At 40.6% G+C, this 144,179-nt stretch overlaps 4 protein-coding genes and 1 long non-coding RNA gene across 9 annotated transcripts; 3 read left to right on the top strand and 2 right to left on the bottom strand.

Annotated features, from left to right (window-relative positions):
- The first annotated feature begins 25,917 nt into the window (after positions 1 to 25,917).
- Positions 25,918 to 135,964, top strand: LOC109408153 (coiled-coil domain-containing protein 170). Of its 5 annotated transcripts, none has more exons than XM_062848105.1 (10): positions 25,918 to 26,013; positions 36,613 to 36,657; positions 39,310 to 40,051; positions 40,111 to 40,292; positions 105,830 to 106,000; positions 106,061 to 106,225; positions 106,293 to 106,400; positions 106,649 to 106,786; positions 106,890 to 107,195; positions 135,311 to 135,964. In XM_062848105.1, the coding sequence occupies exons 2-10, from the start codon at positions 36,616 to 36,618 to the stop codon at positions 135,713 to 135,715; spliced, it is 2,259 nt and encodes a 752-aa protein (XP_062704089.1). In that variant the 5' UTR covers positions 25,918 to 26,013; positions 36,613 to 36,615; the 3' UTR covers positions 135,716 to 135,964. The 5 variants fall into 5 exon arrangements, with proteins under 5 accessions (XP_062704089.1, XP_029729436.2, XP_029729437.2 ...); XM_029873576.2 differs by lacking the exon at positions 25,918 to 26,013 and adding an exon at positions 26,020 to 26,487; XM_062848104.1 differs by lacking the exon at positions 25,918 to 26,013 and adding an exon at positions 27,148 to 27,426.
- On the bottom strand, positions 40,366 to 41,404 carry LOC134288784 (zinc finger protein 184-like). The gene has a single exon (XM_062854659.1). The coding sequence runs from the start codon at positions 41,402 to 41,404 to the stop codon at positions 40,625 to 40,627; it is 780 nt and encodes a 259-aa protein (XP_062710643.1). The 3' UTR covers positions 40,366 to 40,624.
- LOC109413795 (zinc finger protein 100-like) lies at positions 61,929 to 62,702 on the bottom strand. Its single transcript, XM_062854658.1, has 2 exons — positions 62,663 to 62,702; positions 61,929 to 62,346 (listed from the first exon to the last, which is right to left on the bottom strand). Exons 1-2 carry the CDS (start codon positions 62,700 to 62,702, stop codon positions 61,931 to 61,933), a joined length of 456 nt encoding a protein of 151 aa, XP_062710642.1. The 3' UTR covers positions 61,929 to 61,930.
- Positions 63,622 to 64,295, top strand: LOC134286489 (uncharacterized). The gene is made up of 3 exons (XR_009996899.1): positions 63,622 to 63,880; positions 63,956 to 64,065; positions 64,129 to 64,295. It is a non-coding gene; the product is annotated as an uncharacterized LOC134286489 (long non-coding RNA).
- LOC134288783 (zinc finger protein 184-like) lies at positions 86,382 to 87,817 on the top strand. Its single transcript, XM_062854657.1, has one exon. It carries the CDS (start codon positions 86,382 to 86,384, stop codon positions 87,123 to 87,125), a length of 744 nt encoding a protein of 247 aa, XP_062710641.1. The 3' UTR covers positions 87,126 to 87,817.
- Positions 135,965 to 144,179: the final 8,215 nt, after the last annotated feature.

Raw genomic sequence — 144,179 nt, 5'->3', positions numbered from 1 at the left:
TGAGGCGAACGAATTGCATCATGTGTCCAGAATTTTTGATGAATAGCATCCAAATAGTATATAAAAATTACTTCAGTAGATGCAAATCATTCAAGGTTGTCATAACACAAAAACTTTTGATTGACCTTAAAACATCCGAAGAACAAAACCTTATGATTGAGCAAACGCATGAATCAGCTCATAGAGGAGTTTGGGAAAACAAGAGACAAATTTCAAAACGTTTCTTTTTTCCGAGGATGAAACACAAAATTCAACGGTTTATTAAGCTATGTGAAGTATGCAACGTAAATAAATACGATAGGCATCCATATAAAATTCGCCTTGGGCGTACACCGGAAACAAAAACGCCCTTTGAAATTGTTCATATCGATATATTTTTGACACAACCTCTCATATTCTTGTCAGCAATCGATAAGTTTTCAAGGTTTGGTATACTAATCCCTATTAAGTCCAGAACAATCACAGACATTCGAAAAGGATTACTTAAACTGCTTACTTTGTATGGCACTCCAAAATTAATAGTGAGCGACAACGAACCAGCTCTACGATCAGCGGAAATAAGAGGCCTAGCAAATAATTTGAACATTCAAATGCATTTCGTACCAGCCAATCATAGTTCGAGTAAGGGGCTGTCCATTAATTACGTAAGGGAAAATTCACGATTTTTCGACACCCCCACCCTCCCTTGTAAGATTTTTTGTATGAGAACTCAAATATTTTTGTATGACGCGTAAGATTTCTCAAACCCCCCCTCCCCCCATAAACCCTTACGTAATTAATGGACAGCCCCTAATGGTATCGTTGAAAGATTTCATTCTACGATAGCAGAAATTTTCCGATGCATAAAAGATCAATATTCAGATTTAAATAACAAAGAAGTATTCCTTATTGCATGTACATTGTACAACAACACAATTCATTCCGCTACTAAACTAAAACCACGAGAGATATTTTTTGGATTGAAAGATGGTCAAGAACGGCCTCTGAATATTGAAGCTATGCTAGATGAACGTAACAAATTCTACGACGACGTCATTTTAGCAAACTCAAAAACACAAACGCAAAATTTAGAATACCATAATAAAGGCAGAGAAAGACAACCTCCCATGGAACCAGATAAGGTAGTCTTCAAGAAGATACAAGGAATCAAAAGGAAAACAAAAGAACGATACAAACCGACCAAAGCTATCGAAGATAAAGGAAGAATAATTCTCGATAGGTCTGGACGGGAAATACATAAAGAAAATCTTAAACGAGTATAGACTAATGTTTTTTTCTATTTTCAGGTTCCACCGATTGATCGTTACTCCGCTGTTTCTTCCATTTAGATATAACTATAATTCCAACAATGACAACGAAAACAACCTTTATCGATTACTCGAATACGATTATCTTCAACTTAACTAAAAATGATATAAACACACCAATGAATGTATCGATAATTCTATTCTGTGGTCAATCAAGGTTGATACATTTAAAAAGAAAATGATACTATTGCCTTCTTTCTTTGAAGTATTCTAGCTTCACATCGTGCTCATAACTATGTTTTCTATATTTGCTATCTTTGCAGAATGTTCACCCTACTCCACATCCTACTCATTACTTTTACTGTCTCGATCACTCGAGCAAGCATTCAAATACACGACCTCCAACGCAATCCAGGACTCTTGACAATACAAAATGGAAACTGCATGATAAAGACAGGACATCACAAAATATATCACGAAATTGACCTCGACAAATACGAACCCTTACTGGACAGAATTAATACCATCATCAACGGACTCAAAATCTTCCCAAACTTCAAAGACATGACAGACTTACTCACGAACCGATATTTAGCAGTCGTCAAACAGTTTGAAAATCTTTATCCAAGGAAGAGAGAAAAACGAGGCTTATTTAACTTTTTAGGATCAGGCATTAAAGCGATTACAGGGAATCTAGATGAGAATGATTTCATACAGATTAATAGAGATATAAACGAGTTAAGGGTCGCGAAGAATAGATTGATTAGGGAAAATAACGTTCAGATTGAAATAAACAGACACCTTCAAGCTAGGATTAACGAAATAATAAAAACTGTTAACCAACAGCAGGAGATTATCACAAAACAAATCATAGCAGCCAGACAAGATTTAATCAACAGTCGTAATATCAATCAAAATTTCACAGCTCTAAGGCAGGTCTTTAAAATTTCTCATCATTTAGAACTAATTAAAACGCATTTTGATAATATTTTTGAAACAATCCAATTAGCTAAATTAAATGTTATCTCTAAAAATTTCTTAGAACCCCAAGAAATGAAATTTGTCACAGATAGACTGGAAGAACAGAATATTACCCTAATTAGTGTTGATCAGGCATACGAATTCCTTGGTATAAAAGCTCTTTATAAAGCCTCCAAAATTTATTTTATAATACTTGTTCCACATGTAGAACCCCAAACGTTTAATAAATTTATATTAGAGCCTCTTCCGATAGGAGATAGGGAAATCAAACTTCCTGCACCACAAGCAATAACCAGTCGAGACGCAACGTACTTCATCAACGGACCGTGCCAACTCATAGAGCAAAACACTTTATGTGACCTGAAAGAATTAATCAACGTATCCAACGACCGATGCTTTTCAAAACTATTGAACGGACTCTCTGCAAATTGCGTTTTCACCGAAACAAGTATCAACGAAGATATCAAAAGATTAACCGACAATCACGTCGTCATCAAAAACGCTAAAACGATTAACTTCACAACAGATTGTCAACTATCCAACAGAGTTTTATCTGGAACATTTCTGATATACTTCAATAACTGTTCAGTAAAACTTAATAATCGGAACTTTAGCAGCTACGAGTACCACGGCAATGCTCCACCCGTTCTTGTACCCCTCGACGGACTACACATTGAGGAGACAACATTTGAACCAATAGTTTCTCTTGAAAGATTACACCAGTTTAACCTGGAGAACCGGCAAAAGCTACAACTAATGGAAACAGACAACGGTTATAAGACCAACGTCATGGCCGGGATATTTTCCATAAGTATCTTTCTAGGTTCCATATTGCTGACGTACATTATCATCAAACTGAGACAACCCCGGATCGTCCAAGCAAACCGCATCCGCAACAACAACCGATATTCGAATCGGGACGATTCGAAGTAGGGGTGGGAGTAGTTACGAAAGGAATCGAGTAGACGACCAACATGCATCCAAGTAACGGAATAGTACCAGAAGACGATTTATCATACGCGAGGGAGAACAATTGATAAACCCCGAATAGCATCCGGCCCAACGAACAGTACGCAAAGCAGGAGAACGTTGATAAACCATAGATCGCATCCGGCTTCTTCAGGAGAAGAGTTGCAGCATAACAAACGAGACGAACAACGAGATTACCAACGACGACATCGAGGAAGTAGCTAGGGCGAGGTCTGATAAGGTTATTGCAAAGAACAGTGTGAAATGTAAGTTATAAAAAGAGTAGAGGCAATAAAATCATTCATTCAGTTTTTGTCAGGCAAGTAGTTAGTTTCTTTTTAAAAACTCCTATCCAAAGGCCCAAAGTTTAGCTTATATACCTGAGAGTGTCCAAAACATATATTCGGTGTCCAAAATGCAATTCTAACAGGCGATTGGGAATTGTGATTTTATTAGCTTAAAATGCTTCCGTTAAGGTATTTGTCACCAGGAACGCAAAGTACAATCATATTATAAGCGTATTAGTAACTTTGCAAAATAATTAATTGCTTTCTAAGGAAGCTAGGGGACGATTTTTCCAAAGTTGTTCTCAGGCTGTCCAAAATACATGAATTGCCCTACCCGTTTTTGAAATTCTAAAAGTCGATTTTCATTGGCACCCTAGTGAACACTTGCTTGCTCGCTGCTCTCTGAAGTTTTTGATGTCTTTGTTTTGACATTCCAGCGGTTGTTCTGGCAGACTTCCTACAGGAACGAAGCAATTCCGGACGGTATTAGCGCTATGTTTCAAAATTCGACGGCATTTTGTACCACCCACCCGTACAGGTTTACGTACAGCTCCCCGGTTTCGATTGCAATTTATCTGCGTTAATCTCGTGACCCGACGAGATTACAGATAATATATTTGCGAACCGGTCAATAATTTGCACGTTTAATCCCGTGATAGAACGTGTTGTCGCTGGATCCTTGAAAACAAAAGTTCTAGAAGTGTTTCCGTAATTCGATGAACCAGAACTTTGTTTTGGGATATCTGTTAGAAGTTCGGTCTGCTTTTTGAATTCTTCCTGGATAGCCTTTTTTCTATTTGTAACGCTTTCTTTCTCGTGTGGTTTCCTTGCGTGCCAACAATTTTCATCCAATCTGTATGAAATATGCAGAAAACACACCATGCACCCAATGGGGTAAAGATAAAATGAAAAACATTTATACACGTTCCTACACGCAATGAAAAACAACATTTTAAGTAAGTGAATTGATATAAAATAAAAACCTGCCTACCTATATGAAAGGATTTTTTTTTCAGTTATGCGTGCATGAAAGAAGTTGGTGATTTTCTTCGAAGGTTGTGACGAAAATGTAACCCCCGAACGAGATTGCTGATATGGTGTGGGTGTATGCCCAGTGCAATGGGTCAGCTACTGCTGCTAGGCGCGAATATGAGCAGCGATTTCTGGATCGTGTCACGCCTAGCGTGCCTGCGTTTATTGATGTACCTATATCAACGGTTGCGTGAAGGATCTGTTTTTCAAAATATATCCGCAACTAATCAACCAGCCAGGCGAGTAAATGTTGGCGACGAAGAAAGAGTTCTGGAATTATTTCCACAACAACCAGACCTAAGTACTCGTCGAGGTGCTTTACAGCTGGGTTTGTCGCAATGGGCAGTCTGGCATATTTTGCATCAGGGCGAACAGCATCCTTACCATACATTAAAGCTAGAAGCACACATCAAGACTAACAATAAAAAGGCCGCAAGTTCGTTTATGTCGCTGAATCTGTCAGTTAGGGATGGAAAAACTTACTTGAAAAGAGTTACATTTTCTTTTATCGGAAGCACGCCATCTAAAACCCGTGCATGGAGAACTTGTACCTTGTAGTTTTATCTAAAAGTTTAGCGAATAAAGTATGAGTCGTACCCGCATACGAAAGTCATGAAAGAGCTATTAATGCAACTCTCCACGAGTGTAATTTACATTCACCTCGTGGAGAGTCGCCCCCATAACCTTTAAATGTCTATCAAATTTTCGTGATTTGTGCCAACGTAAGAACAGTAACGACATTCACACGTTCTCACGTCGCGCGTAATGGATGTGTATTGCGTGAAATGAATGAAATACAATCCACAGATCTGTGAGAAGGCATTGGTTGCAAAAGCAGTTACCGTAATCCGGGGTAACATTGATCAGAATTTTCGATCTTTCTTGAATAATTCTATTGTTTAAGCAAACGTTACATGTTTTATATTTTTGAAACAAGTACTGGCCCTCTGAGTATGTGTTAAACTACTCGAAAAAGTTTTGTAAAACTTTAAAATATGTTTAAGTAGGCTTTTTAATATAATTTTTGATTTTGTTCAATTGGGGTAACATTGATCATGTCAGTGATCAATGTTCGTTTGTGTTAAAAATACCCTTACTTACTGAATTCGGGGTCGCTGATTTCGAATATGTTGTCCAAATTCTTACAAGTTATGTACTTTTTTAATTATTTTAGGATAGAAATCCTCCAAACCGCGAATAACGCCTAAATGTTGGCAATGGCTTAAGGAAATGATAGCCTACTTTTAATAAATCGTATATTTTATTGATAAGAAGCATTTTCTTGAAAGTTTCGGTTATCAAATCCTACTCTAGGATATCATATTGAAGTAATACAGTGATTTCGAACCTTATACTGTATCTAGTATTCATGCCATGCATGAATGTTTGACAATGTATCTCATTGTGTTACGAAACACAGTTATGGAAAAATCGATTTATTTCATTGTTTATGAAATTCAATTTTCATAAATAACATGTCATTTAATAGCTAAATAATAGCAGATAACGATGTACCATTCGATAGCAGAAACTGATTCAATGTAAAATGCTTGTTTGATCATTTCATGAGGTCGTTCAAGCCGATCAATGTTACCCCTCTGATCAATGATACCCCGTTTTACGGTACGCCCTTGAAATGTTGGTGTCGAATTATGAGATGGAAAGGGCGTGATGTCCCAGTGGAACAGAAATTCCTTTTAAGGGACTCACTTAATATCTAATTATCTTATTTATGTAATAATGGAGAAAAAAACACAAATATGAATTATTTTTTTAACCCTCCGCTGAGCCTTACACCAAAGAGCTCACACAGCGAGCCCCTGGTAATGGACACTCACTAAAAAACCCTAGTTAATCCACCTAGCGGTGCTGGCGCCTTTCTCGCGCCTTCGAAAACCCATTTCAACAAAGTTCAAGTGACATGTTGATGAATACCGTATCTTTCCGATTTTGGCAACACGAGGTGAATTTTATGTTGCCAAAATGGGGTGTTGCCAAAAAACGGTAAAAAATTATGATTTTACAACTTTTATGCGTTATTTTGACTTATATTATCAATATGGACTATTCAAAAGTTACAAAACGCTCCCCTTAGGTGATGTTCATAAATTACGTCATGATTTAAAAAATTTTCGTTTTTGAAAACTTAATGAATTTTTATTTTTTTAATAGAGGTAAAGCTAAAAAGTTGTATTTAAAATTATTTTGCGATAAAAAATTTTGTCAAAAATTTGTGTTGCCAAAATCGATAAAAAACTTGTTGCCAAAGCCGGGTATTGCCAAAATCGGTAAAAAACTGTATAGCACTTTCATATGTTTAATGAAAATCCATTTTATGGCTTCCTGGTGCCGTTTTTATAACTTTTGATGTTTGAGCCTCAAAATCTTAAGAAAAAGCCGCTATCTTGAATTTTGAGCCGAAATCTTGGATTTTAGACCGCTATCTTGGATATTCCGGTCACCATTTCTGGACTCCGGATATCTTCCGCATACCAAATATACCCTACCCATATTGCATGGTTTTAGGGCCTAAAACTCCATTAAACAGCCGTTATCTTGAATTTTGAGCTGCCATCTTAGATATACTGGTCGTAATTTTTGGAGTCCAGACATCTTCCCCATACCAAATATACCCATATTACATGGTTTTGGAGCCGAAAACTCCATGAAATAGCTGCCATATTAAATTTGGGGCCGCCATTTTGGATTTTATACCGCCATCTTGGATATTCTGGTTGCCACTTTTGGACTCCCATCTTTCTCAAATAAAAAAAAACACCCATATTGCATTGTTTAGGACCTAAAACTACATTAAATAGTCGCCATTTTGAATTTTAGACCGCCACGTCTGGTCGCCATGTTTGGACACCGGACCCCATACCAAATATACCCATATTTCACGGTTTTAGGGCCTAAAATTCCATAAAAATGCCGACATCTTGAATTTTGAGCCGCTATCTTTGATTTAAGACTTCCATCTTGGATATTCTGACTGCCAATTTTTGACTCCGGACATCTTTCCCATACCAAATACATACACCCATATTTTATGAATTTAGGACCTAAAACTCCATTGAATAGCAGCCATCTTGAATACTCAGCTGCCATCTTGGATATTCTGGTCACCATTTTTGGACTCCGGACATCTTCCCCATACCAAATACATACACCCATATTTTATGAATTTAGGACCTAAAACTCCATTGAATAGCAGCCATCTTGAATACTCAGCTGCCATCTTGGATATTCTGGTCACCATTTTTGGACTCCGGACATCTTCCCCATAACAAGCATACCTATGTTGCATGGTTTTAGGTCCTTAAACTCCATCAAACAACCGCTATATTGAATGTTGAGCCGCCATATTGGATTTTATACCGCCATCTTGGATATTCTAACCGCCATTTATGAACTCCATTTGGGACCATTTTGGGACTCCGGACATCTTCTCTATACAAAATATACCCATATTGCTGTGCGGTAGTTCATCGATTGGTTTTCGGCGAGAAATAATTAAAAACTTATTTGCCAGACTGTCCGGACGTTTCGGTCGATTTTACTGGCCTTCGACCATCTTCTGCTAAAGTTATGGCCGTCTGATAGTGAAGAGACGGCTGGAAGATTAGTCCGCAGAAGATGGTCGAAGGCCAGTAAAATCGACCGAAACGTCCGGACAGTCTGGCAAATAAGTTTTGCCTTTCTCGTACACTAAGTGTACTGGAAAGGCTATATGTTCACTCCAAAAACGACTTTTTGATAGAAGGCCCGGAGGGTCGAGTCACATATACCAATCAACTCAGCTCGACGAATTGAGGTGATGTCTGTGTGTGTGTATGTATGTGTGTGTGTGTGTGTATGTATGTGTGTGTACAAAAAAAACTCACATCACTTTTTGGCAGTAAATTTCAACCGATTTTAATGACCGATGGTTCATTCGACGCGGAATCTGGTCCCATTGTTTCCTATTGAAAATAGTTCGAATCTGTCCAGCCGTTCCGGAGTTATGGCCATTTAGGTGTTCCGGACCGGTACCCCAGGAAGGGGCCAGATATGAAAATGCTACAAACCCATGCATGCGACACATCAAACCGCGGCTTTTTCGATAATCTGATCAACGGTAAGCAAGAAAATAGTCTCAGACCATATCTGAACCGGTAGTGTCCCGGAACCGGCTCCGAGTGTCCCGCCGGAAGTGGTCAAATATTAAAATGCTAGAAACCCATGCATGCGACATATCAAATAGCGGCTTTTTCATTAACCTGATGAACGGTTAGTAGGAAAATAGTCTCAGACCATATCTGAACCGGTAGTGTCCCGGAACCGGTTCCGGGTGTCCATCCGGAAGTGGTCAAATATAAAAGTGTACCACACTCATGCATGCGACACATCAAATAGCGGCTTTTTCGATAAGCTGATGAACGGTTAGTAGGAAAATAGTCTCAGACCATATCTGAACCGGTAGTGTTCCGAAACCGGTTCTAGGCGTCCCGCTGGAAGTGGCCAAATATACAATTGAACCAAACCCATGTGGCACATCAAACCACGGCATTTTCGATGACCTGATGGATAATGAGCAAGAAAATCATCTCAGACCATATCTGAACCGGTAGTGTTCCGGAACCGGTTCTAGGCGTCACGCTGGAAGTGGCCAAATATACAATTGAACCAAACCCATACATGCGACACATCAAACCACGGCATTTTCGATGACCTGATGGACAATGAGCAGGAAAACCATCTCAGACCATATCTGAACCAGTAGTGTTCCGGAACCCGTTCCGGGGTTCCCGCCGAAGTGGTTAAATCTGAAAGAGAAACAAACCCGTACATGCGTCACATCAAATAGCGGCTTTTTAGATTACCTAATGAACGGCCAGCAAGTATTTCGGAATCGGTTTTGAGTGGCTGGAAGAGGCCAAATGTAAAAGTAAACCAAATCCGGGCATGTGACACATCAAATCGTGGCTTTTGCGATAACCTGATGAACAGTTAGCTAGAAAATAGCCTTACGTCACACTAAAGACAACTGGTAGTGTTCCGAAATTGGTTCCGAGAGTCCCGTCGAAATTGTCAAACCCTGCATGTGACACCTTCAATTTGCAGCGTTTTTGGTTAACCGATGAGCAGTTAACAAGACAATAATGTTAGACCATATTTGGTTCAGCCGGTAGTTACCCGGAATCAGATCCGGGTAGTAAAATGTAAAATTTAACCAAACCCATGGATGCGGTACATCAAATCACGACCAGTCTTGTAAACATTCGACACTTTTTACTACCTTCATTTCGTTGCCGCAGTCGGATGTCAGTCGGCTTTGTTACATTCGTGCGCTATCGTTACCTCTTACCTACACACAACACGAGCAGTAGAACGAAGATCAATAAACATAAGAAAGGGTCAAATCATAAATTTTCAGCCAATCTCGATTATGAATGTTAATATTAGTTTATTATTGCATGTTGCATTGAATACGACACACAGATGGACAAGATAGCTCTTATTATGGAAGAAGACAGGAATAACAAAAGCCGAACCGTCTCCCGAAGCCGCTATCGTGGTGAAGTGCATTCGTTTGACATTTTTGTTTCGAACAGTAGTTTGATTGCTTGTGTTGCGAATGTCGGAGACAAAGGAGGCCGAATATCGACGAAAAGGTTCAAATGACTGTGATCTCTAACACGACTGATCACGACTTATCGACAACCTGATGGAAAAATAGGGTCAGACCACATTAGATTACCGGTAGTGTTGCGGGTTCAGCTGTGGCTTCGAAAGTGGTTAGAAGTAAAAGAGAAGCAAACCCATTCATGCGATATATCAAATCGCGGTGATTAAGTAAAGGTGAATAAATAGCAATAAAATTTTCTCAGACCATAATTGGGACAACCGGTAGTGTCATGGTCCATGACTAATGGAATCAGATTCGGCTATCTCACCGGAAATTACCAAATATAAAAATGAACCAAACCCATACATACGACACATCAGATCGCAGATTCTTTGATAATCTAATGAACGGTTAGCAAGAAAATAGCCTTAGATCACATTAGAGACTAGCTGTTGTGTAGCAGAACCAACGTTTATGTGAAAAATTAAATCGTGGCTTTGTTTAATGGCCTGATAAACATTAGGTATGAACAACAGTGACGAATAGGTCTAAGTCCTCATATATGAGAACAAAATATAGACAAAACTAAAGCGATCTCATCAAATCGTACCATTTCAGATTCCTAAGGTGTAAATTTATAGCAGGATCGGTCAACGTTGAATGGAAAAATAAGAATTTGATCGCGTCAACAGAAGATGGTGGCTGTTTTAAGGAATTTTGAGCTCTAAAACTATGTAAAATAAGTGTATTTGGTATGGTAAATATGTTCGGAGTCCACCAGAGTATCCAAGATAGCGGTCCAAAGTCCAAGATAATGGCCCAGTATTCAAGTTAGTGCCTATTTTATAGGATGTTTAGTTCTTGCATTATGGGCATACAGTATCGAACAATAAAAATGCACCAAAGCCGTTTTCCCATAAAAACTAGTCAACTTCAGATTGCCACATCTCAGTCATTTCTCAAGCGACTGTTTTCATTTTTCTGTGTCGAACTACAAAACGTTTCAATTTTTAAAAACTATTGAAAAAGTTCGGTGATAGCTATTGATGTAATAGTTACAGACGGTTGTATTTTAACAATAAAAATGCACCAAGACAAATAATCTTATTTCTAAAAATGCTGAAGTCAAATAATGTTGGTCTCTTCAGCTAATTTATTCGTCATCACACAAGAAACATATTTGCCGAAGACAACATAATGATATGACGTAACCATTTTTTGTTATTGAACTTCATGTCTTGGTGCATTTTTATTGTCAAAATTCAACCTATCTGTAACTTTTGTATCAATAGATATTACAGAACTTTTTCAAAATATTTTGAAAATTGAAATGTTTTGTAGTTCGTCACAGAAAAATGAAAACAGTCGCTTGAGAAATAACAGAGATATGGCAATCTGAAGTTGAGTAGTTTGTATGGGGAAAAAACGGCTTTGGTGCATTTTTTTTGTCCGATACTGTATTTTGTATGAAAATACGTCCAGAATTCAAAATTTGTAATCAAAAAACCCAAGCTGTGCGCTGTTTCACAAGGTTTGCAATATGACTATAGTTGGAATGGGGAAGAATGCCGGTCTTCGTCCAAAACTGGTAACCAGAAAATCATAAACGACATGCCAAAATTCAATACGGCGACTATTTTAAGTAATTTTAGGTGCAGAGTCCAAAAATGAGTACCAGAACATCCAAGATGGTGTCTCAATGTTCAAGATGGCGGCTAGTTTAGTTGGAGTAGATATCCGGAGTCATAAAATGATGACCGGAAAATCTAAAATGACGTTTCAAAATTTTGCGGCTTCATGACACTTGTTTGGTTTGAGTTTTGGATCATTGTCTTATATTTTCTGAATATTGGATGGTATGCTAATATAAAATGTATCCATATTGAGTAGATTTAGCAAGCAGTTTTCATTTTGTAATTATGTCAATGTCATCAACATGTCGCTCGAGTTTTGTTGAAAGGATATTTTAAAGCACGAGAAAGGCACCATCACCGCTAGGTGGATTAATTAGGGTTTTTAATTATTTCTCGCCGAAAACCAATCGATGAACTACCGCACATCAAATCGCGGCGATTAAAACAATAATAACATACCCATATTGCATGGATTGGGGCCTAAAACTCCATTAAAGAGCCGCCATATTGAATTTTGAGCCACGGATATTTGACCGCCATCTTGGATATTCTGGTGGCTATTTTTGAGTTCCGGGCATCTTCCTCATACCAAATATACCCATATTGCATGGTTTAAGGATTAAAAATTTTCAACCGCCATCATGGATATTCTGGTCGCCATCTTGAATATTGGACCGATATTGGGAATTTTCTGGTCTCCAGTATTTATTTCCGCACAAAATTCGTCAACCATGCTAAAGATTACAAAAATCGGCGCAGCTTGATGTGTCTCATGGTGGGGCTTGGTTCAGTTTTATATATGACCAGTTCCACCGGTGCTGGTCCGGATCATTAAAATGGCCATAACTCCGGAACGCCTTGACCGATCCTAACCATTTTCTATACCAAACAATGCGGTGATATTCCGGTTCGATTCGTGCTATAATCCGTAAAATCGGTCAATGGAAAGTCCCTTAAAAGTGAGTGACCTTTTTTGTACACAGCAATACATACACGTATACACACATGCACACATACAGACATCATCTCAATTCGTCGAACTGAGTTGATTGGTACCGTAATCCGGGGTAACATTGATTAGAATTTCTTTTTTGAATAATTCTCTTGTTAAAGCAAACAATACATGTTTTATATGTTTAAAACAAGTACTGGCCCTCTGAGTATGTGTTAAGCTACTAGAAAAAGTATTGTAAAACTTTAAAACATGTTTAAATAGGTTTTTTAATCTTATTTTTGATTTTGTAGATTTGGGGTAACATTGATCACCTAAGTTAACAATGTTCGTTTGTGTTGAAAATACCCTTACTTACTAAATTCGGGGTCGCTGATTTCGAATATGTTGTCCAATTTCTTACAACTTATGTACTTTTTGAGTTATTTTAGGATAAAAATTCTACAAACCACGAATAACGCCTAAAGGTAGGCAATGGTTTAATGAATTGATAGCCTACTTTCAATAAATCGTATATTTTATTGAAAAATAGCATTTTTATAAAAGTTTCGTCCATTAAATCCAACTCTAGGATATCATATTGAAGTAATATAGTGATTTCGAACCTCATATTGTATTTAGTATTCATGCCATACATGAATGTTTGACAATGCATATCATTGCGCTACGAAACACAGCTATTGGAAAATCGATTTATTTCAATGTTCATGACATTCAATTTTTAAGAATTACATGTCATTTAATAGCTAAATAATAGCAGATTACGATATACCATACGATAGCAGAAACAGATTTAATGTAAAATGCTTGTTTGAACATTTCATGAGGTCGGTCAAGCCGATCAATGTTACCCCACTGATCAATGATACCCCGTTTTACGGTATATGTGACTTGATTCTCCGAGCCTTCTATCGAAAATTCGTTTTTTGAGCGAATATATAGCCTTTCGGTACACTTTGGTGTACGAGAAAGGCAAAAAAGAAGTTAATATTCGCGGAGATAAGTAATATAAATAAAGTGAAATCCCAGTGGAACTTAGTTCCTTTGAAAGGATTCACATAGAAGTAAAAAACTAAAACTACAAATGCTTCTGTGGCATCTCCAAATAGATTGAGGGTGGCTCTTAATACATGCATCAAACATGTTTTTAATCTTTCGCGATATTCCAGTGTTTCGCAGTTCCATAAAACAATGCTAGGTTGTAACCTAGCACATAGCCGAGGCGGTAAATGCACGGGTATTCAGCATGACCATGCTGAAGGTGACAGGTTCGATTCCCGGTCGGTCCAGGATCTTTTCGTAAAGGAAATTTCCTTGACTTCCTTGGGCATAGAGTATCTTCGTGCCTGCCACACGATATACGCATGCAAAATGGTCATTGGCAGAGGAAGCTCTCAGTTTTTTTTTTCTGTTCGGGTGAGCCACTGCGACCAGTATTTAGATCTTTTGTGGCATTATCCGTATCCTTAGTATTTAGTGCATGTCGTACTACTCCATTGTCATTGAGAGGCAATGAAGCATCGATTTCTGTACAGTTCCTGTTTTGTTATCCCAGAGGTGCAAGAAATCGATTGCGATAAAAAGGTCCCGTTATCATAGAGATTTGAATCCCAGTGAAAGAGCGCCCCTAATCAAGCACAATCTATTTGAATTCTGAGAAAAACAAAACGGTGGTACTGATATTTATCCATGCATCGGAAATCTAGCCCCATCCATGTCTTGCTTCTAGTTTAGTCCCAGGACAACATAGAAAAATCCGGGACTTTAGGCTAGTTGCAAAACTCTGTCAAATTAGAGAATGTGTTCTGCAATAAGAATGCACGTGAGTCCTTGAATTACCAGAACTTACCAGTCCTTGATAGGTTAATATGCAATTAGCTACGTAAAGCATGTTTGTTTTCCTAACATCAAGTGTAGTCTCGGGTGGGCAAAGTCCGATTCTTTAACTATCAGCAAGGCAGAATAAATGCAATTTTAGAAACTGTCACCAGTAACAAGGACTTTGTACCATGAACCCTTATTACCAAAACACATTACCCCAATTTGACAAACCGGATGTCACTAGGGTTCGGTTTGGTAGATCTTTAGCCGTAACGCAACACACAAATGCGATCTACCTACGTTACGGGCTCCGTTAAACATCGAGCATATTTTAAAAACCCCCTCAACCATTCATCCATCAGCACGGGTCGCCCGACACCTTGGATTGGGGTTCCCTGTTTAGTGGATTTTTACCTCCGGAACAGGTGGTCCGTAGTGTTATTCTTAGCCAATTTAGACAACCGCTACCGACACTACACAGCTATCTAGGCTGATCGGGAAAAGAAGTTAATATTAATGATCAACTCCATACGGACCCGAACAGCCGACAAGCTCTCAGTTAATAACTGTGGAAGTGCTCATAGAACATTAAGCTGAGAAGCAGGCTTTGTCCCAGTGAGGACGTTACGCCAAGAAGAGGAGAGAGAGGAGAGGAGCTCGCGATCCAGAGCAGATAGAAAAGTGTCGTCTTCGGCAAAGTCCTTCAGGAAGTCAAGAGCTATCTAATCAAATAACATTTAGTTTGTGATTTCACCGCTAGGTTGCGCTATTTGTCAAGTAAAATTTTAAACTTCTCTAACTCGCTATTCAAAGCAGATAGAAAAGTGTCGTCTTCGGCAAAGTTCTACAGGAAGTCAAGAGCTATCTAGTGATTAAACTAAAATTTTGTGATTTCGCCGCTAGGTGGCGCTAGTTGTCAAGTAAAGTTTCAATATTCTTTATTTCGGGATCCATAGCAGATAGAAAAGGATCGTCTTCGGCAAAGTTGTCCAGGAAGTCAAGAACAATTTTGTGGTTCAACATTAAGTTGGTGATTTCACCGCTAGGTGGCGCTCTTTGTCAAGTAAAATGTCAAACTTCTCTAACTCGAGATCCAGAGCAGATAGAAAAGTGTCGTCTTCGGCAAAGTTCTTCAGGAAGTCAAGAGTCATCTTCTGATTAAAAATATAGTTTGTGAATTTGCCGTTAGGTGGCGCTAATTGTCATGTAAAGTTTTAAAACTCTATCTCAGGATCTATAGCAGATAGAATAGTACTGTCTTCGGCAAAGTTCAACAGGAAGCCAAGAGCATTCTAGTGATAGAACAATAAATTGGTGATTTAGCTGCTGGGTGATGCCAGGCTGCTCGGAATCCATAGCAGATAGAAAAGTGTTATCTTTGGCAATTTTCTTCAGAAAGTATAGACTATAGAACAACCTGGTGATTCAACAATCCAATCTGCAATTCGTTTCGTACACTGTCTGCGATTACGAGCCACTACGGCAGCCGTAAGAAACTGCGTATTTGGCCGAGACTTGCATGTCAACTATCGTTACCGAATCTGCTGCTATATGCGTAAGGGATATCTTCTGGAGCATCCAGACTACATCCAACAACACCTGCAACATGGCCAGATGCAGCGTAGCAGAACTCTCACCGTCCCACCACACTCAACTGAGAAGGAGTGTACTAATTTATGGTGTCAGCGTATGTAACAGCCTTCCTCTGGAGACCAAAATGAAGTCCACCTTTAACGCCTTCAAAAAATCTCTATAAATCTAAGAAACTTGTTAACTAAATGTGCAATTTTTCAGATCTCAGTTTTAAAGTTAAAGTTCTAGTTTTAAAGTTAAGCTTTTCAATATCCTTCAGTAAACACTCTATGGTTGTTTCCTTGTCCTTAATGATACTGTACTGTAATCAGGGTTGCCATTATGCCAGATTTATCTGGCACAGCCAGATTTTTGATTGCCGAAAAGACAAAAAGAGAAACCTGCTGTTTTGCCAGATTTTTGAAAATTTCGACAGTTTTACTTAATGCTATGAATCAGTAACAAGAATGTTAAATATAAATACTGTTATCCATTAATGGAAACGATATTGTCTATCCGGTTGGAATCAAGACAGACATTCAATCAAAAATTGCAATTTTCTTGGTCCATAAGTGTCGCAACTGTTTCGCATCTAGTGCGCTGTGTTGCTGACAACAACGGGTAGGATGCGCACTACTTTTGACATGATTCAAAAACGTCGCGAGTTTGGTCGCGTCACAACTTGATTGTGCGACGTGATGTGATTGATTTCATGTTCACTATTCCAGTTGTGATATCAAGAGTGTTGTTGTTTTGAAATTGTGTTACTTGCGAAACTTAAAAAAATAAATATTTATCAAATTTTGATATAATTTTATTATGGCGAGAACTGCCAGATTTTGCCAGATTTTCGTTTTAAAATTTGCCAGATATTTAAAAAAAAGTAGTGGCAACCCTGACTGTAATAGGATCCCGTTATTTTGAAAATAAACTATTAAACTATTAAACTATTAAACAATTAGTAGGTAATTCGCTGCTACGTGGTGGCAATTGGTAAATAGAGTTTTGAACATCTCTATCATGGATCCAGACCAGGGTTGACAATTGTCGTTCTCTTCACCGCCGCGCAAAGAAAAAAATTAACATTATCTCGATAGAACAACATTGACGACTAGCTTTTTCATTGCCGGTAAAGGGTTCCACGATGATCCCGAGGATAAACCTCAATGATAAATAGTCGGCCACCAATGTTTTTGTCATCCTTTTTGTTCCTTGTAAACGAGCGCCGACCGACCAAGGAAACGCCACCAGGAAGTGGCATTTGTTAGTGTTTCAGCGCGTATGCCATTGTTGCACCGCAATAGTTCTGCTGCTTAATAGTAATCCCAAGTAACATGCTTGTCACATAAGAGCGGAACAAAAACCTGCTGCTGTAACTTTTATGTGACAAGTGCGTTACTTGGGAATTATTGACAATTCAAAGGTCCGATGTTTGATCCCAGATGCGAACTTTTTTGTATATATATTGAAATTCATATTCGTGTGTTACTGTGCGACAACATAGAGTCCGTCCACAGACAAACAGACGTAACACTCATAAACATGGCTTGGCACGTGCATTTAAAGATCAATTCAAATTTCATTTAATTTCCACTATCCTTCCACCAGAGGCGCTAGTGTTCGATCGTTTTGACGTTTGCCAGTGTACACGTTGCTGAATCATGCAATCGACAGTATCTCGAGCGGTTCTTCGAACAGGTGGCTGTGTGCTCATGGAAAATATACCGGGCAAAAGTTTTGATGAATTCCCTCTAAAAGTTACGTCTGTTTGTCTGGGCTTCGTTGCTTAGCGCACTTGAGCGAAGAGCAAAACAAAACAACGAAAGATTTCATTTTTCTTAAAAATGCAAGCCCTTCATGCAACTAATTGTTGAATCACCAGATTGCTCTTGAAGTCGAGTCAAGTACAAGACACTGAAGACGACCTTACAGTTGAGGTCGAAATACGTATCTGTCAAAGGATGCAAATTCTTAGTGGAATTCAAAGGAACCGTACTTAACCCGATTTTCTTTTTATTTACAGATATTCCCCTAACAAGCTCAGGTTAATCATCATTAAAATTTTACTTAACAACTAGCGAAATCACCAACTTAATGTTGAACCACAAGATTGTTCTTCACTTCCTGTACAACTTTGCCGAAGACGACCCTCTTCTATCTGCTATGGATCCCGAAATAAAGAAGTTTGAAACTTTACTTGACAACTAGCGCCACCTTGCGACGAAGTCACAAACTTATTGTAAATTCACTAAATAGCTCTTGATTTCCTGTAGAACTTTGCCGAAGACGACACTTTTCTATCTGCTCTGAATAGCGAGTCAGAGAAGTTTAAAATTTTACTTAACAGAAAGCGCCACCTAGCGGTGAAATCACAAACTAAATGTTATTTAATTAGATAGCTCTTGACTTCCTGAAGAACTTTGCCGAAGAGGACTATCTATCTATCTGCTCTGGATCGCGAGCAACAGAAGTTTGAAACTTTACTTGACAACTAACACCAACTAGCGGTGACATCACCAACTAAATGTTCAATCACCAGATAGGTTTTTACTTCCTGAAAAACTCTGACGAAGACGGCTCTTTTCTAACTGATCTGGATCGCGAGCTATAGAAGTTTGAAACTTTACTTGACAACTAGCGTCACCTAGCGGCGAAATTACAAACTAAATGTTAAGTCATTAGATAGCTCTTGACTTCCTGAAGAACTTTGCCGAAGACGATACTTTTCGATCTGCTTTGGATCCCGAGATAGCGGAGTTTGAAACTTTACTTGACAACTAGTGCCACCTAGTGGCGAAAACACCAACTAATTGTTATATCACAAGATTGACTTCCTGAAGAACTTTGCTGAAGACGACTCTCTTCTATCTGCTCTGGATCGCGAGCTAAAGTAGTTTAAAATTTTACTTAACAACTAGCGCCACCTAACAACGAAATCACCAACTAAATATTGAATCACCAGATAGGTTTTTACTTCCCGAAAAACTCTGACGAAGACGGCACTTTTCTATCTGATCTGGATCGCGAACTAGAGAAGTTTGAAACTTTACTTGACAACTAGCAGCACCTAGCGGCGAAATCACAAACTAATTGGTTAACCACCAGATTGTTCTTGACCTACTGAACAACTTTGCCGAAGACAGCATTGTTCCAAATGAAGTAGATCTTTAGATATCGCAAGCGATAACTTATGAGTGCTTCTACTAGCGAGTGAACATAAGCAACCACTTCTACATAGCGCCTCTATCGGCCAAATGGCCAACTAATAGGATGTTAGTTCGCATTGTGTAGTAGATCTATTCTAGTACTACAACTTTGCCAAAGAAAGTAAGGTGCTGTCTTGTAATACTCCTGATATATTCGCTCACACCCCCAATTAGGCGAAATCCCATAAGCTCTGGGATTCCTACAACACGGATTCCTACTGCACCCCCGAACTAACCGTGTAGTAGGAGTCAAGACTGTATTGCGTTCGTCACTGGATAGCCCGTGGTCTAGCCAACAAATTTGTCGAAGACACCACATACTCAAATTATCACGTTATTGAGATATACACATATACGTTTGTACTTTTGCATCCAGTTTGTATGCACACTAGCGCCACCTATCGGTTGAATTCCTACTTACTTGGTTCGTCACTGGATAGCCCATGGCCCAGCCAACAACTTTGTCGAAGACACCACACAGTTAAATTATCACGTTATTGAGATACACGCATATTCGTTAATACTTTTGCATGCAGTTTGTATGCACACTAGCGCCGCTCAGCGGTTGATTTGCCAATGATTCAGTTCATCACTGGACAGCTTTTGACCATGCCAACAACTTTGCCGAAGATACCAAGTTTTTATAAAGCAATATCGCAAGAATATTTACAATTGTAACTATCTCATTTTTATCACGTACTTGCGTCTCCATCCAGCGACGGGTGGTGACGCCGCAGATGGCTGTTACCACCCTCTTCAACACGCAAAACGTGCAGTGATGCCAATTAAAGAAGCTAGAAATCATGCGAATAAAATGTTCATTGTTTCGAAATTTAATAACGCCCTTATCTTAAGTGCAACTAAAAAGTTGTCTTCAAACAAAATGTTCCCTAATATATGCACTAAATCTTCAGGGGGGGGAGTGGATTTTTAGAGTTGCTTTAATGTGCCTTTTTCTTCAAAAGTTTGAAAAGTTGGATTTCCCCATACCGAAAAATTAAAATTCCCATATAAAACTTCAAGTCGATTGCGGACTAGCTTACCGATTTTTTAGAATTTTTAAATTTTGCAGGGCTTCATTTGGGTCCATTTGCAACCATTTCTGACTATTCGGGATTGTGTATTCGCAATTTTGCAAAAATCGACACAGCCTAATGGCCAGGTACCCATAGAAGGTGAACAGCGTTTGCTGAATTCAGCTCCTCGATTTGAGTTCGACAAGCGATAACTATCTTCGACCTGGAGTTGGCCGAAGCAAGTGCTTTAATAGCAGCCTGGCTATCTGAACAGAAGTATATTACTTTGCCCATTACGTGCTGCTGAAGTGCTGATTGCACTCCGCACATAAGAGCAAAGATTTCGGCCTGAAAAACGGTGCAGTGTCTACCAAGTGAGTAAGACTGATACAGCCTTAGCTCACGAGAATAAACACCAGTACCTGCTCGACCTTCGAGAAGGGAGCCATCAGTGTAACTTACGATGCCGTCCATTGGCGGAGCCAGCATTTTCTTTTTTCTCACTCACTCTCCTAAACATACACGAGAAGGAGAAAGATAGAAGAGGGGGCAGCTTGCCTCCTCTTTCATCTCGCTCTTTCTCGTGTATGTTTAGGAGAGTGAGTAAGAAAAAAAAAGCTGGCTCCGCCAATGATGCCGTCTGAAATACTTCTCTCCAGATAACCAGATGTCCACTCTTCCCGGGAAGGGGATTTCGTGGAAAATGTCCTATATGGAAAATTACAAGCAATTGTAAGATCACTTGGAGCAAGGACAACTTTGTCCCAATTCACCTAAAGTGGAAACAACGAGGTGTGTGCTGAACTGCGGTTCACAGGAGTATCCTCTAGTAAACCGAGTACCCATGGGCGGTAAGTGCAAGAAAGTGTTTCTTGTTTGAGCTGAATGTGTAGTGGGGAAACGTCAAAGAGCACTTCGAGCGCTGCCGTAGGAGTTGAAGAGAACGCTCCAGACATCGCCATTAAGCACATCCTTTGGAGATGACCTAACTTTGATGGAACCGTTTTCATTTCTCCCTTTTGCCACCAAACAAGACATCCATAGGCCAATATTGGACGAACAACAGTTGTGTAAATCCATTTGATAACTTGGGTTTTAGACCCCAAGTTGTACCAAAGGTTCGCCGGCATTGCCCGAAGGCCATACAAGCTTTCTTGATTCTGAACTCAACATGAGGTGTCCAGGAAAGCTTGGAATCAAGAATGACTCCAACGTACTTTACCTGTTCAGTCACATTGATTTTAGAATCATAGAGACGTAAAGTTCGAACACCATTACGGTTTCGCTTTTCCGTGAAAAGAACAATCTAGATGTTTTACTCGGATTTACCGAAAGGCCATATTGGCGACACCAACCCTCAACTACCTTAAGAGCGTTTTGCATCGGGTCGAAAAGGGTGCTGATGCACATACCGACTAACAATGTTAGGTAGTCGTCGGCAAAGCCATAAGTAGGAAAACCGCTATTATTGAGTTGCTCCTACAGCGTATCTGCTACGAGATTCCACAAAAGTGGTAATACGACTCCCCCTTGGGGGCATCCACAAACACTCAATTTCCTAATCGCCGCTTGACGCAATGTCGAGAAGAAATGTCGGTTTTTGAGCATTTGGTGAATCCAATTGGAAATCATTGGAGATATACCATGACTCCGTGCGGCTTCCAATATGGCATCGAAAGGCACATTGTCAAAGGCACTCTCGATATCTAAGAAAACACCCAAGCAGGATTGCTTTTGAGCGAATGCCTTCTCGATATCGTAAACAACTTTGTGTAAAAGAGTCACAGTGGACTTTCCAGATTGGTATGCGTGTTGGTTCAAATGAAGAGGCACATTGGCCAGATGAACATCACGGATGTGGTGATCGAAAATGCGTTCTAAGCATTTCAGAAGAAAAGAGGTCAAACTGATAGGTCTGAAGCTCTTTGCTTCTTCATACGACGCACGACCCACTTTATGAATAAACTTTACAGTAATATCCCGCCAGGATTTGGGAATATACCCTGCAGCAAAACTGCAAACAAGTAGTTGTTTCAGAACATGTTTGAAATGATCAAATCCCTTCTGAAGCAAAGTTATGATACTCCGAGCCAAAGCTATAGAATCATAACTACAAGAAAAGACATCAGGTTCATCCGAAGATGTAATATCCACACATCCAGGGAAGTATGTGCTGAATAAGCATTCCAGAACTTCCTCGTCAGAAGAAGTCAGATCGCCATTTGGCAAACGAAGTTCGTTCACTCGGTAACCCTTAGATTTCGCAAGGATTTTGTTTAACCGACTGACTTCAATCAAACTGGAAACATTTGTACAACGGTTTTTCCAGCCGGATCGTTCAGCAGACCGGAGAGCTTTTCTGTAGGCCTTGCGAGCCGACCTGAAAGCCTCCGAACCAACCGAACGTCGTCTGTTCTAACTCTTTCTACATTGTTTCCTGAGTTTCGCCAGATCAGAGTTCCACCAAGGGGTTCCTCTTGTGATCTTCACAGACCGTAGAGGGCATGCTTCTTCAAAAGCTTCCATGATGAAGGTCGTTGTAGTATCAACGGCATCGTCTAAACCACTTGGAGTTTCAATTGATGGTGAGTATCCATGAAATTTGGCCGCAACCAAATCAGTAAAAAGATCCCAGTTTGTTGATAGCCTGGACGCAATAGTTGTAAACTTTATTCAATTGCTGACGATGTGGGTAAAATAGATTTGTACTATTTTTGTCGGTAAAATAGCTCTGAATGATAACTAATTGATAACAAAACCAGTTATCAATCAGCTGTATTTTTGCATGTTGATAACTAAATGTAATGTTGAACAAAATATTGTATAACACAATTAGTTATCAACTTGAACTTAACTTCTTATCATTTTGGTATTCGAGAAGTAAACCTGAGTTATCATTCTTGTTAACTTCTTCTTCTTCTTCTTCTTCTTCTTTATGGCTCTACGTTCCTACTGGAACTTGGCCGGCCTCTCTTTAACTTAGTGTTCTTTGAGCACTTCCACAGTTTTTAATTGGAGGGCTTTCTTTGCCTGCCATTGCATAAATTTGTACATTGTTAGGTAAGGGCAATGATACACTATGCCCAGGGAGTCGAGAAAATTTTCCCGACCGGAACGGGAATCGAATCGGCCGTCTCCGGATTGGTGATCCATAGCCTCAACCACTAGGCTAACTGGAGACCCCATTTTTGTTATGTTGACTCTTAATTCAACCTAAATAATAACAAACTCAATTATCAAACGAATGATAACCAGGGAACAGAACTTGTTATCATTTTGTTACCCGCCTTTGCTCGGGATTGCTTTGCTGCTATCAAAATTTAAATTGACCAGTTCCAAGAACACATTTAGGACTCGAAATGGAAGTGACAAATACCGAAAACAACCGTGAACTTTCAACTTTAATTAGCTAATAGTCAGTTTTTTTTACACATGCACGAGTTGGTCATGCTGTAAGATGGCCAAATACCCATCGGTGCTGTCCTAACATAGATTTTGAGGATACTTTTGAGTTTTAACAGTTTAAATGAGACAACAGTCGACAAGAATCGAGGGATCCACAGAAATGGTTGTGGCTCTAGCTTACGGGGGGTCCATCAGTCTGAACAACCAAATGCATTTTGTTGCTGAGTTGGCAACTACTTACTGTGGGGGGTTAAATGAAAAATAGTTTGAAAAGAATATTGTGTAAATTACTAGATTTTAATCGGAAGAATCCCTACAATGGCGCAGTCGGTAGGAGTTAGGTGAATGAAGTTGTGATGTGTGGTTGGTGATTGTGGGAGGTAAAAACAGTTCACTACCCAAATAATTTTTAGGGTCTATGTCAATTGGCGAATTAAAATAATTTTTACTTAAATTTGACAGTTCTCCTGAGGAAATAATTATCGAACTGTGAAGTTTAAGTGAAAATTTATTTTAATTCGCCAATTGACACAGACCCTTAAAGTGTAATTAGTGGGGCCAGTCTATGAGCAAGAGTTACTCAATTGGTTGCTTTTCAAGGACCGAACTAAACCAGTGATTATATTGGGCTGGAACATCCAACCAGGAAACTGTAACACTAGTTTACAACATTTTTAAACTCGGTAAGCTGATGATCATTTATGGTGTAGAATCATGCCCTGAGTTCGAAAACGTGAAGGAAAAAAAATACAGTAGAGCGGAAATTTTTTCGACTTTCCATACAAGGTTGATGATTTGAAATCGATTTTTGTTCTATTTTTAAGCAAAGTCGCTCACTTCACAAATCTAATTCTCCGTAATCAATGCTCCGATTGAGTTGAATTTTTTACTGTAACTCGCCTACATATGATATGTCAAATAAACGTTGAGAAAGAATTTTTAGATTGTTTTTTTCTTATTGGAAAAAATACATTTCTTCATATATTTTTGGAAATTTTGCTAAAATTTAAGGAGATCGTCCCAAAAACTCCCCAATATCTTGAATATCATCAATCTGACGCAAAACCGGCATCCAGATGAACGAATGGTATTGTATTCAGCTTTTAATTCATGGAAAAAGATTTGAAATTGGTTGAACAAAACGCAAAATATTTAAATTTTAGTAATTTCCATATTTTAAAAAATTGTAAAACTCGATATTGAGCTAAAACTCAAAAACTGCTCTACTTAAAATTTTTTGAAGCGCGGTTACGAAATCAACACTAAATTGTGCTTCAAAAATTTTGGTCGTTGACAGAAGTTCACGACTTTCATTTTATTTTGTAAACTTGTGTAATCGATATTCCATGAAACCCGGAACCACTGCACACAGTTTGGGAGCCATCCATGAAGTACGTCACACTTGGATAAGGAGAGGGGGTGGTGTGTAATGAAAGTGTGTACAGGTACTCTTTGATATAACGTACAAAAAAGTTTACTCTTTGTACTTTATGTCGAAGTGTACGTTATATCGAAGCAGAGAAAAATTTAATATTTTTTATGCTAGTATTGATGTATTCGACATGAAATTAATCCAAAATAATGATTTCGGTGAAATTCACAAAACCAATAATGAAAAACTTGAATTTTGACGAAAAAGTCCTTTCGTTTTTGTGCTTCGATATAACGTACATTTTGCTTCGATATAACGTACATTTTGCTTCGATATAACGTACACTCAATTTTTCCCCAAATTGCGCAAATTCTGGGTAGCAAGACTAATGCTGCAACAAAACATTGATTTGAGTGATATCGTAGTTTATCTAAGAGTTATTGGTGGGAAAAATAAAATTTTTCAATGTTGTACGTTATATCGAAGCAAAATGTACGTTATATCGAATTCGCTATATCGAGGGTACGCTATATCGAGGGTACGTTATATCGAAGAATACCTGTATATTGTATCAAAGTGTGTACATTGTATCAAACGTAGGAAAAAATCGTATGAAGAGAGTAGAGAGCTTGAAAATTCTCAATTTTATCGTGACGTACTAAATGGATGCTCCCTTACCTTCAACCACGAAGAAATGAAAACTTGAAAGGAAAAAAAAAAACAGCAAAATTATGAAACCCATGCAAAATATTCCCCTAGAAACACCCCCTGCTAAAATAAACAATTCCAAGGTGGCGCCCCGGGTTGCGCTAGGAGCCCCAAAACGACAGCAATTATGTTCGACCATATTGGAGGAAGTTTTCCTTCCAGCAGCAGCAGCAACAACAACATATCCTGCTCTCACCCATCAGGTAGGTTCATATATCCATCGGACGAAGTTTGAAACTAGCGAGCGGGGCACTTTAATGAATTAACTCCTGATTGTTGATTGTTGGTTGTTTCACGGTGGACGAAAGTTCCTCAAGCGAGGAATTCTGAAAGGGTTCGTATGGAAAGTTGTCTTTGAAAGTTAGTAGCGGTTTTGTCGTCCTTGAAGTGTAACAACGTGAACGTGCGGTGCTGATTATCTAAGAGAATCATGCGGAAGTCAATCGATCCATCAGTATTAGTTTGAACCTTGTGTAAATGTTCTAATTTAGTGGCGACTAGTGTTTGTTATTATTATGGACAGTGCTAAAACTACATACACATAAAGGTTTGAAATTTTGCAAAAGTATTCGATATCAGCAGTTACAGAAATGTCAAAACGGAAAACAGGAGATGAAGAGTCCGGAAATAGTGATAAGGATTGGGAGATTTTCGACATTCTCGTTGGCACGGATGAGGTAACAACCCATATATTTTACAGGCTGCAAGCAAATATACTTTAGTTACAATGTTGAACTGTTGTGCCTTTCTCAGTCTAAGAGCATTGAAACGGCTATTTTGGCATAGTTACAATACAATAACTAGCAGCCATTTTAGACGAACCGTCAAACTCCATGCTGAGGATATCTGAGCTCCATTCCTGTTTTGATCAGAATCTTTTTGTAATAAACATTTTCATATGCCATATGATTGCAAAAATGGCCAACTGACAAGTGGCAAGAAGTGCTCTACTACAACACTAAGTTGAGAGGCTTACAGGTTCTGTTCCAGTTGGGACAAATATTCGTTTTTGCTTTATTTGTACACTTGTATCCCTTGTAGACCAATGTACCAATAAATAACAATCACTTCCATATTGAACGGCCCACAATCCCCAAAATCAATGCTTCAATTGAGGCTGTTCCGGCATTACTACCGACGGGGACCCAGTTTTCATTGTCTATTCACGACCAAAGACTGCACGCTGTTTCAGTTTTGCATGTGGAAATTTGTTTATTCTGCCGCTTCGTAAATGGCGAAACCCTACAGGAAGAATGAAAATGGTATGCATGTGTTGGAAAAATTCCGATATCGTGAATCAAACATTACCGCAGTTTTGCACGGATACCGTGGAGAACTCCTCACGCTACGACGCGATGGAGCTTAGGTGGTAGGAAAGGATCCAGGTTTTGATGGTTCACCCGTTGTTGTAAGGCTTGCAATTTTAGTTTTCGGCGGATACGGACTAGTGTAGATGTAACGCGAACGGAGAAAGGATTACGGCGATGGATGTGCATAGATTTGAATTGAGCTAGGCTAACAATGAAAGTGAATGTTTTCGAAGCATAACATGGATTTTACGGATTACCAGTGAAAATTTTATACAAAAGGAAAAGGAATACCATCAGCAACCCAAGGTGAACTAATGGAATCATTTAAACTACCGTCGATTGAGGTGACAATGGGTCTGGGGGTGAGATTAGGTCAAAACGGAGAAACATAAATTTTGAAATATCTCATCAACTATCGTTATACTATATCAAATATATTGAAAACTTTATATTATTTCAAAGAGGAGATATTTTTACACGTCATGGTGCAGAATAAGATTTTAGAAATAATCGTTTTTGATTAAATTTGTGGCTAAACTTATATGATGAAACTACTAGTAAATCACTCTGAAAAAAAAAAATACTCCTTCGTAATGTTTTACATAAGTACCTTACCATAAATATTCCTGTGAGTGGTTAGGTACAGGTATTATCTGGTTGATGCAGGCATCAGGTATCAGAAGGCCGGCTCCAGAGGCACGTTATCCTCCATTTGGGACATTTGTGCCATCGCCAAAATAACAGCCTATTTCATCATCTACCTGAGGGAAAAGGAAGGTAAATGGATATGGATGAGGATAGGGACAGGTAGGGAAACAGAAAAAAATACCCTGGAAAAGGGTACTAACGCACAAGCGTACCACAATGGGTTCAAACAGCGCCCTGAAAAGGGCACTGTATGAACGCATAAAGCGAAAGAGAGCTTATAGCTCTTTACCACAGCGGGTTAAGGTCAATAGAATATCCTGAAGATTCAGGTTTCTGAAGTCAGTTTCACTTACTAAGTGTTTACCGAATACTCGGAACGCAGTTGCGCAAAAACTGGACAGTTACATATCAAATGATACGAAGTTCCATAATCGGATTCACAGTTATCACATGCAAATTAATCAGCTTGCTGAATATTCGCTATGTGATAGCTGAGTCGGCAGTGGCCGGTCAATGCTTTGACCAGAATGCTGCAATTTTGTTTTGACAGATTTGTAAGATACTTCGTCAATTCATTTCCAGCGATGGAAGAATGACACATACAAGGTGAACAGCGTTTGCTGAATTCAGCTCTTCGATTTGAGTTCGACAAGCGATAACTATCTTCGACCTGGAGTTGGCCGAAGCAAGTGCTTTAATAGCAGCCTGGCTATCTGAACAGAAGTATATTACTTTGCCCATTACGTGCTGCTGAAGTGCTGATTGCACTCCGCACATAAGAGCAAAGATTTCGGCCTGAAAAACGGTGCAGAGTCTACCAAGTGAGTAAGAATGATACAGCCTTAGCTCACGAGAATAAACACCAGCACCTGCTCGACCTTCGAGAAGGGAGCCATCAGTGTAACATACGATGCCGTCTGAAATACTTCTCTCCAGATAACCAGATGTCCACTCTTCCCGGGAAGGGAATTTTGTGGAAAATGTCCTATATGGAAAATTACAAGCAATTGTAAGATCACTTGGAGCAAGGACAACTTTGTCCCAATTCACCAAAAGTGGAAACAACGAGGTGTGTGTTGAACTGCGGTTCACTGGAGTTTCCTCTAGTAAACCGAGTACCCATAGACGAAAGTGCAAGAAAGTGTTTCTTGTTTGAGATGAATGTTTGATTCTGAGCTCAACATGAGGTGTCCAGGAAAGCTTGGAATCAAGAATGTCTCCAACGTACTTTACCTGTTCAGTCACATTGATTTCAGAATCAAAGAGACGTAAAGGTCGAACGCCATTACGGTTTCGCTTTTCCGTGAAAAGAACAATAGATGTTTTATTCGGATTAACCGAAAGGACATATTAACGACACCAACCCTCAACTACCTGAAGAGCGTTTTGCATCAGGTCGAAAAGGGTGCTGATGCACATACCGACTAACAATGTTAGGTAGTCGTCGGCAAAACCATAAGTAGGAAAACCGCTATTATTGAGTTGCCTCAATAGCGTATCTGCTACGAGATTCCATAAAAGTGGTGATAAGACTCCCCCTTGGGGGCATCCACAAACACTCAATTTCCTAATCGCCACTTGACGCAATGTCGAGAAGAGATGTCGGTTTTTGAGCATTTGGTGAATCCAATTGGAAATCATTGGAGATATACCATGACCCCGTGCGGCTTCCAATATGGCATCGAAAGGCACGTTGTCAAAGACACCCTCGATATCTAAGAAAACACCCAAGCAGGATTGCTTTTGAGCGAATGCCTTCTCGATATCGTAAACAACTTTGTGTAAAAGAGTCACAGTGGACTTTTCAGATTGGTAAGCATGTTGGTTCACATGAAGAGGCACATTGGCCAGATGAACATCACGGATGTGATGATCGACTATGCGTTCTAAGCATTTCAGAAGAAAAGAGGTCAAACTGATAGGTCTGAAGCTCTTTGCTTCTTCATACGACGCGCGACCCACTTTCGGAATAAACTTCACAGTAATAATCCGCCAGGATTTGGGAATATAACCTGTAGCAAAACTGCAAACAAGTAGTTGTTTCAAAACATGTTTGAAATGATCAAATCCCTTCTGAAGCAAAATAGGATAAATTCCATCTGCCCCAGGAGATTTGAAAGGAGCAAAGCTATTAAGTGCCCATTCAATCGATTCTAAAGTTATGATACTCCGAGCCGAAGCTATAGAATCATAACTACAAGAAAAGACATCAGGTTCATCCGAAGATGTAATATCCACACATCCGGGAAAGTGTGCACTGAATAAACATTCCAAAACTTCCTCATCAGAGGAAGTAAAATCACCATTTGGCAAACGAAGTTCGTTCACTTGAAAATCCTTAGATTTTGCAACGATTTTGTTCAATCGACTGGCTTCACTCAGACTGGAAAGTGGAAACATTTGTACAAAGCTTTTTCCAGCCGAATCGTTCAGCAGACCGAAGAGCTTTCTGGTAGGCCTTGCGAGCCGACCTGAAAGCCTCCGATCCAGCCGAACGTCGTCTGTTCCAACTCTTTCTACATTGTTTCCTGAGCTTCGCCAGATCGGAGTTCCACCAAGGGGTTCCGCTTGTGGTCTTCACAGACCGCAGAGGGCAGGCTTCTTCAAAAGCTTCCATGATGAAGGCCGTTGTAGTATCAACGGCATCATCTAAATCACTTGGAGTGTCAATTGATGGTGAGTATCCATGAAATTTGGCTGCAACCAAATCGGTAAAGAGATCCCAGTTGGTTTACCGGGGATTCCTGAAACGCAAAGTTTGCGAAGTAACATTCACATGTTCAAACAAGATGTAGCGATGGTCAGATAAAGATTCTTCATCTGACACATGCCAGTTGGTCAGCTAATTCTGCTAACTAATTCTGCTAGAGCAAAGCGTTATGTCTAACACTTCCTCTCTACCAGATACCATGAAGGTTGGGCGGTTGCCTATGTTAAGTAATCCAAGATCTGTACTACTTAAGTATTCCATCAAACTGGAGCCTCTCAAATTGATGTCTGAGCTGCCCCAGATTATATGGTGAGCATTAGCATCACTACCAACAATTAGCGGAAGGCCTTTTGAAGTGCAATGACTTGCTTGAAAGCATCCGTAGGGGATGGTTCATCATGCGGTAAATAAACCGAACAATAAACGTATTTTCTGTTGAGGTTTCCAACAGATACATCGATTGTGATAGCACATACATCTCTGGTAGTTAGTTCAGAGATGAGTGTAGCAACGATTACGTTATTGACAAGCACACATGCTCGAGGCATGACACGTGAGTTTGCCATTTCTTTTTTACTGAAAGTAGCACAAGGTTTCCTAGATAGAAATTCACCTTACGAAAGTAAGGTTCTTGGACTAACGCCACTTGGGCTGTACCATTTTGCATAAGTCTACAAAGATTGATCGTTGCTGTTCTTTTGTGCTGAAGATTGATCTCAGCTATCCTAACCGTAGCCACTGCCCAAACTAGGCAAGATTAAACTCTTAACAATCACAGCACTAAAAAGAACAGCAACAATAAAGCCAGATCGGTATCGATTTGAGTGCGCCAAAGGCGAGGATGCACAGAATACACTGTGTAAAACGCATAATGCGAAACCATATAGGTGAAAATTTAAACTAATTAATAACATATTCATAATCCCGCCCTTATTCAGCCTCAAGTATGAGATTGAAGAAGGGCAGCTGATTGACTCGGAGAAACACAAGGTCCACATCGCTATTGCTCCGGTTAGCGCAGTAAGGGCAAATACTCTGGAGGGTGCCCTGGTACTCCACAGGCTCCGTTTGCGATAAGGTTTTTATAAGACCCCCCTAACCATTCATTCCTAGGCGCGGTAAGCGTAAAGCCGCATAACACCATGAATTAGGGGTCACCTGATTAGTGGATTCCTACCACTGGAACAGGCGGTCCGTAGTGCTATTCTTAGCCAGTTGAACTAAGCGCTACCGACAGTACACAGCTATCTAGGCTGATCGGGAAAAGAAGTTAATATTGGTGATCAACTTCATACGGGCCCGAAAAGCCAGTCGCCATTGCCACCTTGCTTTCATAAAAGAGCCTATTAATACAAAAAGATTAGATGCGGCATTTCTGAGAGTAGTATACATGCGAAAATGTTACTATAAAAGCCGATCTTAAACCATTCAGCATTTTTTCTGCTTTTGTGATGGCCAAACAGCAAGCAGATAAATTTTGACAGCTGATGCATTATTTACATTGGAAATATTTTAAGCGTAAGCTAATTTCTTACTTTGTTGTAATTAGGTACATGTATTGTAAATTATTACATGGAATCGTACTTACATCGCGGCTTTGTAAATCAGCTACCAATTCACCTGGCATCACTAAATAACACCGCATCGCGGATTCATCAATAATTGCATCAGGTAAGTTTCTGTGAAAAGCTTCCATTCACGACGACTTGCTGCTCACGTTTTTGGACATCGGATTTTCTCGTTTCTAAGATTTACAATCTGGTGGTGATTTCGTCCCGCGGTGCGATGCTAACGTCTATCGAATTCTTGCAGTTCACGGAATCATTCTAGCTTCTGAAAACTAATGGTGCTCCTCTCAGTAAAAAAAAAACAAACAGTGAAAAAAGTGGTCGCCATATTGATGAGCGACGGCCGCTTCGATGGTTGATTTTTTGGTTTGGTAGCGGCATTTATCCAAACTAAACACTTTTATAGGCTATTTTGTTATGGTTTTCATAAAACTGAAATCGACAGCTTTTATCGAACGGTTTTATAAAGGTATACAATACCGTATCAAATATAGTGTTAAAATCAATGTAGGTAAGCTTCTATTATTTCACGACAAACGGTTTTGAAAATAGCTTGAAGGCGATGTTTTAAAAGTAATTGTTGTGCATTCTTAAATGCAACAATTAAGCAAAGCAGCATGATAATTGTTACAATAAAACCTCTATAAATATACATGAAAGCTGAAAGGTTGTCATATTGTTACTTGGGTTGTTTTGTTTTCTAAGAAAACAAAACAAAAACTGTATCAAAATTGATACTTTATTGCCCCTCAATGGCAATTGAGTAATGAGACATGCACTACACTAAGGATACGGGTAATGTCACAATAGATCTAAAAACTGGTCGCAGTGACAAACCCGAATGGAAAAAAAATGTAGTCCTTACTTCTTCGTTTGCGTCGGAAGGGGTCCTAGTCCTCCACTACCTGAGCTTCCTCTCAGGTGTCTGTTGAGAAGACCCAGGAAATAGTGGTCAGAGTCAATGCTAGGTGCAAGTAATGGTTCGTCTGGCGTTTTCGTTTATCGGATGGTGGGCCCTGAACTTTCCAGTGACCGCTATATTTTCACTTATGGCTTACCTGTATGTTAAAGTCTGCTATGATAATCTTGGCATTGTTGCTTAGGTAGGGATCGTACTACGTCGAACTGGGCCTAGGATGCGTGATTTTCATCATTAGTGTTCCACAATGATTCAGTACGTTAATCAAGTTGGGGGTCGTCCATAAATGACGTAGCTTTTTAGGGGGGAGGGGGGTGTTTGTGATTTTGTGACGAAGTGTGACGATAGGGGGGTAGGGGTTTATGATATGCTACGTAGCTTTCTACTAAGCCTATTGAAAAAAGTATTTCGTATTTAATAAAATTTTTACTTGCATTAAGTATCGTTATCCAGTAAATCGAAAAAAAATATATTGCATGAATTATTTTTTGTTTCATTCACATCAATGTAAATAACCAATAATGAAGATTAAAGGCAGTCTCATTTAAAAGGACTTGCAGCTATCGGACGCAACAACTGTATCTGAGAAAATGGTTTTGAAATCCTGCGTAACGAATCATGTATTGTGTTTGCAGACAAAAATCAATTTTGCTCAAATGTTTCTCATGACCAATAGTTTGTTGCTTGCTATAGAGCACTGCACGCCGCTAAGGTTGCAAAGGAAAAATTTTCTAAGTTTTTGGAATTATGGCATTATTTCAGGAGCTCTTTTCTACAGGACTTCCTCGAAGAATTCCTCCAGCAATTTCTTAAGGAGCTCCTCTAGCAGCTTTGTAAAGAATTTCTCATGGTGTTCTTTATAGGTTTCCTCAACAGGAGAAGGATAACATTTCCACAGTAATTCATACTGGGAATCCCAGAAAAAAAAAGACTTCTGTAAACAATCCAAAAGGATCTGGAGGAATCTCAGAAGGGTCTTCCAGAAGAATTTCAGAAGAAACTCCTGGAGGAATTTGGAAAGGAAATCATAGAGAAATTTCAAAAGAAACTCCGTGAGGAGTTCCTTGAGCAGTTCTAGATGGAACATTCGGAAAAAATCTTGAATAAACTCCTGGAAGTGTCTAAGAAAGAGATATTTTTAGATTCTCAGAAGGAACTCCTGGTTCCACGGAAGAAATTTTTGAGAGAATCCCGGAAGGAATCTCTGAAAGAATCTCGAATGTAACTTTTGGGGAATCCCGAAAGACATAACTCCTGGTGAAATATAAGAAAGAAAATCCTGGAGGAATTCCAGAAGGAACAATGGGAGGAATCCGTAAAGGGATTCCTCGCGGAATTCTAAGGGAATGGAAAGATGCCTGAAAAAGTTCCTGGAGAAGTACCGGTAATACAAATCCTGGATAAATCCTAGAAGGAAGTCCATGAGAAATTTCAGAAGTATCCAAAAAGGAATTCCTGAAGAAATCCGGAAAAGAACCCCTGGAAGAATCCCAGAAGGAATTCTTGGGAGGGCTTTTAAAGACCGGTGGGGTTTCCTGCCGAGATCTCGGAATGAATATTTAAGTGAATTACTGAAGAATATCAAGAAGGAATTCCTGGAGGAATCCCGAAAGGAACTTCTTTGGGAAACACAGAAAGAAGTTCATATGGAATTTAAAAAAAAAATCCGGTTAAAATCCCTGAAGAGCTGTCCGAAGGAACTACTGGTGGAAGAAAGGAGAAGAAAACCTTGAAAGAGCTCTTGAAGGAAACCATGGATAAAATTTTAGAAAAACATTAGAAAACAAACTGCTGGAGAAATCTCAGAAGGAACGTTTGGGAGGAATCTTAGAAGGAACTCCGGAAGGAATATAATAAGGAGGAATTTTTAAATATGGAATCCCAAGAATATATCCCCATATCCCAGAAGGAAATCCTGGAGGAACTAAAAAGGGAGAAATTCTCAAAACGGGATTCCCAAAAAAAAACTCCTAGAGTGATTCCAAAATGAACTGCTGTAAGAGTTTTAGAAGAAAAGTCGTGGTGAATTTTATTCAAATGATACCAATTTGATATTTTGAAGAGATTTATTAGTGAGCAAACTAATATCTTCGGAAGAGCTAATATGGTATTTAACTATATTGGGAACATCAATTTCCTGTTCTGCGACATCAAGCAGAACGATGGGTGGTTTATTGAGACATTAGCTTTGGTGATAATCTCCACTGGTTGCACCTATGGTCTTGATGTCGGCGATCTGATCCTAGCAGTCGGCAATGTTATTTTTATATTGTTGTTTTTTTTTCATAATATTCTAAGAAATGAAATCAGAGCTAAATTTGAGTTTTTTTTTTGTTTATTTTTGACATGATTTTTTTTTAGGGGAGGGGGGTGTTCAAGAAGCTACGTCATTTATAGAGGGGGTATCTGAATATGTGACGAAATGCTACGAGGGGGGAGGGGGGTATTAAAAATCGCTTAAAAAAAGCTACGTCATTTATGGACGACCCCTTGAAGAAATGACCCTTGATCGCTCATTCATTCATTCATGCCACTCTCCGAGGCGAACCAGCATAGGGCTGAAATCCTCGTAAATAAAGCTAATAATAATAATAATTCATGCCATTCCCAGCCAAACTTTTACTACATTCATAGTGCAATTTAATCGATTGTGTCAAATGGCGGAATAAGGATATGCATTCAGCTTAAAAAGATTTCCAGTTCAACTTTACCCAACTATAACGACTAGCTTGGGTTTGTATTCAACGCGTCAGTTACAGTTTGGCAAAAAAAAAAACGGAATGAAGAGGGATCGCCAAAATGTTCAGTAAAAACTTATTCACAATGGTTCTTATAAATAGCTACTGCTCCAAACATTCTCGAAACACTCCAAACACGCACATTGCGAATAGAATCCTCATGGTGCGGATACAAAACTGCACACCGAAACGAGGTGGCTCACGTCCAGATAGTAATGTAGAAGGGTAGAAGGTTACGAACTTTGGATTTCTTCCATTCTGCAAGACGCGCTCACCTGGCGCACCAGCTCTGCTGCAAACTTTCAGCCAGCCAAGCAAAAGTTTCCTCAAGGAAAACTGTGCTTCATTTCGAGCATGGTATCGGTGCCCTTGTAGCCGGTACCACCACGATGATGGTGTGCAATTCTTGTGGATCCTTGCAGCAACCTGTGCTGTATTTCAACGTTTTATTGAGCACAAGCAGCGTAGCTTCGCCACGCCGTAACTGCCTTAACCGAATATAGGTTAACAATCACGGTGTGGCACGTTTAGCCGTCCAAAGGTGGGAATGGGTTACAGTACACCGCAATGTTTGCCAGGATGGAAGTTGTTGTGCAGTTGTGCCTTGCTGTACTTGCCGGTGGCATTGATTCCCCATGGTGATTGCGAGGTGTGCCTGTTTTGGCATTAAGCATTAGATTTCACGAGCCAGTGCCAGTGGTGCTTTCACTGTTCTGTTTAGTCGCTGGATTGGTGCTACCGTTGTTGTATGATAGGTAGGAAATAGTGAACATTTGATACCAGGTTGTGTTCTCAAATTGAAAATGGGGTCAGCCGTTTGGATTGGGACCGGATCAGTTTTGCATATATGAATTGATAACTAGAACACGGTTTGTTTGAGTCATTCAAATATCTGTTCTCTGTTTGCAGATAATGCCAAAGCATCATCACTCCCCAGTGCATCATCACCATCACGTAAGTATTAGCATGAAACCGGGGTTTGGAATTAGCAATTTAGTTGCCTATTTAATTGGGCAATATCTTTATGAGTAGGTTCATAGAGATGTTTCACAGCTGGGTGTTGAATTTCCCAAGTACCACTTGAAAATTAAACGGAAATCGTCATTGTTTCTAACATGTTAGTCTAGCGGCTACCGCTTCTGATTCATATGCAGAAGTTCCTGGGTTCAGTCCATAGCCCATATCTTTCCGCACATTTTGTATTTTTCTATATACTTCATCTCTCGCTTCTCTACGCACACAGCAAAACAAATCTTTTAATAGCACATCATTTAAGGACAAACGTCTTAAAATCCCGCTTCAACATTGCATCAAAACTTCAGATGCACAAATCTCAAGAGGCAAGCTTCAAACAACATTGCATTTTATTATTCTGTTCTTGCTCACTTGTAATTTGCTTAAAATAAAAAGCTCAGGTGCGATGGTTTTGTTTACGCAGAGATTTGTGCCCTCGAAATCGTGAGTAGGTGCCAAAGTCGGCCATTGTGGCGGCCATTTTGAGATTCTAACAAGTCTGTCCTTAAGCTGCACATCAGTCGCGTCATCCATGTTCCGCGGTGCAAGAACTTCTACCGACTGTCTATCGTCTCTAAATGCTTCTGCATACAGCCCCCAGTAAATGTGCTTCGTGATGTCGTAGATGAAGATTGATTTCGTTTTCCTTCGGAAGAAACTTCGATCGGTACATGATCACTACCAAGATGGAGATGCTACTCATGTAACTTCGTAGAGCGATAAAGACGAGCAGATGTTACACGATTCAGGAATCGGTGCTTGTAGCGTTTTTGGTGTTGACAAGTTGTGATAATGAGGACGACCGTTGCTACATAAAACACATATTAACGACGTTTTTGCCCGCACCGTTCACGTGTGCCTCCCCACATGTTGAACAGTGAGGTTTATTCCAGCAGTAGGGGTAGGGCAGGGCTGTTAAAGTTGACATAACTCTTTTGTGACTAGTGTGTTATGTTTCTGTTCGGATGAGCCACTGCGACCAGTATTTAGATCTTTTGTGGCAATACCCGTATCCTTAGTATTTAGTGCATGTCGTACTACTCCATTGTCATTGAGAGGCAATGGAGCATCGATTTCTTTACAGATCTTGTTTTGTTACCTCAAAGGTTCGAGAAATCGAATGTGATGAAAAAGTACCGTTTTCACAGGGAAATAAATACGGGCGAAAGTGCGCCCTTATTCACACATAATCGATTTTATTTCTGAGAAAAACAAAACGGTAGAACTGATATTTGTCTATGCATCGGAACTCTGGCTTCATCCGTGTCTTGCTTCTAGTTTAGTCCCAGGACAACATTGAAAAACCCGGGGCTTTAGGCTAGTTGCAAAACGCTGTCAAATTAGAGAATGTGTTCGGTAATAAGAATTCACGTGAGACGTGAGTCCTTGTATCACCAGTACTTAACAGTCCTTAGTAGGTTATTACGCAATTAGATAGGCAAAGCATGTTTGTTTTCCTTACATCAAGTGTAGATTCGGCGAGGACAATCCGAGTCTTTAACTATCCGTAAGGCAAATTTGGAGTCGCCATCTTCGATTTTAGACCGCCATCTTAGATATGTATTCTGTTTACCATTTTTGGACTCCGGACATCTTCCTCATATCAAATATGCCCATACTTGATATGCATGGTTTTAGGGCATAAAACTCCATTAAAAAGATACCATCTTGAATTTGCAGCCGCCATCTTGAATATTAGGCTGCCATCTTGAATTTTTGGTCTCCAGTATTGATTTCCGTACAAAATTCGTCAATTAAACTAAAGGTTACCAAAATTGCCACAGAGTTTGATAGGGCTTAGGACTTGCTTTATATACTATCAGAGCTGATCCAGATCACTAAAATGGCCATAACTCAGGAACGCCTTGACCGATCCAGACCATTTATAATAGCAAACAATGGGAATAGAACGTGCTAACAATGCCAATGGTAAGTTCCCTAAAAGTGAGTGACCTTTTTAGTACACCGACATCGTCTCAATTCGTCGAACTAAAGTGATTGGTATATGTGACTTGACCCTCCCGAGCCTTCTATCGAATATTCGTTTTTGAGTGAATATACAGGCTTTCAGTACACTTTGGTACTCCAGAAAGGCAAAAAGTGAACACCCTGGGCTACAATCTTTATTGTTTACCATTTGCCCCACTTTACGGTGTAGATCCAACAGCTGCATACATCCTTTTAGACGTATTTTGTGGATGCCGGAGGAGCCTATTGATCATCCAAAACTAACCATCCTTTCCCATTCCCCAGCAGTCGCAAGGACGTGGCCAGGACAGTACTCGACCATTGGAGGATTGAGTCAGTCTTGTCTAAGAGTCAGAGATTAGTCCCAAATCTTTGTGCTTTGGTTCAGACGGGAAGGAGGCAACCCTCATAACAGCGGTCTAGGACTGTACCACCTACGAATTTGTGCGACTCGCTTAATGCTAATGCTAATGCCGGAGGAGCCTATTGATCAAGTGCACTTGATCCTTTCCATGGAAAGAATAGTCTGAGATATTTCTCCTATTCTGTATAAACGCGTTCTGTATTAACTCTGGCTTTTAAATTATTCACCAACACCTAACATTTGTCTTCTCCTCATTCCAGCCGGACCCATCATGCAACGACCACCTGGCTCACTCGATCGACCTGGCCACAACCTTGCGCAGCGAGCTGGCCGCATCCACCTACAAACGAGACCGCCTGATGGCCGAGCTGTCCGATGCCAAAAGTAACCTTTGCGCGAAGGAAAACGAATGCGAAGCCCTGCGAGCGCAGAGTGCCCGTCAAACGTCCCTCATCAGCTCGCTGCAGCAGCGCTTAGCTGCATCCGAAACGCGTGAAAAGACCCTACACTCCCGAAGCGAAAGCGTAGTCGGCACCTTGAACCGCGATAAGAAACATCTGGAGGACAAAATCAAGGAACTGTGCGCCAAAGCCCGACGGTTGGAATGCGATTTGGCAGCGGAAGAAGGGCACCGGGATCAGGCCAGAGCTCACCTGCAGGACCTGGTGCGGAGGTTGTGTCTTGTGCTGGGGATCGACGTTTGCGACGGGACACACCTCACTCCGGAATGTGTTCTGAACAAGGCTGGCGAAACGGTGGCCGAGCTGCAGCGACTCCGGGCAAAGCTGGCCGGTACGTGTGAGCATCTAAATAGCACCGAGGCGGAGTTGATTACCACAAAGACGGCAGCTTCGGCCGATAAGACGCGGCTGCAGACGCAGATCGAGGGATTGCAGTCGCTGGCGCAGGGTTTGGAAACGCGCTGTCGGCAAGCGGAGCGGGACCTTCAGGCGACTCGTGACCGGCTGGCGGAAAGTGAAGTCAATGGGGATAAGCTGAGAGGTAAGGCGGGGAGATCATGCTTCCGAAGAAATCCGTATTGAGTTTGGATCTTGTTTTAGAGGAGCTGCGAGGCTTTGAGTCCCGTTGTTGTCGACTGCAGAACAGTTGCGATCGGCTGCAAACTGAGCGACTGCAGTTTCTGAGGACGATAGCAACCATCATCGGGATCAATGAACCGTGTGAGAACAACATTCGGGATAAAGTCAGAGAGATTACCAATCACAACCAATCGCTGCATGATGTGAGTACTAAAACATACTGTTATGAGGTAAGACCTCTTCAGCGCTGAACGGTTGCGAGTTCGGTGAGCGCAAGCGCAGCCATCGCAACAAACTTTACGCGAAACTGAATTTCGACAAGTGGTAGCTTTGTAATCATCAAATTTATCATTTTAAACGCTGTAGCACCTGTGGCGTTCCATATATTGATAGACAAATGCAGATATCCAAAGTAGACGAAAACTCATGTATGCAACTAGAAAGGACCCTCGAAAGAATAACAAGTGAAATTCATGCTACAAGATCATCAAGTTTATTATTATTTACACAAAATACATGCTTCAAAACCAGCCCGTTACATCTCCAGCTTAACTTTAGGCTTCTTCACGGTTCCGTTTGCATGGCTCCACTTGTGTTCCGTTAAATGGTCGGCCCGGTCAAACGCCTTCCCACAAATGTCGCACCGATGTGGACTGACGCCGTGATGAAGCCCCATATGTCGCCGGAGATCCGATTCTCGGATGAACTGCTTCGGGCACTCGCTGCACTTACAGGGCTTGTCCTTCATCAGATGTCGCTGCCGATGCTGATCCATGCTGTTGAAGTCCCGATAGCGCTTGCCGCAGATATCGCATCTGTGTGGTGTTGGCCCGGAGTGGATCTTCACGTTGTGCTGGGTAAGGCCTCCTTTGGACTTGAAGGCCTTTCCACACTGCTCGCAGTTCCATTGGCTGGTGAAACGCATCAGCTTTGTGGTCGGAGGTTTTTGCACTGGCTGCGACGGTAGGTTGAGCTCGTCGGCGTAGCCCAAAAACTTTACTCCAACTTTCAAGTCGGTGTTTTCCACGTTCCACATCTGCATTGGTTGATCAGTAAGTGCTGGCAGCAAATGCTCCTGGGTTGGGATGTGCGGCTTCGAATCTCCCCATAACTCGGGGAAATAACCGAAGCCTTGCGGTTCTTCGCATTGCTTGAGAGTTGATGTCAGCTCCTCTGATGATAGGTTTTCTAGCGGCAGTGTCGCTTTAAGCTCGGATAGAACGGCAGCTTCGATGGCGGAAGGAATTTCTTCGACGGTGTTTAAGGGACGGAAAACGTCACCCCAGTCGAAACCCATATTGTAGTCGAAATCCATTGTGTAGTATGAAGTAAATATTAGTACTCGACTTCTAAAAACTCACTTGAATATCGAATGAGCATCCCACAGGGGTTTATAAAGTCATCTAGATAAATCTAGGTTAAAATTATCTAGGTAAATTTTATTGACAATGTTAGTAGAAAACCCTACCAGCGACCGATTTGCCAGTATTCCATACCTAATGTGGCACCATACCTAATGTGGCAATAGGTAGAAACATTGAGAAATATTGAATGGTTTAAACAGTTCGCATCGTTGTGCTGTGCAGACGTGATCTCGATGTGAAGGAAGTTTACTACCTAAGACAATGCAACAGTACTTCTCACGACACCAACAATAGCTCTTTTCAGCGTTAATTTTGTAGCTACTGATTCCTTTTCGATCCTTGCCTGGACCCGTACCTTTGAGCCGTTTGCGGGGTTCCGTTCGCTTGGCAACCATCTTGGACCTTTTTTCTGTCCTTTTCATCCGACATTGAACAATTGTCGAAATGGTATGCAGTTGAATGCCAATACTTAGGTTTAAAGTGATCTTGTTCAATCGTCGCCGGTCTACTGTTAAATTTGAGTACAGCTTTCGTCGATCAGGGATATTGATGTGATCCTCGATTCTAAACTCCGCTTGTTGCCTTAACTACGGCCAAAGCGCAATACTCGAAGACGTTGATGCACTTAAGTTGACTGTATTGTGCGTTAGTTCGTAGTATATTGGAGTATGGAGTGCAAGTTCGAGTTCCGTAGCATACGGTCTATGTTGAACGCTTCGAGAGAGTCAGAAGCGTTTCATCAGATATCAGGTATCAGGTATCAGAAGGCCGGCTCCAGAGGCACGTTATCCTCCATTTGGGACATTTGTGCCATCGCCAAAATAACAGCCTATTTCATCATCTACCTGAGGGAAAAGGAAGGAAAAAGGATTTGGATGGGGATAGGGACAGGTAGGGAAATAGGAAAATACCCTGGAAGAGGGTACTAACGCACAAGCGTACCACAATGGGTTCAAACAGCGCCCTGAAAAGGGCACTGTAATAACGCATAAAGCGAAAGAGAGCCTATAGCTCTTTACCACAGCGGGTTAAGAACAACAGAATATCCTGAAGATTCAGGTTTCTGAAGTCAGTTTCACTTAATAAGTGTTTACCGAATACTCGGAAACGCAGTTGCGCGAAAACTGGACAGTTACATATCAAATGATACGAAGTACCATAATCGGATTCACAGCTATCACAGGCAAATGAATCAGTTTGCTGAATATTCGCCATGTGATAGCTGAGTCGGCAGTGGCCAGTCAATGCTTTGACCAGCATGCTGCAATTCTGCTTAGACAGATTAGTTAGATACTTCGCCACCCGTAGAGATGGCTCAGCACTATACAATTTGGTTTGACGACATGACTCCAAACTATTCCAATATTGTCTGTGTTGAGTGACAGCCCAGGTGTGAATCTGAAGCTTAATCCAACACTTCGATATCGGAATAGCTGGCTCAGGGCCAATGAAGTCATGTGATGCTCCAGAGCGAGCTAACTCATCAGCCAATTCATTTCCAGCGATGGAAGAATGACCAGGTACCCATAGAAGGTGAACAGTGTTTGCTGAATTCAGCTCCTCGATTTGAGTTCGACAAGCGATAACTATCTTCGACCTGGAGTTGGCCGAAGCAAGTGCTTTAATAGCAGCCTGGCTATCTGAACAGAAGTATATTACTTTGCCCATTACGTGCTGCTGAAGTGCTGATTGCACTCCGCACATAAGAGCAAAGATTTCGGCCTGAAAAACGGTACAGTGTCTACCAAGTGAATAAGACTGATACAGCCTTAGCTCACGAGAATAAACACCAGCACCTGCTCGACCTTCGAGAAGGGAGCCATCAGTGTAACATACGATGCCGTCTGAAATACTTCTTTCCAGATAACCAGATGTCCACTCTTCCCGGGAAGGGAATTTCGTGGAAAATGTCCTATATGGAAAATTACAAGCAATTGTAAGATCACTTGGAGCAAGGACAATTTTGTCCCAATTCACCAAAAGTGGAAACAACGAGGTGTGTGTTGAACTGCGGTTCACAGGAGTTTCCTCTAGTAGACCGAGTACCCGTAACCGGTAAGTGCAAGAAAGGGCTTCTTGTTTGAGATGAATGTGTAGTGGGGCAACGTCAAAGAGAACTTCTAGCGCTGCCGTAGGAGTTGAAGAGAACGCTCCAGACATCGCCATTAAGCACATCCTTTGGAGATGGCCTAATTTTGATTGGACCGTTCTCACTTCACCCTTTTGCCACCACACCACACATCCATAAGCCAATATTGGCCGAACCACAGTTGTGTAAATCCATTTGATATACTTGGGTTTTAGACCCCAAGTTGTACCAAAAGTACGCCGGCATTGCCCGAAGGCCATACAAGCTTTCTTGATTCTGAACTCAATGTGAGGTGTCCAGGAAAGCTTGGAATCAAGAATGACTCCAACGTACTTTACCTGTTCAGTCACATCGATTTCAGAATCAAAGAGACGCAAAGGTCGAACGCCATTACGGTTTCGCCTTTCCGTGAAGAGAACAATAGATGTTTTACTCGGATTAACCGAAAGGCCATATTGGCGACACCAACCCTCAACTACCTGAAGGGCGTTTTGCATCAGGTCGAAAAGGGTGCTGATGCACATACCAACTAACAATGTTAGGTAGTCGTCGGCAAAACCATAAGTAGGAAAACCGCTATTATTGAGTTGCCTCAATAGCGTATCTGCTACGAGATTCCACAAAAGCGGTGATAAGACTCCCCCTTGGGGGCATCCACAAACACTCAATTTCCTAATCCCTGCTAGACGCAATGTCGAGAAGAGATATCGGTTTTTGAGCATTTGGTGAATCCAATTGGAAATCATTGGAGATATACCATGACTCCGTGCGGCTTCCAATATGGCATCGAAAGGCACGTTGTCAAAGGCACCCTCGATATCTAAGAAAACACCCAAACAAGATTGCTTTTGAGCGAATGCTTTCTCGATATCGTAAACAAGCTTGTGTAAAAGAGTCACAGTGGACTTACCAGATTGGTAGGCATGTTGGTTCACATGAAGAGGCACGTTGGCCAGATGAACATCACGGATATGATGATCCACAATGCGTTCTAAGCATTTCAGAAGAAATGAGGTCAAACTGATAGGTCTGAAACTCTTTGCTTCTTCATACGACGCACGACCCACTTTCGGAATAAACTTTACAGTAATATCCCTCCAGGATTTGGGAATATACCCTGTAGCAAAACTGCAAACAAGTAGTTTTTTCAAAACATGTTTGAAATAATCAAATCCCTTCTGAAGCAAAATAGGATAAATCCCATCTGCCCCAGGAGATTTGAAAGGAGCAAAGCTATTAAGAGCCCACTCAATCGATTCTATAGTTACAATACTCCGAGCCGAAGCTAAAGAATCATAACTACAAGAAAAGACATCAGGATCATCCGAAGATGTAATATCCACACATCCAGGGAAGTGTGTGCTGAATAAGCATTCCAGAACTTCCTCATCAGAGGAAGTCAGATCGCCATTTGGCAGACGAAGTTCGTTCACCCGGAAATCCTTAGATTTCGCAAGGATTTTGTTTAACCGACTGACTTCACTCAAGCTGGAAACATTTGTACAAAGGTTTTTCCAGCCGGATCGTTCAGCAGACCGGAGAGCTTTCCTGTAGGCCTTGCGAGCCGACCTGAAAGCCTCCGAACCAGCCGAACGTCGTCTGTTCCAACTCTTTCTACATTGTTTCCTGAGTTTCGCCAGATCAGAGTTCCACCAAGGGGTTCCTCTTGTGATCTTCACAGACCGTAGAGGGCATGCTTCTTCAAAAGCTTCCACGATGAAGGTCGTTGTAGTATCAACGGCATCATCTAAATCACTTGGAGTGTCAATGGAAGGTGAATATCCATGAAATTTGGCTGCAACCAAATCAGTATAAAGATCCCAGTTTGTTGACCGAGGATTCCTGAAACGCAATGTTTGCGAAGTAACATTTAAATGTTCAAAAAAGATATAGCGATGGTCAGATAAAGATTCTTCATCTGACACATGCCAATTGGTCAGCTCGTGACTAATTCTGCTAGAGCGAAGCGTTATATCTAACACTTCCTCTCTAGCAGATACCATGAAGGTTGGGCGGTTGCCTATGTTAAGTAATGCAAGATCTGTACTACTTAAGTACTCCATCAAACTGGAGCCTCTCAAGTTAATGTCTGAGCTGCCCCAGATGATATGGTGAGCATCAGCATCACTGCCAACAATTAGCGGAAGGCCTTTTGAAGTGCAGTATGCGATGACTTGTTTGAAAGCATCCGTAGGGGATGGTTCATCATGTGGTAAATACACAGAACAATAGACGTATTTCCTGTTGAGGTTTCCAACAGATACATCAATTGTGATAGCACATACATCTCTGGTGGTTAGATGAGTGTAGCAACTATTGCGTTGTTGACAAGCACACAGGCTCGAGGCATGACACGCGAGTTTGCCATTTCATGTTTACTGAAAGTGGCAAACACCGGGTTCACAAGGTTTCCTAGATAGAAATTTCCCTTACGAAAGTAAGGTTCTTGTACCAAGGCCACTTGGGCTGTACCATTTTGCATAAGTCTGCAAAGATTGATCGTTGCTGTTCTTTTATGCTGAAGATTGATCTGAGCTATCCTAACCGTAGCCACTACCCAAACTAGGTAAGATTAAACTCTTCGCAACAGCAGCACAACAAAGAACAGCAACAATAAAACCAAATCGGTATCGATTGGAAAACGCCAAAGGCGAGGATACACAGAATACACTGTGTAAATCGCATAATGCGAAACCATATAGGTGAAAATTTAAACTAATTAACAACATCTTCATAATCCCGCCCTTATTTAGCCTGTGAGACTAAAGAAGGGCAGCTGATTGTCTCGGAGAAACACAAGGTCCACTGCACCATTGCTCCGGTTAGCGCAGTAAGGGCTACAAACTGTGGAGGGCGCCCTGGTACTCCACAGGCTCCGTTAGCGGTTAGGTTTTTATTAGACCCCCCTAGCCATTCATTCCTAGGCACGGTAAGCATAAAGCCGCATCACACCATGAATTAGGGGTCACCTGTTGGTGGATTCTTACCACCGGAACAGGCGGTCCGTAGTGTTATTCTTAGCCAATTGAGACAATCGCTACCGACTACACAGCTATCTAGGCTGATCGAGAAAAGAAGTTAATATTGATGATCAACTTCATACGGACTCGAACAGCTTCGATGGCGGAAGGAATTTTTTCGACGGTGTCTAAGGGACGGAAAACGTCACCCCAGTCGAAACCCATATTGTAGTCGAAATCCATTGTGTAGTATGAAGTAAATATTAGTACTCGACTTCTAAAAACTCACTTGAATATCGAATGAGCATCCCACAGGGGTTTATATAGTCATCTAGATAAATCTAGGTTAAAATTATCTAGGTAAATTTTATTGACAATGTTAGTAGAAAACCCTACCAGCGACCGATTTGCCAGTATTCCATACCTAATGTGGCACCATACCTAATGTGGCAATAGGTAGAAACATTGAGAAATATTGAATGGTTTAAACAGTTCGCATCGTTGTGCTGTGCAGACGTGATCTCGATGTGAAGGAAGTTTACTACCTAAGACAATGCAACAGTACTTCTCACGACACCAACAATAGCTCTTTTCAGCGTTAATTTTGTAGCTACTGATTCCTTTTCGATCCTTGTCTGGACCCGTACCTTTGAGCCGTTTGCGGGGTTCCGTTCGCTTGGCAATTATCTTGGACCTTATTTCTGTCCATTTCATCCGACATTGAACAATTGTCGAAATGGTATGCAGTTGAGAGATCTTGTTCAATCGTCGCCGGTCTACTGTTAAATTTGAGTACAGCTTTCGTCGATCAGGGATATTGATGTGATCCTCGATTCTAAACTCCGCTTGTTGCATTAACTACGGCCAAAGCGCAATACTCGAAGACATTGATGCACTTAAGTTGACTGTATTGTGCGTTAGTTCGTAGTATATTGGAGTATGGAGTGCAAGTTCGAGTTCCGTAGCATACGGTCTATGTTGAACGCTTCGAGAGAGTCAGAAGCGTTTCATCAGATATGCTCTTCGAAGTCTGCCGTGGAATGATTCTACTAACCTGCCCCCTTATAACCAACGATGAGCGCTAGTCTTAAGCCAATCGTCGAACATTGCTTCAAAGACTGTTTTCGACGTGCTCACCGGCAAAATTGACTGCAGCTGTCTTATCGGGAACCTACGATTTCACGTTTCAGCGCACCGGCTTCCCAATCCAAGATTGATATGGGTTCCCGATGTGCGTAGTTCGAGTATCAGGAACTCGAGTACCTTTGAATCTTGCAGAAGGTTACGGCAAGGTGGTGGTCTTTCCTGCTTGCTGTTCAACATTGCTTTAGAGGGTATAATAAGGAGAGCGGCGAAAAACACGAGTGGAACGATTCTTATGAAGTCCGTTCAACTGCTTGGTTTCGGCGAATCGGATTAGTTATTAATGTGTCGAAGACAAAGTACATGATGGCAAAGGGCTCCAGGGAGGAATCATCGCGCCCGCCTCCCCGAATTTATATCGACGGTGATGAAATCGAGGCGGTTGAAGAATTCGTGTACTTGGGCTCACTGGTGACCGCCGACAACGACACCAGCAGAGAAATTCAGAGGCGCATTGTGGCAGGGAATCGCGCTTACTTTGGACTCCGCAGGACTCTACGATCGAATAAAGTTTACCGTAACACGAAGTTAACTGTAGGGTAATTGTTCCCATCGTTAAGGTTTTTTTTTTTTTTTTTTTTTTTCTGTTCGGATGAGCCACTGCGACCAGTATTTAGATCTTTTGTGGCAATACCCGTATCCTTAGTATTTAGTGCATGTCGTACTACTCCATTGTCATTGAGAGGCAATGAAGCATCGATTTCTGTACAGATCTTGTTTTGTTTCCTCAGAGGTTCGAGAAATCGAATGTGATGAAAAAGTACCGTTTTCACAGGGAAATAAATCCCAGCGAAAGTGCGCCCTTAATCACACATAATCGATTCTATTTGTGAGAAAAACAAAACGGTAAAACTGATATTTGTCCATGCATCGGAACTCTAGCTTCATCCGTGTCTTGCTCCTAGTTTAGTCCCAGGACAACATTGAAAAAACCCGGGGCTTTAGGCTAGTTGCAAAACGCTGTCAAATCAGAGAATGTGTTCGGTAATAAGAATTCACGTGAGTCCTTTGTATCACCAGTATTTATCAGTCCTTAGTAGGTTATTACGCGATTAGATACGCAAAGCATGTTTGTTTTCCTTACATCAAGTGTAGTCTCGGCGAGGACAAACCGAGTCTTTAACTATCCGTAAGGCAGAATAAATGCAATTTTAGAAACTGTCACTAGTAACAAGGGCTTTGTATCATGAATCCTTATTACCAAAACGCATTACCCTAGCTTAACAAACTGGATGTCACCAGGGTTCAGTGTGGTAGATCTTGCTCCGTAACGCAACCCAAAAGGGAGATCTACCCACGTTACGGGCTCCGTTAAAGATCGAGCATGTTTTAAACCCCCTCAACCATTCATCCCTCAGCACGGGTCGCCTGACACCTTGGATTGGGGTTCCCTGTTTGGTGGACTTTTACCCCCGGAACAGGGGGTCCGTAGCGCTATTCTAAGCCGGCAACTACACGGGCAATCGTTAAGGTAGTACCTTATGTTGCGGTAATGGCAATTAAGCACTTTATCGACTGAAATGATACCAAAAAGATATTTTTAATTGATGTATTGTGCTTAAATTATGAGATTGCACCATTTGTTTGCCTAAGATTTGCCCAAAAACCGATTAAAAAAAATATTTTCCTAAATGTGTTTGCTGCTGTGTTCCTAATGTTGCGGTATTCCATATGATTTCAATGGAATACCGCAACATTAGGAACAAATACCGCAACATTAGGAACACAATGTTTTTTTAAATAAAAACGAATACAATGCTCATAACAACCTCAAAATGGCAATATTTCGTTATTTTCTCGTAAATAAAGGATAGATTTTATTATTTTCAACTTAATCAATGTAAAGAGTTTGCTTGGGGCGATACTTTAAGCATGAACCCATTGCTTAACTCCTCCATGATCGAATCAATTACCCTATCTGCAAAACCATGATTAGACCGGTAGTCCTCTATGGGAACAAAGCATGGACCTGTGCAGACGACTAACGCGCCCTTGGAGTTCTCGAACGGAAGGTGCTGCGCACCATCTACGGCGGAGTGCAAATGGAAGACAGGACTTGGAGAAGGCGAAAGAACCACGAGCTGCATGAACCGCGAAAATCTGGAGGCTACCCGACTAAAATAGTTCTCTATAGTCATCCGACCGGTACAAGAAGGCGTGGTGCGTAGCGAGCTGGAGGGTGATTTGCAAACCCTTCGGAGAGTGCGGAACTGGACACACAGCCATGTACCGAGTAGAATGGAGACGACTTCTATGTGCAGCAGAGGACACTCCGGCCTTGATTGATTGCTTGATTTATCTTTATTTAAGAGACTTTCAGCCCTTGGCTGGTTCGTCTCTCCACTCCGGCCTTAGTCTGACCGGTAAGTAAGTGTCTCAGGAGGTTATTTCTCAAGAATATTATTTAGCTCACTTTAACGAAAGCTTCCTGAATAATTCAAAACATTTGGAAAAGGCGAAGCTTATGTTTCATGTCTAAGTGACATTCAAAACATTTTCATAAGCCTGGGGAAAATTTCCAGAATCCTACTCAATGCCATAAGTGTCAGGACTGGGTAAATGGAACGCAACATTGCCACATGGGTGCTGAACGCATGATTTGTTTTTTTTTTTCACGACAAGGATAAATGTCCGGTGAAGATTCCAGAATATTTAAATGTTCAAATTGTGGCGGCAACCATAACGTTTGCATTAAAAAATAGACTTTTTTCGAAGTGTGCCAGAAAAATGTACAAGCAAAATGTAAACAAGTTCTTTATTGTTCAATCACTTAACCTAATTTACAGAGCGATTCCAAGCAACAGCATCAAAATTAAGGAAAATTTTTAATTCATGATTTTCTATTGAACTGAAACTTTGCACAGTTTTTCAGTTCCATCTAAATCGCCATTTTTCGATATCAAATTTTTATTTAGAGCCACGACTAACTTTTCAAAAGGGTGTATGTGAAAATGGTTCAAAAATATTCAAAAATATGCACAGCAAAAACGGATTGTTCGATTGTTATGAATTTTTCAGCAAAGTTAGATAGCTAAATGGTGATTTCTAAGAAAATATACACTGTGAAAAAAATCTATTTTATCATTGAAAAACATCATTTTTGTCACAAAAACTCAAATATCTCAAAACCCTATCTTTTTACCAACTTGAATTTTTTAGGGAAAACGGTCCATTGTATTAGCAATCTACCATAAAAATTTGGTGATGGTAAACTAATAAACAAAAAAGTTATAACATTTCAAAAATTTCACAATTTTTACATTTAGTAAAAAAAATTTTTCTGTGTAAATTATTTCGGCCGGGAATCGCGATTTGATGCTGATTTTATTGTTCAGCAAAGTTAGATAACTAAATGGCGCTTCCTAAGAAAATATACACTGTGAAAAAAATCTTTTTTAACATTAAAAAATATCATTTTTGTCACAAAAACTCAAATATCTCAAAACCCTATCTTTTTACCAACGTAATTTTTTAGAGAAAACGGTCCATTGTATTAGCAATCTACCATGAAAATAAACAAAAAAGTTATGACAATTCAAACATTTCACAATTTTCACATTTAGTAATAATTTTTTTTAGTGTAAATTATTTCGGCCGGAAATTGAAGTTTGATGCTGATTTTATTGTTAATGGCCTTGCGTGAGTAAAACAAGTTGTTTTTATTATATATTATATATACATATAATATAATATACTATGTACCGTAATGTTCCGATTTTATCACGCCCTCCGCGCATTAGTCGTTTATTCATTAATTTGCTGTTACATTTGAGGACAAGTGTTTTCCCTCTTCTTCAAGATGAATGTTGAAAGCGTGTTTTGCAACGTTAAAAATATTGAAATGGGTATAGATGTTGAAGAATATTACAGGGCATTTTTGAAAAGGGGCGTAATTAAATTGTTTAAACAGATGTCGCTGATGGCAATTTCTCAGTTGTTGTCGTTTTCGAACTTCCTGCGCCCTGCTTTACCGATGATATACAGATGGCTCGTTTGTCAAATTCTAGACGGCAGGACGTGCAAATGCGTAATTTTGTACACAATGTGGACATTTGGGCATATCCAGTCTCTTTCAGTTTATCTATGGTGCTTTCGGTGAGATTTCGTAACTCTTTTGAACATTTTTTTTCATCAAACGGTCTACAAGAGAGCGTTGAATTGAAGACCTTTGAGAAAGCGACTGTTCATCTTGTTCGTTAGATTATAATAAACAAAATCACTTATTAATTTTAACTTACTTGTTTGGTGTTGGTGGCTGAAGAAAAAAAATACTATACAATTTTTAATATTCATAGCGGTAGTATTTTTTGTTTTTTTTTCGTGAGCATTGTCAGGTATGTATACAGACAAACAAACGTAACACTGGCGAAATTTTCATTGACCACGCCTTCAACGATCATTTTGAATCTTGGTTGTGGCTTTCATAACAAGAAGAGCGCCCATCGTTTTTCTTTGCGTTTGACGTTTCACACTAGCACCTTCTGATGACGATATTGCACAACGCAGTGTTTCGTGAAACATTTCCACCAGGTGGTGATAGTGTGAACTGGGCGATGAATTTTCACTAAAATTGTTCTAGGCGTTTCGTCTGTTTGTCTGTGGTATGTACCTCTTATGCATTTGTTGTTGTTGAAGTTACTCGCATTCTTCCGATCATAAAGTCTGTTCTCTAAGAGGGATTTTTTTTTGCGGATAAACTAGACGTATACGCGTATAAAAAAACTTTTATTATACAGCTTTTGTCTTAAAAATAAATTCAATTCCATTTTTCTTATAATCAACAGCTTTTCAACACTATCAAGGGATTTTTTCACCAGTCACGTACAATAAAAAGTATGACAATCTCAATATTTTTGATCACAACACTGGATCGCGTCTAAGTTTCAAATAGATACTATAGTAATTACGAATAATCAAACTAAAGTATCATGAAAACAACTTGTTTAATTCAGGCGGTAGCCTTTACAATAAAATCAGCATCAAAATATAATTCTCGAAATAATTTACACAGAAAAAAATTTTTTTTTGTTACTAAATGTAAAAATTGTGAAATGTTTGAAATGTCATAACTTTTTTGTTTATCAGTTTACCATCACCAAAATTTTATGGTAGATAGCTGATATAATGGGCCATTTCCCCTAAAAAATTGAAGTTGGTAAAAAGATAGGGTTTTGAGATATTTGAGTTTTTGTGACAAATATCATATTTTTTCAAAGTAGAAAAAGAAATTTTTTACAGTGTATATTTTCTAAGGAATCAACATTTAGTTATCTAACTTTGCTGAAAAATTTATAACAATCGAACAATCCGTTTTTGCTGTACAGCTTTTAGAATATTTTAGAACTATTTTCGCATACACCCTTTTGAAAAGTTAGTCGTGAGTGAATATGAAGGTTTAATATCAAAAAATGGCGATTTATATGAAATTGAAAAACTGTGCAAAGTTTCAGATATTTTTGAAATGGTCGCTCAGGATCGACTGACATGACTCCGTGGAATTCCTCTACAGCTCTATTATCCACTAGGGCACTGCGTGAGCGATACCAATTGGGAAGCTGTACATACACTTTGTACAGCGCCCAAATGTATTCTATTGTAATTGTACTATATCGAACTGGTTGCCGTTGCGTTGCTTTCACTTTCTTCCCTATCGTGGTTGAATTTTGAGCACGAGGATGTTGATGTGTGGCTGTTGGTTGTTCCTCTCAGGGGGAAAGAGCAACTGACGAAAGTGCCGGGGCTGGGATCGAACCCATGACCATCTGCTTATGAAGCAAACGTGTAGCCACTACGCCACGGGCCCCGGTAATATAAACATATTTTTTTTCATTTCGTTTATTTAAATGGCTCATTGTTTTACTAAAAACTCTACGGAACCGATAATCGTACAGACTAATTGGCCATTCTAAAACTATTCAATAATAACTTCGGCGGGCGACTTTCTTTCTGGGAAGTGAGCTTGAAACAGATCCTGAAGTCGCGAATTGAGCTTGTCGTTGATTTGCTGTTGGGTTCATCATCGCCTTAGCAACTTCTTCCAGTGTCTCCATACCCTTTTTCCTCCGAATTTCCTTTTCCTGGTCAATTCTTGTAGCCTGCTTCTCTTTTTCGGTCCCCGCGGTTTCCTCAATGGCTTCTTCCAGCACTTCTACAAACAGCATATATTGGTAATGCTAGAAAAATTGCTACTGGCAGTTATAGACAGTATTTTTTCTATGAAAACTATTACATATTCCGTTGCGTATAATCCTCATTTCACTACTCCTAATTAACTAACCTTTCGAAATCATTGAGAAAATTATGAAAAACAAAGATTTTATGTTACCCGAAGTATAAAAAACTCGTTGTAGATTCATGTAATCGTAACACACGATTTTGATAAATAGAAATAGGTACTTGAAACACGTTCAATGTCGGATTAAAAGGACGAAAAGAAGCGGTCCAAGATGATTGCCATGCGGAACCCCGCAAACGGCTCCAAGGAATAATCGAAGGAACGGGTCCAAGCAAGGATCGAAAAGGAATCAGTAGGAACAAAATTAACGCTTAAAAGTCCTTCACATCGAGATCACGATGCGAACTGCTTAAACCATTCAATATTTTTCAATGTTTCTACCTATTGCCACATTAGGTATGAAATAGATTTATTTCTACCGGCAAATCGGTCGCTGGTAGGGGTTTCTACCAACATCGTCAATAAAATTTACCTAAATAATTTTAACCTAGATTTACCTAGATGACTATATAAACTCCTGTGGGATGCTCATTCGATATTCAAGTGAGTGTTTAGAAATCGAGTACTAATATTTACTTCATACTACACAATGGATTTCGACTACAATATGGGTTTCGACTGGGGTAACGTTTTCCGTCCCTTAGACCCCGTCGAAGAAATTCCTTCCGCCATCGAAGCTGCCGTTCTATCCGAGCTTAAAGCGACACTGCCGCTAGAAAACCTATCATCAGAGGAGCTGACATCAACCCTTAAGCAATGCGAAGACGAACCGCAAGGCTTCGGTTATTTTCCCGAATTGTGGGGAGATTCGAAGCCGCACATCCCAACCCAGGAGCATTTGCTGCCAGCACTTACTGATCAACCAATGCAGATGTGGAACGTGGAAAACACCGATTTGAAGGTTGGAGTAAAGCTGTTGGGCTACGCCGACGAGCTCAACCTACCGTCGCAGCCAGTGAAAAAACCTCGGTCCACAAAGCTGAAGCGTTTCACCAGCCAATGGAACTGCGAGCAGTGTGGAAAGGCCTTCAAGTCCAAAGGAGGCCTTACCCAGCACAACGTGAAGATCCACTCCGGCCCAACACCACACAGATGCGATATCTGCGGCAAGCGCTATCGGGACTTCGACAGCATGGATCAGCATCGGCAGCGGCATCTGATGAAGGACAAGCCCTGTAAGTGCAGCGAGTGCCCGAAGCAGTTCATCCGCGAATCGGATCTCCGGCGGCATATGGGGCTTCATCACGGCGTCAGTCCACATCGGTGCGACATTTGTGGGAAGGCGTTCGACCGGGCTGACCATTTAACGAAACACAAGTGGAGCCATGAGAACGGAACCGTGAAGAAGCCTAAAGTTTGAGTAACGGGCTAGTTTTGAAGCATGTATTTTTTTTTTGTAAATAAAACTTCAAGATTTTGTAGCATGAATCTCACGTGTTATTCTTTCGAGGGTCCTTCCTAGTTGCATACATGAGTTTTCGTCTACTTTGGGTATCTGCATTTGTCTATCAATATGTATATTGAACGCTACATGTGCGTTTAAAATGATAAATTTGATGATTACATTAGCTTAGAGCAGGGTTGAAAAAATCACATTCAATTGAATGACATTTTGCTGAACTGAATGCTTTAGGCATTCATTTTCAGCTCCGAGATACTTGAAAGTAAACACAGAAAAACTTAACTGCTTTGTGGACGTAATGACTCCATCATCATCAACACACGCTCTGCGCTGATGAATGTTTCATGTCAACAACCAACCACTGCGATTCGGCCATGTTTTTGAAGTCATCATCTGTTTCAGGTCAAACATTTGATATAGACGTAGTTTACGAGTGATATTTTTTCTTTAATAAAAAAGTTCTTTGCATCCCCAATTGCGGCCTAATTTGAACACGTTTTTATTTATTGTAGCATATTTCAGCTAAGAGAATGACATTTTTTCATAGTTCTCCAAGTAATTTCGAAAATTTTCTTTTTTGTTGTGCAAAATATTACGCGCTTTTTAAGTGTTGGTCCAGAAAAGCTTACTGTTTACAAACTTTTTGCTGTCAAAATGGGGTTCAACGCACAATGGGGGTCAGAGATGTTGGCTCGCTTTTTTACTGTGGGATAGTATTCGGATGACAAGTGGCTGTCAACAACGGCCGCATGAATGCGACTGGCCCATAGTGGTTTCGCAGCGCGGTATCACGAACACTAATGCAAATCTACTGGTTGAAAATATGCCCATTTGATTTTGCTGGGAACAGCTGATCTTTGTTTACTATTTTCAACCAGTAACTCAAGTGGTGTTCGTGTAATGCAGCGTGTACGTACACGCAACACTACTAAAAGCAGAAACCACTATAAGCAAGCGTGGTGAATTTTCTCTTTTGAGTACCAATGACAGGGAAAATGTTGTTATTGAATCTCGCCGTCGCCACGATGCACAATAGTATGGGACAAACATCAAATCCTCGCTCCAATCGACTTTTTTGATTCCATTTAGGTCCCATATGAACTGTGCAAAATTTCAGCGCAATCGGTGAAACTATAATTTAGCGCAAGCGGTTCAAAGTTTTCATAGGATTTACTATGGGAAAAGTTAAATTTTCAGATAAAAATTCCCAGAGGTCGTCTCTTGTCTCCTTAATTCAAATCGATCAACGCTTCTTGTAGGAAAATCATTTATGAAACTTTCCTTCGAAGACCGCAAACCGATTGAATGCTTGTGGAAAAAGTTATTGATTTATTACCGATTAGTGATCCAACGAACGGCTTTTTGTTTTGTTTTATCAGCAGCACTGTAGCTGCTGCCTTGGCTGCTGCTGTTTCTGGGGGTGGTGATGCCACCCGCCACCCCATGCAGCAACGGCAGCAGCAGTGCTGCTGATAAATCAACACAAACAGCCGTTCGTTGGATCACTAATCGTTAATAAATCAATAACTTTTTCCACAAGCATTCAATCGTTTTGCGGTCTTCGAAAGAAAGTTACATAAATGATTTTCCTACAAGAAACGTTGATCGATTTGAATTAAGGAGACAAGAGGCGACCTCTGGGAATTTTTATCTGAAAATGTAACTTTCCCCATAGTAAATCCTATGAAAACTTTGAACCGCTTGCGCTAAATTATAGTTTCACCGATTGCGCTGAAATTTTGCACAGTTCATATGGGACCTAAATGGAATCAAAAAAGTCGACTGGAGCGAGGATTTATTTTTTTCCATACAAACGTGTACCATACTAATGCACAATGGTCCGAATCCACGTTTTAGCAGGAAAAAAATCCGTATCTCTGTTTCCGTTAATTTTAGGCGTTTGGTGTCTTCAGAGAAGTTGTTTGCATTTGTTTGCTGCATCCTTTCCAAAAATTTTTGATTAGGGTGGTCCTCGTCCTAACTCAAATCTGGAAAAGAACTTTTAAATTTTAAGGCATACGCGATCGAGTTCTTCAGCAAAGTTGTAGGCAATGCTATTTCGAACAACTTTGCCGAATACGCCGTTTATCTAGCTCTTAATTTGAACATAGTAGGTCAATTTTAAGTTTTGACTTAGGGTGAGCCCCCCAAAAACGGTTTTTTCGCAATAACTTTTTTATTTGATTTTTTTCGAAGATGTGAGCTTCGGAGCATTTGAAGAGCAAGTAATGACGCATATTTGTTATGAACATTGCATGTTGCTAGGTCTTGTCATTCAAACGTTATGGGCAATTTTGACTTAAAAACAACGATGTCTTCAAATGATTATATCTCAAGGAGCTGGTAAAATGAAAAAAGTTCTTTAAGCGGCATTTGGAAGGTCACATATAAAGCCATATTTGGAGCAAATATTACAAGAACGTTATTTTTTAAATTGGAATAAATCGACTCCAAAAATCCCCTTAAAAAATCGAAAAACTACATATAACTCATACAATTTTAAAGATAGAGTCAAACTGTCTTCGGAAAAAATGTGGGTTTTTACCATACCTAAAAGTTTTCCATACACGACTTTTTTGTAAAACGTGAAACAAAAGCTTGAAATCCTTTGGCAATGGGATGATTGCTGTTTACATTTTTATTGATTGGTCCCTGTTGGCGCCAGCAGTAAAAATTGCATGCTTTTATAGCATCTAGTTTCCAGCGCTGACAGCCCGGCGGCGACACCATCGCTTGTATTCAATGCATCGTCTGTGCTACTCTCGGTTTTCAACTTTCTCAAATTCTCACCTCAAGCTCACGGAAGCATGGTAGTCAAGAACTGTCAAATCGTATGGAAAAATCGCGATAAACATTAATGGACTACCAGCTTGGCGCGCGCCCACAGTTGATCAGCAGGAGTAAATCCATTTTATTTTGTATGGCGAAAAGCATCTAAACTCGAATTTCTCGAAATGACAAGCTTTTACCGAATAAATATTTAGTAGGCACCAAACCGGTCATCATTGTGCACAACCGCTACCAAATATGTTTTCGAATAATGTGTTCCACTTCGAGAAATACGCCTTTAGATGCTATTCGCCATACAATATTTTTGCAAATTACTTTTAGCGATTTTTCGCGCCTAGAAGCTAGCGCCGCATTGGTCAATGCGGAGAGTAGGAAAACAGCCAAAGCATTTAATTCATTGTTAGGAAACGGGATAGTTTTATAAAAAGTTAGTGAATAGAAATAAAGAATGGATTGAAAGGACAACTTTCTATGTTTACCTCGTGTTCTGGAACAACTTCTTCACCAAGAAAATTTGATTTTACTACCACTGTTGCATTGCCTTAGGTAGTAAACTTCCTTCACATCGAGGGGACCGGGCTGACCATTTAACGAAACACAAGTGGAGCCATGAGAACGGAACTGCGAAGAGTTTGAAGTTTTGAGTAACTTGCTAGTTTTGAAGCATGTATTTTTTTTGTAAATAAAACTTGATGATTTTGTAGCATGAATCTCACGTGTTATTCTTTCGAGGGTCCTTCCTAGTAGCATACATGAGTTTTCGTCTACTTTGGGTATCTGCATTTGTTTGCATTTGTCACAATCTTTCGCCCACAAGCTTGGTGAAAAAACTGGAAAGTTCGACACGCTCAGAACCAAGCTCTGCCTCTTCCATACTTCTGGGAAAACTCCCTCGTCAGGCATTTCTGCATAGCAGACCTGAACATCTCGGAAGCCTCTACAATAGCTACTTTTAGGCTAGGTTCGGAATTCCGTCCGGACCTGGAGCCTTACCTACGCTAAGGGGCTTTGTTATCCCTGCGAGTCCCACATAGGTGACCCTCTCATCATCGCCAGCCCCAGCCCTCGGCTGTCCTACAAAAGGAAGCCAAGGACTAGGATCATGACGTGGAAAAAAGTCCTTCAATGATCCTCTACAACATCTCTAGAGATTGCGCGGTAGTAACCATTAGACCTTGTAGCATGGTCTCTTTGGTGTAAATGTTTTTTTTTAAGAATTTATTCAATACTAGCTGACCCCGGCAAACTTTGCCTTTCCCACTACGATTTTTGACGTCCAAGTCCCCGTCAAAAAAGTAAAAAAAAAGATTTTCAAAAACTCTCAATATGTCCATATTTTTTGCCTAATAAACCTTCCTTGGGTGAAAACTAACATAACAAAACATAGACGACCTAAATCGGACCTTCCGTTTGCAAGTTATGCGCAGTCCCACGTATGCCACTGCTTTTTTATATATTGAGATTTAGATTTATTAAAATGTATATAAATTGTACATTAATTGCATTATAAACTTAAAGTCATGTTTCTTCAATGTTAATTTATTATTTGTGTTAACTTATTTTTCATTTAAAATTATTGTTTTCATTATCAAATGTACTAAATTCCAAAGTTCACTATAAATGTATTGCGATATTGAGTGTCACCAATTGAAATGACATGCACCGTTAAACCCGCATACAACTTGCACGCAAGTCGCCTTCACTCAAGTCCAATGCATGTAAACAAAAGCTGCCTTTCTATCCACTACATCACGAAACCTAAACGATCTCGAGGTTCAATGTTCAAACCCGAACTCTCTCGCCAAAAATAGGTCGAGCATTTAAAAATAGACAGAGCGATACAGGATATTCAGATGGGTATGGGAATTCGTGGTTGATGAGAATTGTCGTTTGAAAAGATCGTAAAATTACTTCGGTAATTTTACGTATTTCCGGCCACGAAGTCTTGGGATCTGACTTGGGATTATCTGACGACTTAAAGAATTTCTACTCGTCGCATTTTGACCTGGACCGTGGAAGAGGCGGGAGTGCGTGTCTAAGTTCTAGTGTCGCGGTGTGTTTTATTTGCCAGTTTATAGTTCATTAACCTATGTTTAAAAGATTACGTGCGGTCAAGTAGGAAAGCCGGAAGGAAACAACCGCACCGACAGAGCGGCCAAACAAAGTTTTGTCCTCGGCGTTCATGTGGTAGCCACCACACCGACCAAGTCATCGACGAACCCCATCGTCAGCGCCGCCATCAAGCAACTTTTTCGGTGATCGGAACATTCACCCACCGGAGGCGGCCGAAATACCACGTTTTCTACGTCGGCCATGCGGTAGACACCATACCCACCGAGTCATCGATGACCCCCATCGTCATCCGCGCCAACAAGCAACTGCGCCGCCGGTGATCCGGTTCGATTTGCAAGCAACAGTGAAAAAGGCGCACTTCATGGTTCAACATATAGTCACCACTTGGCTACATAGTTAGCCTACAACACGCAACGAGCATCAGCATTTTTGGACATCCATCCAGTCATTAAGCATGGAAGTATATTTTTAGGTTATCAAAGGATAAATTGGTCAATTCACATCCAAATTAATGACTCATTCAAAATATTTCGTTCTACCACATCAAATTTTATAGATTTATTCAATTTATGTCAGTATGTAAACTTGCATGCAACTTTTGGAGGGTGACTTGTATGGGAAATACCGTACCCAACATAAATCGCTTAAAACTATCAAATTCGATTCGGTAAAACGAAATATTTTGCATAAGTTGGTAATTGACCAATTTATTCTTCGATTGATTAAAACAATATTGAGCACGGATTCGGATTCAGCGACACAATATCTGTCAGAGACACTTAAGTTTGCTCTTGAGACAGACCAAAAGTTATTTTATGCAAATCAGTATCATAATTTATATTTTATGTAATCCGTTTTGATATCATAATGGCCAATTTTTCCGAACTAATTCATTATGCAACTGAAATGAGTTGCATAATGAAAAATAGTTGCATAATGTTCATAATGCAATTCGGCAAGCCTCGTTGGATAAATGTACAACTCGTGCTGAAAAAATCAACTTTTTGCAACTCGTTACATAAATAACTATTTTGCAATTTCTCATCGTAATAGGCTGTTTTACTTCACGCAAATCTGACAGGAAAAGGCCTACTTTCCCACACCAAATTAACAGTGCTGTAATGGTTCATTACAGCACTGATTTGCGTTGCGTAATGAACCATTACAGCACTGTTTTCAGTTTTGATCAACTTCTTGATGCTTCCTTGACGCAGGCTTGAAAAATTGTGACAATTGCACAGTATAACGTGCTATGATCAGACTCTCTTAAACATGGCTATGAACATCAGTGTGCAGTTTGATGTAAAAGTTTTGTTAGAAACTATCCTCAAATGGTAATTTGTGAAATTGCAAAAAAACGTTGTACGCATCTCGGTGCAGAACTCGATTTTTACAGCACTCGTCGTACTTATCCAACTCGTATGTACAACTCGTGCTGTAAAAATCTTCATTCTGCACCTTGTTGCGTAAACTACTATTTTGTTACGCTGTGTCATTGCTCACCACAGCGGTATTTGATAATCACCAGGCTCAAGTGAGCTATGAGCTTATTTTTTTAATAATTGGAAAATTTTCTCTAAGAATCAAATTTATCATTTCAAATGCTGTAGCACCTGTAGCGTTCAATATGTTGATAGACAAATGCAAAGTAGACGTAAACTTATGTATGCTACTGGAAAGGGCCATTGAAAGAATAACAAGTGAAATTCATGCTACAAAATCATCAAGTTTATTATTATTTACACAAAATACATGCTTCAAAACCAGCCCGTTACATCTCCAGCTTCAAACTTTAGGCTTCTTCACGGTTCCGTTCGCATGGCTCCACTTGTGTTCCGTCAAATGGTCGGCCCGGTCAAACGCCTTCCCACAAATGTCGCACCGATGTGGACTGACGCCGTGATGAAGCCCCATATGTCGCCGGAGATCCGATTCTCGGATGAACTGCTTCGGGCACTCGCTGCACTTACAGGGCTTATCCTTCATCAGATGCCGCTGCCGATGCTGATCCATGCTGTCGAAGTCCCGATAGCGCTTGCCGCAGATATCGCATCTGTGTGGTGTTGGCCCGGAGTGGATCTTTTCGTTGTGCTGGGTAAGGCCTCCTTTGGACTTGAAGGCCTTTCCACACTGCTCGCAGTTGTAACGTTTTGACGTTTTTCTCTTCTTTAAGTAAAATAATGTTGGTTTTGATTCACACACTTGACAAATAAAAATGAAAAATAAAAGTTGAATTGCTATTGCTTGTATTGAATGGAGTAGATAGAAAAGCGGTTTCGACGTTTTTCTCTTTTTAAGCAAAATTACTAACGAATTCGATTATTTTTTGAATTCGTTGTTTAGTTTTGTGTGTTTGAGACGTGTTTGGAAGACTGCTCTTAGCTAGTCAACCAAATATTTGCCACTTAAAGAATTTTTGGTTAGCGTAAAGGCTTACGTAATTAATTTAGTATATTTGCTTATTTTATGTTAGTATTAAATCTAGAATTAGTAAAAAAAAAATTGAAGCGGACTCACCCGTTGATCCGGTTCTTGACACGGGAAACCCCAGATCCATCATCGCCGTTTTAGGATTCGTGGGAGGAAATTCTCCGTCGTCAAATTATGTCGCGTACGTTTCTTCTGTCGTCGTCGTATTTTTACTAGCGGTTGATTAAATTCCCTCGTGTTGCAGCGGTTTGATTCCCTCGTCGGCCAGTGGATCACCTGAAATCCGTTAGGACCAGGTACAGCACTGGCGTTCCATTTCACCATCCGAGTGTGATTAATTCTTTCGCGTTCCACTTCAAATTGAATCCACATTACCGTCAAGTAGCTGCCGAAATCGTCGGGAAACCTGTAAATTGAAAATATTAATGAAAAAGCTTTACAAAACATGTTTATTTTTGTTTAGTTTTTTTTAGTAAATTTTGTTATTGAACTCGTTTTTTTTTTGTCACGAGGAAAACGTAAATTTTGCGATCAGTCTCGGGTATATTCCCCAGACGACAACCGCAATAAGAAATCAATTAATTAAATCGATCGCGTCGGGCACGGAAACCAAGTCCGTTAGCGATGTTTACTTTTTGCACTGTCGCGGAAAGGATTCGCCATCTTAAGTTATCATGCATTTTTATTATACTTTACCTTTACTGTTTATGCTGAATTTGTTCGGTCCCCGACGAAGTCCCTCGACGAATACCTGTAAATATACACAAAAAGCAATTAATTCATTTATATAATTATAGAAAGTATGAAATACTCCCCCCGTTCATGAAGAATCTCGTTTTTTTTTTGCACTTCGCGACCGCGATAACAATCACTACCGATAAATATTCACTATTACGTCGTCCGCGACCGCTACGTGCACCACCGATACTGACCGTTGTTTTTATTTTCATTTCTTTTTCCGTTCCGTTCCGTCTTGCGTCAGTGACACACGCTAACCTGAAACTACCCATCGATTGGGTCGATTCTACCCGGATTTTTATGTTATTAGCAGCTGTCAAAATCCGGGTAACCGACATCCCATCAAAAGAGTAACCTTTACCCTGATTATGGGTAAACGAATCTTCGCGGAAATCTCGATACCCAATTTATCTTGTTGTGTGTAGACGTCAACATCTGGGTAAAGATCAGGGTAAATGGGTGTTGGATATTTTTTGCATTTTCCGTGGCGGCGTCTAATCCTAGTCTAATCCAAAAAAGGAATCCTTGGAGGAACTTTTGCTAGCGAAAACCGCAAACTTTTGACTGGTAAGTAATAATTATTCATATTCTTCTATATGAAATCATGGTGTAGTTATTCCAATTACCCTATAAAAATTTCAGGGATACTGCGCCGCTTACCCGGATATAATAGAATTGGCCATGTTTGTCGTAATAACCCGCGCCCGACGTAGTCGGAACGAGTGATCGTTGGTCACCTGTAATGGCCACAGGTATGTTTTTACCGACTAATCGATTATAATAATAATAAAAAATCTTTAATTACATTTTTCTAGGAATTAAGGATCTGTCCCAACTGTGAAAATTCACACAAAGGCTCTTCTGGTGCCTGTGAGACTGGCCACATTCAAAGTTGGATCATCTTTATTGTAAAAGGAGCCGTTTTGTAGGAAATTTATTTATACTTGTTTTTGATATATGAATAAATCGCTTTTGTGTTTTATTTTGATCTTTTTTCTTCCGGCGGAATGATTATATAAGGGGGATTCCATGGGGGATTCGTATTGAGCATGCTTACTCATTTATATAAAAATGGGTAGAGAATACCCTGATGAGAAACGTCTAAATCAGGGTAACCGTTACTCGGATTTTGCAACCAACACCAGTAACCCAGATTTGAGTAAAGGTACCTTTACCCACTTTAGAGTAACTGCAGTTTTGCTCGATCTGGGTCGCTTTGACATCAATCTGGGTAGCTGGGGGTTAGCGTGCAGCGCAAGACGTCACTCGCGTTGACAGTACGTTTCGTTCGTTTCGTTGCAGTTGGTAGTAGAACTTGCATGCAAGATTTTATGCTGTCAGTTTACATTGGATGTTTACATAGAGCTGTGCGTTATTTTTTGCAGATTCTGAGTTTTGTCAAATTAAGTTTGATGTTTGGAATTTATTTCTGCTTACGTTTATGCAGCGTTCGATTGCAACTGAGTCAAACAGAGTTTTGATGAGCAATCAGCTGTGGTTTAGTTCCGTTACGTTAAGGAGAGTCAGGGAGGAGGTCAGACGCAATGGGCTGATGGACTCTGACGATCCGAGTTTAAGCAGTTTGGTTTGCGATTGTGTCAACAAGAGTGTTGATGATGCAACCAGCTGTAGTTCCATTACGTTAAGGAGAATCAGGGAGGAGGTCAGACGCAATGAGCTGATGGACTCTGAGGATCCGAGTTTAAGCAGTTAGATTTGCGAATGTGTCAACGAGGGTGTTGATGATGCAACTAACTGTAGTTCCGTTACGTTAAGATCACGGCTATGTAAGTTTTTTGACATTGCGGAGTTTCCATTGTGGTAATCGTTCAACGAGTAACGATTATGTAAGTTGTTTGACAGTGGAGAATTCCCTTTGTGGTAGTCGTGTTCGAGTCATCCGTGTTGTAAGTTGCTCTATGACCATCTATGTAAACTGGACATAAGTTTTGTGTTTTACGTAAAGTTTGATTCAACTGTGTAGTTTTTCTTTTCGAGTATTCTGTGAGTTATGAAAATTTGATCAGTTTCTCTGATCAAATTTTCATAAAACTGGGTGGTGTGATGTAACGTTTTGACGTTTTTTATTTTTTTTAAGTAAAATAAAATTTGTATTCAATTGGATAAATTTGGATAAATCTATTTTTTTGTTTATATTTCAGATTTAAAATTCAAAGTTCGTTTCTTTAATTTATTACTATTTTAGTTAATTTGTAGCTTTTGACGTTTTTATCTTTTTAAGTAAAATCTCATTTGAATTAGATTCGTTGAGTTTGACTTTGAGTTTGAACCGTTTCCATTAGTAAAGATCATCCGTTTCATGTAAGGTTTGTGTCTAGGCTAAGCTAATGACGATTCATGTTACATATCTTATAGGACTTTTTCGATGGCGCAAAATAGTTTTTGCAGCCATGTGCGATTTGAATTTGGCGCACTTGTAAATAATTGTTTGTACATTGAATAGACGACTGCTTCAATAGCAGGAAATTTACTTGACTAGAGAAATCGACTTGACTCCATGACTTTATAGTTAAGTCGGCTGGAGAGCAGAAGTGAGCTTCGGCGACCTTCTCCCAGTTTGTAGTTTTTTAAGTGTTTAAAAATTGGATTTTGTCGCCAGGGGCAGACACTCTGCTTCCTGAGCATTCGTTTAATTTTCCAAAAGTGTCCAAAAAGACGCTTTTTATTTTGGATTCCAAGCCTTTTTTGCTGCTCCTCGCCCGCCTAAACTGGCAGTCAAACGGAGAGTAGGGAGTATATCCGGCCTACCCGCGTGCGGTCTAAGTACGAACGGGCAGAGTACCGGACTGCCGACACTTCCCCTCCGCACCTTTAATCCGGCGAACATTAACGGGAGCTAAGCAACGTCGACGATTGGCCACGAAGCACCGACCACGAAAAAGCCTGCGCAGGTACGTCGTTTTTAAGTTCATGGCCATGATAACACACACACAACACACACACACACACACACTTGACGAGCATTTTGTGAACAATATATCTTAAAATGAATTCGATTGTTTGTTGTTCTTGTTCTATTGCCTTTGTTGTCCTTAAGGTTTACATAGTTTATTCTAATAAATTCACTTCAGCGACCATTGTCCTTGTTATCTATTCAGTTATTTGGTAATTTTTGAGTAAGTTCCTGTTATTGTTTCAGTTTTACGGTTTTATGTATTAGTTTATAGTGCGTTTGGTGATTTAAGTCGAGCCACGACCGTTCGAGAAGCCCTTGAGTACGGAGTCGTCATATTAGTCGGGCAAACCTAAAATGAACCGGTGGTCTCTCGCACGCGAGAGTGGCGCAAAAGCCACCGCGTTTTAAATTCTCTCGTGCTAATTCGGCGAACGGTTACACAGTTCCATTGGCTGGTGAAACGCTTCAGCTTTGAGGACCGAGGTTTTTTCACTGGCTGCGACGACAGATTGAGCTCGTCGGCGTAGCCCAACAGCTTTACTCCAACCTTCAAATCGGTGTTTTCCACGTTCCACATCTGCATTGGTTGATCAGTAAGTGCTGGCAGCAAATGCTCCTGGGTTGGGATGTGCGGCTTTGAATCTCCCCACAAGTCGGGAAAATAACCGCAGCTTTGCGGTTCGTCTTCGCATTGCTTAAGGGTTGATGTCAGCTCCTCTGATGATAGGTTTTCTAGCGGCAGTGCCGCTTTAAGCTCGGATAGAACGGCAGCTTCGATGGCGGAAGGAATTTCTTCGACGGGGTCTATGGGACGGAAAACGTAACCCCAGTCGAAATCCATATTGTAGTCGAAATCCATAGTGTAGTATGAAGTAAATATTAGTACTCGACTTCTGAAATCTCACTTGAATTTCGAATGAGCATCCCACAGGGGTTTATATAGTCATCTAGGTAAATCTAGGTTGAAATTATCTAGGTAAATTTTATTGACAATGTTAGTAGAAAACACTACCAGCGACCGATTTGCCAGTAGAAATAGGGTAGGTAATCAAAATTTGAACCAAATTGCGGCTTTCTGAAGCAGTGCAAATTTTAAGTGATTTTTTCTCCCACACGGAAATAATTAACTACGGCAAAATTGTATGTACATGAAAGCCACGGGTATAAGCTTTCTGTTAAATGGAAAAAAGTATGTATTTGCACCGAATTTCATTGAAATATTTGATGTTTCATCATCAATGATTTTAATCTTAATTTGAACCATCGTAATCATAATTTGAACCAATTTTAATCTTAATTTGAACTACTGGCGGCAGCAGCTCGAGCAACTCACAAAACAGCCAATTCCATGCTAAACAATGAAAAATCACATGAATCTGCTAATTCTCATACCTATTTTTCATTAGGCAGTGGAATCCCAACTCAGAATGTTCAAAATTCTTTAGGAATTTGGAAACTAAATTTGGAATTTTTCATCCCTCAAATCCCTCAAGAGTAAACAAAGCAACCACTAGCGCAATCTACAGGCCAACACTAGAAGCTCACCCCCGTTTACTAGTTCAAATTTAGATTACAAATGGTTCAACTTAAGATAACATTCTCCAAGTAAGAATCACTTAAATTTGATAATTTTATGGCAAATAATGCGGAATATTATTCGGTTGGTCGATTCTACGATAAATAAGCTTTCATTTGACGTGTTCACATATTGCGTGTGATACAATGCATGAGCTGTACGAGTGCACCGAAAATGTGCTTTCTGTTGGGGGAAATGGGTGAAATCACAGTGATTTTTCAATTGCCTGTTTTCCATGACAAAAAACGCTTTTTTCAATGCTTTTAAAGTCCATGTTATCAGGTTATATTACGGAAAGCTGTTTAACATCTTTTTCGGGACAATATTTGCCTGAAAAGTACTTCGTTTTAATGAATTTTGAAATGGTTCAAATTAAGATTACAATTTGACTAGTTCAAAGTTTGATTTCTTACCCTAAATCTATTCCATACCTAATGTGGCAATAGGTAGAAACATTGAGAAATATCGAATGGTTTTTAAACAGTTCGCATCGTTGTGCTGTGCGGACGTGATCTCGATGTGAAGGAAGTTTACTACCTAAGACAATGCAACAGTACTTCTCACGACACCAACAATAGTTCTTTTCAGCGTTAATTTTGTTCCTACTGATTCCTTTTCGATCCTTCGATTCTGGACCCGTACCTTCGATTATTCTTTGGAGCCGTTTGCGGGGTTCCGCATGGCAATCATCTTGGACCGCTTATTTTCGTCCTTTTCATCCGACATTGAACGTGTGTCGAAATGGTATACAGTTGAATACCAATACTTAGGTTTAAAGTGATCTTGTTCAATCGTCACCGGTCTACTGTTAGATTTGAGTACAGCTTAGTTAGCAAACCTCTGGAGCGAGTTTCGTCTATCAGGGATGTTGGTGTGATCCTGGATTCTAAACTCCGCTTGTAGCCTTAACTACTGCCAAAGCCAATACAATGCTCGATTTCCTGCGGCGCAATACTCAGCATTTCGACAAATATACTATATTAACAATATAGGTCACTCTTACGATTTTAGTGAATGTGGCGCCACCAAGCGTCAGAAGAGGTACTACTACACACTAAATGCATGCGCTATCCGAATGACGTTTATTCTGTCGAACTGTCATTGCATGGAGGGGATGCCCATTTCTTCTGAAATAATCGATTAAACATTAATCGATTTTTTTTCAACTACGCAAATTAGATCAAATTTAATTCCCTCTTCTTGAACAATTTCTGGCGTATATTATCGTCGCAGAACCAAATCGAAGCCGCGATATGCGAAGTTGCAGATGAGAAGTAAATTTGAACCGATAAACGTTCATAACAGAGACTAAAACACAGACGACCCAATGCGAACTTTCCGTTAGCGAGTTATGAACGGTATTTTCTCCGGAAATTACACAAGAATTTCCTTGTGGGATCCCTTTAAGAATTGTACCCAGGATTTTTTTTTTCTTCAAGATTCCTCCAGAAGCTCATCCTCCTATAATTAATTCTCGAATTATTTTAGGAACTCCTTTCGGGATTGCTTAGGGAAAGCGTTCCAGCGTTCCTCCTCCATATTCCAACATTGTTTTTATCTGAGATTACATATCTCCAAGAAAAAAACGCAGTCAGTGAAATACTAGATTTGTAGTAATAAGCTGAATTTTTATATAATGAGAAAGTAAATTCTCCGTTGCTGCAATAAAATGGTAACTGCAATAATGGTAACAAAAAAGGAAGGGTTTTATGACTGCTTGTGTGATTTGATGCTGTTTGAGCAAAGCTGACGACTGTTTTAAAGACTTTCGAATAGTTTTAGCGTTTCAGTCTTTTCGGGGTCAAAAACAACTAAATCTGGAGCTCGATTTGAAAAGGTCGTATGTGCTTTTGTCGATTAAAAATTCGATCAGTTGGATTCACTTATTATAGCAAAAACCGTTGAAATTGAACAAAGTTGATACATACATCAGAATCATCACAATACAGGCTTTCCGTTCCATCCTTTAAAAGTCTCCAAAATATCTACCATATTGTTACAATAACCAAAATAAACTGATCGAATTTTATATCGACAAATGTACATACGACCTATTCAAATCGAGCTCCAGAAATGTTTTCTTCTTCCAACGTTTCGATCCTTATTGGATCTTTATTCGATTCCCTGAGGAAGATCCAATAAGGATCGAAACGTTGGAAGAAGAAAACATTTAGTTGTTTTTGACCCCGAAAAGACTGAAACGCCAAAACTATTCGAAAGCAAAACTTTGTGTAACTGTGTTGTTGTATTCTCATTTATTGCAACTTCAACAACATATTGTCGTCGCGGTTCCCCACACGCGACATTCGATTTTTCTCCAAATCCATACGTGAAACCTAACGTCGGACGTAGTGCGCTGGACAGCGGATCTGGCCCTCTATCCAGCGCACTTTGCCCGACGTAGGTCCGACGCACAGTTTAGGAGAAAATTCGATTTTCGCGTGTCAATAATTCCGATTTTCAACTGCATGAACAATAATTCCCCAAAATTTTGCTCAAGCAGCATCAAACTAGGCTAAGAATCATAATACCCATGAGTTTGCACCGTTTCAATGCAGAAACGGAGAGTTAAGCATCTCACCATACAACAAACCAACTCATTACTACAAATCTAGTCTTCACTTATTCCTTCTGGGAATCCCGGAAAAAAAAATACTTCTGAAGACATTCCAAATGTATAGAAACCTCGGAAGGAATCACGAAAATAATTCCTGGAGGATTTCTGATACTTCAAAGACGGAACTTCTAAAGGAATCCTGGAAAGATTCCTTTGAAAAATATTTATTAAATTGTTCATATAAAATCGCGTTGGAGTTTTACAAAGTCACTTCGGAATTTCTCCAGAATTTTAAAAGAAGTTCCTTGAAGAATCCCAAATCTTCACTCGGTGGAAATTCTAAAAGGACGGAGTGAATTCCGGAAGGAACTTTTGGAAGAATACTGGTAGAAATCCCGGTTGAACTTCCCAGAAGGAGGAATTTTTGAAGGAACTTTTGGATAAATCCTTGAAACAACTCCTGGTCGTTCTTGGAAAATTTTGGAGGAATTCCAGAAGGAACTCCGGGAGGTATTCGTTAAAAAACGCCTGAGGGAATCGTTGAAGGAGCTACTGCAGGAATCCAAGAAAGACTCCAAGAAACTCCTATAAGGAAATCCTATAAGGAACTTCTTGACGAATCCTAGAAGAGAATTCTTGAAGATTCCTATAGAAGTAATTCTTGAAGAAACATCAGAAGAAATTGCTGGAGTAATATCAGTAGGAACTCACGGGGGTCCCTCGAAGGAACCTCTGGAGAAATTTAAGAAAAAAAACTTTAAATCAATCTCTGATGGCACACCTGGAGGAATTACAAAAAGAGCTCCTGAATGAATCTCAGAAAAAAAAAACTCTAGAAGGAAACCAAGGAGAATGACATATCCTTTTCTAATCGGGAAATCCGTATGCATATATCCGTTCCTAACCATTGCTAACTGAGTCGCAGGTGCAGTTAGACGCGGTTAACGACGGTTAGCAACGGATAAATGCGGATTTTTCCGGTTAGCAAAGGAAAAGAGAAAACTGAGAAGGAACTTCCGTTAAAAAATCAGAAGGAATGCAGAAAGAACATCTGAAGGAATGCCTGACTCAATTTATGGAGGATTATCACTCTGCAGCAGGCGAATTTGCCAGAATATTTTTACTAACTGAAGTTCACCCAGAAGCCCATGATTGTATATTTAAAAACAATGAGCATTGCAAGGATTTCGCGTCGATCGTGTAAATGTCCAATCTTTGACAGCACAATGTTCACACATCCAACAACAAAGCCGATTAGTCCGGAATAAAACAATCAGTATTGGAATAAACTCACAGTTCACTCCGGAAGAACAACGAAATTAATCGGAAATAACTCATTTTTTTTGTAAGCACGGAACGCTCAAACGTTGAAATTATTAAGTTCGTGCATCGGTCCATTAGCTTGTTCACCCTTGGATCCTTGGATTCAATGTCTTGCACTCTGCCACAAGAAATTTGACGTGCACTTGGTTGGTGATCTTCCGGATTTTTTGTATTTGTAAGCTAATCAATCCGATGTATGTATGTCAGCGTGGACATTAAGAAAGATGATAATTTAAGCCATTGTCAAAGGAAAATAGCAACCACCAGGGCAAAATATAAGTTAATTTTGAGGGTGAAAATTTTAAATTTCTAAGTGTAATGATTTCGGTGACGTTACAATGAGGGAGCATTCAAATTCTTCTACAGATGTATTCGTAGATGTCATCTAATGAAATATTATTTTGTTTGTTTATATTGTAAATCGATTATTTATTAATCGATTATTTGGGAACAAAAAACTTTGACACCCCTAACATCTTTTTTCGAGAAATGTCACCTTGCACGGTAAACAAAAATTGATCAAAAAATAATTATTGACTTTTTCTGACAACAGGTGGTGCTGTAATCATTCGTAAACGGCGTCTCCATGTCGTTGTATGTGAAAACACGAAGTGACCTATATTGTTAATATAGTATATTTGATTTCGACGACATTTCAGTCACTGTCTTGTGGGTTAGTTTGCAGTCTATTGGAGTTAGTTTGGGCTCCGTATCATGCCGTATATGCTGAACGCATCGAGAGAGTACAGAAGCGTTTCATCAGATATGCTCTTCGAGGGCTGTCGTGGAATGATTTCGCTAATCTGCTCGTCGGTTGCGTGCCAATTGACTTGGAGTCTTTAACCAATCGTCGAACATTGCTGCAAAGACTTTTTGTTTTCGACGTGCACACCGGCAAAATTGATTGCAGCTGTCTTCTTGACAACCTAATATTTCACGTTTCAGTCCGCTGGCTTCGTAATTCAAGATTGCTATGGATTCCCGATGTGCGTAGTTCGAATCTCACGGACACTCTCGAGTTTTTTCGAATCTCGCAGAAGGTTACGGCAAGGTGATGATCTTTCGTGCTTGCTGTTCAACATTGCTTGAGAGGGTGTAATAAGGAGAGCGGGGATAAATACGAGTGGAACGATTTTCATGAAGTCCGTTCAACTGCTTGGTTTCGCGGATGATATTTATATTATAGCTCAAAAATTGGAGACGATGGTGGAAACGTACATCTGACTAAAGAATGAAGCCAGCCGAATCGGATTAGTAATTAATTTTTTTTTTTACTTTTTTATTCAATGTACAAAGTACATAACGGCAAAGGGCTCCAGGAAGGAACCACCGCACCCGCCACCCCTAATTTCTATCGACGGTGATGAAATCGAGGCGGTTGAAGAATTCGTGTACCTACTTGGGCTAACTGGTGACCGCCGAAAGAGACACCCGCAGAGAAATTCAGAGACGCTGATTAGACCAGTAGTCCTCTATGGACACGAGTCATGGACCCTACGTGCAGAGGACCAACGCGCTCTTGGAGTTTTCGAACTAAAGGTGCTGCGTACCACCTACGAAGGAATGCAGATCGAAGACGGGACTGAAAGAAGGCGTAAGAACTATTCAGTGTCATAAGTGTCAGGGCTGGGAACATGGAACGAAACATTGTCACATGAGTGCTAAATGCATGATTTGTTTATTTTACGACAAGGATAAATGTTCGGAGAATATTTAAATGTTTGAATTTCGAAGGCAACCATAAGTCAAACTTTTGGGATTGCACTACCCGTGGAAAAGTTGTCGAATCACGTGCCCGGCAGATGAATGGGAACGCTAGTCGTACCCGTAATTCTGTAGATATTCAATAGACAGTTGAATTATTACACTGTTGAAAATGCTTTGACATCCATGTGGATAACAAAACATGCGCTCGATGAACAAATTGAGATTTGAATTATGAAAAGAAATCCACGTACTCCGGTGAGACTCGAACTCACGACTCCCAATTCGCTAGACGGGGGCTTCTATTCCTTCAAGCTACGGAGTCACTCGACTATCTCCGTCACCAGCAGACCTAGAACTGAACTCGATTTCACAGTCGCACATGGTTATCTTTTCACAATTCAAACCTCCTTCGGATGGGATTAGATGAACATCTAACACATACACTGTTGTGCACATGTGTGTCAAAGCGGGAGAGGAGAATGTATTCACTGCATTCCATTTTCCATCTGGAACATTTGGGTTTTGAACGAGAAAACTGCTTCTTAAATTTCAATGATTACGATGATATCAATGACGAATCCTTCAACCTTAAACGAATCGATCTACCTATGTTCATGAGCTGCTGATTCTGCAAGCAAGGTTCAAATTGGGTTTTTAAATTTTAAAAAATGTATTGATTTTTTGATTTTATGCGAAAGAGCTCCTTTTTCTGAGTCACTATGATTTTTTTTTTAGATTTATAAAACCCTGTTTTGGTACCTACCTTGATACCTTGTTGGCTACAAAGTAACTTTACTCCAATGCCGAGCGTATAGTAGAGCACCATCTTCGTCGGTCTTGGGCGATGTTCCCCCAGTTTCCCCGAACGTGTAGGGATCGTAGATCTTCTTCAACCGCGTGCAGCCAGCGAGTTCGCGGCCGCCCACGAAGTCGCCTACCTCTACCGGGTTCTCTGCTGAATATTGTTTTCGCTATTCTTTCTTCCGACATTCGCACTACGTGTCCAGCCCACTGAAGTCTGCCGTATTTTATACGTTTCACAATATTCGCATCTTCGTACACTTGGTACAACTCGTGATTCATGCGTCTGCGCCACATTCCATTTTCTTGTTTCCCACCGAGAATTGTCCGCAGCACTTTACGCTTAAAAACTCCAAAAGCTTTTCGGTCTACCTCCTTTAACGTCCACGCTTCGTGACCGTAGAGGGCAACCGGAAGAATCAGCGTCTTATACAGAGCGAATTTTGTTTGCGTTTGCAAGTTACGGGACCTAAGCTGGCTACGCAATCCGTAAAAGGCCCTATTCGCAGCTGCAATACGCCTTTTCACTTCACGGGAAACGTCATTGTCACATGTCACAAGTGTTCCAAGATAAACAAATTCTTCAACAACTTCAAACACTTCCCCATCAATCACTACCTCAGCACTAACACCACTAGGCCTGCTTCTGTCTCTACCCGCTATCATGTACTTCGTCTTGGTAGAGTTAATCGTCAAGCCTATCCTCGCTGTCTCTCTCTTCAGAGGAGCATAAGCTTCCTCCACTGCCCTACGATCGATGCCGATGAGATCAATATCGTCCGCAAAACCGAGGAGCATGTGCGACCGTGTGATGATAGAGCCATTCCTCTGCACGCCTGACCTCCTAATCGATCCTTCGAGTGCAATGTTGAACAATAAATTTGAAAGAGCACCCCCCTGCTTCAATCCATCCAAGGTCACAAACGACGTAGACACTTCGTCCGCGATCCGAATACTTGATTTTGATCCATCCAGCGTTGCGCGTATCAGTCTAATTAGTTTCGCCGGAAAACCATGTTCTGACATTATCTGCCAAAGCTCATTTCTTTTCACTGAATCGTACGCTGCTTTAAAATCAATGAACAGATGGTGAGTCTGCAAGTTATATTCCCGAAATTTATCTAGGATCATCCGCAGGGTAAACATTTGATCCGTCGTTGATCGGCCCTCACGCAAACCAGCCTGGTATTCGCCGACGAAGGACTCCTCAAGAGGTCGCAGTCTGTTGAACAGGACACGCGACAGTATCTTATACGCCGAATTTAAAAGGGTAATCCCTCTGTAATTGGCACACTCCAGTCTGTGCCCTTTCTTGTAGATTGGGCATATGAGGCCATCCAACCAACTAGTGGGCAATTCTTCATCCTCCCAAATCTTTATAATAATCTGATGGATTGATTGATGTAGCTGCTCGCTTCCGTGCTTAAGAAGTTCGACCGGGATCTCGTCCTTCCCAGCAGCCTTGCTGTTTTTCAGCTCCTTAAGGGCCTTTAAAACCTCATCCAGTGTTGGTGGTTCCACTGCTTGACTGTCATCCATTATGTTAATCCTGTTCCTGGGTGCTCCTTCGCTGCTACCGTTCAACAAATCTTCGAAGTGCTCCTTCCACCTGGCTGCCACCATTGTTTTGTCTGTCAGCAAATTTCCTTCCCGGTCATTGCACATGGCGGGCACTGGCGCAGTCTTGTGCCGCGCGCCATTGACAGTTGCATAAAATCTCCGCATATCGTTCCTGTCCATACTTTCCTGCGCTTAGCAATAACACTCTCTTCGTGTTGCCGTTTTTTCCTGCGGTGGATTCGTTTCTCTTCTGCTCTTGCAACCCTGTACCGCTCTCTGTTCTGCCGGGTACCGGCCACTAGCATTCGACTTCTGGCGGCATTCTTTTCGTTCGTCGCTCGTTGGCAGTCCTCGTCAAACCAACCATTACGTTGGCGTCGCTGAGCGGTACCAATCACCTCTTGCGCTGTTGTTGTCACTGCTTCGTGGATACTTTCCCACAAGCTGTTGACATCTCCAGATCCGTTGGTCTCTCCTATCCGCTCGTCTAGCTTCTGATGGTACTGTGCAGCAACCCCTTCGGCTGACAAGCGCTGGATATTGAAACGCATCGTCCTGTTGTTTCTTGAACTCGTGACGCTGGATAATCGCGCCCGAATTTTAGCGGCTACAAGATAATGATCCGAGTCGATGTTCGGGCCTCTGTAGGACCTCACATCTATGACGTCCGAGAAATGTCGCCCGTCGACCAGCACGTGGTCTATCTGGGAGCAAGTGCCACCACTCGGGTGTCGCCAGGTGTGTTTTCGGATATTCTTACGTGCGAAGTAGGTACTGCTGATTGCCATCCCTCTAGCAGCAGCGAATGTCACAAGGCGCAGACCATTATCGTTGGTAACAGAATGAAGGCTTTCCGTTCCAATGACAGGCCGAAAGAAACTTTCTCTGCCGATCTGCGCATTTGCATCTCCGATGACTATTTTGACATCTTGTTTTGGGCACTCTCCGTAGGCCTTATCAAGGCTCTCATAGAACTCATCCTTCATGTCATCGGGTTTGTCGTTCGTTGGCGCATAGATGCTGATCAGGCTGTAGTTGAAGAACTTGCCCTTCATCCTCAACACACAGATTCGGTCGCTTATCGGCTTCCACCGAATAACTCGCTTCATCTGCTTCCCGATCACTATAAAACCAACTCCGCGTTCTGCCCTATCGCCGCCGCTGTAGTAGATGTGGTACTTGAATGAACAGTTGGCGATGGGATCCACCGCTCGGAATTCGCATTCTCCAGTTTTGGGCCAGTGTATCTCCTGGATAGCGGCCACATTAACGCCGACATTCCGCAGTTCACGAGCCAGGAGCCCAACACGTGCGGGTTCATTCAAAGTTCTCACGTTCCAAGATCCGACTTTCCAATCGTTATCCTTTATTCGTTGCCGGGTCTGTTGCCGTTGAATCAATCCGTTTACTCTACTATTGCTTTTCTGGGTGTTTGAAGGTTTTCAGCAGGCTACCTTACCGGGGCCGCGCTGCCTACATTGCGTTGAAGGGGCTGCCCTCTTAGATATAGCTGACGCAATACAGCATTTCATACTCAGCCGCTGGATGCCAGAACAGACGCTGTTTGAGTCGCACCTCCTTGGTGAACAGACGCTCGGATCGTACCTCCTCAATCTAGCTGAAGTCAGAAGGACAACAGTGCCCAGGCTGCACTACCAGCTAAGCACACAACTCTTAGCTGGCGGTCTTTGTCATCGTTTGACCCGTGGAAGCATGAGGTAGGAACTTGTGAGGACCAGAGCTATGTTGGACGCTCTCCTTATCGACTCACCGTTTGCAGCCCTGTTTTGGTACCTTAAACCAATTTCAAAGGAATTTTTTGAAATCACTTTTTGACAGCTGGGCAACTGTTTGACAGCTCCGCCCAGTACAAACTGCGACGAGGGGTGATTCGACAAATCGCTCCCATACAAACTTCAAATTGATTTTTAAGTAGGTTCCCGGACTCCAAAATTCATGAAAATTTGGATTTTGGCTCAGTTTGACATGTAGATTTAGAATATCGAATTATCTCAACACCGTTAAAGAAGCCAATTGCTTGGTACGTATAACTTTTGCACTATTATTTTGGAAATCGTATTTTACACATAGCGGGGCAGGAGTTCGAGTCATGCGGTAAATGCAGATAAAATGCTACAATTTTTAAAAATGAACTTCCAAATAATATTTTCTCTGAAAATGAAGAATCTAGTGATATCGTGCGATAACAGTTAAAAAAAAATGCCTCTTTATATGAATTTGAGCGAAAAACTTTTTTTTTAAGTATTCTGCATACAACATCAAATGATAATATGTCCAACAACCACTCCCTATGTCCACGGAGGGCAGGCAGGGTCGACACCACGCGTGCTCCCAACTGCACAGCAAGTGTCAAGAACTGATACCGCGTACACAATTTGCCATTCTCGTGAGTAAGGTTTTTTTAGCACACAAAAGGACGTATTGACATGGACCTCAACCTGCCCTGAACTTGCCGGAGACCCCTTTCCAATTGGGGGCTCGAATCCAACTCAGTAGACCAACGTCACGACACTAACGCTACCAGGATATTCTTCCCGCGGTCACTTAATATCTCGATAAAAGCCTGTAAGGCCTCCAAAAAATTGTTTTCGGAACGAGACATCCTATTAACGGATTGACAAGCACGCAGCCCGGGCCTAAACCCCATCGCGAATCTTTGGAGGATCCTTGCAAGACGAGTTTACAGCAGAAGACGGCAGTTCGGATCAGTTCCGGAGCTTGAAGTAGGTAGCTGTTAAGGATGGGTGGAGAAATATTCCATTAAAAATGGTGCAAAACCCCGTCGATGGCGAAACGATTCTAAAAAAAGACAAACAACATACGTCTAAAATAGTATTTTATTATTTGATGATATTTATTAGAACAAGATATAGAGATGTGCTCTTAAGAATTCCCATATTCAAAATGTTTGGAACATTTTGAAAGGAAAGGAAAAGTTGTGAGTTTGAATTTCGTGGAACTAAAACTGTTGAAAAATGTAACTTTTTAGGGTACGTGCATGACTGAAAATCGAATAAATATGATCAAAACATTCTCCGACCAGTACATAATGTTCACAAAAGCTGTAAGGAATAGATAAATCTTTCATTTGCTGGCGGCCGCGATATTTTATATGGCTTCTTATGGGCATTTTTTAAAAAATGATCAAAATCACATTTCTGACTTGAGGCACCTCGAAATCTTCACCAATTTAGCTGAAAATTTAACCAGAAGTTTGTTTTAGCATTATAATTCAGAAGTGGGGGTGACTGGTTGAATTCTAGGAATTATGTTTTTTTTTATGAAAAGATCTACTGCACATCTGCCTATTTTATTTACTTTCTCTTTGTATGATTTTTTTCTAAACATGAAATGCCTATATTATTTTTCAAAGAAATCAATGACATAAAACCCTAAGAATTCTTCTCAAATTCGTTGATGCAAATCAAAAAAATAATTTCAAAGAATTCTCATAGATTTTCGCGGAGAAATTTCTGCTGGAAGCCTTGGGAGAGTTTTTTTTAACACCCCCTGAGCGAATTTGTGCAGAAATCCTTTGGGGATGAATATATTCACCCTTGACCCGAAGGAAAACTTTGAGAAATTTCTGAAAAAATCTTTGTAACGTAGCTTAAAAAATCCTTGGAGAAAAAGATTCTGTCTTTACTGGAATATAAATTCTCCAAGGATTCATGAACGAATTGTGAAAGAGGATACTGGAAAACTTGAAATTAGAAGGCACGAAATGTTGCTAATTGGCAAATTGAGAGATGAAATTTGTGAAAAAAAATCGCGTTCTGGTGAGATTCGAACCCACGACTTCGTATTCGCTAGACCGGCGCTTTAACCAACTAAGCCACAGAACAGGTAATGGTTCTGCGGAATAGAAAGCCAAACTGACTCCGAAGCCGCACCGTGAACACTCTTTGGCTTTCTATTCCGCAGACCCATTACCTGCTCTGTGGCTTAGTTGGTTAAAGCGCCGGAATACGGAGTTGTGGGTTCGAATCCCACCAGAACGCGATTTTTTTCACAAATTTCATCTCTCAGTTTGCCAATTAGCAACATTTCGTGCCTTCTAACTACAAGTTTTTCCAGTATGTTTCAGACATACCAGCAAACCTGGTAAAATGCCAGTAAAATGGGCAATATGTATCATGTGAAAGAGGAATTGAAAATGCCTAATCATTGGAGAAATTTTTGTAGTGATTTTTTTACAGAATTTCTTTAGAATTCTTTGATCTTATAGATAAATCCTCAGAGATATTATTGTTGGAATCCTTGGTGGACATATTGAACAATTGTTTTGGGCCGTACACAAATAACGTCACGCTTTAAGGGGGAGGGGGGTTTTGCAGAGCGTGACGGCCCTTGTAAAAAATATTGAGGTCCTATACAAAAAGTGTGACATAGGGGGGACGGGGGGTTAGAAAACGTCGATTTTTGCGTGACATAATTTGTGTATCACCCCTATCGAGAAATACTCGTTGAAGGTTTTGCAAGAATCTTTTGAAGTACTCTGAAGTACTTTTGAAAACATCCTCGGAGACAAGACTATTAGAATTCCTGAAGGAGTGTTTAAAGAAGTACTGAATGACACCCTTGCATGAACCACTTCAACGATTCTTGAAGAGAAATTATCGCTAATGCTGAGTACAAAAGTTGAGATTTTTTTTTCAACGTTTTGTACAAAATACAACGGCGTGCTCATTTGAGAGTTAGAATGATAAATTTATCATTGTAAAATATGTAAATCTGAAATTTTCATGGGAGGGCCACAAATTTGGATCTGCACCGGGCCCCTAAATTCCTAGCTACGCCACTGAATCTAATCTAACAGTAGACCGGTGACGATTGAACAAGATCACTTTAAACCTAAGTATTGGTATTCAACTGTATACCATTTCGACACACGTTCAATGTCGGATGAAAAGGACGAAAATAAGCGATCCAAGATGATTGCCATGCGGAACCCCGCAAACGGCTCCAAGGAATAATCGAAGGTACGGGTCCAGGATCAAAGGATCGAAAAGGAATCAGTATGAACAAAATTAACGCTGAAAAGAACTATTGTTGGGGTCGTGAGAAGTACTGTTGCATTGTCTTAGGTAGTAAACTTCCTTCACATCGAGATCACGTCCACACAGCACAACGATGCGAACTGTTTAAACCATTCAATATTTCTCAATGTTTCTACCTATTGCCACATTAGGTATGGAATAGATTTATTTCTACTGGCAAATCGGTCGCTGGTAGGGTTTTCTACAAACATTTTCAATAAAATTTACCTAGATAATTTTAACCTAGATTTACCTAGATGACTATATAAACCCCTGTAGGATGCTCATTCGATATTCAAGTGAATTTTTAGAAGTCGAGTACTAATATTTAGTTCATACTACACAATGGATTTCGACTACAATATGGATTTCGACTGGGGTTACGTTTTCCGTCCCATAGACCCCGTCGAAGAAATTCCTTCCGCCATCGAAGCTGCCGTTCTATCCGAGCTTAAAGCGACACTGCCGCTAGAAAACCTATCATCAGAGGAGCTGACATCAACCCTTAAGCAATGCGAAGACGAACCGCAAAGCTTCGGTTATTTCCCTGACTTGTGGGGAGATTCGAAGCCGCACATCCCAACCCAGGAGCATTTGCTGCCAGCACTTACTGATCAACCAATGCAGATGTGGAACGTGGAAAACACCGATTTGAAGGTTGGAGTAAAGCTGTTGGGCTACGCCGACGAGCTCAACCTGTCGTCGCAGCCAGTGAAAAACCCTCGGTCCTCAAAGCTGAAGCGTTTCACCAGCCAATGGAACTGCGAGCAGTGTGGAAAGGCCTTCAAGTCCAAAGGAGGCCTTACTCAGCACAATGAGAAGATCCACTCCGGGCGATATCTGCGGCAAGCGCTATCGGGACTTCGACAGCATGGATCAGCATCGGCAGCGGCATCTGATGAAGGATAAGCCCTGTAAGTGCAGCGAGTGCCCGAAGCAGTTCATCCGAGAATCGGATCTCCGGCGACATATGGGGCTTCATCACGGCGTCAGTCCACATCGGTGCGACATTTGTGGAAAGGCGTTCGACCGGGCTGACCATTTAACGAAACACAAGTGGAGCCATGAGAACGGAACCGTGAAGAAGCCTAAAGTTTGAAGCTGGAGTAACGGGCTAGTTTTGAAGCTTGTATTTTTTTGTAAATAAAACTTGATGATTTTGTAGCATGAATCTCACGTGTTATTCTTTCGAGGGTCCTTTCTAGTTGCATACATGAGTTTTCGTCTACTTTGGTTATCTTCATTTATCTATCAATATGTATATTGAACGCTACATATGCACACAGAGCCGTAGCGTGCGGTTGGCCCCCGCCAAGGGCGCCAGCTTCAGAGGGGCGCCGAAAAGGCCTAAGGCAAAAACAATTTGAGTTTTTTTATGTGCAAAGCAACATCATTTTTTTTTTATTTAGAGAGACTTTACCCAGAGAGGAGCAATATCAATATGCTTTCGAAATTCTAGTTGAAGCTTCTTTTTGAAACTTTCAAAATATTCTTACTGGGTAAAGTCTGGATATTACTTCTGAGAGTTTCTTCGAATTCTTTGATATATGTTGCAATGTCCACTAAAAGTATTTTGAATGGAAAATATTCCGATGATCTTATTGATATGTCCAGTAAATGTTTATTTGGAATAAATCTCTCGTAGACAGTGTACGCAGAATATGCCACCGCAAGCGAAAAATAGGCAACAAAGAAGGCACGGCAACAACGCTTTGTTTTTTCGTTAGCAGATAATGACAAACTCGTTCCCGAGTTTGTTTACAACAAAAACGGTAGGAATATTTGTCTCGTTCTATTCAGATCGTGATTTTCGCATAGTTTTACAACTGAAACTCAACTCTGAGGTTTGCAAGAGTCATATTTTGTCCAAATGCTTATGAATTCGATAATGTGGGTCGAAAATTTCAGCAGAAAAGCCGGAATATCAGCACACGCACGGCAAACGATGTTTGTTTTATTGCTCTCATCGCCTGACATGCGTTTGTTGCGGAGCGCCTTTGTTACCAACATGCACCGCTTAGGACAAAGCGTTTGTTTTTCGGCGTGATCCGTTTTTCGTACCCTGCTCGTAGATGTAGGAGAAATTATCCAAGTCGTTTTCACTTGAAAAACTATCAATGAGTTTTTTTTTATTTCCTCGAAACAATTCCAGATTTTTTTTATCAGGTAAATATTTAATTTTTTTGCTGCTTTTTTCCGAAAAGTCTTTCAGAACTTTCCAAAAATTCTTTCAGGATTTCTTTGAAAAACTTCTTAAGAAACTTTCATAGAAACTCCTTCGGGAATTCTTAAAAATATCAAATCAAAAATTCTTCTGGAGATTCCTCTTGAACATTCCTTCTGAAATTCCTCCAGGAGGAGTTCCAAAATTTTTAAAGAGATTCTTGCAAAAATATCATCAAGGTTTACTTCAAACCCTTAATTAAATTTTCTCAATAATTCTTCCATGGATTCCTACAGAAACTCCTGCTGAGATTCCTTTAGAAGCGCCTCCAAGAATTTGTTAAGAAATGCCTTGTGAGAATTCTTTCAAAAATTCTTTCATAAATTTGTTTCTTTTAGAAAATCTTCTAAAGTTTTCTTTAGAAATTCGACCAAAGTTTACTTCCAAAAGCCTACTATAATTTCCTGTACAAAGAAGAAATCTCTTACACCGCCTGGAAAATCTTGCATTGATGCCTTCAGAAATTGTCCCATGTCCTCTAGAGATGGCTCAATAAATTTCTGCTAGATTCTCTGCTCTCTCTACTAGATTCTTGAAAACCCCTAATGAATTTTCTCATAAATTCCTCCAGAAAATCATAAATCAAGCCTAACTCTACCAAACACTGTATGTAACATATGTACACAAAAAAAAAAGAGATTATCATATGAGGCGCTGAATTTCGTTAAAGACTACTTGTATCACTCACCTTTGAGGATGATTTGTGAAAAAAATACCCGGATTTTCACGTTTCTGAAATGCTCAATGTATGAGTTGCTATGGGAACAGCGAACATCCCCTTCGATTTTCCCCGTTCGTGAATTTTGTTAGATACGGGGTTTGGTAAAGTAAGGCTTGAAATGCGGAATTCCTTCAGAGATTTCTCCAAGGATTTTGTGAGAAAACTACAAATTCACAAATTCTTCAAATTCTTCTTTTATGTATTTCTTCACAAACTGCTCCAGGAATTCCTGTAATTCTCTTCATGAAATCCATTGGAAACTAGCTAAAATGCCCCCTGGATTTTTCTCTGGATATATAGGGCCCATATAGCCGAGGCAGTAAACGCACGGGTATTCAGCATGACCATGCTGAGGGTGACGGGTTCGATTCCCGGTCGATCCAGGATCTTTTCGTAAAGGAAATTTCCTTGACTTCCTTGGGCATAGAGTATCTTCGTGCCTGCCACACGATATACGCATGCAAAATGGTCATTGGCAGAGGAAGCTCTCAGTTAATAACTGTGGAAGTGCTCATAGAACACTAAGCTGAGAAGCAGGCTTTGTCCCAATGAGGACGCAACGCCAAGAAGAAGAAGAAGAAGAAGATATCTGCAAGAGTCCAAAGGGGAGTCTATAGAATTACCTATGTCCCAATCTTCCAGGGGAGAGAGGACTACTCAAGGCGGTAGCGGGTGGAACGCTTACCAATAGAGAGTACTCACTCATGTATGGTCCCGCCCCCATTCTCAAGTCATCCCTAACGTACTGCGAAGGGAAGGAAGAGAGAGAATGAGGTTTTGGTGGGTCGACCTCCTTACCTTACTTACCGATCAGGCTAAGGCCGGGGTGGCCTCTGCTGTACATAGTAGCCGCCTCCATTCCACTCGGTCCATGGCTGTTTGTCTCCAGTTCCGCACTCTGCGTAGGGTCCGCAGATCGTCCTCCACTTGGTCGACCCACCTAGTTCGCTGCGCTCCACGTCGTCTTGTACTAGTCGGATGACTCTCGAGTGCCATTTTAGTCGGGTTGCTATCCGACATCCTGATGACGTGACCCGCCCACCGTAGCCTCCCGATTTTCGCGGTGTAGACGATGGTTGGTTCTCTCAGCAGCTGATGCAGCTCGTGGTTCATTCGCCTTCTCCAAGTCCCGTCTTCCATCTGCACTCCGCCGTAGATGGTACGCAACACCTTCGTTCGAAAACTCCAAGGGCGCGTTAGTCCTCTGCACGTAGCGTCCATGTTTCGTGCCCGCAGAGGACGAACGGTCTAATCAGCGTTTTGAAGATAGTTAACTTCGTGTTACGGCGAACTTTATTCGATCGTAGAGTTCTGCGGAGTCCAAAGTATGCACGATTTCCTGCCACAATGCGCCTCTGAATTTCTCTGCTGGTATCGTTGTCGGTGGTCACCAGTGAGCCCAAGTACACGAATTCTTCAACCGCCTCGATTTCATCACCGTCGATATAAATTCGGGGAGGCGGGCGCGGTGATTCCTCCCTGGAGTCCTTTACCATCATGTACTTTGTCTTCGACACATTAATGACTAATCCGATTCGCCTGGCTTCACTCTTTAGTCGTATGTACGTTTCCGCCGTCTCCAATTTCCGAGCTATAATATCAATATCATCCGCGAAACCAAGCAATTGAGCGAACTTCGTGAGAATCGTTCCACTCGTGTTTATTGCCGCTCTCCTTACACCTTCTAAAGCAAGCACGAAAGACCATCACCTTGCCGTAACCTTCTGCGAGATTCGAAGGGACTCGAGAGTGTCCTGAGTATTGCGCCGCAGGAAACCGAGCATAGTATTGGCTTTGGCAGTAGTTAAGAGACTTGTTAGAATCCCAAAATGGCCAACTTTGGCACCTACTCACGAATTCGAGCGCACACATCTCTGCGTCAACAAAACCAGCGCACCTGATCTTCTAATTTAAAGCTTGCTACAAGTGAACAAGAACAGAATAATAAAATGCATTGTTGTTTGAAGTTTGCTTTTGAAATTCTGATGTACTGTTGAAGCGGGATTTCAAGACGTTTGTCCTTAAGGCAACAAGCGGAGTTTAGAATCCAGGATCACACCAACATCCCTGATCGACGAAACTCGCTCCAGAGGTTTGCTCACTAAGCTGTACTCAAATCTTACAGTAGATCGGCAACGATTGAACAAGATCGCTTTAAACCCAAGTATTGGCATTCAACTGCATACCGTTTCGACACATGTTCAATGTTAGATAAAAAGGACAAAATAAGCGGTCCAAGATGAATACCATGCGGAACCCCGCAAACGGCTCCAAGGAAAAATCGAAGGTACAGGTCTTGGCAAGGATCGAAAAGGAATCAGTGGGAACCAAATTAACGCTGTAAGGAACTATTGTAGGTGACGTGAAAAGTTCTGTTGCATTGCCTTAGGTAGTAAATTTCCTTCACATCGAGATCACGATGCGATATTTTTCGATGTTTCTACCTATTGCCACTTTAGGTATGGAATAGCTTTATTTCTACTGGCAAATGTCGATAAAATGTACCTAGATAATATTAACCTAGATTTACCTAGATGACTATATAAACCCCTGTAGGATGCTCATTCGATATTCAAGTGAGTTTTTAGAAGTCGAGTACTAATATTTATTTCATACTACACTATGGATTTCGTCTGGGGTTCCGTTTTCCGTCCCTTCGAAGAAATTCCTTCTGCCATCGAAGCTGCCGTTCTATCCGAGCTTAAAGCGACACTGCCGCTAGAAAACCTATCATCAGAGGAGCTGACATCAACCCTTAAGCAATGCGAAGACGAACCGCAAAGCTTCGGTTATTTCCCTGACTTGTGGGGAGATTCGAAGCCGCACATCCCAACCCAGGAGCATTTGCTGCCAGCACTTACTGATCAACCAATGCAGATGTGGAACGTGGAAAACACCGATTTGAAGGTTGGAGTAAAACTGTTGGGCTACGCCGACGAGCTCAATCTGTCGTCGCAGCCAGTGAAAAAACCTCGGTCCTCAAAGCTGAAGCGTTTCACCAGCCAATGGAACTGCGAGCAGTGTGGAAAGGCCTTCAAGTCCAAAGGAGGACTCACTCAACACAACGAGAAGATCCACTCCGGCCCAACACCACACAGATGCGATATCTGCGGCAAGCGCTATCGGGACTTCGACAGCATGGATCAGCATCGGCAGCGGCATCTGATGAAGGATAAGCCCTGTAAGTGCAGCGAGTGCCCGAAGCAGTTCATCCGAGAATCGGATCTCCGGCGACATATGGGGCTGCATCACGGCGTCAGTCCACATCGATGCGACATTTGTGGGAAGGCGTTCGACCGGGCTGACCATTTAACGAAACACAAGTGGAGCCATGAGAACGGGACCGTGAAGAAGCCTAAAGTTTAAAGCTGTAGTAGTAACGGGCTAGTTTTGAAGCATGTATTTTTTGTAAATAAAACTGATTTTGTAGCATGAACTTCACGTATTATTCTTTCAGGGTTCTTTCTAGATGCAGACATGAGTTTTCGTCTACTTTGGTTAACTTCTTCTTCTTCTGTGTGCCTCTCTTCAACTTAGTGTTCTTTGAGCACTTCCACAGTTATTAATTGGAGGGCTTTCTTTGCATGAATTTTGTACCTTCTTGAGGCAAGCACAATGGTACACTATGCCCAGAGAGTCGAGAAAATTTTCCCGACCGGAACGGGAATCGAACCCGCCGTCTCCGGATTGGCGATCCATAGCCTTAACCACTAGGCTAACTGGCGACCCGTTATCTGCGCCGGTGATCCGGTTCGATTTGCAAGCAGCAACGAGAAAGGCGCACTTCCGAACCGCCGTGCGCATTTGGTGGTAGCGGCACAATACTAAGAATGAGCCATTTTACGAAGTGACAACAATGTTGATGATGATATTGATTTTCACGGGTTAGGACGCTACCTCCTGTCAAAATTTCATTCATAAAATCGGCTCGTAAAATGGACTACAGCATTCTTGTGGAGCCTCGTAGTCGTGCGGTTAGGGTCACCAGGCTTATAATCGCACCATGCTATGGGGTGAGGGTTCGATTCCCGCTTCGGGCGTTGAAACTTTCCGTGAGAATAGGTAAGTTTAAAACAGTCTGTACAGCCGAAAGCTGAAGACGTTGTCCGTGTATTTTTACTTTTCCAAGCCGTCCGTCGACAGCCACACCGTCGCTTCTTCTTTGCCGGCGGCATTCATGAGCAGCATCTAAATGGTACCGTGAGTAGACAAACAAAAGCAGTTCAATTACCCATGCGTAAACGTTACACTCTACACACTAACCGAGCTCGGAAAATGAAACTTCTTGTTCGATAAATGTGGACAGAACTAGAATTAGATTAGGAAGCAATTTAAACCGCACACATTAGGGAAAGTTAGAAGAAGAAGAAGCATGGAAAGGAACATGTATGAATAAAACCCTAGGTTATCAAAATTAAATAGATGTTTGGTTGATTTTCGTAGTTAACATGCTGTATTTCGTGAAATGTTAGCGCTTTTCCTGTAACAGTAGTAACAGTCGTCGAAATTTCTCACGTTCGCGTCGTTCCACCTGCTTTAGTGAGTTTTTGTACGCCAGGATATACTGCCTGGGAAAATAGTCTCTCCACTCACGTGTCCGAAACGAACCGAAAAAAAATGAACTAGTGAGTTCTTCCAGTGATTTGTGAGTTGGTAGAACCACGGTTAGCATCAATCATATTTTGAGAATCGCTTAAGGCGACTCTATAAGTGAGATATCTCGATCCGCCGTACTTTGAGTTTTCTGTATCGTCCCTAAATCGCTAGGGTAATTGATCCGATCATGGAGGAGTTAAGCACTGGGTTCTTGTTTAAACAACAATTGTATCGCCCCAAGCAAACTATTAACATGGATTGAATTGAAAATAATAAAATCCATCTTTAATCTACGGGAAAATAACGAAATATTGCCACTTTGATGTTGTTATGAGTATTTTATTCGTTTTTATCTGAAAGAACATTGTGTTCCTAATGTTACGGTATTTGTTTCTATTGTTGCGGTCCCGCATAATCACGAACTGTAAACGCAACGTTTCTCATACTGTAGATGACCATTAACAATTGTCATTTAACCATTTTTCGAACTGTCGGAGATAACAGTAAGCTAACCATACCACGTACAGATTTGCCTGTTTCACAAATGGTAATCCGCCAAATCACAGTATGTAGAATAGGCGGTTAAGATAGGTTACCATAAAAAATCGCTCGTTTTCTCGAACAAATTTTTCGCAAAACAGTAAAGGATATGGTCAATTTATTATCCATTTTTTCAGACAGTTCACTGCATGGCAAATGATTTGAGAACAGTAAAACAGTAAACCTGGAAAGAAACCAGCAATGTATGTGGTATTTTTGACTTATGGTTATTAATGGCATATTAAACTTATGGTATATGATTCTGATATATTCAAACCACTAAAATAATAAGTCTGTTATGCGTTTATCGGACATTTTTTTTATTCAATTTAATCTCTAAGGAGTATTACTTTTATCACGCATTATACTGCTGGAATTACCCGTCTTTCGAGGCATGCAATTTAGGATCCGAGAGCACCTACGCCGATTCCGGGGCCTTCTTCCGGATGGGAGCGGATTCCATAACATTTTCAGCACACACCAAGAGGGGTCCTTCTAGCCTCCCTTTTGCGGAATCCCTCGCAGCCGCACAGAGTCAGGCGGAATGAGTCTCTTGTTGTTGAAGAAAGTTCACGAATTCTGCAATATAATTAATATTCGATTAGTCATACCACCAAAAAGAAAATAATCATGCAAAACTTACCACTTCTAATCCTGACTGCTCCAAACACTCCAACTCGTTTGCTGCAGCAACTTTTTAGTTTGGGTTTTCACTCTCGCGAAAGGTTTCGTTTTTTTTTCTAGAAGACTGCAAACTGAAATGTTTTGTCTTCACAAATACCGATATGTGCAACCATTTGGCAGACTGTTGAATTTAAGTGGCATATTGTGATATGCACATGTATAAGTGTGTTGCGCAAATATAATCACAAACCATTTGAGAAATGGCTATAGCATATTAACACCATGTCTCACAAGTTTTCATCGCTATAATATTTGACAATTCCTGCACTGTATAACTTACTGTTACAAATTGGTATGCGTTACTTACAACGTTTCTAATAGTTGAATGCTTCAAGTTTCATAGTTTTCAACAGAATAGTACCTGATTGTGGTACAGTAACATTAAAAGAAAGAGGAGACATACTGTTTGGAGCTTATTACAAATTGTATTTCTCTATGCGGGGTATCCCATTGAAATCATATGGGATACCGCAACAATAGGAACACTACAGCAAACACATTAAGGATTTTTTTTTATAAATAGGTTTTTGGGCAAATCATAAGCAAACAAATGGTGCAAATCTCATAATTTAGGCACCATACATCTATTAAAAATACCCTTTGGTTACATTTCAGTCGAAAAAGTGCTCAATTGCCATTACCGCAACATTAGGTACTACCACAACGATGGGAACAATTACCCTATTTGGTCTCTGGCAAACATAACTCTTCGGAGGGGGCGCTTAGGCCGTCTGTTTTTGGAGCCAGGGAACGAAGCAGAAGACGGAGAAACTTTTAGCCGCAAGTTGCGTGCTACAACCTCTCGTCTTGACCAGCACGATCCTGCGGGCATCTCCCCACGGATTTGCATTGGCAATCTGTTTTGGCAGAGACCCTCGAAGCAGGCCTTTTTGCTTGCTCGTACCTCGGTCTTCAGCGCGGTCTTCAGCCCGCAGGTCCGCAATCGCGTCGGTCCACCAGTAAGCTGGTGGCCGCCCATTTCTAGTGTGGGACTTACGAAGACTTAAGTGTTGAAAAAAGTCATTTGGATAAATTTCCATTTAAAAAATGATTTTTAGGCGTACCATGCAAAATCGTTATATTAAAATGTCCCGTAGAAATGAGCTGAATACTCCACATGTATGTAATGAATTGCTAGTTCCAGGGTGTAATGAGTAGTTATTTAGATAACTAACAGCTATTTAGTGCGGAAAACATTCGAGTTGTTGTACAAATCTTGCGTTTTGAGAGTGACTGGGCCAGGCAAACGCAATGGAATCGTCTCGAGAACCCTACAAATGTAAATTTTAGCCAATGTGAGTATTCACATCATTATAAGCACTATTCCAAAAGTATTGGAAACTAACTTAAAATTTATGTGGAACCAAAGCTGGATGCATGTCTGTTTGTTTCGTATTTTATAAAGATTATAATGTTCAAGTTGGAACTATTTGAGGAAAAGTGGATGTATAGATTGTATTGGAGCCTTGATCGTTGGCAACCAAATTTATACGTTTGTTTGTCTGTGATGTTAAATTAAACTGATCAAACACTTAGAAGTTATGCGTAAGTAAGTTTCCATATACTTGATATATTTTTTTTATTTTTCTAATATTGAACTATTTTGTATGTGTTTCTATGTTTGGACCAATGCCACCCCCTAGAAATGATGTAATCAGGCCAATTCAAATTCAGTAATACCATCATTGAAACATAAATTCAAGAGAATTCATATCCACAGTAGTCATCAAATTATTAAGAGCTAAAATATTGTTGTAATGACTGATCAAGGGAAGCACTACGCAATTTTGGCACCTCCACTGACTTTATCTTGTACATTTCCCGGTTTTATAAATTTAATGCACATTTATAGTGCTCTGGAGTACCAGAGCATCTTTAAATCTCATTTTGATGGCCTACTTCCAGGCTGGAAACGACTGAGACCATGTTTTAATCTGACCTTTTTTCGTTATTCGAAATGTGGTTCAAATGTAGTTTGATACGATTTCTTCTCGTGGCGCCTCCTTAGAGCTTTACGGTCCTAGTTGTCAGCCGCTGTGGCTTCCGAAACATGTGCAGGTTATACCTTGATAGACAAATGCAGATAACCAAAGTAGACGGAAACTCATGTATGCAACATGCAACTTTGAAAGAATGATAGGTGAAATTCATGCTACAAAATCATCAAGTTTGATTAATATTTACAAAAATTACATGCTTCAAAACTAGCCCGTTTTCACTACGGCTTCAAATTTTTAAGCTTCATCACGGTTCCGTTCTCATGACTCCACTTGTGCTTCGTCAAATGATCAGCTCGGTCGAACGCCTTCCCACAAATGTCGCACCGATGTGGACTGACGCCGTGATGCAGCCTCATATACCGCCGGAGATCCGATTCGCGGATGAACTGCTTCGGGCACTCGCTGCATTTGCAGGGCTTGTCCTTCATCAGATGTCGCTGCCGATGCTGGTCCATGCTGTCGAAGTCCCGATAGCGCTTACCACAGATATCGCATCTATGTGGCGTAGGACCGGAGTGGATCTTTTTGTTGTGCTGAGTAAGACCTCCTTTAGACTTGAAGACCCTTCCACACTCCTGGCAGTTCCATTGACTGGTGAAACGCTTTAGCTTTGTGGTCCGAGGTTTCTTCGCTGGCTGCACCGTAGATTGAGCTCGTCGACGTAGCCCAACAGTTTTACTCCCACTTTCAAATCCGTGTTTTCCACGTTCCACGTCTGCACTGGTTGATCTACTAGTGCTGGTAACGTATACTCCAGAGCCGGGATGTGCGCCTCTGAATCACCCCACAACTCAGGAAAATAATCGAACTCCAGGTTCCAGGTTAGCCTAGTGGTTAAGGCTATGGATCGCCAATCTGGAGACGGCGGGTTCGATTCCCGTTCCGGTCGGGAAAATTTTCTCGACTCCCTGGGCATAGTGTATCATTGTGCTTGCCTCACAATATACAATTCATGCAATGGCAGCCCTTCAATTAATAACTGTGGACGTGCTCAAAGAACACTAAGTTGAAGGGAGGCAGGGTAAGTCCCAGTGCGGACGTTGAGCCATAAAGAAGAAAGAAGAAGAAGCGGGTAGTTTCATACATACCATGTTGTGCATCACAACATATACACTAAGAGCTGCATGATTACCTAACCTAGAGGACACGGCGAATAACTACCTGTGACAGTAGTGTGATCACTTAGTGGACACCACGTGTTAAGTTTATGGCGTGATTTCCAACTGGCTGCCAGTGGCTGTACAAACTGAACGGAACTTAACACTAGACAAATTTTGTGATTACAAATTGCATTCTTTTTACTCCTGAGTGACGTTTGGTCATAACTACCACCTACTTAGTGGTTTGAGAAACATGGTGGGTTTCGTATTGAGCGAGTGTGTTTTCATGACGGACGGCGATGATGACACGGTCCGACAAAAATCTACTTATGTTCTGCCCAGTTCTACATTTCTGATTGCTCTCGACTACAAACTCATAAATATGAAGTTTTGACCCTCTTCCTCCTGGGAGATTAAATGATTTAACATTTTGGAAAATCGAAAAATTTCTAGGTAATCATGATCATGAGGATCTAAGCGTATACGTTGTGATGCACAATATGGTATATATGAAACTTCCCGCTGATGTTCGTTATGTTTCGATGTTTCTACCGACGTAAGCATGGACTGGATATATTTCTACCGACAAATTGACTGCTGAAAGGATTTTCTACCGCCGTTTTCAACACAATTTACCTAGACACCACCGAAGAAGTTCCATCTGTCGTAGCAGTTCCGTGTCCAAGCGAGGATAAAGCGTCAGTAGCGCCAGTGGAGAACGTGTCACCTGACGAGCTGCTTCAACTGGCATTTCAGGAGCTGACGTCTTTTCCAGAGCAGTGCGGCGAGGCAAAGAACCTGGAGTTCGATCATTTTCCTGATTTGTGGGGAGATGCGGAACCGGTCATTCCTGCCCAGGAGTATACGCTACCAGCACTAGTAGATCAACCAGTGCATACGTGGAAGGTGGAAAACACGGATTTGAAAGTTGAAGTAAAGCTTTTGGGCTACGCCGACGAACTCAATCTAGCATTGCAGCCAGCGAAGAAACCCCGGACCACAAAGCTGAAGCGTTTCACCAGTGAATGGAACTGTGAGGAGTGTGGAAGGGCCTTCAAGTCCAAAGGAGGTCTCACTCAACACAATGAGAAGATCCACTCCGGCCCTACCCCACATAGATGCGACATCTGCGGCAAGCGCTATCGGGACTTCGACAGCATGGGCCAGCATCGGCAGCGACATCTGATGAAGGACAAGCCCTGTAAGTGCAGCGAGTGCCCGAAGCAGTTCATCCGCGAATCGGATCTCCGGCGGCATATGGGGCTGCATCACGGCGTTAGTCCACATCGGTGCGACATTTGCGAGAAGGCGTTCGATCGGGCTGACCATTTGGCAAAGCACAAGTGGAGCCATGAGAACGGAACCGTGAAGAAGCTAAAAGTTTTGAAACCGCAGTGAATACGATCTGGTTTTGAAGCATGTATTTTTGTAAATAATAATAAAAAAGATGATTTTGTAGCATGAATTTCACGTATTATTCTTTCATGGGTCCTTTCTAGTTGCATACATGAGTTTTCGTCTACTTTGATTATCTGCATTTGTCTATCAATGTGCATGCACAGGTTTTGGAATTATCCACTGGGCCACTGGGTGTTATATGTGTTGTCCGTAGTCTAATGTTACTAATGTTCAGTTAGCGCGGCCTCAGGTCGAAGACGATGTAATTGTATTTAAAAAAAAAAAAAATACTGCTATAATTGTAATGGATTGGGGAAACCAAATACAAACACATGTAACACTTTTTGATTCAAAACAAGGTCTCGGGAACAGTCGTTTCAAACCTGGAAGTAGGCCATCAAAATGAGATTGATGAGATCAGAGCACTATAAATGCGCATTCAACTTATAAAACCGGGAAATGTTCACGAGTCAGTGGGGGTGCCAAAATTGCATAGTGCATCCCTTGGTCAGTCGTTACAGCAATACTTTGGATATGAATTATCTTAAATATTTTCAACGATAATATTACAGAATTTAAATTAGCCTAATTTCACCACTTCTAGGGGGTGACATTGGTCCAAACATTGAAACATATATAAAATCAACTATAAAATAGTTCAATATTAGGAAAAACCGCTTTCAAATAATAAAGTATCAAATATGTCGATACTTACGCATAACTTACAAAAGTTTATCAGTTTAATCACAGACATACAAACGAAAAAATTGGATTGTCAACGATCAACGCTGTACAATATGTACATCCGCTTCCCCTTACATTATTTCAACTAGAACAAAATAACTTTTATCAAATACAAATCAAACAAACGTGCATCCAGTTTTATTTCCACATAAATCTTACATTAATTTCCAAAAAGTTGCAGAGAATTATGCTTATGATCATGTGACTGCTCATAGTGGTTAAAATATGAATTTGTAGGGTTCTCGAAACTATTTAATTGCGTTGAGAAATGCAGGGCAAAAGTTCGCTGTGTGTCTTTAGCTGCTAGTACACAGGGTCAAATATTTGTCCGAAAAGAAACCAATGCTCAAACATCTTGTTTGACTCGATCAAATTTTCATTGGTGTCAAACTGATGTTGTTTCTTGAGTTCTTTCCTTGTCAAATATTTGACCCTGTGTACTACTGGCCTTTCTCTGCGCACATGTTAAGAACCTATGCAAAGTTGTAAGGGTTTAACACATTATTAGGTCAGTTACTCGCTATTAAAAATTGGACTGATTTCGTTAGCAGAGTTATGCAAAAAATGTGTTTCTAGCTGTTTTGATGCCATTTTTGGACTTTTTGGAATGAGAATTTGCAGTGACTAAAATAAGAGGAATTGCATAACCTCTGGATGTCGAAAAATCGTCATCCGCACTCGAATTAACAAAAAAACTTGTAGTGCTTGTAGTAGTAAGTAGCATTGTTAAAGCCTCGACATTGGGGCAAAAGTTTGCACTATGGTTCTGAATCTAGAACATCAATATAGTTACAAAATAGGAAGCAATGATGATTTCGTATAGAAACTACTATGTATGTCAAATAACTCAACGTACATATGAACAGATGGGTTAATTATTGGTCACGGAAAAATAATGCACTGAACGAAAATTACTTGAGCGATTCCGTTTGAAGTACATACATACATAAAAATCTACAGCTCAAGTGAGGTTCAAACTCTCGACCCTTATTCTCTAGACAAGTGCTTTACCAACTAAGCTTACTTACCTTACCGATCAGGCTAAGGCCGGGGTGGTCTCTGCTGTACATAGTAGCCGCCTCCATTCCACTCGGTCCATGGCTGTTTGTCTCCAGTTCCGCACTCTGCGTAGGGTCCGCAGATCGTCCTCCACTTGGTCGACCCACCTAGCTCGCTGCGCTCCACGTCTTCTTGTACCGATCAGATGACTCTCAAGAACCATTGCTACCGTCATTCTGATGACTTGACCCGTCCACCGTAGCCTCCCGATTTTCGCAGTATGGTCGATGGTTGGTTCACTCAGCAGCTGATGCAGCTCGTGGGTCATTCGCCTTCTCCAAGTCCCGTCTTCCATCTGCACTCCGTCGTAGATGGTACGTAACACCTTCCGTTCGAAAACTCCTAGGGCGCGTTGCTCCTCTGCACGTAGGGTCCACGTTTCGTGCCCATAGTGGACTGCCGGTCTAATCAGCGTTTTGTAGATGGTTAACTTCGTGTTACGGTCAAATTTGCGAGCTATAATATCAATATCATCAGCGAAACCAAGTAGCTGAACGGACTTCGTGAAAATTGTTCCACTCGTGTTTATCCCCGCTCTCCTTATTACACCCTCTAACGCAATGTTAAACAGCAACCACGAAAGACCATCACCTTGCCGTAACCCTCTGCGAGATTCGAAGGGACTCGAGAGTGTCCCTGATACTCGAACTACGCACATCACTCGATACATCGTCGCCTTGATCAATCGTATCAGTTTATCCGGGCATCCGTATTCGTGCATAATCTGCCATGTTTGATGATGCAACCAGGTTTTTATTAGAAGCGACTTTCCTAGAGATTTTATCCCTCATCAGTGTCCAAGTAGAATTACGACCGTTTCACAGAATTTTACTTCCGCAAACGGATCCAACGATTAATCGAAGGCACGAGTTCAGGGAAGGATCGAAAAGGAATCAGTACAAAATTAGCGCTGAAGAGTGCTATTGTAGATTGTACCTACTGATAAGTACTGCTGAATTGCGAGCTGAATAAGCTAATGTAATATTCTGGTATGAATAGAAGTTGAATTTGGATGATAACTGCGCGTATTATTGGCACGACGCGTCGAAGAATCCTATAAATCAAACTGAACAGAAATTTAGATGGAGTTTCCCAAAAATGTTCTACCTACCTATGGACTGGATGATCTGTTTCTACCGGTAAATAAACTGTTGGTAGGATTTTCTACCAACATTGTCGACATAATTTACCTAAATGACTATATAAACCCCTTGTTGGAGGTTCATTCGATATTCAAGTAAGTTTGAGACAAGTTCAGTTGAGTTTAAGAGTTTCAGAAAAGTTCTTGAGAAGAGTCAATTCAAACATACACCATGCCTTTCGACTGGGGAGACTTTTCCGATGTCTGGTACACCACCGAAGAAGTTCCTTCAGTCAAATCATTTCCATGTCCTACCGAGGATAAAGCGTCAGTAGCGCCAGTGGAGAACGTGTCACCCGAGGAACTGCATCAATTGGTACTTCAGGAGCTGACGTCTTTTCCAGAGCAGTGCGGCGAGACGAGCCACCTGGAGTTCGATTATTTTCCTGAGTTGTGGGGAGATTCGGAACCGCTCATTCCTGTCCAGGAGTATACGCTACCAGCACTAGTAGATCAATCAGTGCAGACGTGGAACGTGGAAAACACAGATTTGAAAGTCGGGGTGAAGTTGTTGGGTTACGCAGACGAGCTCAATCTACCGTCGCAGTCAGCGAAGAAACCCAGGACCACAAAGCTGAAGCGTTTCACCAGTCAATGGAACTGTGAGGAGTGTGGAAGGGCCTTCAAGTCCAAAGGAGGTCTCACTCAGCACAATGAGAAGATCCACTCCGGCCCAACCCCATACAGATGCGACATCTGCGGTAAGCGCTATCGGGACTTCGACAGCATGGACCAGCATCGGCAGCGACATCTGTTGAAGGACAAGCCCTGCAAGTGTAGCGAGTGCCCGAAGCAGTTCATCCGGGAATCGGATCTCCGGCGGCATATGGGGCTGCATCACGGCGTCAGTCCACATCGGTGCGACATTTGTGGGAAGGCGTTCGACCGGGCCGATCATTTGGCAAAGCACAAGTGGAGCCATGAGAACGGAACCGTGAAGAAGCCAAAAGTTTTGGAGCCGCAGTGAGAACGAGCTTGTTTTGAAGCAAGTATTTTTGTAAATATTAATAAAACTTGATGATTTTGAAGCATGAATCTTACGTATTATTCTTTTAAAGGTCCTTTTGTCTTCTTTGGTTTCTTGAGGTCTTTGGGGTCTTCAGCTCGCCCAGTGGTTAAGGCTATGGATCGCCAATTTGGAGACTGCGGGTTCGATTCCCGTTCCGGTCAGGAAAATTTTCTCGACTCCCAGGGCATACTGTATCTTTGTACTTGCCACACAAAGTACAAATTCATGTATTGGCAGGCAAATAAAGCCCTTCAATTTTTAACTGTGTTGAAGAGAAGCAGACCAAGTCGAGCTACAATGAAGAAGAATTTTGGATGCATGCTTGTCTTCAACGGCGGGGGTTTTCGAGCCTGATGCTCCACGGTGCATATTTTGGAAAGAAATTGACCGTAACTTAGTCTTATCCTCTCGTCCAGCTTTTGATGGTAGTGTGCAGAAAAAAAAGGTAGAGAAGCGAATAGTGTGAAGCCAAAAATACCTTATCGAACCGTCAAACTGGTATCCTATCGAACAAAATCAACAAACCTTGACGATTGTCGCATAAGTATTGCGATCATTTGAAACAGTTTTTACCAATATTTTTAAATATCAAGTATATTACTGTAAATAACATTGAGTCCTTATTGATGAAAATTGATCCTCTTTGGTATACAATTTAGATGATTTCTTGTCAATAAATCAACAGCATAAATCAATATCTAATGCATTACACGAGAAAGACACTACCCTTGATAGCTGGATTAATCTGTTTTTCGGCAGTTGCCAGCATCCGAGTGACGAAATCAAAACAGAAAAAGTGTTGCCGTTCAGACGGCTGTTCACTCTTCTCTACCTGTTTTCTCTGGTTGTGTGCAGCAACCCCTTCGGCTGACAAACGTTGTTTATTAAGCTCGTGACGCTGAGTTGTTGCGCCAGGATTTTTGCGGCTACAAGATTATTAAGCGCTCCAAGAAGATTTATGCGGAAAAGGTGAAATCATTTAATACGCCCGCTAATATGTCAGAGTCAGCTGTCCCAGTTGAAAATCCCTATCAGGAGTTGTTTACGATGATCAGGACGACGGCGAAACTGATAAGGGTGGATCTTTTTTGGAGGTACACGCATCCGGAAAAAGGATGTCACCATCTTCCCCGGGATTGCGCCGAAAGGTTTTCTTAAAGTCTTTCCTCAAAAGTTTGACAACTACCAAGGGAGGCGGAGGAAATTTGAAAACTCTAAAGAAGCAGGTTTCTGATGGTGTAGTTCCTTGCTGCAGCAAGGACCTAGAACCTCTGCCTCCAACTGTTAAGTATACCGTAAAACGGGGTATCATTGATCAGCGGGGTAACATTGATCGGCTTGACCGACCTCATGAAATGTTCAAACAAGCATTTTACATTGAATCTGTTTCTGCTATCGAATAGGATATCGTAATCTGCTATCATTTAACTATCAAATGACATGCAATTCATGAAAATTGAATTTCATAAAATTGAAATAAATCGATTTTTCCATAACTGTGTTTCGTAACGCAATGAGATACATTGTCGAACATGCATGCTTGGCGTCAATGCTAGATACAATATGAGGTTCGAAATCACTGTATTACTTCAATATGATATTCTAGAGTTGGATTTAATAAACGAAACTTTCATGAAAGTGCTCTATTTCAATAAAATATATGATTTATTAAAATTAGACTATTAATTCCTTAAGCCATTGCCTACCTTTAGGCGTTATTCGTGGTTTGGAGAATTTTATTCCTAAAATAACTCAAAAAGAACACAACTTGTAAGAATTTGGACATCATATTCGAAATCAGCGACCCCGAATTTAGTAAGTTAGGGTGTTTTGAACACAAACGAACATTAATCACTGACATGATCAATGTTACCCCAAATCAACAAAATCAAAAATTAGATTAAAAAGCATATTTAAATTAATTTTAAAGTTTTACAATACTTTTTCGAGTAGCTTAACTCATACTCGGAGGGCCAGTACTTGTTTTAAAAATATAAAACATGTAAAGTTTGCTTTAACAAGAGAATTATTCAAGAAAGATTGGAAATTCTGATCAATGTTACCCCGGATTACGGTACTTCAAAAAGAAATACTCGGCAAGGTGGCAAGAAAAAAGCCACAAAAGCTCTTCGAATTTCAGCAAAACCTATCAAGCCCAAACGTGGACTGCTAACCTTTAGGGCTCTTGTGGATCGCATATATGATGGCCTCGGACTTTCTGACTCCTTCAGAGGCATACTTGACATTTTGCAGTTGAAGAGTATCTTCGGAATTTGACTCTTTCATGGCCCCTCCTTGCTTCGATCATATCTTTTGATGGCTAATTTAACAAGTGAGGTACAAGATATGATCACTGTGCTACAGTGGAACTGTCATAGCCTGAAACGTAAAGTAGACCTGTTTTAGTTTTTGATTCACAATTGAGGGGTAACCCCTCAATTCTAACGAAGCAAAGGGGTGTTAGTGACAAAAATCTACTTTCGAGTAAATGAGGTTTTAAGTTTTTTACCAATTTTCCAACCCCATTTTTCTAATCATCGTAAAAACAATCTTAAAAAAGTTCCTAAATTTTTTGATATGTTCAGCTCAAAATTGACAAAATGGTCACTTACACCCCTCTGCATCTGGGCCCCTCAATTCAGATTGTGATATCTTTGCACTTTGTGAAACATGGCTTTCTTCTGAAGACGAACTCAACTTCCACGATTTCAACATTATACGCCAGGATCGAGATGACCATTATGGAGGAGTACTCTTGGGGATCAAAAAAGATCACTTATTTTATAAAATTTCAATTCCGACTCATCCCGGCGTAGAAATTGTCGCTTGTCAAATAAACATAAAGGGAAAAGATATTTGCGTAGCTTCCGTTTACATTCCTCCAAGAACTTCAATTAACCGCCGTCACATTTGGAATGCAGTTTCTCTATTATCACATCCAGTTGATGAGGTGATATGAACTCCCATGGTACTGGATGGGGCGAACCATATGACGATCACAGAGCGGCTGTTTTCTACGATTTATGCGACGATTTCACTTTGAACATTTTGAATACAGGTGAAGTGACACGCGTTGCATCCGACGACAAAGAAAGTCATCTTGACCTTTCTCTGGGATCAAGTTCACTATCATTCGATTGATCGGGAAGGTTATCGAAGGTCCTCATGGTAGTGATCACTTGCCCATCATAACCACCATTAACATAACAGCGAAAGGTCAGACCAACCAATCCAGGTTCCTTTTGACCTCACTAGGAATATCTATTGGCAAAAATATGCAGCAGCGGTAGCCTTTGGAGTTGAATCATTCAATATCCTCCCACCTTTGGATGAGTATCGATTCCTGTCTGAACTGACTTACAAGAGTGCATTAGAATCACAAAAACGACGTGTTCCAAGTGCAACCTCCAAAAGAAGACCAGCCACACTAGGCTGGGATGATGATTGCACCCAGTTGTATAAAAAAATCTGATGCTTTCAAAGCTTTTCGTAGGCATGGTACTTCAGATCTTTATCAAGAGTACGCTAAACTCGAAAAACAGCTGAAGAATCTGCTGAAAGCGAAAAAGCGTAGGTATTGGCGACACTTTATTGAGGGTCTCTCAAGAGAAACTTCGATGAAAACGCTTTGGAGAGGGGCTCGCAACATGCGAAACCGCTCATCTTTTAATGAGAGTGAAGAATACTTCAACCGTTGGATATTCAACTTCGCAAAAAAGGTCTGCCCAGACTCGGTCCCGGCTAAACCCAAGTAACACACTTGTCACCGAAAAGTTACGGCGGCGCAGGTTTTTGTTGCGCAGAAGTCACCGTGACTTACTTCTAACAAATAAACACTTACTTGCTAGAAGTAAGTCACAGTGACTTTTGCGCAACATAAACCTGCGCCGCCGTGACTCTTCGGTGACAAGTGTGTTACTTGGGAACCGCTCTCTTGGGAAACTTCCTCAGGAGACGGCTCTCTGGACAGACCATTCTCCATGCTGGAGTTCTGTATGGCTCTTCTTTCATCAAACAATTCAGCTCCTGGACGCGATATGATAAAGTTCAATTTTCTAAAGAATCTCCCAGATATCGCGAAAAGACGATTACTAGACCTGTTCAACTCATTCATGGAGAACAACATTGTTCCGCCAGAATGGAGACAGGTCAAAGTCATAGCTATTCAAAAGCCTGGTAAACCAGCGTCTGATCATAATTCATACCGCCCAATTGCTACGTTATCATGTTTAAGAAAATTGTAAGAAAAAATGATCCTATCGCGACTCGACCATTCATTGGGTAGAATCGAAAAACCTGCTCTCAAATACACAATTCGGGTTTCGCAAGGGTAAAGGAACAAACGACTGTCTAGCGTTGCTTTTATCGGATATTCAACTAGCCTTTTTCGGAAAAGGAGCAACTGGTTTCAGTTTTCTTGAACATAAAGGGCGCTTTTGATTCAGTTTCTATAGGAATATTGTCAGAAAAGCTGCACAATAGTGGACTACCAGGAACTTTAAACAATTTCTTGTATAATTTGTTGTCAGAAAAACATATGAGCTTCAATCTCGGACAACTGACAACTTCCAGAATTAGCTACATGGGCCTACCCCAAGGCTCATGTTTAAGTCCCTTGCTTTATAATTTCTATGTGAAAGACATTTACAGTTGTTTGGAAGGCCAATGCACGCTAAGACAAGTTGCAGATGATGCTGTGGTTTCTCTAAAAGGCCCACATGCAGAAATGTTGCAAAGACCATTGAAAAATTCCCTAAATAATCTGTCCATTTGGACAAGAGATTTGGGGATTGAGTTTGCTCCTCAAAAAAAAAACTTAATTGGTTGTGTTTTCTAGAAAGCGGAACCCAGTCCAACTGAAACTCAATATTATGGGAATATAAATCGACCAATCTATGACTTCGAAATACCTTGGGGTCCGGTTTGATTCGAAAGGCACTTGGGGTACCCAAACTATGTGTTTGGTGCAAAAATGTCAACAAAGGATAAATTTTCTACGCACAATTGCTGGGACATGGTGGGGTGCTCACCCGGAAGCCTCATAAAACTTTACAAAACGACTATTCTCTCTGTTCTCGTGTATGGCTCTTTCTGCTTCGTCTCAGCAGCAAACTGCCACCTAATAAAGTTGGAACGAATTCAATACCGTTGTTTGCGTATTGCCCTCGGCTGTATGCACTCAACACATGCGAGCCTAGAGGTTCTGGCAGGGGTGAAGCCTCTCCAGAACCGCTTCTGGGAGTTCTCGCTAAGGTTACTCAGTGTGTGGAATGAGCAACACACTGGTTATTGAAAACTTCGAAGAATTGCTCAGACTAAGCACTCAGTCGAAATTCATGAGAATCTATCTCTTCTATATGTCATCTGACATAAGCCTCCCAGGTTATAAACCTCCTCGTGTACATTTCACCAATGACAGTTCCTCTGTTCTATCCATGAAACAAGCAATTCATGGTATTCCAGATCAACTTCGGTGTATATCTATTCCCCGCATTTTTAACGAAAAGTATCAAAATATCAATTCCAGTAAGAGATTCTTCACTGATGGGTCTCGCATAAAAGGATCCACTGGCTTCGGTGTCTTCAACGAAAACTCCACCGCCTTCCGCAAACTCCAAGAACCTTGTTCGGTTTATGTTGCTGAGCTGGCGGCAATCAACTTTCGCTTTGGGGATGATTTCCAACATGCCCGCAGACCATTTCTTCATCTTCTCGGATAGTCTTAGTTCTATTGAGGCACTCCGGTCGATGAAACCTGTAAAACATCCATCTTACTTTCTTACAAAAATAAGGGAGCAGATGGGTGCACTGGTCGAAAGATCATACAAGATTACCTTTGTATGGGTCCCCTCACATTGCTAAATTTATGGCAATGAGACGGCGGACTCTCTCGCAAAGGTGGGCGCACAGGAAGGGGAGATCTATGATAGAAGAATTTCACATGATGAATTTTTCCATTTTGTTCGCCAGAGTTCTCTTCAAAGTTACATGGTGGTGGTTACATTCTATTATTCCTAATGTTTCTTTGCGAGCGTGGTGGCATGGTTTGGATGTAAGACGAAATTTCATTCGCGTGATGTCAAGGCTTATGAACAACCATTACTCGCTAGACGCGCATTTATACAGGATTAACCTCGCGTTGAGCAATGTTTGTACTCATTGCACAATTATGGGTCACACACAATTATTAGTCACTTTTCACTTTAACAGATAAATACTAATTAATTGCAAGCTTTTGTTAGCCATTATCATTTTTCGTTGATAAGTTGATTTATTTTGTGCCACTATACGTATCGCACACGGGCTTATACGTCAATACATACATATTTTCGATATTTTTTGTTCGGCGCAAAACCATCTGTCAAAGTAACGCTTCGATTGTGAATATCGGAAAGTGCGTGCGCTGCTTTCGTAAGCTCTGTAAAAGCGAGCTTCAGTGATTTTCAAGTGCAAAATGGTATCGTCACCAGAATAAAGGTATAATTTACGTTCTAAATGTATAAATTCATGTGACTGCAGCTAATTAAAGCTTATTTCAGGCAAAATTTAAATGATTCATTATTGTGCCAAGGAACACCGAAAATCACACAATTATGGGTCACTTTTTGTGCAGCATAATATTGACAGTTCTGCGTACATGGGCATTGCATATTTTTAGGCGTTTATCGGTGATTGTGTTGAATATTTTGTCCCAATTTTAAAAAATTGATTCCAAATCGCGAAAACACGCTTCGTTAAGAGGTTTGAGACCAGTTTTAAATTCTAGTATAGTTGATCTATCGAGAATAAGTGATCATTCATTGAAAACATAGACAAAACATTATTGTTGAGCCGATTCCTCTTGAGTGACCCATAATAGGCAACAAATTGACCCATAATTGTTACACAGCCAATTTTGACCCATTATTGTGGTTTTCATTATTCACCAATATTTTAGTAATTTTCACCGTCTAAAGTGAATTTTACAAGCAAATTTTTATATAAAACAATAAAAAGGAGTTTCAATAAAGAGAATAAATAATAAAAATAATGAAAATGTTATTTTTGTATGTTAAACGATTCATTTTATGAAATGATTGTTCCTTGAGTGACCCATAATTGTGCAATGAGTACTAAGTGCGGTTCCGGTTATGATGGCATCGAGCACATAGTTTGGCAATGCCCGGAAATGACGCCTCCAGAGAACTACTTTTGGATACCCTTGAGGCCCGAGGTAGCCAACCCTTTGTTCTTATGAGGGATGTGTTGGGGACCCGTGATGTCCCATACATGGGATGTATTTTCGACTTTCTTCGCTCTGCTGGTATAAAAGTTTAATTCGCTTATGTTTTCTTCCCCAGTTTTTTTTCTCTGTTTTTATCTTTTTGTATTGTTCCTGGCCATCCGGCAGAAGAATGTTCCTCTGCCATACTAACCTCGAGCTGCCACCACGAACACCCTGGCTCTGACCCATACTAACTATGGCATATAAGAATATATCTGTACATAATATACAAAATTGAATTTCGGCTCCGCAAAGCGTTAAACGCGATTGAGCCCCAAATTAATGAACTAGTTAAAAAACTTACTTCTAAAAGTATTTCCGGAGAAAAAAATCTGACCACAACTATCCCCAGAGAAAGTCCTGGAGAAATTTCCTTCATTCGACCATTCTCGAAGGTCGTGTGGTCGCGACCAACTATTATTTCGTCTTTTGTGTACACTATTGTCATACCTATATTTTTTTAGATTTTTCCGCAAAGTGAGTTGAAAAGAAATTCATACTTTTAACAAACATCCTATTTTATTTCTAATTGTAGCAAGTGTCCCAACTCAAGGAGCAACTGCACCAGGAAGGCTCCCGCCATCGTGAGCACCAGGAAAATACGACCTGCCGCCTGAAAAACGAAGAACAACACCGGATGAGCGTCGAAGAGCGGCTGGAGAAAGCCTGCCACGAGCTGCAACATCTCCGAGCGGAACATACCACAGTAATTGGAGATGATATTTCCCTTTGATCTTTGATCGTAGCCGTGTTTTTGTTTCCTCAGCTTAGTGAATACCTGGTTCGATTGGCCCGGGCGTTGTGTTGGAGTGAGTGTTCGGAACCACCTGCGCCGGGCAGTGACACTACCATTCTGGGCGAAACGCTGCTGGAGAGGGCCGAGCGTCTTGCAACTCACCATGATCACCATGTGCATGGAATCTGTGATAAGGTAAAGGGAGTTGAACTAAATATCATGAGCTGTATAATTCATCATTACTCATTCTTTATCTCCTTAGAACTGCTGGGAACTGGCCAACCATCATTCGCATTCCCACTCGCATCACCACAGCCATCTACCAAAGCTGAGAAGGGAACGGTCCTGCACCGATTTGCCAATGAAAGAAGTAAACTGTCGATTTTTGGTATAGTAGGATCATCCTTACTCACTCAATGTACAAATGGTCCAGAAAGAACATTTACTTAGGTGAGATGCAATTCGAGGTTTGAAATGTCTGCTTCCAAATTGTATCTATCCAGCTAAAATTTTCTATCTGGACCACTGTGTACTATCACGTTCATCTCATCCCAACAATTCCACATCATATCATTTTGTATAAAATCAACCACCGAATGCATCATTCTCATTTTGTAGAGCACGGCACTGTACAATTTGCAGCGGCGAGTTCGTGTCCTGCGGGAGCAAGTCCAGCGACGGGATCTGCATTTGGAACTCCTGCGGCGAAAGATTGCACTGCTCGAGGATAATGCCAGGGGGAAAACCATGTTGCAAGTAGTATTTTCGTTCCATTGCATTCCATCTCCATCATTTCGGCGATGACGGAAACCAATTTCCATTTGTAACCATTTCCTTTTCGTCCTTCTCCCACCCGCAGACGGAACGTGACGAAGCTGTTCACAGGGCGAGGAAGAATTCGAAAAATGCCGAAAGGACCGCCCAGCAGTTGGCCGAAGTGAAGGCCCAGCTGGTGGAGGTGAAGACGCAGCTGAACGAAGCCTCGGACTACAAAATCACCGCCTTGGAGCGGGCCCGGAAGTGCGACGAACTGCAGGCACGTCTCTGTGAGCTGGAAAATGAAAGGGAACGGCTGGTGGGTCAACTGGCGGCCTACAAATCTCGTGCCCGGTCGGCGGTGGAAAGTTCCCACGAGCGAAGGGTGCGGGACGAACATGCTATCACGGTAGGTGGTGGTTTTGGGCAGGGTATTTGATGGAATGATGAATAGTCAACAATACTACTAAAATTCCAAGAACATTGCTTTGTCATGGCCATGAGACTCAATTTACAGCGCCTGAATGTATTTTATTCTTCTTCTACTGTCGAAGCTTATTCCCGGAGATTAAAATTCCTCCGGAGTTCCACCTGGATTATTTTCAAACGTTACATCAAGGCTCCCTCCACCTGGGATTAGTCCGGAAGTACAAACTGATATTCCTTCAGGGGTCATCCCTGATTTTTTCTAGAATTTCCATCTGGAATTTTTACAAAAGTTTAAATTGCTATTATGCCAGGGTTTTCACCTGGAATTCTTCCAAGAGTTTACCTGTGATTTCTCAAAGAATTCATCCTGGTATAGCTCGAGGCATTTCCGGAGAATTTCTTGAGAAATTCCTGGAGGAATTCCTTGAACAACCATTGGAGGAATTCCTGAATTTATTTTCTGGAGGAATATTTGGAGAAATCCATGGAGGAATTGTGATAGAAATTCTGGAGGAACCATTGGAGGAATTTCTGGAAGAATCTCCGGATGAACTCCTGGAGGAATTCTTGGAAGAAGTCCTGGAGGAAATCCTGTAGGAACTCCTGGGAGAATTCCTTTAGGGATTCCTGGAGGAATTCCTAGGGAAATTCCTGGAGGAATTCCTAGAGCAATTCCTGGAGGAATTCCTGGAGAAATTCTTGAAAGAATTCACGACGAAACCCCTGGAAAGATTCCTGGCGAAACTCCTGGAGAAATTCCTGGAGGAACTCATGGAGGAATCCCCTGAAAAATTTCCTGGAGGAACTCCTCGAGGATCCATTATAGGAATTCCGGGAAGAACCTCTGGAGGAACTCCTGGAGGTACATACATACATTTATTTGTTCAACATCATTAGGACAAGACATAATCAACAATAGTACGCCACAATACTCGGTTCGTGGCTGCCGCTCTCCATCCTCGATCGCGCCCGATGCTCGCCAAGTCACGCTCCACCTGGTCCGCCCATCGTGCTCTCTGCGCTCCACGCCTTCTTGTGCCTACCGGATCAGTTGCAAACACCAGCTTTGCAGGGTTGTTGTCCGGCATTCTTGCAACATGCCCTGCCCACCGTATCCTTCCGGCTTTGGCCACCTTCTGGATGCTGGGTTCGCCGTAAAGTGCAGCGAGCTCGTGGTTCATCCTTCTCCGCCACACACCGTTCTCCTGCACACCGCCGAAGATCGTTCTTAGCACGCGTCGCTCGAAAACTCCGAGTACTTGTAGGTCCTCCTTGAGCATGGTCCATGTCTCGTGCCAGTAGAGGATTACCGGTCTTATTAGCGTTTTGTACATGGTGCATTTGGTGCGTGGGTGAATCTTTTTCGACCGCAGTTTCTTCTGGAGCCCGTAGTAGGCCAGACTTCCGCTGATGATGCGCCTCCGAATTTCACGGCTCACGTTGTTGCCAGCCGTCAGTAAGGATCCGAGGTAGACGAATTCCTCCACCACCTCGAAAGTATCCCCGTCTATCGTAAAATTCCTACCCAGACGGATCCGGTCGTTTTCGGTTCCGCCTACCAGCATGTACTTTGTTTTTGAGGCATTCACCACCAGTCCGACCTTTGCTGCTTCGTGTTTCAGGCGGGTGTACAGTTCTGCCACCGTTCCAAATGTTCTAGCTATAATGTCCATGTCGTCCGCAAAGCACACAAACTGACCGGATTTTGTGAAAAGCGTTCCCCGGCTGTTGAGCCCGGCTAGTCGCATCACACCTTCCAGAGCGATATTGAAGAGTAGACATGAGAGTCCGTCACCTTGTCGCAGTCCCCGGCGAGATTCGAATGAGCTGGATAGTTCACCCGAAACCCTTACGCAGTTTTGCACACCGTCCATCGTTGCTTTAATCAGTCTAGTCAGCTTCCCAGGAAAGCCGTTTTCGTTCTTGATTCTCCATAGCTCTGCGCGGTCGATACTGTCGTATGCCGCTTTGAAGTCGATGAACAGGTGATGCGTTGGGACCTGGTATTCACGGCATTTCTGGAGGATTTGCCGTACGGTAAAGATCTGGTCCGTTGTCGACCGGCCGTCGATGAAGCCGGAGGTAATCCTCGAGGAACTCCTGAAAGAATTTATGGATAAACTAGCTGTACCCGGCAAACTTTGTCTTGCCTACTGCGTTTTTTGACGTTTCAAGTTTCTAGCCAAGACCAAGTCCCCGGTCAAAATGTATGGAAGATCGATTTTAAAAAACTCTGAATTTCTCCATGTTTTTTGCCTCATAAACCTTCCTTGGGTGAAAACTAACAGAACAAAACTAAGACGACCAAAATCGGACCTTCCGTTCGCAAGTTATGCGCGGTCCCACGTATGCCACTGCATTTTTATATATATAGATAACTTCAGAGATTATTGGAGGAATTCCTAGAGAAACTACTGGAGGAAATCCTGTAGGAACTGCTGGAAAAAATCCTGGAGGAATTCCTTTAGAGATTCTTGGAGGAATTCCTAGAGAAATTCCTCGAGAAACTCCTGGAGGAACTCCTGAAGAAATTCATGGAGCAATTTCTGGAGAAATTCCTGGAGGAATTCATGGAGAAATTCCTGAAAAAAAACTGGAGGAATTCCTGAAGGAATTCCTGGAAGAATTCTTGGAGAAACTTAAAAAAAAAAAGACACTACACCGTCTTCAACCAGAGGTTGTACAGACTGAACAAGCACTAACATTTGACAACGGACAACACACATAACACCCAGTGGCCCAGTGGAGAATTTTCCGTTTGACGAAAAGTTTTCCCCGACTGGAGCGGGAATCGAACCCACACTCCGAGGCTTACGAAACGTCTAGATGACTGACGCCTCTAGCCGCACGGCCACGAAGCCCACGCGAACTTGGAGGAACCCCTGGAAGAATTCCTGGAGAAACTTCCGAAGAAAAACCTGGAGGAATCTTCTGAAAAACTCCTGGAGAATTTCTTGGAGGACCACCTCGAGGAACCATTATAGAAATTTCTGGAAGAACTTCTGGAGGAACTCCTGGAAGAATTCCTCGAGGAACTCCCAGAGGAATTCCTGGGGAAACTTCTGGAGGAATTATTGGAGAAACTTCTGGAGAAATTCCTGGAGGAATTCTTGGAGAAACTCCGAGAGGTATTCCAGGAAAAATTCCTGGAGGATTTTCTAGAGGAATCCTTGGAGAAATCCCTTCCTGGAGGACATCCTGGTAGATATTACCAAAGAGTTTCTTGACGAATTCCTGCAGGTATACCTTCGGAAACCGATGGTGGAATTTCTGGAAAAATCTCTAGACAATTCCTCGAAAATTGTTCCTGGAGTTTCGCCAGGAATTGCTCCACGAGTTCCTTCAAAAACTGCTCCACGAGTTCCTCCTAGAATTGCTTCAGGAGTTCCTCCTGGAATTGCAACAGGAGTCTCTCCAGAAATTGCTCCATAAGTTCCCTCGGAAGATCCTCTAGGAGCTCTCCCCGGAATTGCTCCAAGAATCTATGCGAAAATTCCATCAATAGTTCCTCTGGAAATTTGCTCTGAGAATTCCTTCGAAAGTTCTGCTAGGATACTTACTTACCTTACCTTACCGATCAGGCTAAGGGCGGGGTGGCTTCTGCTGTACATAGTAGCCGTCTCCATTCTACTCGATCCATGGCTGTGCTAGTCGGATGACTCTCGAGAACCATTTTAGTCAGGTTGCTATCCGACATCCTGATGACGTGACCCGCCCACCGTAGCCTCCCGATTTTCGCGGTATGAACGATGGTTGTTTCTCTCAGCAGCTGATGCAGGATGCAGCTCGTGATTCATTCGCCTTCTCCAAGTCCCGTCTTCCATCTGCACTCCGCCGTAGATGGCACGAAACACCTTTCGTTCGAAAACTTCGTTGGTCCTCTGGACGTAGGGTCCATGTTTCGTGCCCATCGAGGGCTACCGGTCTAATCAGCGTTTTGTAGATAGTTAACTTCGTGTTACGGCGAACTTTATTCGATCGTGGAGTTCTGCGGAGTCCAAAGTAAGCACGATTCCCTGCCACAATGCGCCTCTGAATTTCGCTGCTGGTGTCGATGTCGGCGGTCACGAGTGAACCCAAGTACACGAATTCTTCAACCGCCTCGATTTCATCACCGTCGATATAAATACGGGGCGGCGGGCGCGGTGATTCCTCCCTGGAGCCCTTTGCCATCATGTACTTTGTCTTCGACACATTAATGACTAATCCGATTCGCCTGGCTTCACTTTTTAGTCGGATGTCCGTTTCCGCCATCATCTCAAATTTACGAGCAATAATATCAATATCATCAGCAGCTGAACGCACTTCGTGAGAATCGTTCCACTCGTGTTTATCCCCGCTCTCCTAATTACACCCTCGAAAGCAATGTTGAACAGCAAGCACGAAAGACCATCACCTTGCCGTAACCCTCTGCGAGATTCGAAGGGACTCGAGAGTGTCCCTGATACTCGAAATACGCGCATCACTCGATCCATCGTCGCCTTGATTAATCGTATCAGTTTATCCGGGAATCCGTATTCGTGCATAATCTGCCATAGCTATTCTCGATCGATTGTATCATACGCACTTCCGGAAGAACTCTTCCTGTTGGAACTTTTACAGAAATTCCTGGACACACTCCCGCAACCTTTGGAGGATCTGTTCAAGGAATTCCCAGAAGAACTCGTAGAGGGATTCTCGGAGAAACTCTTAACGAAATTTCCGAAGAAACTCCTGGAGGATCTCTTGCAGGAGCTCCTCAAGGAAGTCATGGAGCAATTCATTCAAAAATCTCAGTGGAACTCCTAGAGGAATTCCTTGGAGAATCTCTCAGGGAAATTCCCGCAGGAACTGCTTGAAGATTTCCTGGAAGAACTCCTTGAGGAATTCTTGCAGGAACTCTTAGAAGAATTTCAGGAAGTCTTAGAAAATTCCTGAAGGAACTCTTATGGAAATTCCCGGAGGAATACCTGGAGAAATTCTTAAAGCAAATAATTGAGGAATTCCTGAAAGGACTCATAGAGGAATATCCGAAGAAACTCCTACAGGAATTCTTGAATGAACTTCTTGGAGTACTCCTGGAGAACCTCATAAAGAAATTCCCGAGGGAAATCCTAGAGGTATTCCGGAGGAAATTTCCTAGAGGCATTCTCGAAAAAACTTCTAGAGGAATTCTTGCCGGAGATCTTAGAAGAAATCCCGAAGGAACTAATAGAGACATTCTTGGAATAACTGTTTTAGAAATACCAGGAGAAATTCCCGTAAGTACTTCTAGAGCGAGAGCGAAACATGAGTAGGTACGACGAAATTTATTGCATCGAAGTCCAAGTCGAAAAAAAAATCACAATAAATCAAATCTATTCTTTTGTAGTCATGTTCAATAGCTGCTGTATACGCTTCAAAAGGATACATGTATCCAAAAAGTTAATTTTTACGACATTTCGCCAGGTAAAATTGGCAAAAACCTTAGGGTGTCCAAATTGCCCCGCCTACCCCTAGTTTGCGTCGTCGGCGCAACTTGTGGATCAGGAACTCGGTGGACTTCTAGTATCGACTGATTACTTGCGTGGCCACCGTTTCCGGCCGGTAACGATGCGATTGCAATCACGTCCGCAATTCAACTCTGCTAAACTAGAACAAGTGTGATTCCTACAAGAAGGTTTTCACGATGACAGAATAAACATAAACAAACGCGAGCGCTGACGCAGCGCTGAGCGCAAAAGTGCGACGCGCGTCAGACGCGCGTTTTAGTACCAACGCAAGCGTTGACAGCTAGCGTGACGCGACGCTCCAGCGCGCTATTGTGATCCAGCCTTTAGTCGTCGAGCGTGCGACCGTGCCGAGCTCTCGACGTAAACTGAATTAGGTACCGGCCTGAGTGGACGCACAATGCGGCGTGACGCTGAAATTTGCACGCAAGGGAATAACAATCAATAATAAGGAGCTGTCGAATCGTATGGGAAATCCGCGTCGCGTCGCGTGACGCGTCCGTTCTGGCCGTACTCTTAAGCGGTCTTCTCACTTCACCGGCCGTGCCCCGGTCATCAATTTCTTGCTAACGACATTACTTAACCGCCTATCCCCCATAAGTTGATCGATAACCTTCTACCACCCTGTTGATACTGTTCATGGTACTGTTCATTTATTGTTACTTTGGATGTTATACGGTACTGTAGTAAACAGTTGTGAACAGTATGGTAAACTGTTCTAGTACGGTTCATGGTTATGCGGGATGGCCTCCACCTAGGCCTCCACTTAATCATCTTGTGCAACATTTTATCAGATTACTGGTTGTCTGGGAAACGTTATGTTATGTGTTATATGTTGTGTTAAGTGAAATTGCATAGTTACCTGTTTGTAGTGGAACAAGCAACCCTGATGAGTTGCCTTTGGGAAGACTCTTCTGCAAGCGTTTATCAGAGCCTTTTCGAAATCGGTCACTGTTGTATCGAACACAACAGATGGTAGAATATCCGCTATTTTTTTTCCAAAATCGAGATGTAAGTCGATGCATCAGGGTTTCCATTTTCCATTGGTATGAAAGCCAATGGAAAACCATATAAAAACAAAATAAAAGATAATACGTGTTAAGTGTAACGTTGAATAGAGTATTCAATGAGGTCGTAAGCCTGCAGGGGACCGGCTGTGCAAATATCGACAGAAAAAAAAAATACAGATTCGGTATATAAAATTAGATGTGCAACATACCTTGTTATCTATTTCGGCGTAAGCCATGAAACGCTGGCCGAAAATTGCGGGCTTAGTTTTATAGGTCCCGTCTAAGTGTAGCGAAATGTGCGTTGCCCTGGCCAAGGCCCGCATTGTGCCAGGCACAACGAACAATAGTGAACTGGCCACTTGACCGTAATAAAATGGCTCTTCTTGAATTTTGCAGAATTGACCTCCTTTCGGCGAGTTTAAGATCTCGTGAAAATCTTGGGCAGTATTCGGCGTCCGTGGGTAGTATTTATACCTCGCATTTTACATAGAGCAACGCACATTCTGGTAGGTCACGAATGGCGCTGCCTGCTGATGTCTATGTAAAAGTATTTCTTGATTAAAAATCAGTATTTAAAAAGCTTTTTTTTTCTCGAGAAAAACGGTACGACAATGTGCAATTTAGATTTATTGCGAGCAAGCGGGAGCTGCGAGAATGCACTGACTTTTCACTTTTGACGTTCTTGACCGATGATGACGACGCGGATGTCTTATGTTTGGCCATGCCTACTAGATCACTTGATGCAGCATGCGTCGTTGCTGACTGCTCAATATGTTGGCATGAATCCACTGTCACACATCCACCCCCCTCTCGGGAATGAAATGTTTTTTTTTTGTTAAAAAAAATAATCTTACTAGTAATCTCAATGACAGAATAGATGTAGCATAAAGAAGTATGGAATCTCTTATACCCAACGCATACAACTCCGTTACCGCTGGAAACTGATCATCTTCTAGAGACTTTGTTATAGTCTTCAAAGATGATAGCGACGTTTTACAAAATGACGTCACGAGTACTTTCACGATCCTTCAGTTCATGCTCGTTCGTCCCGTTCCCAACTAACATTTTTGCTGTTTAAGAGCTTGATAAAGCACTTTTACTCAATTGTTTGCGCCTTAAGCTGTTATGCAGCTGCTTTTGTTAGTTGGGACTCTTCTCACTTCCACACGATTTTTGACAGTTTCCGGTGGTTTGTTTTGAATCCTATTCGCTGCCGCTCTTTTCACTCTCAGAGAGAAAATTGGGGTTAATTTTCCATGCAAAACTCAATAAATAATACTGCGCAAAGGTGAAACTGCTTAATTCTTACTTCACAACGCATTCATCCCAAGTGAATGCTCAGAGTTTATCGGAACACTGTGAAGTTTTCGAATCATTTTAATATCTATTAGGTCTCCTGAAGTAACATTTTCGCATTTATCTTGACGATAAACATTAGGCTTTGCCAAATACCAATACAAAACCAACATTATAGAACAATTATTGCTAAATTCTTTTTATGATTGAAATATGTGCGAAATATGTTTAAATATCTCCACATCGATACAAAACTACATGGAAACTGTAAACGAGAGAGAGGTGCAATTAATTTTTTTTTCACGATAACGGCTACTTTTGCACCCGGAACCAAAGTTCATGATCTGAAATTTTACATTCATATGTAAATCGCGAAGCATCAGCAAAAAGAATGCACAAAAAGTGACTGAAAATCGAAATTTACCATTTCGACTTCATGATAACGATCGCATCGCGGCCGCACATGCCGAGCGATTCAATATTCGCGGAGCATGGTTTGTTATGAATGTTTGACGACAAAATTCTATCGTTGCGCGATGCTTTCCAACCGCAACACATTTTGGATCCTATCATGATCACTAGATTTGCATCCGTGGAGAATCACTAGGGTGCGGTCATCCGGACGCGCTGTGAACTGTTTTTATTGTCGCCATAAGACAATTACAAAGGTGCATTTATCTGGACGCGCTGTGGATTATTGTTTTGTCGCTATGAGACAATTACAAAGGTGCGATCATCTGGACGCGCTGTGGACTGTTTTTATTGTAGTCATGAGACAATTATAGAGGTGCGGTCATCCGGACACGCTGTGGACTGTTTTTATTGTCGCCATAAGACAATTACAAGCGTGCGGTCATCCGTACGCGCTGTGGACTGTTTTTATTGCCGCCATGAGACAATTACATAGGTGCGGTCATCCGGACACGCTGTGGACTATTTTTTTGTCGCTATGAGACAAATACAAGGGTGCGGTCATCCGGACACGCTGTGGACTGTTTTTATTGTCGCCATGAGACAATTACAAAGGTGCGGTCATCCGGACGCGCTGTGGACTGTTTTTTTATTGTCTCCATAAGACAATTACAAGGGTGCGGTCATCCGGACGCGCTGTGGACTGTTTTTATTGTCGCCATGAGACAATTACAAAGGTGCGGTCATCCGGACGCGCTGTGGACTGTTTTTATTGTCGCCATTAGACAATTACAAGGGTGCGGTCATCCGGACGCGCTGTGGACAGTTTTTTTTTTTTATTGTCGCCATGAGACAATTACAAAGGTGCGGTCATCCGGACGCGCTGTGGACTGTTTTTATTGTCGCCATGAGACAATTACAAGGGTGCGGTCATCCGGACGCGCTGTGGACAGTTTTTTTTTATTGTCGCCATGAGACAATTACAAGGGTGCGGTCATCCGGACGCGCTGTGGACAGTTTTTTTTTTATTGTCGCCATGAGACAATTACAAAGGTGCGGTCATCCGGACACGCTGTGGACTGTTTTCATTGTCGCCATGAGACAATTACATAGGTGTGGTCATCCGGACTCGCTGTGGACTGTTTTTTTTTGTCGCTATGAGACAAATACAAGGGTGCGGTCATCCGGACACGCTGTGGACTGTTTTTATTGTCGCCATTAGACAATTACAAGGGTGCGGTCATCCGGACGCGCTGTGGACAGTTTTTTTTATTGTCGCCATGAGACAATTACAAAGGTGCGGTCATCCGGACGCGCTGTGGACTGTTTTTATTGTCGCCATGAGACAATTACAAGGGTGCGGTCATCCGGACGCGCTGTGGACAGTTTTTTTTATTGTCGCCATGAGACAATTACAAGGGTGCGGTCATCCGGACGCGCTGTGGACAGTTTTTTTTTTATTGTCGCCATGAGACAATTACAAAGGTGCGGTCATCCGGACACGCTGTGGACTGTTTTCATTGTCGCCATGAGACAATTACATAGGTGCGGTCATCCGGACGCGCTGTGGACAGTTTTTTTTATTGTCGCCATGAGACAATTACAAGGGTGCGGTCATCCGGACGCGCTGTGGACAGTTTTTTTTTTATTGTCGCCATGAGACAATTACAAAGGTGCGGTCATCCGGACACGCTGTGGACTGTTTTCATTGTCGCCATGAGATAATTACATAGGTGTGGTCATCCGGACACGCTGTGTACTATTTTTTTTTCGCTATGAGACAATTACAAGGGTGCGGTCATCCGGACGCGCTGTAGACTGTTTTTTTTTTCGTGAGACAATTACAAAGATGCGTTCATCTGGACACGCTGTGGACTGTTTTTTTTTATAAACAAGTTTTGCCACAACTAATCACGCTGTTGAACACTTTTATTTTTTTTGCGTAAAATGGGAGATCATAAAAACGTATGGTCTTTCGCATCTCGGTCAATGAATATGAATATGGATAGCACCTGTCACAAAGAAACCTTCATACCATTCTACTGTGATTATAATTTATCCAGAATGTCACATTTGAAGTATGAAATTCTTTCTTGAACTTTGTGCCAATAAGTACATATGCACCTATATTGCAACTGTCAGGCGAGTTCCAACAGATTTTCGGTCATAATAGTTCAGTCACTCATTATTAAGCTGGTGTATCCTGAAGGAAAATCTGAATAGGAAACAATGTGCATGTCCAATTTAACGAAAGCAAATGACAAATCTAACTACATACTATACTGATACATTTATTATTATTATTATTAACTTTATTAGGGAGATTTTGAGCCCGAGGCTGGTTCATCTCCAATGATACATTTCGTTATTTGTGTACCAAAACTCAAAATACATTAAGCAATATGTAATCCTCTGAAGTAAGCACACAAGCGTTACCCAAGCATACGCAAAATTCGCAGATAGTAGCTAGCCTTCTCGAAATTCGCTAAATTTTGAAAATTCTTAGCATCAGGAATCGTCTTTGTTACAAAAACTACTCCTCGTTGATCACTAGCGAACGTTGTGGTGATAGAAACAAGCTTTTGTGCATGTTCAGTGAGCATAGGACGGCGGTATAGTACCGGCGCTCATTAATTTATCTATGGGAATCACATAATCAAAATTCAATTATCGCACAACAATAACGACAATGTCACGACTTGCATTTGTTGCGACAAACCACCCAATGCGACATATTTGAACAGAATTGGGTAAAGGTCGTTCACCGGGGGTTTAGAAATTTTTGAGACTTGCATTGCGATTTTCGAGCGGTAACTTCGAGTCGGTAAACACTGCAACGCTATTAAGATTTACCATAAAACAGATTCTATTTTGGGTTAATTATAATCGATTATTCACGAGTTGAAAAGTACGCAACAAATTCAGCATCCATTTAGTCCAGAACAAAAATGTTCGAGATCATGTCATTATCTGTTTCCAGTTGGGATAAAGTGTAATCGCCGCGACTTCTTTGTTGCTTGTGTTGTGCCTCTTTTGTCTGACAATTCTATTCTCCGATGAGAATTCATTTCATAGCTGCGTAAGTTACAATGGCATGCCGTTTATCTCGCAACTGAAGGTGAAACATCAATAAATCTCTTTGCAATTTTTCATACTAACTTCAGAGGCACAAATCTGATGAACGAAGTCTGGAACCAAGCCGCACTTGTTTATCCTGACGTTGCACACTTGCAAACAGAGGCAGCTTTTCCAAATTGAGCGAATTTGTTTACGAATTTTCAAGATTAGTGCGCTTGAAAACGTGAGCAAGGATCCAAGTCTGCCATTGTGACAGCCATATTTGTTTGGTCTGATGTTTTTTCTTGAGCTTTTTTTTGAAAGGTGACTATCTTACCTATGTTAAGGAGCCTACCTTCCTTATTTGTTGTCTTTAATATTATGGTATTGGAACGATAACATTAATGCAAAAACATCATAAATCCAAATTATGTAAAATTTACGGTGATAACGGTTATCATCCCCAACCGCAAAAAAAAAAAGATTCCATATTTTCATAAAATTCAAACAATCATCAAGCCACACAAGTTATCATCGGAAAATGTAAGACATGAATTCGTTTTATAGTGTTTAACAGTTCAACATCTAGTAAGCCATGAAGCTTCGCGGCGCAATGTTTTTTTTTTTGTTTTGTTTTGGAATGACAATCAAATAAAACAGCCTCAACATCGCGGTGCTAAAGAAAACACACCAGAACATTTTTGCTTCGATCTAAAATTGAAAAAATATCGTTGTCATTTGACCACATTTTGGTGACGCTAGCCCATAATTGGGTTCTTTAGGGGTATCCGGTTTATTTCATAATCGGATTCTCCGGCCAAAAATTAGTCGAAATCCAAAATTTCATAATTTTTGGAGTCCGGGAACTATTTTTAAAATGCATTTAAAGTTTGTATGGGGAAAATTTTTTTGTTCGGGTCAAACTGTCACTTTAACGATTGAACTGTCATTCTATCCAAGAAAATTAAAACTGTTTTGTTAATTTAACCATCAAAACAAAGGCGTTGGAATTCAATAAAATTACGTTATTCTCAGAAAAATGAGCTCTTTCGATTAGGCTGTAGAAAATAGCAATATTTTATTCACTAAACAACCCAATTGATTTAACTTTCTACGCCGACCTAACTAGCAACACATTTCTTCCTGCATTTCGAAACCTGCATGCGCTCTTGCTGTGTGTTTCTCACTGTTTCACACTGTGCATGTTTCTCACCTGGTTGCAGAAAGATAGCATGAACAACTGTTTGGGTATCGGCTGATTTTAGATAAAGTCCAATCAGTAAATTACCATAAATCAAGCTGCAGTTCCTACCAGGATTCCTACCTTCTGAAACTTCTTAGGAAGATGCAACAAAAAAGCACACTCACTCAATTTTGATCGCAAAAAACTTTCCGTTTTCCCATTAAAATTCACTACAATCACTACTTTGTTTTTAAACGCCCCCGCTTGCCCACATTCATTCACAACAGGTTTATTTATAATTTAATCCGGCAGGATCGCCAAATGTGCAATTTAGATTTATTGCGAGCAAGCGGGAGCTGCGAGAATGCACTGACTTTTCACTTTTGACGTTCTTGACCGATGATGACGACGCGGATGTCTTATGTTTGGCCATGCCTACTAGATCACTTGATGCAGCATGCGTCGTTGCTGACTGCTCAATATGTTGGCATGAATCCACTGTCACACAGACAACAATATGGTAAAACAACACTTGTCCTTTAAATAGAACTATAACAATTTTTTTGGCAACCCGTTTAAGTTAAATAATGCTAATAAAACAGATAATACACACTACAGTCCCGATTCGTTCATTGTGGTGGCTCGATGGATGGGCTGTCCCGATGGTTGAATGTTCACTGGTTGGGGCAAAACCCAACTAAAAATCACTGTCAATGTCAAAATAGATGTCATATCGAGTTTGACGTCTGACCGCCGTTGCATCTGAGAACGTTTGTGAAAGTATGCGAGTGTTTCGTGACGTATTTCTCGTCACTCGCGTGTGTCTAGAGCATTTTGATCAGATGTCAGGTGCCCGAACGAACGAATATGATTCGCTAATCGGGGCGCAATCGTGACCCAACCAGCGAATCCAGGCTGTTCCTGCCAGCAATAAGCATGAAATCATAAATACAGGGTGGCAACGTAGAAATGATACACTCGAAAACTGATGCAAAATTCAAACAAGATTTAATTTTTCTGCAAACTCACAAGGTATTAAACTTACAAAGTACCGTGATTTCGGGTGAAATTGATCACTTTTCACAGTTTTTGGCTTCTAATTTTTGAATGGTTATCGATATGGTCAAACTCAATGCTTTAAAACAAGTACGTCCACGGGTTTCGTCAGTCAACGAGGTTGAAACTTTTACTGCAAATCATTGTAGGGGGATTAGGGGCATAATGGACACCCGGGGCGAAATGGACACCCCTGTTTTTGCGGAAACCTTTGACTTTTATGTAAAACTTTTAATGCATAAGTGTAAAGGAACAAGTCATTGTTATATTTTTCAAAAGTACCATTTATATTCCTTCAAAATAACCAAAATATCATTGAAATTGAAGTATGTTTTGCATATGGTAGATTTCTTACAATTTCGAAGCAGCAGCAAATAAGGTATTACGAGTGTTTGAGTGTGTCCACCATACAAACAAGTGAATTGTTAGCTTATCTACATGTATACGCAGATTTACCAATGGATGAAGTATTATATTTTTGATCAGAACTTACTGAAAATAGCAATTTTAATGTTGTAGTCGATTCGGGGCGAAATGAACACCGGCAATTATGAATGGATGTACGTGCGTTGCATACTGTTAGGCGTTTTAGAGAGTTTGAAAAAAATCAATCCGGTTATTTTAGCCTAAAATTTATTTGATTAACTTTGAAGTTATGTAAACTCGTCTAAGATGGAGTATTATATCTGTGGTATTGATCTCCGTAGGCAAATTACTTAACTGGTCGATATTCTCAAAGATACAGCATAAAATATGCAGGGGTGTCCATTATGCCCCGTTGGGTGTCCATTTCGCCCCGTACCTTTCCTGCCAGCCCCAAAAAACACATAGTTTTCAATTCATTATTTCTTCACAATAATGACATTCTAGCAGCTGTAAATGATTGAAATACGTAGGAAACAAGTTAAAGTTGTAAGCCAACTGATAATATGTTAAGTTTTTGTCTGTTACACAGGCCTAACATACTCATTTGCTTAGGGTGTCCATTATGCCCCTAATCCCCCTATTGCAATAAATATCATTTAAAACAAAAAATCAGAAATTTTAGTTTCGGGGTGAAATTGATCAGTTAGTGAAATGCCTTTGTAAGTACTGAACATAAATTTTCCATCTGAATTAACCACCCCAGAATGCGAAATGCTTTGTAAAACTTGTACAAGTTTAGTAAATTCTTAATTCTTAATATACAAATCTAAAGAAAACGCATAAAAGTATGCAATTTTCATACTAAGCAAGTCATTACTTTAGCAAAAGTACAATTTTATGCATAAATATGAATATTATAGAACTTTGAGTGACAAAATCGGGTTAAGCGAACACTTGGCAGCTATAAACATTCATTCAAATATTTATTCCATGTGCGATACAGCTACGGTAACAAAAGTTTGAAAGTGCCGTTGAAATTCACCAAACACGCAGTTTCGGAAGATATTAAATTTAACAGAGAAATATGTGACTAATTAGCTGTAAAACATGTAAACTCATCATTTAATACCCCTTGAGCCAGATGATGGTCATTTTCTACAAATTGTTTTTAGTTCAAGGTTTCATTTTTGACAAATAAAAATTGCCCTCACGGCGATCAATTTCACCCCACTGATCAATTCCACCCGAAATCACGGTATTTAGTTCAATTAGAATCATTCCTCTTGGTTTTGAATTACGGCCCGCAGACGCATCTCGAAGTTATTACAACTCGCATGCACCCCTTCGTCACGCATTTCATCCCAAATGTTTACCAAACGGGTTTTTGAAGGTATCCAAAACCAAGTTCTTCGCGTCGCCCAGGTTCCCTAGCATGTATTCCCATGTACAAAAGTCCGGTGGGTTCAAATCGGGAGACGAAACCAGCTATTCCGATGAGCTGATGAAGCACGGTAAATTTTGCTTGCATCACTGTTCAATAACCACTGCCTTATGCGTCGGTACTGAGTCCTGCTGCCCAAGTAACATTTTTAGTTTTCTCACAGCCTACAAGCTGTTGTTACAATCAAACCATTAAAACTGGTTTTAAAGCAAAATGATCCTAACAGCTCTAATAAACCCGTGACAAAACCTTTTTAAGCCTAAAAGGGCCCACCCTACAGGAGGTTGTTAAAACCATTCCTTAAAACGTTATATAGGCCAGTTGGTTTTGTGACATATTCTTGTAGTATACTATACAGCATAGATAAGATTTGTTTTGTAGCACGCAATAAGATCAACAAGCCGTATTGAAGTTCTAAGAACACCTTAAATGAACAATTAAATCCAATGACTTGAAATTAATCTGAAACTAAAATGAAACAAAAACATGGCAGAACATTGCAAATTATTAATAATGCGAGAACGAAAATTACATCGGTCATCCATGTTAATAATATTTATATGTCAATTCCCACGAAGAAAAACTCTGTTGCTATGACGAAAAAGTTCATGCCAAACAAGTTTGCCGGTATAATGCAATACGTTGTCTCTAAATAAGACGAAGCGCCACTTCATTTTGAGGTTTTTGTCATAAAGAAAATAACAATTTCAATCCCCCTTGCAACACCATGAATTTAAATCACAATCCAATTATCAACATGGCGCACCTACTTTGCAAGCAGGAATTGATTATCGTGATGGAAAATATGGATGCCGTCAAGTTAAATCCTCCTGGTTTTGTTTAAGATTGTTTAAGATCGTTTAGTGTAAAAGCAACATGTTCTAGAATTGCTGCTCTTTATGAATACGCTGCAAAAACAAGCATACACCTATTTATTCCTAACGCATAAGTATATACGCTTCTTAAACACTGTTAGGTTTTAAGGAAATGCGGTATCAGACAGAATGCCCTTAAGAACTCTTCGCTTGGCCGATAGCGGTGAAAAACGTAAACAAATGAAAACCTTTTATATTTTTGTAAGATTTTTAATTGTGTTTTGTGTTTTTGAGGCTATTTGAGTGTTCGGTAAGTAATATACAGTGTATCAAACAATTGTCCGCACAGTAATTTTTTGATGAAAATAATTTTTCATTTAAGTGTTTATAACTTTTTTATACGTCAATCAAAAACGCTGAAATTTCGACCAATTATAACCCATATATTAAAGCTCCATTGGTAAAATTTTGAGCGATATCGAATAAGTTTTCTGAAAGTTATAGAACTTTCAGTAAAACTCATAAGATTTTTGAACACATTTTCAAAACATTATATCCCAATATGTACTTGATGAAACTTTTTCATTTTTTTTTTGTGTTACAGCTTATACCTAAGGCTTTCATATGCAGCTTCGTTTGAAGTTTTATATTCACTGCAAAAAATATGAAAAATCTGTATATGTTCAGAGTGTCATTTGGAAATTTATCATATTTTGATCAATAAAAGTGCCAAGTGTTTTCAACTTTTTTAAACTCTCTTAATGTAATATTTTTATACAGGACCTACTAAACTACATATGAAGAGTAGGTCCTATGGATTTTTTGTTCTGTCAATGGCAGATTATATGTTCAAAATATAGTAAATTTTTAAACATCGTCAGCTACATAAGCACATTTTTCATATTTTTTGTAGTGAATATAAAACCTCAAACATAGCTGCATGTGAAAGCCTTAGGTATAAGATGTAACACATAAAAAATTGAAAAAATTTCATCGAGTACATATTGAGATATAATGTTTTAAAAATGTGTTCAAAAATCTTATAAGTTTTACTAAAAGTTCTATAACTTTCAGAAAACTTATTCGATCTCGCTCAAAATTTTACCAATGGAGCTTTAATATTTGGGTCATAATTGATAAAAATTTCAGGGTTTTTGATTGACGCATAAAAAAGTTATAAATATTTGAATGAAAAATTATTTTGACAAAAAATTTGCTGTACGGACAATTGTTTGATACACTGTAGTAGTAAACAATCAGGATCTCATTACTCCGGCTGCGGCTGTGAGTAAAAGTAAGCCATTGTTCGAGCACAGCTGTGGTACCGGGCTTATAACAAACGATGGAATCCCCATCCATCAGGTGCTTTGAAAACCCCAATCACAATCGGACTCTAGAGAAAGAAGCTTAATGTGGTGATGGGAAATTAAACCCACCCGAGGTTTTTCCATTGACGTTTGCTTCAATTAGAATGAAGAATAATTATACCTGGTGAATTATCCTTTCGTTTATGTAGCTCATTGAATCTATTTATCAAAAGAAGATCGTATTTCAGTATCATTCTTAAGCTTGCTTCCACTGTTAACCCTAATAACGTTTAAGATTGCTTTATTACGTATTTAGGTAGTTTATCTGGTTTTAAAAGCGATATGATAAAACATGCATGCGGCTATGAAATAAGTTTTAGGTTCAAGTTTTAATACTTACTTAACAGCTCGATTACAACACTTTTTTTGCTTGGTAAAAAGACAAACAGAAAAGTTTTATTCGATGGATTTCTAGGTACCTACACACTGTTTTAGAGTTGCTTTTGTTGTTAATGCTGCTTTGCAACATAAACATCTTCAGTAAACCTGAAAGGGCTTCAAAAAATCCATGACAAAACCTCAATAAATAATATCTAAGTGCAGAAGGCATAGAAATTGTTACTTGGGTGGAAACAAAAACTTTCTTTTCCAAGCAGTTTCTTGGCACTGGGGAATAGGTGACTTGCTTCATACCCCTTTCGTGACGAACCAGCACAATCGTGTTGTTTTTCGGCATTGGTTTTACACATTTTTTTCAATGGTTTTTTCCTCAAAATATGTGATGTAAATAACTTTTATGATCGAGTTATTACTCTAACTTGTATTTCTGAGCCTCAGCTTTGATTGGAATTGTTTATAAAAAACGCCACGAAAAGTTAAACAAAAAGTAAACAATCACCCTAGAAGTTGAAAAAATTTTATCTGTCGTATTTTTATAAATATTTGTTTAATTCAAGTATGCAGAGATAAAAATCGATAGAAAAAAAATAGTTCTGCAAAACGGCGAAGGAAAAGTGGTGCTTTGTTGAAAAGCGCAAGATTTCTGGGTGGTCAAAGTGGGACCAGCACAATTGTGCTGTTCCGTCCCCAAGGCGGTCCAAGTTCCATCGGTAATTGCATATTCTTAGGCGTTTCATGGTATAGAAGATTGATTTTAATTATTAAATCACTACAAAGTGTTATATTGAATTTGGACAGTGCAATTATCTCTATGTTTAGTCATGAATTCTGCTAAATCATGGAAGTAGCATAAATTAACAAATATCTTCTTGCAAATAATCAATATTTCTTCGCTTAACAGGCATCTATTTTGATAAATATTACAGTTTTAGTTAAAATCGAGGAAATATCGCCAGATCCACAGAATACGCCTCCAAGTATGCAATCGCACAGCATCCCCATTCAGTTCGTCAGATGACCAAAATATATTAACAGTAGAAAACTTGTAATGTATTTTGGACATCATCTATTTTAAGGGTTCTAGATGAATGTTAAGCGATTGGTTGCCTAACGCTTCTTTATTGAACATTTTTCATTGTATTAAGAATTTTAAATTTCTTATAATTATTATTTCAACGATTTTGAGGTGAATTTTGTATGTGACTGCGATGTGTATGTCGTCTTGCATACCAATGCATTTGAAGGGTTTTAGTGAAATAATTTACATTTTCAATATTTTTAAGTAAATTCTTAACTGTTAAGCGTATTCTCAACCTAAGTCATCAGAATAGGGTCTGTTTGATTCAATAATCGATATTGAGAAGTATCTTATTTTATTAGCTCTCCGGAACAAGATATACATCGCCGTGCATGTCCAAATTATATTTTTTATCCTATCCCGTGAATATAACTCCAACTAGCATTCTCAAAAGCAGGCTTGGAAAGCGTCAGCATCAACACGGGTCGTCGCGCGAATTTTACAGAAGTGCCTCTCTCAATGTCATCGAATCGGGAGCCAATGACCAAGAGAGCCTAACAATATTCGCTCATTTTTCGGTCATGACGGAGCGTGACATGGTTGTAAACAAGGCAATAACTACAACATTCATAGATTTTGTCATTGTTTAAATCCTTCAAAGCATAAATGTATATCCTCTCTATCTGTTAAATACAACGGCTAGCCTAAATTTGCTGGGACTAGGTGAAAATTTTAATTTCAAAACAATATGAAAGTTTCCGTCATGACGCTTGATCATTGCAAAATGACATGACGAAGTGCGTGAATGCTCGTTTTGTCTTGTGACGATGAAAGGGCCTACTTGTTCATCGTCATGGGAAGCTCACGACCAATAACAGCGCTGCTCAAAAGACCAAAGTATTATTTTCACACGTACATTTTCATTTTGCATTAATCTAATATTCATTTACAAAATATTACACCGTATTAGGCTGGCACAAATTTCAATTTTCTTTTCTAACTAATCCGATGAGTTTAACGGATTTGTCAAATTGTTTTCCTAAAATACATATATTATACATCATACACCCCCCCCCCCCCCCCGCCCCCCCTTCCCCTATGAAGAGTTACCGAGCACTGGACACAAGCAGAAAATGAGATTTGTTCTGGCCTTATGCATTAAATAATGTGAATACTCATGCAGTTGTTTCAATTCACGTTTGTAGGGTTCTCTGATTGCATGTATGTTCTTTCATATGGCTCAAGGTCACCCCCAAAATGGATTATTTGTACCGCAGCTTGAATAAATAAGTTTATCATGCAAAATAGCATACAACACCAAAAAACTCATATTACTTTTCAAAACAACTGCTCAATACACCTAGAAAACAGCAATACATTACATGTTCGTTGTTCGGCTGTTTTCAATTGGGCATCTTAAAACCACGATATTGTACACAGTATGCGCAACATTATAATTCCATTTCTTAATGGAAAATTAGCCAAAGTGTGACATTTTTCCCACTTACCCAGTAAAATGCGTACGACATTGAGATCGGCGGCTTTTATTAGCGAAATCGGTGTGACTGCTGTTAACAGCCACCCTACCGTTCCATGTATACCTTGCAGTATTTTTGAACAGGTTGTCAACCTTACAACGTAGAAAATCGAAAATATTTTTTTTATTGAATATTGTTTTAACTGCTCAGTGCTCACGTAGAGCACTTTCGACAGCCGCATCTCTTGATTTTACTTCTAGTGCCATCAGCATTTCATCATCTTTTAAAGGGAATTCTGTTTGAATACGCTCAATCGAGGACGTGCTCTTGTTTGCCTTGAGTTCATTCAAGCTATCGAGCACAGCACCAAGCATGCGTTTCAATGACGCACTATTTGAATTCAACGCGTCCAATTTTCGTGTTACGTCCGTTTGAAGTCGATCCATATTAATATCATAAACTATCACTGGCTGGCCTTTGTCGTCCTGTCGAAAGTTACTGAACATAACAAATGCATTTTTGAAAAACTGCTCAAGATTTAGGCTAGGCCTATGATTGAAGTGGACGTTAATCTAAGTTTTGGACGTAAAAAAGTGAACGAAGACTGATTCGGCGTAAAATAAGCGGACGTAAAATATGGTCGGAGCGCAGTACTTTGTTTTGTTGATTTCGAGCTAGTGAAAAAGTCGTTTTTGCGGGACATAATTTGTGTACACTCATAGCATAATTATGGGTCACTCAAGAAGCAATCATTTCATAATATGAATCGATTTTCATACAAAAATAACACTGTCATTATTTTTGTATGAACCATTATCATTGAAACTCCTTTTTATTGTTTTATATATAAATCTGCTTGTAAAATTCACTTTAGGTAGTGAAAATTACTAAAAAGGTGGTAAATAATGAAAACTACAATAATGTTTTGTTTATTTTTTTCTTGGTAGATCAACTATAGTAGTCTCTAAACCTGGCCTCAAACCTCAACGAAGTGTGTTTTCACGATTTGGAATTATTTTTTTAAAATTGGGACTAAATCTCTACACCCGCCGACAAACGCCTAAAAGTATGCAATGCCCATGTACGCAGAAATCTCAATGAATCATTGAAGCCGACTTTTACTCACCGCATCAAAACAAAAGCGCCACCGTATATGGACGGTAACACAGTGACAGCAATCAAGTTACGTCAAACACACAAGGCTACGGTGGCGCTATCGGTTCATTTCATAGCATTCGTTTTAGTTATTTTTACCTTACCTTACCAATCAGGCTAAGGCCGGGGTGGCCTCTGCTGTACATAGTAGCCGTCTCCATTCCACTCGGTCCATGGCAGTTTGTCTCCAGTTCCGCACTCTGCGTAGGGTCCGCAGATCGTCCTCCACTTAGTCGACCCACCTAGCTCGCTGCGCTCCACGTCTTCTTGTACCGGTCAGATGACTCTCGAGAACCATTTTAGTCGGGTTGCTATCCGACATCCTGATGACGTGACCCGCCCACCGTAGCCTCCCGGTTTTCGCGGTATGGACGAAGGTTGGTTCTCTTAGCAGCTGATGCAGCTCGTGGTTCATTCGCCTTTTCCAAGTCCCGTCTGCCCCGTCTTCCATCTGCACTCCGCCGTAGATGGTACGCAACACCACAGACAAACAGACGTAACACCTTGAACGATTTTCATGGAAATCCATCGCCCAGTTCACACTACCATCACCTGGAGGAAAAGTTGCACGAATCACTGTGTTGTGCAATATCGTCAACAGAAGGCGTTAGTGTGAAACGTCAAACACATAGAAAAACGATGCGCGCGCCTCTGGTTGTGAAAGCCACAACTATGAAAATATAAAATGATCGTTAAAAGCGTGGTCGATGGAAATTTCGCATGTGTTACGTCTGTTTGTCTGTGGCAACACCTTCCGTACGAAAACTCCAAGGGCGCGTTGGTCCTCTGCACGTAGGGTCCATGTTTCGTGCCCATAGAGGACGACCGGTCTAATCAGCGTTTTGTAGATAGTTAACTTCGTGTTGTGGCGAACTTCATTCGATCGTAGAGTTCTGTGGAGTCCAAAGTAGGCACGATTTCCTGCCACAATGCGCCTCTGAATTTCTCTGCTGGTGTCGTTGTCGTCGGTCACCAGTGAGCCCAAGTACACGAATTCTTCAACCGCCTCGATTTCATCACCGTCGATATGAATTCGGGGTGGCGGGCGCGGTGATTCCTCCCTGGAGCCCTTTGCCATCATGTATTATGAATTTGATTGGAAATCAATAAACTTTTTTTGAGAAAAATATTTTTGCTAATTTTGAGTTGTTTACAACATACATCGGAAGTGACGTATATGATAGTACATCATTGAACGCACTCAGCGCAACCCACCCGGTACTCAAAAAAAGTGTCGCTAGTCAAAACTTCGCTAGTCGGTTTGGTGCTGGCGCCATAATACTTTGTCTTCGACACATTAATAACTAATCCGATTCGCCTGGCTTCCCTCTTTAGTCGGATGTACGTTTCCGCCATCGTCTCAAATTTACGAGCAATAATATCAATATCATCGGCGAAACCAAGCAGCTGAACGGACTTCGTGAAAATCGTCCCACTCATGTTTATCCCCGCTCTTCTTATTACACCCTCCAAAGCAATGTTGAACAGCAAGCACGAAAGACCATCACCTTGCCGTAACCCTCTGCGAGATTCGAAGAGACTCGAGAGTGTCCCTGATACTCGAACTGCGCTCATCACTCGATCCATCGTCGCCTTGATTAATCGTATCAGTTTATTCGGGAATCCGTATTCGTGCATAATCTGCCATAGCTGTTCTCGATCGATTGTATCATACGCCGATTTGAAATCGATGAACAAGTGATTTGTGGGCACGTTGTATTCGCGGCATTTCTGCAACACCTGGCGGATGGCGAACATCTGGTCCGTTGTAGCGCGTTCACCCATAAATCCAGCCTGATATTGCCCCACGAACTCTTGCAATCGGTGATAGACGGCGGCATAAAATTTGAGAGAGTATCTTGTAGGCAGCGCTCAGTAGTGTGATCGCGCGGTAGTTCCCGCAATCCAACTTGTCGCCCTTTTTGTAGATGGGACACACGATACCTTCCATTCCTACGGTAATACTTCCTCCTCCCAAATCTTGGTAATGACCCAGTGTAGTGCTCTTACCAGTGCACAATGGTTTATTTTCCCATTTTCACGCTCTTAATTAATAGCTCGAAGGATTGAGGAGATAGGGCAATGGTGTCTTCGGCAAAGTTGACGGGAATGACCAGCGCCATCTTTTGACAGTTAGAGTTTTCGGATCAATCCCCCTGTTCGCACCAAACTCGCGAACTTTATTGACGACGGTGCACCAGAAGTTCAGAGAACTACGACGGCGGACTGGCGGACCGGGCACGTGACCGGACTTACTTCGGAGGTAGATTCACGCGGCGGACTGGTCACTTTTCGGATTTTTGGACGAGCTTAGGAACACGATGTGATCGGTTTGACTGCTATATTCGTACTGAGGATTAGTAGAGTACAATTTTTATTATGTCACTTACAGACTAGTGTTAGTGGTACAAAAAGAGGGGAAGTTGAAGAACGCAATGTTCATTGCGTTGCGAAAATTAATTAGGGGAACAATGTTCGAAAATCTATCATAGTAATTTAAATTTGGTTATTCAAATAAACAGTTAGGCGTCCGACGAAATTGCAGCTCCTCGAGACACCCCCTAAAAGTGAGATACAAAATTAATTTTTTTAAATTGTTGAGATAGAGGGTTGACGTCTTAGGCAAAGTTGTGGCATTTTCGATTCCAAACAACTTTTCTGAAGACGTCAATGTTGTAATTTTTACTCTAATGGAGATAGAGGCCTGTGTTTGAAAGTTAACCCCAAAAACACGTTTTTAAGTAGAACATACATTTGTTGAATTTTTAGACCCATACAATGTTCTGCAAAGTTGTATGAATCAATAAAATACGCAACTTTGCCGAAGACACCAAAGCTGTAAGAATTAAATGAGACGAGTTATAGATGAATTTTTAATTTTTTTTATCCACTTTTAGGGATACATATCTTTCTAAGGGGCAAAAAGGTGCAGCTGAGGATACCCTTATCAGAAAGTACATCAATAGAGCTTTCAAATAAGGGTTAGTTTGTCCGTCCACGATCGTCTACTAAGGAGATATGGCCATAATAAAAAATCTCCTTACTACGATTTAACTGCATTCAAATCTACGTTGACAGAAAAAATCATGGTTACTATGATCAAATAATATAGAGTTTTCTCTAAGCGAATTTGCGCAACAGTCCTAAATGTTTTAAATACCAAATTTGTTCTAAAAAACGTTTTTCACTGCCTTTTTATAAGATTTCCGCTATTTAGTACAAATCCCATTAATTGAATAAAATATAAGATTTATCGGGGTTTAATACGCTCTCACAGAGCCAACAGAGTTCTTCTGTAAAGCAATTTGAAATTTTATATGAAGAATGTCAACACAATGAACTTTTATTAAGATAAGACGAAAGTTGGTTTAATTTATATTTCATCATAGTAGCCATGAATTTTTCTGTCAAAGTAGATTTGATTGCAATTGAATCGTAGTAAGGAGATTTTTTATTATGACCATATCTCTTCAGTAGACGATCATGGACGGACAAACTAACCCTTATTTGAAAGCTCTTGAGATGTACTTTCTGATAAGGGTATCCTCAGCTGCACCTTTTTGCCCCTAAGAAAGATATTTATCCCTAAAAGTGGATAAAAAAACATAAATTCATCTATAACTCGTCTCATTAAATTCTTACAGCTTTGATGTCTTCGGCAAAGTTGCGTGTTATATTGATTTATACAACTTTGCAGAACATTGTATGGGTCTAAAAATTCAACAAATGTATGTTTTTCTTAAAAACGTGTTTTTGGGGTTAACTTTCAAACACAGGCCTCTATCTGCATTGGAGTAAAAATTACAACATTGACGTCTCCAGAAAAGTTGTTTGGAATCGAAAATGCTACAATTTTGCCTAAGACGTTAACCCTTTATCTCAACAATTTAAAAAAATTAATTTTGTATCTCACTTTTAGGGGGATTGATCCGAAAACTCTAACTGTCAAAAGATGGCGCTGGTCATTCCCGTCAACTTTGCTGAAGACACCATTGCCCTATCTCCTCAATCCTTCGAGCTATTAATTAAGAGCGTGAAAATGGGAAAATAAACCATTGTGCAGTGCTACTCCACCGTATTTTAGAAGCTCGCTTGGTAATTGATCAACTCCAGCTGCTTTGTTGTTTTTCCAATCTCTTAGTCAACTGTTCTGATTTCGGTAAAGTTTAGTTATCTTGATTCTATGAAATCGTAGGTTCTGAAGAAACTAAAACGAATAAATAGTAGAACGATAGAGATAAACAATGATTTGAATTTGCTGATTTTCATTTTTCTGAACTTTATGAAATGCCAAGTTCTGCTGCAGGATTCGGCACAATTTTTTGCATGTAAATCAAATTGAAAATACAAACTGCAATCATCAAGTTGAAGTTATCCATTGCGGAACATATGAAAAAATCAAAACTTCCAACAGGATCATGAACCTTCTGATTGTGAACTTATGCAAAACGATTCCGGAACTAATCGATTTCAGAACGCAGAATAGTAGAATAGCTAAGAATATACTAGAAGAGACTAGAATAGAATGGAATAGACTAGAATAGACTAGAAAAGACTAGAATAAACTAGAATAGACTTGAATAGACTAGAATAGACTAGAAGAGACCAGAAGAGACTAGAATGGACTAGAAGAGACTAGAATACACTAGAATAGACTAGAATAGACTAGAATAGACTAAAATAGACTAGAATATACTAGAATAGAATAGAATAGAATAGAGTAGAATTAATAGAATAGAATAGATATTTGTAAATTTTAAAAATGCCTACCTATATAAAAATTTTCATACATTTTGGATGACACTTATTACAATACCGCCAAAATCATCTCGAATCGACCAGAATCAGCCCGTGACCGACCAAAAATGCTCTAAGCAACATCCATTGATTACGTAACGCTAAAATCTTAATTTTCTGATCCTTCCTCCGTAATGAATTCATGTGTGAAAATCCTAAAGTTTTTGCATGAGCATGAGCCGTAACACTCGCCCGTACTCCAGCCTCTCCCTAAAATTTTACGTAATTAGTGGAAGACGCCATAGGAACTTGATCGGGACCACCGTGAATTTCTGTATATGTTCTAGAGGGAATTTCTGTAGAAGTTTCAATAGGAATTCTTCTAGATGTTCTACCGAGAATTTCTCTCTCTCTCTCTAGGAGTTCTACCAGGGATTCGTCTAGGAGTTTCAAAGAGAATTTATCTATGAGTTCGGAAGTTCGGCAGGAATTGTTGTGTGGGAATTCCACTGGGAATTCTTCTCGAAGTTCTCCAAAATTTCCACATTTCTCCGAAAATTCTTCTAAGAGTTTCAAATGGAATTTCTCCAATGATTTCTCCTAGTGTTTCTCAGGAAAATTCCTATAGGAGTTGCAATATGAATTCTTCTATCGAGAATTCCTCTCCACCAGAAATTACCCTAGCAGTTAATTCGGATGTTTTTTTCCAGAGTTGCAACGACAATTTCTCTAGAAGATTAACCGCAAATTATTTAAGATGTACCACCGCAAATTCCCACAGTAGTGCCTAGTATTTCCCTAGGAGATCTACCGCAAATTATTATAGGAGTTCCACTAGAAACTTTTCTGAAAGTTTCAGCATTTGAAACCGCTCATTAAACGATCGAAAAGATTCTTCCGGATTAAAGGTAAAATTGAGTCGCCCTAGAATAAGCGAAATAAAATCCAAGAGTGTCATATCTGTTATGATTTCTTGTCAGAAACTGAAAAAGGAGAACAGTATTTTTGTAATATAGGGTAAAAGCTCCCTTAGTGGAGGTAGTACCAATAGTGGTGGTAGTGGCAATTTAGCACTATTTCGACCAAAAAGCTTGCAAATGACATTTTTAATAGATATATTATACCTAATTAATATCATTAATTCAGTTTTGTGTTCAAGATTTGCCGGAAAACCTATTTTAAACAATTATTTTCCTTAACTTTTTTGCTCCTTTGCACCTATAGTGGTGGTAGTGTTCCTATAGTGGTGGGTCCCATAAGAATTCAATGGGATGCGCCACTATAGGAACCAATATTAAATTTTACCTCCATAATAGGAACCGTGTACCTATAGTTGGTGCAAGTGATTTATTGGCAAAAACTGAAATAAACAATGGTTTTTACATTTCTCCTAGCAAATTTAAGTGAAAAACTACCGATTAACGTTTTTAAACTTTTTGTTTTGTGGTATTATTAATTTTATTCAATTATTTTACTACTAGGAGCTACTAATAGCACCACTATTGGTACGTTTACCCTATCTGAGCAGCGTCTCGGGATTTCCTATATTTTGTTGGATGTCAATTCGTCAACCGCATGACCTGACGAAGCTTTTGTGCCATTTTTTGCTGCACGCTAAAGCTACCAAACCAGGAATTACCGCACATCCATAAAACTGTCGGATTTTCTTTGTAGTGAATTAATTCGAAGAACTTAGTACTTTCAATTAGCAGTTGCAATTTTGTCGATACGATGAACTTGGGTGGCATTGAAGGAAACAAATTGATTGGAAACATGTCTGATATGTTCTGTATCAATGTGCCCCCTAAAACTTATTAAACAGCGGATTCAGACGCACCATGCATTAATAGTTAATCAATTCTAAACATCTAAACTCTTATCTTCTTATTTTCTTTCAGCATCTCCGCGATGAGATGTCGCGAATCAAGTCGCAACTGGCCGACACCAACCATCGTCTGTCGCAGCTTCAAGCGTTCCGAACCTCGGTAGCAAAGCTGCTGCATCTACGGGACGGCCCCGACTCGGAGCTGTTGCACAAACTGCAAACCATGTGCAACGCCCACCACCAGTGCACGTGCCTCGGAACCGGCAGGCATTACGGTTCGTCTTCCCCGCTGGGGACGGCCGGCAGTGATCATCACTGTTCGCGGTACGATGACATTGCGCCGGGGCCTTCGTCCGCAGTCGTCGGCTGCCGACCGTTGAGTTCCAGTCCGATTCATACCCGGCGATATATCGACTCAGGCTTCAACGACCACGACCATAACTTTGACGATGATTTCGATTTTGGGAAGAAGTATTGAAACTGCCATTTATCATCTGTTTTGGTTGGGAAACGACACTGCCATATGTAGTAGTGGAGGAATAGCGAGGCAGAAGTAGATAACGAATTGGTGGGGAAGATGTACAATGTGTTCGTATTCATATGGTTACCCGTGCGGATGGTGTTTTATAGCGAACGATTTGTACGCGTCTAGCGACACCTAGTTGAGGGTAGTGGAAACACTTTCGTTGTAGCTTATAATGTTGTATGAAATAAATGTTGAACGGTAGTTGATGGGTAATTAATTTAGCTTGTATGACGACATCCATACCAAAACTATAGGATACACTAGTTATTTTGAACAGGCTGTGGACATTTCTTGAAAAAATGTTCCGTTACTGCTTTAGACATAAACCAACAGTTCATTTGGCAAAGCTACTATTACCCTTGTAATGTGACTGTATCTTGCATTTCTAGTAAGAAAACCTTTATTTAAGCCAATCGGCTATCGCTATCGGCTTTTGATGACATCGACGATGGGTCTCCACGTTGGAGATGCAATTGTGAGGCCACCATGCACGAATTAAATACCGCAGGCAGCTATTGATGAAGACCTGCAGACGTTGAATGTTCTCCACTGTACAGCAGCACAGATTTCACGTTCGAGTTGAAAATTAGGATTTTGATGCGTCGACTAATCTGGTTGTTTTTCCATACATTTGTTAAATTCGCAAAAGCCCCCTCGCCTTCTTGATCCGTATCCCTATGTCGATATTGGTGCCGCCATAGGCCGCCATTTGACTACCAAGATTTTGGAAGCTTTCAACATTCTCCACTGCTTGCCCAGCTACCGTGAAACTGGAAGAGTTGACCGTGTTTACATCCAACGATTTGGTCTTGTTGACGTTGATGGTAAGACAGGGTGTCTACTCATAACTCAAAATAAAATTCCCTGAGTTTTCCAGGTTTTTCCAGATGAAATTTTAAAAGTTCATAATTCAAAAAATAACCCAAATTTTGTAAAAATAATATAAAGGGTGACTTAGGGTATCATCGGCAGGTTGGTTCTCTTCGTCATGAGGGATTTATGTCGGTCAAATTGCCTGAAACTTGATCATAATCAGCTTGGTTGGGAAGGATTTGATGCCAACTCTGAGTTCAACAGCTAAACCTAGGTTTCAAAAAAAAACCATGACAAAGAGAACAAAACTGCCGAAAATACTTAAGTTCCCCTGCTCTTCAAAAATCTTTCAAGATTTCTGAGCGTAATTCCTGGAACTTCTTACAAAGTAACTTCCTGGCTTTCCGCAAGATTCTTTCACGAGATATCTGTTTGAGTACGTCCCGATATTACTTTCAAAAGTTTTCCGATATACTTTTAGAGATTCTCGCTGGATTCCTCCTGAAGATCCATCCAAAACTACTCAAAGTTTCTTCAAGAAGTGATTGGTTGAGCCTCGCAGCCATGCGGTTAGAGTCCGGATGGATGAGGGTTCGATTCCCACTCCGAGCGATGAAATTTTTCACGAGAATAGCTTCTTATCCGTAGCCACTCCGTGTTAAGTATCATTCAACCGGTACAGCCGACGGCTGAAGCCAGTGTTCGTGTCTTTTTTAATGGTTTTCCGGGATAGCTATCCAATAGTTTATATCGGGATTTTTACCGATAGTTTTCGGATATTTCTCTTGTTTCCCTCGCGGAACTTCGTCCGTAGCTACTTTCAAGATTCCATGAGGTATTCAGAATTCCTCCTTGGTTGTCCTTAATATTTCTTCTCGGGATTACTATTACCTAGAACTTTCTTCGAGATGTCTCATTTCCCAAAAGGATCAAATCCCTAAAGGAGTATCCAGAATCTCGGGATAATTTCTGATAAAGATTCTTGGAAGAAATTTGGGAATAATGCAGAGAATATCTGTAAAAAAAATCTCAGGTGGATCACTGCCAGAAATCTGGCACAACTACAAGGAACACCCTGGCTCTGAAAGAATGCAAGAGAAGAATTCAATGAGAAATATCAGCAATAACTCCTGTGGAAATCCCAGAAGGCACTCTGGAAAAAAACCTTAGGAGAAAGTCCAGGGTAAATTCAGAAAATCTCTGAAAAACATCTCATGACCATCTTCTGAGAGAAGTTCCAGGAAATCTCCAGGAGAAATCTCAGGTAAAACATTAAAATAAACCTCGCGAAAACTTTTGAGAAATTCCTGTAGGAGACCAGGAAGAACATCTCGTGTTTGAAGAATTCACGGAAAAAAAAATGAAAGAAATCTCTTGAGGAACTCTTGCAGTAAATTCGTGAAAACTCCTTCAGAAACCCTTGGAGGAACTTTAGTAGAAACCCCAGGAATAACTCCTTTAGCAACTCCGAAAGAAATTCTGGGAAGATCTTCTGGGGAAGCTCCAAGAGGAACACCGGAAGAAATCGTGTAAAATTTCCATCAGGAATACCGAAAGAAATTCACCGATTTATCCCGACAGAAAATTCTTATAGAATAATCGGGATAAATTCTGGTAGAAATCCTACGAAGATTTCTTTGAGTAAAACACTGGAGGAAAAACTCCAGGAGAAATCGGTTGGAATTCAGGAGTCCTGGAAGGAATCCGGAAGTATACCTTTCCGGATAAAAATCAAAATGGAATACCAAGAAAAATAGCGTCAAAAATGCGAAAGGAATTTTATAAGAAATCTTAAGAGACATTCCAGGAGATAATTCTAAAGATGTTCCAAAAAGAAACCCTGACGGAATTTCTGGAAAAAAATCCTTGCAGCGAAATTTCTATATGGATTTTTACTACCAGGTTTTTATTTATTCATACAACCCAATGTTTTTTATCGGAGTAAAATTTCCCTGAGTACTCAAGATATTCCCTGAGTATTCCAGGTTTTTCCCTGTTAAATGAAATTCCCTGAGGATTCCCGGTTTTCCAGGTTTTTCCAGGTAGTAGACACCCTGTAAGATCTGCCACTGAGGAGCGATTGTAAAGATCATTGAGCTTGCTCTGCATATCAGATCGCAATTGAGCTAGGAGTGCAACGTAATCAGCCAATTCGAAGTCATTTAGGTGCTCCATGGTATTGGAAAGCCACGATTTGGTTCACGGTCAATCGCACCTACCAGGATCTCGTCGATTACGATGAGGAACAGTAGCGGTGACAGTATACATCCTTGCCTCACTCCAGCAATGACCCGGATGGGATCGGACAAAACACCGTTGTGCAGTGCTCTGCACGAAAATGCCCTGTACTGTGCTTCATTGAGGCCGATGATTTTCTCAGGGACACCCTTGCGCCTGAGGGCTTCCAACATGCTTCCGTGATTGAGACGATCGAAAGCTTTTTCGTAATCAATGAACACCAGGTAGAGAGACTCTTGGAATTCATTGATTTGCTCCAGGATGATACGGAGCGTGACAAAATGGTCCGCACAGGATCGTCCGGTACGGAATCCTGCTTGCTGCCGTCGAAGAATTGTGTCAATCTTCTCCTGTATCCGGTCGATCACTTTGCAGAAGACTTTGAAAACGATACACGTAACATGATGTCCCGCCAATTATCGCATACAGTCAGGTCACCATGTATGGGTACCTTTACTAAGACGCCTTACATCCAGTCGGCCGGAAATGTCGCGGTTTCCCATATGTTGCAGCAGTTGTGCGGATACTACGGGCCAGCATTGAGCATCTCAGCTGATATGCGATCGACCCCGGGGTTCTGTTTGATTTCATGCTACGGATGGCTGTTTCTATCTCTTGCACTGATGAAATTCGGTGTTGACACGGGTAATGCGTCGAACCCTTAGCGGATCATGCTGAGGTGTTGATGGCGTGACCGACATTTGAAAAAGGTTTCCAAAGTGCTCAAACCAGCGTTTCAACTGGTCAGCCGGGTCGGTCAGTAACTGTCCAGACGTGCCTTTCACGGGCATTGTAGCATTCATCTTGGTCCAATTAAGGCGACGGGAAACATCTTAGAATAGACGAATGTCACTGGTGTTTGCGGCTTTCTCGCCTTAGTCGGATAGGGATTCCGCCCACGCTCCTTTGTCCCGCCTACATGAGCGTTTCATTTCCCCCACGAGGGCCGAATAGCGCTGACTGGCTACGGCTTTGACTCCTCGTGTTTTCGTTCAGTGTATCGCGGCTTTGGCGTTCCTTCGTTCCTCTATCTTCTTCCGGGTATCGTCTGTGTTCCACTGCTTCCTCTAGATGCGTAACCCATATTATTCTTGCCAGTGGCTAGGAAGGCGTTCTTGATAGTGTTCCATTGATCTTCTACGCTTCTACCTTCCGAAATATCCGCAGCACGGTTTTCTAGCGCCTCACCGAAGGACATTTCCACCGCAGCGTCTTCCAATCGGAGTGTGTTGATTTTCTTCTCCTGGCGATGGATCCTAGCAATGCGCAGCAGAATCTCGCCAAGGGGCTGTCCATTAATTACGTAAGGGTTTATGGGGGGAGGGGGGTTTGAAAAATCTTACGCACCATATAAAATTATTTGGGTTCTCACACAACAAATCTTACAAGGGGGGGTGGGAGTGTCGAAAAACCGTGAAAATCCCCTTACCTACGTAATAAATGGACAGCCCCCAATTAGAAGATTATGGTCGAACGCTGCGTTTGTTCTGCACGTCTCCATTTCCGGATGGTGCAGATGTAGTCGAATTGATTTTTCGTGACGCCGCCACGGGAAACCCATGTCACTTTGTGCACTGTCGATGAGGAAAAAGCAATCGCCACAACGCCATTGTCTACCTTCAGGCGTTATTCCTGGTTTATAGAATTTTAATCTAGGTACCGTAAACCGGGGTCAAATTGATCAGCGGGGTGAAATTGATCATTCGGGTACTATATTGTAATTCCATACAAGGAACTCTTAAGCGTTGTAATGATCTTGAACTTTTGACGTCGTCTGTTTCGTAGATGTCTAAAGGTGAGTGCAGACTTTTATTTTTTTAGAAAAAAGTTAGTTTTACCTTATTTGTTTAGGAATTTGAAATTTATTTCTCATTAGGCTGAAATCATTGCTACTAAACAATCGATTGCTAAAAGGACTTCCCGTAAATTCTCTGTTTTAACATTTTTGTGGAGCCTTGGTGGGGAAGTTATGTACAGTGTTGCCACATTTTTATCTGTACCGGAGGCTCAAAAATCTTTTTTATCTGTACCAGACATTCGAAAAATCTGTACCCAAAATCTGTACCAAATTTGATTTAAAATCGCTTGAAATACACAAAAAAGAGCATTACATTTAGACTAAACTGTGAAAAACACTTAATTTGAGTATACCGTTAACAATTTCTGAACTTTAATAACGAAAATATCAGTATTAAAAATGTTTTAAATTTGATTTTTAATGATTTTTTCTCAAATTCAAAAAATCTGTACCATTCTGTACCTTTTGCTGAAAATCTGTAATCTTTACCGTACAGAATCTGTACCAAAAAGTTGAAAAAAAATCTGTACTTTCACAGAATATTCTGTACCTGTGGCAACACTGGTTATGTAGCTATTCTGTACATGAAATACTTTAAAAAAGTTAATTTTATGATGAAATAGTCATTTATTGTGATAGAAATCACTTATTTCAAATCAAAATGTCTACCTTTAGGCGTTTAAGGGGAAATTTTAATATTTTATTTTGTATTTTAAGTATGTATTATATTCACTATTTATAAGATTTTAAATGCTTTATTCGGTTTTAGAAGAGCCAAATTAAGCGGAGAAGGAAATTTTCCTTTTCAACTGATGCTTAATTGTATACTGATCAATTTCGCCTCAAAGTGGCATTTCTATTTTTTTGATTTTTGGAGTTATTCAACTCAAAGTTTAAATTTGTTGAACAAAACTTTGTCACATGGTTCCATGGAGATCTACTGGGTACTGGTTTTACAGAAATTCTTTTGGCAACATTTGAATTACCACTGATGTTATCCGAAAAAGTTGTTTTAAAGTGATCAATTTGACCCCGGATTACGGTACCGATCAAGTCCCTGACTTCGTTACCATCAGGACATTTTGTCCCATCAAGGTTTTTAGTATAAGTTAACTAATAACTTAGTTTAAGTACCCTAACTCCCTCCTTCCAATTTTTTTGTAATCCCTAACCTCGAAATAGCCACCCATGGCCCGAAATGGGTTACTGACATAATGGACTTAAGGTCATTTTTGGGAAATGAATGGGCCACATCTCCTACAGTTCAAGTTGGAATCGAAATTGTTATGAAAAGCTTTAAAAATCTGAACCGTGCGGCTCTAATGATTCTTGAATCAGATATTATATTTAATCGTAATTTGGCATTGTTGAGTGATTCACTGGTGTACAAAATTTCAACAAGTGATGTAATAGTTGCTTATTTGTATGCGAGCCACCATTATTTTGTAGCAGTCATTGATAAAATCAACAGGAAATTTTGCTGCATGGATTCCAAAGATAACATTACAGATCACGACTTTGCTACTGCTACAGTTGATTGTGAAATTTCACCATTTCAAATAGGGTACTGGTTCCCTTATTAAGCATGTGGCTCCCATTTTCATCCTACGAAAAACAAAGGATTGAAGCGTTGTTTATTTTGTTTCTTATTTTTGTATTTTTTGTTAGGAGTGAGCACCCATGAAAACAAAAAGAACGGAATCAATTGGTGGCGTAATCGCTTGTTTTCGAATAAGATGAATATGGGAGCATAAGATTACTGATGGAACACATACCCTATCCGTTCAGTGCTGAACAGAATATCTAAAGAAACAGCATTCAATACAGTACCGTAATCCGGGGTCAAATTGATCACTTTAAAACAACTTTTGCGGATAACATGAGTGCCTGTTCGAATATTGCCAAAAAACCAGTAAAACCAGTACCCAGTGGATCTCCATGGAACCATGTGACAGTATTTTGTTCAACAAATTTAAACTTTAAGTTAAATAACTTCAAATATCAAAATATTGGAAATGCCAATTTGGGGCGAAATTGATCAGTATACAATTAAGCATCGGTTGGAAAGGAAAATTTCCTTCTCCGCTTAATGTTGCTCTTCTAAAACCGAATAACGCGTCTAAAATCTTACAACTAGTAAATTTAATACCTACTTTGAATGCAAATTCCCCTTAAACGCCTAAAGGTAGGCAATTTCATTTGAAATAAGTGATTTCTATCACAATAAATGACTATTTCTTCATAAAATGAACGTTTTATAGCAATTTCATGTTCTGATTAGCTGCATAGCATCCCAACCAAGGCTCCACAAAAATTCACGGGAAGTCCTATTAGCAATTGATTGTTTAGCAGCAATGATTTCAGCTAAATGAGAAATACATTGCAAATTCCTTGAAAAAATAAGGCAAAACTAACTTTTTTTTCTAAAAAAATTAAAAGTCTAGGGTAAAAAATATAATTTGGACATGTATATAATTTGGACATGCACGGCGATGTATGCCTTGTTCCGGAGAGCTAATAAAAGTAGATACTTCTCAATATCGATTATTGGATCAAATAGACCCTATTCTGATGACTTACGTTGAAAATACGCTTAACAATTAAGAATTTACTTCAAAATTATCGAAAATGTAAATTATTTTACTAAAACCCCTCAAATGCACAGGTATGCAAGACGACATACACTTCACAGTCACATACAATATTCACCCCAAAATCGTTGAATTAATAATTGTAAGAAATTTGAATGCCTTATCACAATGAAATATGTTCAATAAAGAAGCATTAGGCAGCCAATCTCTTAACATTCATCTAGAACGCTTAAAATAGGTGGTGTCCAAAATGCATTACTGGTTTTCTACTGCAAATATATTTTGGTCATCTGACGAACTACATGGGGATACTGTGCGATTGCATACTTGGAGGCGTATTCTGTGGGTCTGGCGATATTTTCTCGATTCTAACAAAAACTGTAATAGTTATCAAAATAGATGCCTGTTAAGCGTAAAAATGTGATTATTTGTAAGAAAATATTTGTTAATTTATGTTGCTTCCATGATTTAGCAGTTTTCATGGCTAAACATTGAGATAACTGCCCTGTCCAAATTATATATACCTGAGGGTGTCCAAAACATATATTCGGTGTCCAAAATGCGATTCTAACAGGCGATTGGAAATTGTGATTTTCTCAGCTTAAAATGCTTTCGTTAAGTTTTTTGTCACCTGGAACGCAAAGTACAATCATATTATAAGCGTATTAGTAACTTTGCAAAATAATCAATTGCTTTCTAAGGAAGCTAGGGGACGATTTTTCCAATGTTGTCCTCAGCCTGTCCAAAATACATGAATTACCCTACACTCATCTCTAGACATCTACGAATCAGATGACGTAAAAAAAAAAATTTAAGATCATTACGACGCCTTAGAGTTCCTAGTATGGAATTACAATGTAGTACCCGAGTGATCAATTTCACCCCGCTGATCAATTTGACCCCGGTTTATGGTATCATCTCATTTAGAACGGTTTCTATCTCAAAAGTATTTTATAGACTACACGGTGCAAGACTG

This window comes from Aedes albopictus, chromosome 2 (genome assembly GCF_035046485.1).
Source record: "Aedes albopictus strain Foshan chromosome 2, AalbF5, whole genome shotgun sequence".
Classification (NCBI taxonomy): Eukaryota; Metazoa; Arthropoda; class Insecta; order Diptera; family Culicidae; genus Aedes; species Aedes albopictus.
Note: the sequence above shows the minus strand (reverse complement) of the source record. Positions and strands in the feature narration are given on the sequence as shown.

What these genes read in the sequence shown, in the direction of transcription:
- LOC109408153 (XM_029873576.2), top strand. Translation starts at nt 26,401, where the DNA reads ATGTCAAAACGGAAAACAGGAGATGAAGAGTCCGGAAATAGTGATAAG. An exon ending in ACAACCAATCGCTGCATGAT is followed by an intron (nt 40,293 to 105,829) that starts GTGAGTACTAAA and finishes TTCTAATTGTAG; the next exon opens with CAAGTGTCCCAACTCAAGGA. An exon ending in TGCATGGAATCTGTGATAAG is followed by an intron (nt 106,226 to 106,292) that starts GTAAAGGGAGTT and finishes TTATCTCCTTAG; the next exon opens with AACTGCTGGGAACTGGCCAA.
- LOC134288784 (XM_062854659.1), bottom strand. Translation starts at nt 41,404, where the DNA reads ATGGATTTCGACTACAATATGGGTTTCGACTGGGGTGACGTTTTCCGT.
- LOC109413795 (XM_062854658.1), bottom strand. Translation starts at nt 62,702, where the DNA reads ATGGATCTGGGGTTTCCCGTGTCAAGAACCGGATCAACGG. An exon ending in GTCAAGAACCGGATCAACGG is followed by an intron (nt 62,347 to 62,662) that starts GTGAGTCCGCTT and finishes TTATTTGTCAAG; the next exon opens with TGTGTGAATCAAAACCAACA.
- LOC134288783 (XM_062854657.1), top strand. Translation starts at nt 86,382, where the DNA reads ATGGATTTCGTCTGGGGTTCCGTTTTCCGTCCCTTCGAAGAAATTCCT.